The 144179-nt window shown below is 40.0% G+C and overlaps 1 protein-coding gene across 1 annotated transcript; it reads right to left on the reverse strand.

Annotated features, from left to right (window-relative positions):
* Positions 1–7216: 7216 nt before the first annotated feature.
* On the reverse strand, positions 7217–119021 carry suclg2 (succinate-CoA ligase GDP-forming subunit beta). The gene is made up of 11 exons (XM_042495608.1): positions 118915–119021; positions 94615–94756; positions 72878–72977; positions 71730–71820; positions 69906–70058; positions 68298–68387; positions 66743–66839; positions 59654–59815; positions 57644–57786; positions 16572–16692; positions 7217–7877 (listed from the first exon to the last, which is right to left on the reverse strand). Exons 1-11 carry the CDS (start codon positions 118996–118998, stop codon positions 7765–7767), a joined length of 1296 nt encoding a protein of 431 aa, XP_042351542.1. The 5' UTR covers positions 118999–119021; the 3' UTR covers positions 7217–7764.
* Positions 119022–144179: the final 25158 nt, after the last annotated feature.

Here is a 144179-nt window from a genome sequence, read left to right on the forward strand (position 1 = left end):
GGAATTTTACAAGGGGAAGTGTTTGAAATATCCTTTGGATGTCGGTAATGTGTTCATCTGTGAGAGTGTGCCCTGCTTTCTTCCTACTATCTGCCTCTCTCTTTCTCTCACACATAGACACACTGGTGTAGCCTGTGCATGTATAACATAATACTGCAATGTGTGATATGGTATATGGCTCTTTACAGTTTTATTTGAGATTTTGATCATACTGTATTCCAATAAATGTAGCGATACAAACATAAAAACACTGAACCCCTTTATTTAGCTCACTTATGGAGTCTAGAGCACACCATAGTTTTTTCAAGAAAAATGTGAACTTCACAGCCTCTGCATTATTCAACACAAAAGAAAGCTGTATCCCTGCAATAAATATTTACAAATTTCTGGCATTAGCATCTCAACACAGTTGCTAGGACACAGTCCCACACTGGCTTCCCACCAATGAACGCTAAGGTAGTGCAGTTTTTCTACTGAAGGTGAAGGATTTTCAGATCTGAAAGCCTGTTTGCCCGTGATGAGCCAAGTCTGTGCAATAATTCAAGCCAACCGACATTAACACTGCATTGACCAACTACCATCAAAATGTCCATAAATAAGGCATTTAATTCCCACCATAGCTTCTCAACAGCATAAAAAAGAAGAGGAAGGATGGGCTCGACAGTACGTGGAAGCACCCACCAATGAAGGTACTGTATGCTACAATGTAAACACACAGAGTTTTTGTGCTCAGCAAAACTACAGCAGGTAAATAAAGGTAAGACAAAGTTTACAATTAGCCGTCTTGCTGTTTAATGTATTCAGCTCATGCAAATCGCTGCCATACAATTTAAATATTCCAGGCCGAGATGCGTTAAGCTGCCATGAGTTTACCTTTTTGTAAAAAGCAATTCACTTGCAACCGTGAATACAAACAAACCTTCAAGCATATTTCACTACACAAACAGCTCATCTCATCTTCCCACAGAGAATAAACAGATGCACACACACACACACACACAGGCACAAATATGCACAGATTTGAGGTTCAGGTGGATTTTGACACACATCCACGGCACACAAGTAAAAATAAACACAAACACACCTACTCTGATTACCCACAGCTCCCGCATCAAAAAAGATCCTAAACAAGGCACATCTCAGCACACATGCTAAACTTCATCACCTTGTTTACAGTGTCTGTTTATAGCTGGATGTGTGAGGGTGCTTTAGTGCGGCAGCAGCCTTCATCTTGCCATTACCACTCCGCTTTATATTGTTGCCAAAATCACAGGTGACAGGCCACTTTTCCTGGGCGCTCTGCACAAACCCTCCTCCTTAGCACGCGCTGTGGGCAGAGGCACTTGACGGCGATAGCACCCGACACACACAGGTTTCATATATTCAGCCCGAGTATGAGACGGCAGAGGGAAAAAAGGAGGCAGTGAAAGGCTACCATTATCGCTATTAACTGTCAAAGTCACCTTCACCTCGAGCACGGCCCTTTCTAAACACAAAAAAACACACATACATACATATTCGCGTGCGGCAACTGGCATGATTCAGGATGTTGATGGATCAAGTCGTGAAGGAGTGAATGCATGTTATTTAAAGAAAAAAAAGACAGACATAACAGAAGCAAACAACTCGCAAACAACAAAAACGTCTCCCTGAATTTCTGTTGTCATCACCGTGCCATACCGGCAGCCCCTCAGGATTGCGTCTCACCTTTACTTTTACTCAGCAGACGGCATTAAAGCGTGGCACTGTGGTACAACGGAGTGTCTGAGCATGTCAGCTGAACACCTGCCGAGCGCCCCACCAGGATAACTCGGGAGCCTAATTATCAAGCAATTTGAAACAGCATTCTGTTGCCTCTGCCTCTGTTTTAATTAGGGGGCGTTGGCTTCCAGAGGTCACACCAAATGAGCTTTTAACTACTGTCATTCCAGGAGAGGATATCTTTCCATACTGAAGGCAGCTCTCCTGATGCTACTTTGTAGATGACAGGATTGCGGGCAACTCGCCAAAAACAACAACGCAGCATGGAGAGAGTTTACCTTGCAAATGGAAACTAAGGAATATTTAAAACATGTAGGACTTGCTTTTTTCTCTTTCTTTTCATCACCTATTGGCAACTTCAAAGGGTAATGGGCAGTTACTAATGAAGGAGGCAGGTAGGAGTATGTAAGGAATAAATCAAATGAGAAAAGAATATGGATAAATTAAAGGAAGTAGGTACAGAGGAAGGTGACCTGAAATTATGAAAGGAAGGGCATACAGAAGGATCCAAGTAAGCAAGGAAAGAAGGTCGCATGACAGCAAGAGAATAAAAACCACATGAAGGCAAGATAGAAATTAGAGGAAGGAAGAGAAAAAAAGGAAACATAATGGTGGGACGAGCTGAATGAAAAAAAGATAAACAAAAAAAGGGATGTCTGAATGACGGGCAGAGAGGGCAGAGGTATGGTGGGAAGGAAGAAGCAAAGTCTGGTGGAGGGATGAGATGGATAGGTGCAGGATGACAACTAAGACACTACATCCGACAAGACAAGTGTTGCATCCAGACTTGATTGGCTTATCCTTTTCTGTATTTCTGTTGCCTCTGCTAAAAAAAATTAAACCTGCTTATGCCAAGAAGTTAAAAAAAAGTACTAAAGTAACTGAATATGAGGCAACAAGCAGGAGGGAAGGCAGTTAGAGGTGAGAAAATATGCAGAAAAGTAATAGCTGTCAAAACATTCAAAAAGTAGCACTCCAGGAAACCAAAGTCATGAGGACGCATCATCTGGGGACCATGAATGTCTCCATCCAATATCCTGGCAATTCATCCTGTAGTTCTTAGGATTTATCAGTCGAGACCAAGGTGGTAAACCAACCAACCCTCTTACAAACATCGCCTTCCCTCTAGCCTTGACACTAGCATGGCTACAAAAGTTAAACGGACCAATAAACTGATGTTTGAATGATGAAAGAAGCCAAGGGTGGAAGATGAAAGATGGAAGAATTGAGGCAGTGTGAGGTTTCAAAGAAGAAACAGTGAGCAAAATCAGGAAATTAAGAAAGGATGGATGGATGAAAGTAAGGGACAAAGGAATGTAGAGAAAGGGTAGAATAGAGAAAAGAATTTAAAAAATGAAAGAGAAAGGAAGGAAAGAGAAGAGGGAAATGCAATATTAGGGTGATATGTGGATCGTGCTAGGACAAAAAAAAGAGGCTACATATTAAGGTTTGATTGATGGAAGGAAAGCAAAGCATGATGAGAATGCTGACAGCACAGCGAAATGGCTGTACTGAAAACGTCCCAAAAATTAATGTAGACCAAACTTCTGCGTCCAAACTTTGCACTTGAAACTAAAGGAGACCCTCAAATTTTATTGATTGTGAGAGACGCTCAGAGACAGTTCTGAAAACAAGACATTGTCATGGAAAAAGGAAGATTCAGGAGGTATGTTGCTTATTGCAACTTTTTAAATCTGCCTCCTCTTCGCTCAATTTCTCGAGACAGCCAAGGTAATTTAAATCGATTCCAAGTCCTTCAATTACAGACACACTGACAACAGTTTGGAGAGAGGGAAATGGATTTTTCTGCTCATCTGCGAGCCAAGGCCAAATCTGAGGACCTCAACGGCAGCACGCTGTCGACCGCCTCTACTCCTCCTTCACTCTTGACGTTTTTACTCTCTCCCACACTGTGTTGCTTTTCCCCCATAAAACCTGTCAGCAACTATTTTTTATGATTTCAGGCTGGTGGTAAGACAATAACGGCTGCAGAGAGGTGAGGCCGGACCTGCTCTCTCATTTTATATTTCTGTGAATAAGAAGAGAGAAACAAACAAAAAAGCAACGTTTCTGTGTTCGAATGATCCCATGGGGAAGAAAATGTTCTCCGTCTTTATACAAAGCTCTCAAGAACTTACACATAAACACGTTCACGCTGCACACAGGGGTGGAAACATCAATATGCTGACACACACAGAGGACAGAATCGACCACACACACACACACACACACACGGGCTCAGGCCCCTTATCTGTTCACTGCTTGGTCGACAGATGCGCAGGCAGAAAATTGTAAATATTGAGCAACCCCTTGTCCCTGAAAGATGAAATACAATAGCCGGAGGCAATTCATAGCGCTATTGCTTTATTATGAACTAATATGTTCATAGTTGTTGCTTCCAAATGACTCAATAAATATCCAATACTTCCTGAGAGACGGCCTTGACCCAGTTGTCTGAAAGAACGCTTTTCACGAGCACCAGCTCTCCCAACACGCTTAAACACTGAAGACAGCTTCATAAAGTGGCAATTACCGTTTTGACATCAATACAGAAACACATGAAAAAAAATGCTGGGTTTTGAGAAAGCAAAATGGACAATTACAGAAGACAAATAAAGTGAGCCACCAAGGGTGAAAAATAAAACTCCCCAGGCATAATAATTCAGCTTAATTAAAGGAGCAGCCCGCCCCAAAGGGTCGTTTAAAACAACACCCCCTTTCTCTCACCTCCAGAGGTATTAGCTGAGTTAAAAGCCGCCGGCTACATGATAGAAGTCTTCAGGCTGACCTCCAAAGCTTCTTTCCCCCCTCATCTATATTTATATGAAGGAGCGGCACTAATTTTGCCAAGTAAATCAGTGTGCAGATTTCGTCGTGACCTCCAGCTTGACACTGAATTAAACAATATCAGGGCCCGAGAAGCCAGCTTTAACAAGCCTTAAATTCCTCCGTCCAATCCATCAGCGGGGATATTTCTGACACACGGAGGGAAGAGCATGAAATAAGGCAATTATTGAACCCTTCAGCCCATTTCTACGGCTTGGCTGGCTGGCACGGTGCAGCTCAGAGCCACAGACTTCTGGATTTGTGTCTTGAGATGACTCTTGGTGATAGGGATGCTTAAAATTAAATAACAAATAAATTATAGTAGTTAGCCAACAATTTCTCATAACTCGCTGCACTTTGTGCTACGCCTGGCAGTTAATACACAGCAGCACGTCACTTATACCTATATGGAAAACAGAGATGTGTAGCAACTACTGCAATTACCAGAGGGCCCCCATCTGGAGTCCTCTTGACTTTGCCTGATAAAGAAAAAAAACGAGTTAGTGTTTAAGAGGCGAGCTGCAGTTTGAGACAGACACTCAGTTTTCTCTGAGTGTTCCTGTCAGAGAGACACTCAGAGAAAACCTCCTGATGCATACAGGAGGAGGGGAAAAAAAGTGCTTTGTGTGTGTGTCTTTCATGGAGGTGGCAGTCGATCCTGTGTGTCTGGGCGTCCTCTCAGATTGCCTGACAGATAATCCATCACACAGTCAGTGTGTCTGACAGGAATAGGTCTCAGTCAACTCTCTGTCTCTCTGTTGTGCTCACACAGGGCCTATGAAGGACAGTCGCTCCTCTCAAGTCTCTCTTGGGACGGCTTACACTTGAGTTTCATTAGAGGACTGAAGGTGTGTGATTCAAGGAGTTAAGGTGTGTGTGTGTATGTGTGTACAAATTCGCGGATGAAAAACCAGGTAAAACACACAATAGTGAAAAATATGTACACAGTTAATTGTTTCTAGGATTTCACAGGATGTAATGGTAATATTTCACAATAAATTGCATTATTAACACCTTTCGGGCTTTTACTGTGATATAATACCATATCTGAACATTACTGTGAGAGGTGAGGCCGTTACGAGGGAAACTACAGTAAATGCTAGTTTTCTTGTGCTGTTTAATTAAGAGCTCTCATACTGACTGACTCAGTCACAGTAAGTGAAAAAATCTTGAAATGTCAAATTTCATCAATTAAATGACTGTGTTTTTCATTGTAATAATGCATGTCAGTGCTCATTTAACCTAATAGCATTACCTCTTGGTCCTCTCATAATTTGCATGTTTTTGTAGCTAGAAAGAAGCGTACAGAGATACAGTAACTCACGAGTATGCTGTATGGCATATTTTTGCACAATTGTTCTCAACCAGGAGTCTGAATGCCCAGGAGCCCTTTTAGGAGTTTGTATAGGTCTGCAGAAAAATGGTGAATTGTTTGTTTTCACTGTTTAATGCACTATAGAAGTGAGTCTTATGTGATTAAGAGACATAATAGTGAGTTTTCTGATCATGGTTCCTCTGCTGTTGTCTTCTCAATTGTTGAGGATAGGGCTTCAAGTACAGATTGTTTGCATTATTTATCTGTACTTCACTCTCAGTAAGAGCACAAAGCACTCATATCACTCGAGAGGAGAGAGGAGAGTATATGTGTATATATATGTATATGTAGCAATTATAATTATAAATATAAAGATATAAATATAAATCATAATTCACTGCAGCCCTATGAACAAGCTCATCCACAAATGGCTGCATGCTGTATTTCTTACATTTTCTTTCTGGTTCTTAATATAAACTATCCTTTTTACGAACTAAATTGTGTTGCTGATCTGAATATTATCCGAGTTTGAAACTGAACATATTAGACTATGTGACACTCAGACTTAACATACAGTAAATTGATCTAAAGTGAAAACTTTTAATGCAGTAGCGATGTTGGCAAAGAGAACCTAAATAATTTGGAACAAGCACCTGATGTTTATTCAGAGGTTATCTCAAGGCTGGACTGTGTGTTTTGTTGCTCGGGTGAGTCAGGTTTGTGAGCTCCAAGGCATCGTAACTGCAGAAACTGCTGAGTTTCTGCTTTCCCCTTCTGACATTACATTTATTCTGCTAATTTGTTCTCTCCTGAAAAAGCTGGTAGAAGTATTAGAGTTTTCATTTTTCACTATCCATCTGTTTCCATTTTTCCCCTGTCAGGATACACTCATGTGAAGTGAACTAATAACCGCAACAGTAGTCTTGAAATATTTGTTTTTAATCTCTCAAATTATATACACAGTTTTGACACTGTATTTAAGATATCATGGTAATATACATTCATGATTATAAAAACATCTAAGTACAACTGTATTTTTGATTTTCTCATCACCTCAGTATGAAACTACTGGTACTGAAAGAGTCTGCAGGACAGTTTATAAAACCCTTCGGCCTTCATGTAAAGGCACAGATTAAAGCAGTTAACACACTGTTTGCCATAGAGCACTTAAAAATTAAGACATGATGTACAAAATTCACAGCGTGGGTACTTCTTTGTATGATATACAGAAAAGTCATTGGATGGATTAAGGATAAATAATCGACGATGAAGTCACCAAGAAAAGAGATTCATTAAAAGTTAACTGCGCTCTGTAATGCCACCTTTTATTTTAGCTAAGTTCCACTGAATAATTTTCTAAGAATGGGCTGTTCTTTTTAGTCATATTGTACCTTTAAAGATACCTCAAGCCAAAATTAGAAGTGAATATCTCTCTCACACAATGCCACAATATGCAGAGAGAAAGCCGCGTCTTTCACCTCAGAAACATGGAACGCACAAAATGTTGTCTCTCCATCAAATTTCTGACAATTCTGTTGACAATCCTGAGAGTGAAAGACTTATTCCAATTAAAAGACATTTTTTAAAGAGGGTAAAAGTTCCTAATTTACACAGCATAAGTAATGTGAGTGTAAAATTTAAATTCAGTATGGCGTTTCAATAATAACACACTTCGTAACCTGTGATATTGACACTGGAATGGCAAAGTATTATTGGGAAGCTAGTGTTGAAACAAAAAAAGGCCAATGGGTGCACAGGCTTAAAGTCCTGGAGGTCTGAATGTGTAAGAAAAGGCTGACTGTGATGATCTCTAACTGCATGAATGTTGGTGGACAGAGTGTGGTGAGGTTACTTCGAGTTTTCTATTTCTTGATGGCAGCCACTGCTTTCTTAGCAGCATCATCCAGGTTCTCTGCTGCTGTGATGGGCAGGCCGCTCTCAGTCAGAATCCTCTTGGCCTCATGGACGTTGGTGCCTGGAAAAAACACACGAAAACACTGTCACCACCATGCAACAACAAATATAACAAAAAATGGCTCAACAAGGTTGAACCTGATCTGCCATCTGCACTGATGTAAAAACCAAACTGTGTGAAAGACAAAGAGTTCCTTTGGAGAAATAAATCCACACGATGACAGATGGATGGAGTTATGGGTGAACGGTGGCAGCTTTGTCTGTGATCAATGTCAGTGATTCTTGTAATTTGTGCGTGTGTGTGCTCCCCCGGCTGCAGCGAGGTCAGGGGTAGCAGGTGCAGGATGATACAATGGCGTCTATGCCCCGGTGGACCCCCAACCAACCAGAGACAGAGGGAGAAAAATATATAGAAAGACACCCTGTGACGCTCTCCGAAGCCCAGAGGCTCTACACACTGAACTGGCTGCCTCCCAGCGATGCACACTGCGCTGCCAAACACAAGTCTGACAAGCCTGTCACAACACAGGGCAGGGGACACCGCAGTGGACGGAAGGACACAGAGGGAGAGGATGGATGGTGGAGAGAGGCAGTGAATTAGAGGGAGAGAAAGAGACAGAGCAAAAGGTCAAATGAAGCAGAATTGCCCACGCTGCTAAAACAACGAAAGCCAGCTGTTTATGTGGCATTTGCTGATTTCACACATGAAGACATGATGGCAAAGAAAAGGTCATTTACAGAATCTGTCTGATCTGGTATCATCACTTCTCTACTGTCTGGTCTTTTTTCAAAATTTGATTGTATTAATTTGATTTTATTTTATTCTATCTTATTTTCCTTTATTCATCTGTAGTTACTTGTGTCTTTTAAGTTGCAGCTTTTCACATGTTTACTTTAAGTGTGTATTATGAATGTGAACAATTACCACATGTGTGCAGTGCATCAGTGACTCTCTGCTCTCACTCAGGCCAAATATGTGATGTGGGGCTCTGTGTGTGTATGTGTGTTTGTGTGTGTGCATGCTCAGATGCTCAGACACTTACAGGTTGACCTTAGCTCTCCTGGCTGGCGTGTAATTAAGACTGCATGATATGTGAATTCTCCGGAGGCCTGGACACCCTGATCAATAGAGCTTTCATGAGGAATTCTATTACCAGCTCCACTTAACGCCTAATATTTCATCTCTTTTGTCCAGCCAGATAATAAGTCATTCCAAACACATTTTTTTTGCAGGCTCACACTCCAAACAATCAATTCTGCAATGTAATTAATTAGAATAAGAGCAGGAAGAGACCTTACTCTGGCACATAAACAGGGGATCGGGTGTCCCAAGTCATTTTCTCATCAAATACTGGTGCATGGAATATTCTCTCGCTCTCTCTCGTGTGCGTCCACAGACAAATCTATAGTCTCAGTGCTGTCGCTCATAATGAGGGACTGGCAGTACTGTACGCTTAAACCTGTGAACTCTATTGGAATTGACGGATCCATATTATCATACTGGTGGGCTTATCTGTCAGATGATTAAAACAAAGTTGCAGCACAACAAAAATTGAAGAAAAAAAATACCAGGAGATAAAACTGAAGAGATAGCAGCCATATGTGCCCACGGCAAATACATAATGCAAGAGATATTGTGAAAAGAGAAATCTGCCTATGGAAAGTGTATATAGCACTGAAAGAAAGTAAACACCACATGCATTCTGCTATATTTTCACCCCATAAATATTCATGAGAAGCTATAGTGTGCTGCATCGTTAAAACACTGAATCTGTGCTATCTGTTTTATCCACATAAGGTGTGAGAGGGAATCACATATTTGTGGGAGTGAGAAAGAAGAGACATGTATTTACGCAGGTCTTTTTCTGCATGCGTGTGTTTGTGTGTGTGAGAGAGAGAGTGACTGCAGTTCCACTGTGAGCAGTAGGGAGCACTGATAGCTCACAGCAGCAAAGGCAAGGACAGAGCCTAGCTGGATACAGCACCGCTAGGTGTGTGTGAAAGTGTGGATGTGTGTGTGTGTGTAGAGTATGCTTAATATATAAATGTGTGTGTTCACCTGCAGCCACTAGGTGCTGCCAGAGACCTACTCACAGCCTGGATCCAGACACATATGGTATAATGCATTCACATCACAAGACTTTCATATTAAAGTGACACTCCATGAGATTAACTGTAAAAAATGACCTTAAAAGGGGGCAAAAAAAGATTTTTACTGTCCCAGAGCAGAACATGATCACAATATACACTATCTCCCGGGTTTTTGAGGTCATTCATCTCTACCAATGACTGTTAATTACAAGAGATTTCTGGCTTTAACGTCACGTACCGGTCTAAACTTTCAAACAAGCATCTACTAGAAAACGAATTCAATCCAAACCTACACCACCACCACTTCCTACAACTGTTAGTTCAACATCCCAAACTATGAGATGATGAATCAGCTGAGGAGCCTTACAATACAGCTCAGCTATGATTCCTTAAACACACTGTTCAACACAGAGCAGCGCTACATATTTCGCTATGTGATATACTGCCACTTCACAACACATTTCTGTTGCATCTTGGCACTAATGAGCAAGCTTACTTGTGACTATTGTGAAAGTGTCACGTTAATGTGCGAGTCAATTACAGGCCACTGTATTTCAACAAGATAATAGGGCTTCAGGCTGTGCCAAAGGCTCTCGCCACAGAAGTTCTGTCGATGCTGCAGTTCCTTAAATTTATGACTAATTCTGTCTTAACAAGCTGAGTTTAGTGACGCCACGATCTGATGAGAGGAGATGACTCTGCCACAGTCTCTGACCTACAGAGTAGCTGTGTACTTCTCATGGTTCATTACGTACCATCGGGAGGACAGCTTGTTCTTGTGTAAGGTGAAGATAAAAGAAATAATATAAAGCTTGATAATAACTGATCCTAATCTGTTTTTGTGACTGTAAAGTTAGCTCAACACATTTGCTCTTTCAATAAAGTGAGACTGTAAGTTTTTGTAGAAGAGATAACAGCATCTTTTACAAATGAGTAGAGGATTTTATGAGTAATAAAACACACCCCTCGATTCGGTACACTGAGTGGATTTGTTGCCACAGCCCTAGGGCCTGTCTACATTTTTACAGATATTTTTGAGAAATTATATTTTCCTCTATGTTTTGGCCTCTTGTTCACACACAAGTTTGGAGTTTCAGGTAACTAAAACAGATTTTTCTTTTAAAAATGCCTTCTAAGGGGCACATTTTTACAACTCATTTAAATACATGTGGAGGTGTAAAATGAAGCATTTGGTAACCAGTGACATCATCTCCTCAATTTGTGCTTGCCCACTGCTTGAACTAATGACTGTCTCATACTTAAACTTAGTATTGCTGCAGCACTTCATGGACAAATTCATGACTCGTAGATTTAGTAGATGGTGGGACAATTTTAGAGATGGTTTGCTGGCAATGAGGAGTGGAAACAAATCTTCACCTATATCTTTAAGTGAGCTCCTTTATCCTTATATCAAAGGGGAGTCAACAGTGTGTCAAAATATCTGTATATGTGTCGAGAGGGCCTTGCTTGGGCTCGTATGACTAGTAGTGGCTGATGTTACCAAACTGTAGCTACATATTGTAATATTAGGGAGTCAGTTTGCTGACTTTATGACTCGTCCTGCATTTACGACATTTTGACTTGTCAAACCAGGAAAAGCACAGGTGCAACCTATAACATTAGCACAAAGACATATGTAACAAAGTTTTGGGTTTTTTTTTTGCTTTAGGTTTATGACCACACAAACAGTAGCAATGTTTCTTGCACCTAATTTCCCTGATGTTTAAACAGAAATTTAAACTTAGACTAGCACAATTTAATGTGTGAGGTTTAACACTGTCTGAAAAAACACATTGAGCTTATTACTGCAAGACATTTGAAATCATTAAATACATTTTTAATAGTAAAATTTTGCACCGTGCAATGTGAACATTGCACTTTATCCTAAAAAACATCACAACTATATGAAAAAAAAAATAGGAAATGTGCCTGATTTTTACAATGCAATTTTCATTGGGTGAACACAATCACATATGATTGTACTTTTTATGAGTTTGATCGACTAGTCTTTTCTGGTTCCAACAAGCGAGGGTAGCAACATTTAACCGACTACTACTGCAGATCCCTACCAGAGAGGTAAGCACTTTTCAAAAAAATTCAGTATTGTCAAATTTTTGATTGCTTTAATATTTGGATGGATGTCATCCAAATATTTTTTGGAAAATTTAAATTAGCGTATTTTAAATTGTGTTTTTGGATGTGATCAAACAGTTGGTGAAGCTAGTTTGAAACAGATAAAGGAGAATCCACGTGTCTGATCTTGGCAGGACCACTGTATCCGGTCTTACACCATACAGAGCTGTTGATGCAACTGGATCAAAGGGCACCTGATAACGTTTCAAAAATATTGGACTATTAGTTATGAAGAGATGGGCAAGACCAAAACTTTTGAATCAATGAGGCAGGAGCAGGATTAATATGAGGATAAATTTGAGGAAGTCTGAGTTAATATTATAAACATTTAACTTTTTTTACATAACTTAAATCACAGCAAGCATGACAGAAAATACCAGTGGCTTGGCGTCCTGCCCCAGTTACCTTGAATACCTGGCATAAAAAATGTTTCTTTCATCACTGAATGTCATCACACTTGTTCTGACTTTGATTGTTAATCCTCATAATAATCAGTACCGAACAGTGAGAGTTTTCCTCTTCACAGCTAAAAATGGATGAGGCCTGCTCCTCCTTCCTTCGTCCTGTGTGTCAAACATCAAATGCTTCTCATTTGAACGCAGAGCGAGATACTCCTGAACGGTGCAGACGCTTTTCCTTTGATGTGCTGGCCAGCCATTGATTAAAGTTTCCATGTTTCTAATGTTGTCTAGACAGCTGTTTCAGAGATGCTCACATTAAACCAAAGTATATAAGATTTAAAGAGCACCTATGACATTGACAGATTACAAAATCCATCAAGTCATTCAGGTTTTCGTTCATGTTGACTGATAGAGAGCTTCATTGTATTAATAAATAACATCATTGTGTTAAGTTTTTTGTGTAAAGCACTTACTCTGAGGACCTTTTAATATTGTGTCAGGTGCCTTTTGGAAGCAGAGAAATAGAAAAAGATACGTGACGTACGAAAGTCAAGCAGTAAGGAATGCAAAATTGGATACACTTGCAACTAAACCATTAGCAAATGTATAGATTTAAAAGGCGAAAAAATGCCAGTGTGTGTGCATATTTTTATACATATGTCTTTGTGAGTATGTGCATGCATATCTGTTTATGTGTGTACGGCTGCAGCAGATGGCTATTTAAGCTATAATGACACTGTCGGGACTGAAAGGGCCATCTCAACCGTACTATTGGGCCTCGCGTCTCTTTTTAATTAAATGGGAGAAAAATGGCCAGATCTCCTTTTAGGGAGAAAACAGCCTCCACTGTTTGACAGACAGTTGGGGAACGGCTCGGTAAATCAATAGGCTGGGGAACAGAGTTAAGCGAATGCAGTCACCTTTTTTTTTCCCTGGACCCTGAGGGCTATTCAAGGGGATTTTTTTTCCATAGTGGCAGACAGCAACCACGCAGAGCAATATGTTCATGTTCACACTGTGGCCAAAGGGGGCAGTACAGTACTTCCTCATGTATCTCCTCCTATCAGTACCTTTAATATTTGTGTGTACAAGTGTGTCTGTATTCTGCTGAATCTGTTGCATAAATTTGCAATGCATGAATATAAGTGGTAATACTGTGGCCCACAGTTTAGTTGGACTCTCTATCAGCCCACACTTCAAGCAGCCCTATCAACTAATTCAACCCTATCAGCATCTAGACAACATGGCCCTTCTCCTCCACATATGGGAATACATAACTCTCCACCAATGTAATCAACTTAGGCCTTTTAAAAGAGCCTTCCCAATTAAAAGTGTGCCAGTTAATCCATTCTGATCCTGTTGAAGAGCGCTGGGCCGTTCTCACTGCCCTGCGGTCAGCCTTGCAAGCTGAGCTGATTGATTCTGAACCAATCTTCTCCACAAGACTGCGGCCCAGGATGTAATGACCCACAGCTAAAGCTTGGATTAGGCCTGGGCCAGGGAAAAACGTGGTTGGACCGTACGCCAGCAGTGACCTTCTGGACTCAGCCTGTTTCTGAGTCAGGTTGAATCGCATGGCCTGGTATGAGAAATGTGTTGTGACTAATTAAGGGTCTGACTTGATTGCCAATCCGGTCACTTCAGTGGCGACACGTCAGCGGTGTACTCACTCTTCAGCTGCGTGGTAAGTCAGTACATGAAGACAGACAGTGGGTATAAATAGCACATATACATGCTTGCACCTTGGGTATTTGAACTGGCAGTGTGTTGTTTCAGTATTATGTTTTGTGCAGTGGTAATTTGTGAGATTTGGGTTTATAGCTGAGGTAGGCAAAAGTCTGAAAAAGGGAAGGAAAAAAAAGGCAGAATTTGAAAATACACCTTTCTGCTGCCTAAGCCCCTTTCACCAGGCAAACAGGGGCATATGCATGCACTTCATAGAGTAACCCTGCATTTCCTATACATTTATTTATTTACTTCAGTTTTATTGTAGCGTTACTCTTAGCGAATTTGCCCAGTCCCCCTCATTTCCCTGCTCTCTTGGTCTCTGGTTACTGAGACCAGAGTTAGCTAGCCACCCCATGGGCACTCCCTCTTGCTCCCTGCCTCTTCCCCAGAAGGAGAGTGTGCAACAACTTGGGAGACGGACTTTTGATCAGTGACTAGTTGCTCGATTTTGGCCAGTGCCAGGTGTCACAGCAGGTTGGTGACCAGCAGCAGAGCCAGGTCTAACCTGTGTAACGGCAGCCATCAAAGGTTTGTGGATCTGGCCAGAAGTTGGAACTGTCCACTTCCCAGGAGTTGGGGGTTAGTGCAGGCTGGATTCATGTTGCTGCGGCTGCTGTCTGCGGTCCATCTCTGAAGCTGCTGACCTCTCTCCTTGCAGTGAGGTGGTCTGTAGTGGCAGCCCAAGAGGCGCACGACACGATGTGATTCGAGGCTGTCGCGTGAACTTAAAGCTGCAACCATGAGCCTTTTGCTCTAGTTATCGAAAGGCTAAACTATTAGCATAATTTTCTCACCATCTCTGAAAGCCTTCACACATATTGACACATTTTATTGTGTGTTGTCAGACTCTCTTAAGACTATTTTTTAATAGGTCTGTCTTCCTTTTTTTGGCTTACTTTGCAGTGTAAACTGTTATGCCAATGCTAGCAGAGCATCTATCTGCAGGATTCTTCAATATTGAATCAGGCTTTTGCCATCTGGGATGTGCACGCGCATCTGCATTTGAAAAACTGCCAGTAAATACGCCTTATTTAAAAAGGCCTGTGATTGGCCAAAGTCTCCTGTCACGCCCTTGATTTTCAAAAGCCTGAAAATAGAGTCAAGAGGAACCTGTCCTTGTTAAAGCTCCAGTAATATAATAATATACAGCATATATAATACAACAGATAAACTTTCTGCAGTCTTTTGTGCTCTAAACAGCCACGCCTGTATTGCACTGTAGTGCCTCGGTGCACAGTGGGTTCTAGAAACAGCTTACGCACCCTGACCTACAAACCATATTAGCAGAGTGTGTGAGGACATACAGTATGATGTGCTGAAGGCTAACACACACACACACACACACACACACACACACACACACACACACACACACACACACACACACACACACACCCCTGCTCTCTGCTCTGGACACACCACTCAGCAGGATCTTGACAATTAAGCTAACCACCAACTGGCCCCACGCCCCCAGGAGTCACCACTGCCATGCCACCCACACACACACACAGACACACATACACACACACACACACAACTGCACAGGTTTCATTAGCATATACAGGTGAAAGGTGAGGCAATCAGTGCCATCTCTACTGTTATTCTGGTTGGCGCTAATGACGGGTGCAGCAAAATGTGACACGTGTGAGAAATGCACTGCTGTTCTTACAGGGACACAATGAAGATGGATAGGCCCCAGAGAGTACAGCAGCAATACTACAATGGCTCCACAGTTTACAACGAGGTAGGAAAAAGGTGATTAAAATCCTGCTGCACTTGTGCTCTTTACCAAGTATAGTAACATTATTATATATAGATTTGTCACTTTAAAAATGGTAAAGAGATATATTTAAAAATTAAATGTAACTGGCTACATTATCAGACATTAGTAGCTTGGGTTTGTCTGCTTTATTTCATGCAAGCTTCATAGTAGCCTTTTGGCTTTTGACTATAAGGAAAAGAAGGTCCCAGTGATAACAAAAGCTACAGCAAAAGACAAGTTTGAAGACATGATGAATAAAAGGACTGTTTTTTTTTTTTTTTTTTAATTCAATTAGAGATTGGCTGAGCCACAGTCTAAACCACAGTCTGTTTGAATTATGCCCATGTTGGTGTCAGAGATGCTGGTTACCTCTGCCTCAAGGTGTATGTCATGCAAACAGCTCATCAAGATGAGTGACAAGTGCTGGAAGTGTGAACTTGGTTTTAAATTGTAGCCTTGAGGCCAGCATCATTATCTAGCATCATCAGATCCTCATTAGGTCAAGCACTTTCAATCAGGCTACATGGAGATCAATGGTCTACACTTCTGAGTGGGGTGATGCACCACATTGTGTTTTGTGTGAGTGCAGTAGGGAGCTGGATATCTTTGTGTATTTGTGTGTGTGTGCGTGAATTCCAACCTTCAAGCCTAACCACCAGCGGCACTTTCAGCTCCAGCTCTCGACAGGCCTTGGTGATGCCGTTGGCGATGATGGCACAGTTGACAATCCCACCAAAAATGTTGACCAGGATGGCCTCAACCTGCGAAAGAAGAGAATGATTAAATCTAGAGGTGCAGACAAGGCCCCCAGAAACACAGCTCAGCCTTGTTTCCAATTTTTGGTGACCACTCACAGTACTGCATCAAAAAAATCCCCTGTTGGCCCACAAAGCATTTTCCCCATAGATCACCGTTACAACAGAGATATTTGTGAAACTGTTGACAGGACACCATGAACAAGATCAATTATGTCTCTTTATATTGAGACTTTTTGATTCACTGAAAAATCCCTGACATCATCATGATAAAGTAAAACCCCTACAGTACAGACAAAACTGTGAACAATGGGAAAGCGGTATCATGCAAAACATTTACATTTGCAGTGTTCAACATTCATTATTATGGGTGAACAGAGTTGGTGCAAAATTAAGCACAAAACCAACGAATAATCCTCTGCAATTTCTCATAGTGACACTCTTATATGTCCAGTACAGCTGGAAACACGCTTTTCCACATCAGTGCAAAACTAATTGTTTCAAAATCTCACCACAAAGGAAACATTTAGTAGAGAAGCCCCACCACCAACATTGTGTACAACAGGTCGTGCACCCAGAGGCTATGCACCCCGAGGCTATACAACACTGTCAAACCGAAGGCAGAATAAAGTAATGTATTGTTGAAGTTAAGAGGGCAGCAGCCAGTGAAAGAAGCAACACTGGAGCTGAACAATAAAGCAATATTTCAATGGGAAGTGGTGACCTGACAAACAAAAGAAGCCACACACCTGGCTGGTTTTTAAACCATCTAATGTGGCTGAGCCATGCATCATATTTAGCCTTTAAAACTGTGTGGTAAAAAAATCTGTCTGGATTGTAAAAGACGAGACCAGAATAAAGAACACACACAGTGGTCAGCAAATCAGTCAGTTCCCCGTCTGCTAATGACTACATTCATATTCAGTAGCTGTAGTTCGCATATGTTAAGATGTGTTTTGCTTTCATGGTTCTGCATTTTCCTAACAGCTATCAAGAACAAACCTTTGAGTTTTGAACACGCCAAGTTGTGCCAAACAATCTCACTGTCTGTACTATTTTCACTTCAGCTGTCTCAGTTACTTTGCAACTTTCTTACAAAAAAAGCATGAAACTGATATCACTAAGTAGCGATCCAAGGCGGCTAGTGTGTGTGCATGTTTGTGTGAGTGTGTGTGCGCGATTACACTAACAATCTAGCACTTGGTAATTACCCTGGCTAGCTCAGTGGAAAAGTAGACTGAGAGCACACAGGATTAATCCTCCATGTTTGTTTATAATCACTGCTAATCTGTTAGCGCCGATTTGGATGAGCAGCTTGTGTGTGTGTGTGTGCCTGTGTGTGTCTGTTGTGAATGTGTATGTTTTCAGTGTGGGGTAATGATGTTTATAGGGAGAGGAGATCAAGGACTTGGATAGCTATCAGAGCGACAGCCACGGTGTTGTCCTCTACGTGCTATCCAAATGAGCATCTCCTTATAAACAGCAAAGAATGACACAAGACCAGGAGAGAGCTCCAAAACAAACACAGATGTAGGCAGCAGTATAAAGACGAAGATGTCATGCAAAGAAACTGAGCAAGCTGAAACAGAGAGCTGTTTCATGCTGATGAAGTATATCGCAAAGGCAAAAAAGGAGAAAAGGCAGGAGAACATTAGCCCCAAACTGCAAATGAAAACGACTCAGATTTAAAGCATAATGAATCCTAACCTCCAAATTACTCATACAATAATACATGATGAGGTATAATAATATATTAAGGAAATGAATGAAGTGGATGAAAAGAATTACAGTCAATTTTTTTCTACAGAATGACGCATGAGATTGCATTTTTCCTCATATATGATGGTTAAATTATTAGTTGTCAAAAGAAGAAATTAAGTTATTATCCCTTTTTCTTTTCCTTTTTTTTTTTTTTTTTTTTAGCTTTAGTTGAAATCAATTTAAACTCAGCTAGGGTGATTTCATAAGGGAGATAGCATTGTCCCTATGGTTACTTGCACTTAGATATAAGTCCTGTGCCCATTTAGGCTAATAACTAAAACCCTTGAACACTGTGAGGTTTGAAGTGCACTATTATTGAGAGTCATTATTGAGAGTCAATATTGAGAGTCATTATTTAGAAAATGCATTCTATTTATAAAAACATTTTTCATTGGTGCATAGGTGTGTCTATTATATTTCAGCTCTGTTGAAGGACCCTTCTGGAGTTCTAAAGTTTTACTTTCATGAAGTTGTGGAAATAAAAAAAATAAATAAATAAAAGAATGGTCAAATTCAAAACAGCAGACCCCAAGATATCCTGGCTTTTACTAAAAACCACATAACTAATTTAAATATTCTTGAAGTTGCAACATGCTACATTATATGCAATATCCAAATGACAGGAGCAGCAAGTTTTTATAAAATGTGTCTCAACATATAATTTCATAAGAAGCATGTGGTGCTACAGAGATGCCCCAGCCTACAAAGAATGTTTCAACGGTACCTGCTTGTTTGGTGCAGACTACTGTTGTCATGATACTGGAATTTCTAACTTTAGTACAATACTTTGAAAAATATCAATATTCTATACTATTTTTTAAAACCACAGGGAAAAATAGATATTGACAGCATAAAATGTAAATCAAGGCTTTAGAATTACAATAACAACTTTTGTTTTCTTAGTAACAGGAAACAGCAGACTGAAAGAAACTTTAAAGTACATTTAAAAACAATTCTTCTTGCAACAGTGCACATGTTCAAAATAATCACACATTCAAAAGGCAACAAAGTGCAAGTAAAAATCAAAGCAAACCAGCATACAACCAAAGTGAATGAGACGACTGCTGAGAAAACAGCACTGTGAGTGAGTGACAGGAGGTGAGGCTATGCAGCGGTGTAGTTTTGATAGTATTAATACTGCGGAAAATGACTATTAAAACCATTTCAAATATTCAGAGTCAATATATATCAATCTAATTTTTTGACAACCCCAGTACAGACCCAGTTAAAAATCACATCAGCTTTTTATAACATTTTATGCAAATATTCCCCATTTCACTATAATTGCTACTTGTATCACAATTTTTGGGGTGTTTTTGCATCCCGTGCAGCCTTACTTAAATTCCCTTGTATTCGTCAAGCTATAAAAAACACTTGTTCATGCATTTTCCACAACTTAACAGTGGTCCCTGCCTGGTAAATGCTTATACCTTTCAAACTGAATGTCCTGGGTTTGTTACATGGGCTTTGTGTTAAATGTTTGAAGTCACGAACCCAATCTAAGATAACCATCGAGAGGGTTTTCTTAGCCTTTAGAAAGCTTTAGAGCAAGTCACTGATGACATTATACAACTGTTTCCTCAGGATGTGCAGCACTCCTCGTGACAAGTAAACTCATCTTCATGCGTAAAATTGGTCGAGTGCCCTTTTAATGTACAGTGGCTATCATCTATCATGTGTAAAGGACAAGTCAAGCCTCAAGGTATCCATATTGTTCATTTCTGTATCTGGGGCTGATACTGCTCCGATGATGAGGATCTGCTTCCGTGACACATTCACCATACCTTGCTTTGCACGAGTTGACTGGCAAACCCAACATGCATGAACGTGGGTGAGCATAGCTTTAGATGCATAGCCAGATGTACTTATACACGTTAAATTGTTCACTTCTACTGCAGAAGAATGTGTAGCCAAAGAAAGCCATATTAACTTTTAAAGTAAAACTACAATATTAGTGATAAAACCTGTCTAAATGGCTGGTGAGGACACGTGTGTGAAGAGGGGCAGACAGTGAGAGCTCAGCAGGGGGAAGAAAAGCAGACAGGAAGAAAAAGGTGTGAAATGATACTGGCTCGTTGGTTCTTGAACCTCAGCCCTGTATCAAACAATTCGTCTGACAGCCTGTTAGGTGAGTTCTGCAGTTCACAGAGTGTATGTCTATCTATATTCTCCGCTGCCTTAGGGCACATATGTAAGTGTGTGTGCTCCACTGCCCTGTGCAGGTGTGGCCCACAGCAGGGGCACAAGATCAACATTGCCACTGCCACAATGAATTTGTAAACAGCCAATTTAATTAGACATGAAAGAGAGATTAATATTATTGAAAAAATCTGTCGTCTTGGGTCTGTATGTTTATTTTACATCTTTCAGCCTGACCACCAGTGACCTGCAATAGATTTTAACTGTGGTACATACTGTATACGTTTTAAACAAAGATTCTGTTAAAAAATATACTGAAATCATTGCAGGTATAGGGAGATTTTCGTTCCGTTACTAGCACTATGTGCAATGCATTAACAATGGTATGCACTGTATCTAATATGACATGTCTCCTCATGTTATTCAGTAAACACTGAGCCACCATAAAATGGTAGTGACGATAAAATATAAGGTTTTAGGTGGATAAGACTTCACATACTGTATCGCAGGGCTTGATTCATGGTCTCACATACACACACACATTCACACACATACACACACACACCTTATCCGGTCCCCACTGGGGGGCAGCAGAGATTTAGATGCCTTTTTGCAGCCTCACTAGAGAAGACTCTATTGTTGCCCTATTTGCAGCCCATTTTTCAACTCTGTCTCTATTGGGAAGAACCATTTTTCTTCCATTCATGCGTCTCCTATTGACACCCATGTATATTAATGATACATAAGACATGATTTATGTCGCTTGGCAAAGAAGTAAATGCTGTTTATAGAAATATGGATGTGGTGAGGACTGAGTTGCACTTTGCTCAAAGTTTTTCGTTTTTTTTTTTTTTTCTTATATTTTCTCCAATTTAGGTTTAGAAGCAAATATACAGCCAAGGGAACATTATTTTCCCTGTACAATTCAACAACCAAAAATAAGTGGACATTTCATGTAAAGTTCTTCCGCATCTGCCTATTCCAAACAAGGATTGCAAATCCAGAGCTACCATCCCTGCGGTTTGAAGTGAGATAATGTGGTTAAATACTGCGTGCCTGGAGGGAACACAGCCTAAATTGAAAATATGCAGAGACACTGGAGATAAAAGAGCAGAAAAGGCAAAAGTGTGAGCTTCTTCGTCTCTAATCATGTTCTCTCCTAGAACAGCTCATTCTGTTCTTAAATGCAATATATACTTTGGTCAAGCACATTGGCCCTTTTGTGGTTGACTGCACAGCGCATATTAGTTATAAATATATTGCTTCTTCCTTGCAAGGTGCTGGTCTGTATGGTGTCAAAATGCTACAATGATGAGCTGGCCAGAAAGAATCAGAGAAAAATTTAGGGTCAATTTCTTTGGTGTGATGCCCTCTCCAATCACAAGTCTAACATTGCTCTGCTCCATTCAGCTCACAGTGGCTCAGAAATCTAGCCTTAAAGCTACAGTAAGTAACTTATTAAAAATAACTTTTTGTTATATTTTCTGAAAGTCTAACTAAAGCCTGGCGGTAGTATATGCAACAGATAATCTGAAAAAAAAAAAATCATATTCCTCTGAATCCTCTTGGTGTTCCTGTTGGCATTTACAAGAATGGAGTCTCTAACCGAGTGTCAGTTACTGCTCATGTACATGCTGCACAGCCCCCTCACATGCGCTCACTCAGTAGAGCTAAATATCTTAAGCATGCTGCATCAGGATGAGCTTTGCAAACACAGTGGCTGAGAAACAATCACCAGCAATGAAAGAAACGCCCATCCCTCGTTTGGAAACAACAGTGTACATGAAGAACAACAACAAAAGGAAGCTTAAAATAAAGTTAAACCAAGCCTGGGCCTGCATCAGTTTTGAATCCTTTCAGGTCATGTAGCTCTCTCCGCCTCAGAAAAGCTGCCCCGATATTTACTTTACTTCGGGCTTGGCTCAACTCTTTCTTTTTAGCTTGCTTTCCATTGTTGTTCTTCTTATGATTACTTGTCTCTGCTGTGTGCACTGGGTATGTAGTGCGTGCAACAACAGTGACTGACACTGCGTTAGAGACTCCACCCAGCTGATTGGTAGTTTTCATTGCACAATGGATTCTTGCTTATGAAGCACCAGCAGGAGCCATTTGGACGTGATTTTCTTAACAGATTATCTGCCTTGTGTACTACTGTCGGGATATAGTGACAGTTTCGGCAAATATGACAAAAACTTATTTTTTAAAAGTTACCTGCTGCAGCTTTAAGGTATGAAATAGCATTGCACACTTCACTCCATCTAAAATCTCCAACATCACAGTCGGTAGCATTTTATCTCCTGTCACAGAACTGAGTACTGCCTCTTTCCTTAAAGGCATTCATTTCAGGTGAGCTAACTTGGCAGCAGGGCGGATTTCTTTCATCACAGCTCAGCATAAGGCATTGGGTATAATGCGCCAACTCGCTCTTTTTAGAGGATCTTTGTATGTTCTTTCAGGCAGTGTTACGGCGTGAGCTGGTGCCTTCTACCTGGGTGCTGGTGAAATGATTCAAATTTTACAAAATAGGATCATTGCTGCCGGCATTCCGATACCCTGCCAAGGCTTTTTTGCGTCAAAGTCAAAAAAGGGCCTTCACAGGAGAAACAGGCTTTTCTGCCTGCTATTATACGCCCCACTAAGTGCGTTCAGGACAAGTAAGAAATGTAACCCAGACAATTTGACATGCTCACGTGGTACTGTATTGTACTCCCTCTGTGTGTGTTTTCATGAAATGTGTCTTGGATGCTTGTTTGACAAAATGTGCATCCTTATTGTGAACACAGCCACATCTAATTATAAAATGATCAAATTATACATCAGTGGTCATCTGTATGGACTGAGGTGTGACGACAATACTGGAAAACAACAACACATGTTCAGAAAGTCTTCATATTCCTTTCGTAGACCGATAAATAGCAAACAAACATGATGTACTCCTCTCCTCCAAGTTTCAACCCAGGGGGGAATAAAAGCATTGTGTTGCCTCTCATTCTGCACGGCTCCTTGTCACGAGTTGCGCGTGCTCTGCTGAATTATCACTCAAATACACATTTTCATGCCCATACCCCTGTTAAGCACTGCTAATCTCTCTGCAGGAAAGAAAGAAAAGGGAAAGCATCTTGTTTCCTTTGTTACCAGCAAGCAGATAGGAGTGGAAAGAGGCAGGGCTGGAGATGGGTGTGTGTCTCTCTGTGGCCTATTAAGGACAATTGTTCTGTCTTATCTACTGGAGACAGCCTGTACTGTCGCCGCCTCCTTTGGCAGGCCTTGTTTATTTGTTTTCGATCTGCTGGGAGCCCGGCGCTCGGCCCTGGGGCCACAGGTTAACATGCACAGCCTCCAAATCAAGGCATGGCCTGCTGGCTCCAATCACACATCTTGGAGAGACAGGATGGCTGTTGGTGAGAAACGATTATTCTGTTTCTGTCCTAGTTTGAAGTAAGATAGGGGTAAATTGCCTTACAATGTGTTGTTGAGGATATCTTAGCATATATTTTGTTATGACTTGATGTCACAGCGTCTATCTGTCATACTGTATTTGAGCCACAAAGTACTGCCCACCATTTACTTTAAATGATGGTACAGCCAAAAGGGACATGAGAACTAGATACATCTGTACCTATGACATGATGTACTGAATACACAACATTTTCCTCCACACAAAGAAAAAACTGTGGTGGTATCGAATTATCACTGCAGAGCATTGTTGATACATGTTTGAATATAGATGACAAAAATGAAAAAAATAAACCCTTGTCTACACAAATAAGCAATACCCCGCCTTGTTACAAGAGATAAAGGGAAGCACTGTCACAACACAGCATTCATATTTCACACAGCCAACAGTTTCCTCGAATCCTCTAATTCCTTGAAATTACTCACTGTGTAATTGCGCTTCATGTCACAACAGAAAGATAAGGGCTGCATGGATGAAAGTAAGAGCAAGATTTTATATGTTCTTTGTCATATGGGTAGGGAGCATCAAATGATTAAAACAACCCATGTCAAGAAAAGATGTTCATATAGCAATCTTTTATGCTACGTTTACTACTTTGAGCATCAATTCTGTCAAACTGGGGAGGTATTTCGCTTGTGCATATCTATTCTTAGAGAGGATACGGAACAAGAAAGGGAGAATGACAAAGACAGACTGAGGGAAAAGAGGGTCTTGAAGTCGGAGAGTGAGGTGAAGTGAAACAGATGGAAGAAGAGAGATGGAGAAGAAAAGAGACGGAGAGAGGTGATGGGAAGTGGTGCGGTCCCTGGCTTCTATTGAAGGCTAGGATTGGCCCTGGCAAGGAAGGATAAGAGGGAAATAATTATCCGGCCTGCTGAAGCATGACAGCCCCTTCTTGGGACTGCGGAGAGACAGACTGAGCATTATGTCAAAGATTGGCCATGTCACCGGTAGAGACACCTCTTGACAGACAGCGGCATCTGAAGCTTCACTTGAAAGTAAAAAAACCCCATCGCAACAAGCAGCCAGATACCGGCCTGATCGATGCCAGGTGGAGACTAGGTTTCATCTGGGGGACGTAAAGGTGTAATCACTGAATTAGGCCTACCATTAACATTATCTTATGTTAGTTTCTGTTTATGTGTACGATTGACAGGCCAGGCCTTTGGCCTGATTTCATGTCATGAAAAGGACTGAAAAATTCATTCAAGCTTTAAGTGTACACACATCAGCTAAATCATGAAAACGACTGGCAGGTCAAGTGAATAAAATTGATCATCTTGTTGCAATGCAATGTTCTTCTGAGAAACATTTGGTTCTGGCATTCATGTGGATGCCACTTGATGTGCTCCACCCACCCAAAGAGACAGACTTTGCACTATGCCACACTGCAAAAACTGCCCAGGAATGTCCCTAGGAGCATGACAAAGAGCTCAAGGCGTTGACCCGACCTCCAAATTTCCCACATCCGAATGTGATTTAGCTTTCATGGGACATTCCAGTATCTCAGAGGGGCCCCTGAGGGCCTGCTTGGATTGGACTTGGGTCTGACCTATTGAGGCATGGACACAGGACTTCTGGGGGGTGTCCTGTGGTGTATTGCACCAGGGCATTGGTGGCAGACCCTTTGAGTGCTCTGGGTTTTGAGGTGGGGGACCAGCATGTCCCACAGATGCTTGATCAGTTTAGGATCTGGGGAATTTGGAGGTCAGGTCAACACCTTGAGCTCTCTGTCATGTTCTCAGAGCCATTCCTGAGCAGGTTTTGTAGTGTGGCTTGGTGCATTATCCTGCTGGGAGGGGATACCGCAATTAGGGAGTGCCATTGCCATAAGAGGGCATACTTGGTCTCCAAAGTAGTTTAATGGGGTGAGTGGTGTCACATGACTTCCACATGAATGCCAAGACCAAAGGTTTTCCAGCAGAACAATGCATTTTGACAAAAATATTTATGTTATTCACTTCACCCAACAGTTGTTTTAATGATTGGCTTATTGGTGTATATCCACAGAATACTGGATTTGCTGTGGGCCAGTTAAGCTATTGCCTTTTTTAGAAAACAAATAATCATCTAAGTGATTATCTTTTAAACCATGACTAAAATTAAACTACATTTGAGTCCTTATGTCCTGAAAGAAGAATAGTTCCATTTTACTGCCTGCATCCTACTCTAGCCCTGGCCAAAAGTATGGCTGGGGGATAGAAATAAGAAAAGGTGAGATCTGACAGAACCCATGTGACCAAAGAATGGATCCTGAAGTTGGCCCTAACATCCTTTGTGAGTGAGCAGGGGGTCATGGGCCATGACAGCAGCCTTGCGACTGTGTGTAATCAACCATTCTGCTCCTATCTTCTGACATTGATATACGGCACGGTATTTTTTGCTGTGCTTTTCAATCAATCAATCAGTAATTGCACTGTTGGATTTTGTGCAAGTAAGATCAAGTGTAATTGTATAGCCCAAGATCATATGCAATGACTTGTAGGGCTTTATAGGTTCACAAAAGCTATGGTTCTTCACATTTACAGACAAGGCCAAGATGTCAGGTAGCTTGGGAGGAAGTGCTATGGTGCTATAGATGAGGTCAGAATGGGCAGCTTGATGAAGTGGGCTCCGGGTGTCTTATTGCCCCCCAGTGAGAAGATGCTTCTGTTTGCAGCCAGAGATTTAATTACTTCCAAACTAGATCTCTGGCAGCAAATTAAAAAACAAAACAAAAACTTTATGGGGCAAACACACCATTGCAATTTTTAGACTACTAATATTTATGATTTGGGTATAATGACTGATCAAATGGGATCAGCTCCATTCCAGTCTGGGCCAGTTGGTGTTGACAGTCGGGAGATAAAATAATACAGCATGTGGTGTTTAATGATTGTAATCGTTTGCCTTCTGATCAAATCACTGCCAGACATTCCCATTAAGATTATCTAAAACATGTTTGACAGGTGTGAGCCGCACAAATAATACTAATTAAACAAAAAACTGTCTAAAACGCGGAGCGAATATGAAAAAAGTGCAGTATGTCATGACTGAGAGTATTACTATATAATTCCCCTTCATTTCACCCAAACAAGCATTTTCTCTCCTTTGAAATCTTTTTTTTTTTTTTTTTAAATGCAGCATAACAAGGGAAGCTGTGTATGATGGATCGCCATGTTTGCTGCAGTCATGCAATGATTTTTCTTCCCATGGGATTTAGAGGTTGCTTAGTGACTCATATTGATCATTGTCTACTTGCAGTTAAAGTGTGTTGACATATTTATTTTGTTGTTCAATATGTACTTCTCTCTGACTGTTGAGACAAAAAAAAATCTGTGATTGTTGGTGGAAATAAGTTATGTGTGAGGTAACTTGTATTCATAGGACTCAAAAAGGACTGCTCCTAGTTTTATGTGTGAAATGCATACAATACTATGAGTGATAACAGATGACTGCAGATATCTTTCTAAATTGTGACAGGCAGCCCGTTATTTTAGCTATTCTACACCAGTGGTCGGCAACATCCGCCTCACAGGCCAACATTATACTTTTATCCATGTTGAGAGTGAATGACAGAGACAGACACAACAGGCTGTACTGTAGCGGACAGCACCTGGAGCTAAAATAGCAACATGCGATGTGTGGTATGAAAAAAATAGCACCAGTTCAGTAAATCATTCGTTATTATACTTATGTGACTGTGGGCCACGGTGCCACATGTGTGAACAGGAACAAAGGTAATTAATTTTAATTTTATGAAAAACACTGACACCGAAATCCGTGCAAAAAAAGCAGAATCTGACGTAAATGACACAGTGATGTAACTATCTGACGAATAGCCCATTACTGTTAAAATACACACCACATAGATTACCCTGAGTTATGCTCTAGCTAGGGAAAAGTAATTGGCCTGACTGAGACCACTGATAACAACTCCATGCACAGCATTCAACAGCGCTTCTATGCAGGGAGTAGCAGACCTCGCAGAAAGGGGCACCTGTTTCATGGAGGCAATGATACTATCCATTGACTTGTCGTCTAATATTATATTTTTTGCAAGTAGCAACACCTGCACTGCAGATAAGACACACTGGCTTAGCATTCACGAGACCAGGTAGGATGAAGGCATACTGGTCTTTCCATTCTTCAATGAAGAGCTAACTTTACTCTGCACACAACATTATATCGTACCTCCACCACGCAAACAATTTTAAAAAATGCTACGTTGTACGTGAGGAGCGGGGTCAGCGATACCAAGGAATAAAGCGCATAAAGAGTATTTCATGACTCAATTCTGTATATGATATTCATAATTTAATTTCCTAATGATCCTTTCCATGTCCTCTGTTATTTCTTGAGTTATTTTTATCCATTTTCTGCATATCCCACACATGCGTGTCCTATAATGTGGCCTATTGCAAATTTCAGGTTGTTTTTTGTTATCAATCAGTTTCCTAAATTAGCCTTTGATTATGTTCTGGCCCACCATCTAATTGCTTAGACCCCTGTTCTACATGATTCCAGGGAATTATTTTGGCAGAAAGCTGTTGTGGTAAACATACTTTTCTGTCTAATTCCAAAAGTGCTCTCGTAGATTGATATTTGGAGAATGGAAAAACACCAAATGTGACCTTTTTACACAGGCCCAGCATAACATTTACTCAGAAACCATGGCTTGCCAATCCATGTGACAGTCCCCTCTTGTAACCTTGCTGTCTTGTGGTAACTTAATGGGTCACTGTGTAAAGGAGGCTGAAAAGAAAGCACCATCCCTATGTTTGAAATTGCTGCACTTTCTAGGTCCCGCATGAACTAATGCCAGCTTTTAGCCAAATGGCTTTTCGTGCAATTTCACTGTTGCAGACAAATTTCAGAATAATTTTATAGATAGGTGATCACGACACACAAAGCAGTGTCTCTTAAGTTGATCTTTTGCTAGTCTTGATGTCCTGACAAAACCAAATATGTTTAATATTATTGTATGTTTTTAGTCTTAGCCCAAACATGGAGGGGACTTCATGAAGGGTGCCAGAACAGGAATAAGTCTCTGTTCTCTTGGATGGAGGAAAAAGAGGAGAAACTGTTGGAGTTGTGGAGTGAAAAAGAGTCAGTGTTTAACTCAGCACATATCTGATCCACCAACCAGCACTTTTTTTAGTAAGAAATCTTAATTTTTGAAATTGTTCACCTCCCATTTCCACAGTATCTAACAGCGCAGAAACACAACAGAGGCTGGTTTCAAGTCAAGGTGAGAGTATCCAAAATATTACATTTGTACTGAAATACAGTTTTTCTTAAGGGATTGTATTGATGCCGAATTGACAGTAATACTGTTGACAGATGATGCCTTTTTTATTTTAGGTTTCTAGAATTATGTGTATTTGCAGGCACATAAGGAATTGTATATGTGTCATATTTCTTAAAGGGAGTTTGGTATTATATTTTGTGACAGAAGAAGTATGGGAAAAAGTCTCAAAAGAAATCTAGTTGTAGTTTTGCAGATAGTGAACCTGCAAAAACTCCAGTCTGTTGAAAATCTTGTAGTGTGTGACTAAAAACTCACATTGTTTTTGGATGTGAGATGATGACAGTGTTTGGCCTTTAAAACATTTTCAAAATCCTCTAGTATATGGTAGGCATATTAACCTCTGTGTTTAAAGATTTGTTCCACTTCAACTTTCCTGTACTTATTTTCATCTAATAGGCAGCACCCTAACTGTTAGGTGGAAGGAAGGCTTTCATTGCAGAGCAGTTACAGGAAATTCATTGGCATTTACCACTTTGGTAAAAACAACCAAAATAAATAAATATAAGAACTACGAGCTGTAGGCACTTTGCAGTTAGTGTGACAAGTCATAGATAACACCTTTCACTGTCGCATCCTGCCATGTGTAAAAATCATGCTGTGAGCACATCACAAGCTCTGATTGCAGTTGCTCACTGCATGCATAGCTTGGCATGGGTATTGCTAACTGGAGAAATGCCAATAGTTAACAGAAATCAAGGAAGTTTGACTTTGAGTGTTGAAGCAATCTGTGCTTTATAAAATTGATAATTTGACCAAAAAGTGACCATGGAACGATGCACCAAGTCAGTGTTTGCTGTTGTCTTAAAATATGCACCGCTGACACCAAGCACAATTTTTTCATTGAATTCATTATAATATACCTGATATCAACATGTCAACGAACCAGGACTTATTCAAGTGGCATTTCCACTCTCATGTGCCCATGAGAGAATATTAATAAAAACTGTCATGGTGTTCGCGTTCTATATTCTCAACCCTTTCCTTCACCAAGTTCACACATTGCTTGCGGCAGCCCTTAAATTTGTGATGTACAATTCATTTTAGTGCCGTTTTGGGCATCTATCGCATAGCGTAAAATGCCACATTCAAGTCGGAGTCAAGCAACTAATCAGACATGACATGACAAGGGGTTCAAAAACAGCGCAATCTTCATGAACAGATTTCCAAAAACATACTGTGCAGACATCCAGTCATCATTGACATTATCATGATTCACATATAAAAACAAGCTTTCATCTTGACACAGTTTGAATTTGATACCAACTGTTTGTTGCCTCAGGGCAAAATGAATATGTCTGTGAATATGCGTTTGGTAATGTAGTTCATCTTGCCTCTGCTGCTGCCTTACAATTTCAGTTCTAGCATTTTATCATAATACTTTGGTCAAATAGAGCGGTGAAAGTTATGAAAAACTTAATAGCCATTACTTTAATATTGCCATTCCGCTAATATACATATTTCACCAATATGCAACTTCACATTTTTCTTAGCACCATTGACAGTATGTACGTATACAGTATGTCACTTTTACCTCTAAAAATATATGTAATGTTACACCTTAAGTCTCCCTGTGTCATGGGCTTGGATGTACAATAGTGGATCAACTTGTTGTTGTAGGGTTTGGAGGACTTGTTTAAACACTGGGTCAGCAGTGGATAGTGCAAATCCAGTAGGTGTTAAGCATCCCATATATCAAATACAATAAACATCAATAACAAAGATGAAAATTAGGGAGGGTCCCTGCCTCTTGCTCAGAACTTGACCACTGCCTTATAAAGGTAACAACCTTAAAAGGTAGAGTTGCCAAAAACGTATAGATCATCATCCTATGAAGCACCTGATACCAGTAAAAATGGAAAGCATGACAGCTCTCCAAAAGCGATGCCTTGTGGTGGAGAACAGGACATTACATTAGCTGATAGGACAAACTAAAATCTTAAAGTACATTCCAAACTTTTTTTCATTACCAAATATGGTTTCTGTCTTTTCACATAGTTCTTAACACACTAATGAATGTTCAGGTGTTATTTTTTGGATACATTTTGTTATATTTAGCTTTTTGGTGCTATGACAGGGGTGTGACCTTGTGATTGACAGCTGTGTGTGTCAAACTGTGTGCTCGTGATTAATGGGGCTGCTAGTGGTTGGGCCAGGTGGGTGTACGGCCAGGAACTTGATATCGTGGCTCCACTCTTTACAGCTCAGATTCTGGCTCCAAATGACATCACCAGGGCATGATGCCAATGCTCATATCTGGTATATTTCGGCTTCATTTTTGTATGGGACATATTGTCCGGCCTTACATACATTCTGCCTAATACTTAATGCGCCGTCCAGCTTGCATGGGAAAAGGATTTGCACACCTCCTTAAAGAGTACAGACAGGGAAACAATTTGAAAATAGAAGATGAAGTCCTCTAAATGTGTACGATATAAGGTAATTCGGTATAAAATGTTGTGCAGCGCTTGTGTTACTCCCATCAGACTTAGCAAAACTGAGGACAATTATCCTGACCAATGTTGGCATGCTTGTGGGAGCAGGGGTTCTTTGTTTCATTACTGTGGGAGGGGAGTGCCCAGAAGAGCAAATTTTCTTGTTCAAGTTAGTTTCCTTTTGTTCTGTATTTAACTCAACTCCCCCCGTCTTTAGTATGTCCTTGCATTGCTGTCTGTAATATTTTGTCTTGCATGTAAATGAATAAAATCTCAATAGTGATACTTTGAAAGTGCTACTTGCTGCTCTGGTACACATACTTTTCTGTCACCAACTAATAGCTTTAACCAACTGGGAGAGCTGGGAGTGGCGCTGCCTGAATTCCCACAGCACCTTAGGGGTAGTTCTGAAGAAATAAACACAGCTATACATAACACACAAACACTGTTTACTGTGTAACTGGCCCATTTAAAGTAGGCAGTAAAACGGTAAAGCAGTGAAATTTGCCATCAAATGAAATCTTAATATCAAGGAAAGCCTAGTTTATTGTCATACAACATGAAAAGTATAAATATTTGAATGTGATGAAATGCATTTACGATGGCTCTCTTAGCCTGTAAAACTTTTAATGAATAAGAGTAAATTAAAGACAATAATAATAAGAAATCCTACAGAAATTTAAAAAAATTTTAAATGCTTGCAGTATGTCATATTTATTTCATTTAAGTGCTGGCTGGTCATAGATTGATTGTAGATGTAATATGTACAAGAAATCTGACAATTAATGCCAAAAGTAACACAAGGGAGACGAATGTCATAGCATGATGCCATCAGTCGGTGCTGTCTTGTACTGTCCATATCGCATCTTATAATATCATAACAACTCAAAGGTGTAGGCTTGGTTTTAGAAGTCTGAGGTCTGAGACCTTTAAATATACATTAGTATGAAACCGATTTTTGATTGATGTTGTGCTTTCCATAATAATAATAATGATAATAATAATAATAATAATAATGGTTGTCGAAAAAATTCAGAATTAATTTTTTAAGTTTTATTGGTAGATGATATTGTATTTTCATCTGTGTTGAAACAAAACTGTCCTTTATTGACTTATCACTGAATAAAGGTCCAGTGTGTAGGATTATGGGGATATATTGTTAGAAATGGAATACAATATCCATAACTATCTTTTACTTCAGTGTATAATCACCTGAAACCAATAACTGTTGTGATTTTGTTACCCTTGAAGGAGCTGTTTATATCGACATACAGAGTGGGTTCTTATCTAAAGAGTCTGCCATTTTGTTTCTACAGTAGCCAAGAAAGGACATACCAAACACTGGCACTAGATAGAGCCATTTGTGGTTTTGCATCAGCGACTGTAGTAGTATACTCCTACACGGCTAACACACAGGAGAAGTTTCAGTTGGTTGCAATGTGGAAGCTCACCACTAGATGCCAATAAATCTTTCTCACTGGAACTTTAATGATCAGTTCTAGAAAGTTTAAGTCAACTGTAGATCGAAATATAAATTACATTATTTAAAACATTCAACTTAAATTAGTACTTTTTTCAGTCCTTGGTGGCATCTACAGCTCTTCCTTCCATGGCCCCATAATTTCTACCTATCAGAAGTTAGGGCTGCCTGCATGTAGCCAGAGAGATTGAAAAAGAAAGTCTACAGTGCTCCTAAATCTTATTGCTTACTGTGAGCACATGGTTATAAGTAATGGCGACCCAGACTAAAATATGAGTTCCCAGAGGATGCCACTTGATAAAAGTGATAAAACTCAGCAATTAACAAGGCTCAGATACCCATGTAGGCTAAGTACACAACAACCGCAATGCCTGATGAATTCAGAAACCAGCCCACAACAATTACACTGTACTCGGATCTCATGTATGACGCAGAGTGAGGTGGAAAGACACCGACCACTGCGGTGAGCGGGAGGTTTGTCAGATGTCAGTGAAGGATGTAGAACTCGTCTCCTGCTGCTCACCTCAGGGTATCAGGATGCCCCTGAACCCACACACAGCTTACTGTACACACACACTGCCTATCAGTGAGCACACACATGCCAACCACTTTGCTGTGAATTGGACTCAACAATTGAAGCCAGTGTAGGGCAGGCATATTATTCATCCCCAGAGGGTGTCGTGTCACTGCTGACAGGCAGACATAAATATTCCTCAACCTCTTCACCAAGGGTTAATGGCTGTCCATCAGGCAGCAATGAGACACACAGGGCCTGGTGTAGACACACACAGTACGGGCACTTTCACTGGAATAGCAAGGTCACTTAAGGAGATGGGGGAAAAACCAGGGAGGACAAGACGCAACATGAGACAGGGACAGGGAATATTCTCCTTCAGCACATTTATATGAGACAGATACACAGATTTATGTACAAATTCTCACCCACCCACCTGAAATGTGCATACAAATTTACAACCGAGTCCACCCACGCAAATTTGTGTGGATAGTTTTTTTGCTAAGTCAGACTGAGGCTTTACCTAAAAAGTTGGTTCTGTGTCTTGCTGTGTTTTGCTCTACTCTGCTCAAAGGAAGGATTATTTTATTTAACTGAGGAAATGCATAATAGTTGGGGAATGGCATACATAATCACCTCGGAGACTGGCTACAACAAACCAGCAGCTGAATATAAAAGAGCCAACATTTCCCGCTTTGTTCCTAATGCTGCACGGCCAATCAAAATTAATTTATTCTAATGTATGCACACAGAAGGTCAATTATCCAAATGATTCCAGTTCAGATTGCACCTGATCTTGGGAGCCAATGAGCCGTCGAAAGGGCAGATGGGTGTGCTTTGCAAGGCAAATCGTCGCCCCGGCCCTCTTTTTTTTTTGTCACCTCCTCACCATTTGCATGTCTAAATGTGCAGGCCATCCGTTTACCTTTAGTGAAGTGCATTCCACTAATGGATAAACAACTTAGCATTTAACTTGTATAGGAGAAGGCCGGCCAAAAAACAAGATTCTGTACACAGTAGGTGTAGTCATGATAAACTGCTATAAACACAGCCAGCTAAAGCTAGTTTGACCAGAAGTATTCAAAACATAATAAAGGTTTATCTGTGAGCCTTTTAAAGGAAGCACAAAGTCATCTCATTGTTTGAAAGTTCGAATAAACAAGTCAACTAGAGAGAATTTATAATGATTACTTAATTTTTGCTTCAGGTTAAATCTGGTCCAAAGCAATAACAGTATCCATATAAGACTAAGCTCTATTCACAGTGCAGGCATGAGAATACCATTTAGTTATCTTTGTGAAGGCACACTAATTGCACTTTGACAAGTTGATATGGAATAAAATGTGTGTTTTTGACTTCACTCCCCTCCTCTCAAAATAGGTAGCTGCTATTTTCACAATTAACACCTTTTTCAATCATATGGAATCTAGGCTCTGTTCCTCATATTCCCTCTGTCCCTGCAGAAACCCCTATGGTTATGTGGCGGTGTTAGTGCCTCCTCTGTTCTTATTTATTTATTTTATTCCCTTTACAACATTCACACACCATTCTCACCACCGATACACAACCTACACTACTGATACCACAGATGAACAAACCCCATGCCCCTTTCATGTTCTGCTATATGCATAATTAAGTTACTTTTGTTAAATAAATTATAATCTTTGAAAGGATGTCTTTCACTTTGGTGTGGCCTTAAGAGCCAGGTTGAGACAACAATGCAACAGTTTGCTAAGAATACATGTGAACATATAGCACCAGAGGGTCTCTTCCAAGCTTCCAATTAAGTAAAAACAAGCAGATGATAATTATCTAGTGTGAGATTTCACCACATGAAATCAGCCACACATACATAAAGCAGCAATGACAGTCATTACATATTTTATGGCCAACAAAAAAGAAAAGAAAACAAACACAGTAGGGTGGAATTTGAAGACACATCGAAGAACTTTGCCAACGGCACTTTTATAAAGGAGGTAGAAAGCTAGGGTTGAGTCAGTCACATTAGCAGATATGGACTGGGAAACAACGGTACGTTTTTTTGGAGTACTGTACCATTCTGTTGTGTTGTTGTTTTTGTTTGTGTTTTTTCAATTTCTTTTCAACATGTTTTTTTTGTAAATTGAATGACTGAAAGATGGTTGTTAAAAGAGATGGTGTCTTAAAATCCCATTTAGGATGGGCCAAAGAAATGACACAAATAAATAAAAATAAATAACAGAGCTAAGTCTTTGTCTGTCTATCTGCTTATGTTTATATTGGATCGGCTCTTTCACTCACTGTTTAAACACTGCCATAGACTGTGTCAATCATTGCTGTTGCTACCATGATGTCACCAATTGGTTTGTGAACGCCTCACAGAAAGTTTGTCTCTCAAGTGGCTCTGCCTTTGAATATGTAGAACTTTGGGCCTCAAGGTTGTTTATTTCTGCTGTAAAGTTTCTTTAAACATGGGGGTCTACAGGGTTTTACTCTGTTCTGAAGACAGCCTCAAGTGGCCGTTTGATGAAATGCAGGTTTTGGCATTTAGACTTTGGCTTCAGCGTCAGAGGTTGCCACTTGGACACCACTGACAAACATGTGGAATAAGTATAATTTAAAGAACACAATCACAAACAGCCTTCATATAAGGATATTTCTACAACAAAATAAAAAAGAAAATAGACCAGATGCTGCAACTATAGCTGATACCACGATAGCGTTTGAAAGCCCTAAAAGCCCTGTTGCAAACTCCATTGTTGGCCCTGGAGATCCGTGGCTGGCTCCCCTGGCTTCGGGCACTTCGCGGTGGGTCCTCTACCGATTTTGTGGAGCTCAGCTATCGTCCACAAAACCTTTGGCTAGGCAATTTTCTGATGCAAGCGTTCTCACACTTATGTGCTCTTAGGCACGAAAATGTTTTAGAAATACAGTTAGAGTAAACTGGTACTTTGTTGTACAGACATGATTCAATTTGTGCCTTCTAAGTACAGAGTCTGGTACCCAACCCTAGAAACAGAGTAATGAAACAAAAAGAATGGATAAAGGGAGGAGAAGAGGACATACTATTTTGTTAAGCAATGAATGTTTAGCTTGAGAGACAAGTAAGGAAGGCTGGAATAACCTCAAAGAGCTGTAACGCTGAATGGGAGGTTATCCTCATATGGCATTCTCAATCTTTGCTGCCCCCTCCAAGCTTCTACACAGATTAGCCCTGATTTGTTTTTCATCTTTTTAATAAACAAATCAAGACAGTTTTTGAAAGGAAATTACTTGTTTGTTGACGCCACCCTAATAAAAATAAAATAGAAGTAATTTAAAATGGTATGAAATAGAGATATTTGCTCTCCACTCTAAGCCTCTCTCCTGCCCCTTGATCACCACCTGTGGGTTCTCTGAGGTCAGGGTAAGTGGGTGCTAAATTGCCAGAAACATGCAAACCATGTCGAAACAGATGGGCACAATTAGGGTTTGATTCTCAAAAAGCCAGACATGGGTACATACACTGATTGGGCATGTTAGCACCATACGTTCTTGAAGCGGAAGCTGTTTCATGAAATTTTCTCATGTCCTCACGTCTCATCAAATGGAGAGGTGGTCTGCTCTAAAATGCAAATGTGAAGGATTTTTAGCTGTCTTCCAAGGGGGGGGGGGGGGGGCAATGGCTCCAAGGCTGACATTTGGCCCTGCAGACTTTTGATGGAGCTCTGGAGAACAGAGCAGCATATCAATTAGCCATTAAGGGTTTGCTCAGGTATTAGAGGGATCAGAGAAACCAATAAAAGCCTCTAGAGGAAAAGGAAGAGGCTGAGTACATTCCCAATCGATGGAAGTTTCATCTAGGGGCTTGCTTCATGTCAGGAAGGGCATATAAGGTGGACAAATAATGAGACCCTTGAACTGCAGGTACAGGTTTAGGCTATTATCCTAATGAAAACCTCAGACTTTCAGTGATTTAGTTCCTCCTGATTTCTTGTGGATGTTCAAGAGCTATACACTCCACCTCCTAACAATGGACCTAACATAACCCAATCTGCACCAGGTTAAATTCAAGTCAGAAAAATAATCCATCCTTTCAATAGAAGCTTAAATCCTCAAAAAAACAAAGCAAAGAAACACATCCCAACACAGCATGTCTCACTATAACTTCAAAACTCAGGAGACACAAGGTTTTTCAGCACAGAACGACTAAAAAAGGAAATGTAGCATTTGTTTGCACAAGAAGTGCTCCATTAGGTCTTCTTACTTCTTATGACAATGATAGTTTAAACATGTTTTGTCAAATATGTTTAAAGCAGATCCTATATACAGGTTTTTAACTGTTTCATTGTCATCGGGTTCAGTTATATCTTTTTCTCCAAACATCCTTCGACATCTAAATGTCTGTAGTCTATTTGTACACATCACTGCGGCATGGAACAATACTTTTTTGATTTGTTTTATCATGTAACAGTTCCATTTTACAATGCTGTGTGTATATATATACATTAGGGGTGTAAATCACTGGTTTCATCACGATACAATATTATATTGATACTTTGGACAGCGATACGATATATGCGGATATTACAAAGTCTAACAGGATAAGATTTCGATTCGATTTAGGGGCCTGGGATCAATATCAGCCAATATTATATGCTCATTTAACACAGTCAGTTACAGGAGAACCTGCCCCCCCTTCTTTGCTTTTGGCCAAAAAAGATTTAAAAAAAAAACATGTATGAAATTGGAAATAATTACAACTTGTTCATTCGATTTGAAAACATTTTCTGGAAAAAAACGTTTTCATTTGAGGTCAAACAATGATCTTTTTCCTTTCACTTCACAGCTGTCTGACTTGAAGATTAACTTCTCCCAACATCCTAAAAACGTGGATTAACAACAAGGTCTTGGAATCAACTTGCCAAAAAGTGACTGCAGCTGTTATCTTGTTACTGAAGGTTGTTTCTGAATGGAAATCAATTGAATTCATTTATAGAGATTATATTTGACAGACTGTAGTTCACCGGTCCTTTTTACCTGTGTAAATACCTTTAAAAGACCACAAAACAAATAAAATGGAAGTTTCAACTAGCCAAAAAGTGATTGCAGCTGCTATCTTGTCAATGAAAGGTTGTTTCTACCTGAAAATCACTTGATTTAATTCTTGGGGGTTGTATTTGACTAACTGTAATAAGTCAGTCCTCCGGTTATTTTTACCTGTGTAAATACTTTTAAAAGACAAACGCAATGTGTAAAATGTAATTTCTTACTTCCCAAAAACTGACTGCACTCATATTGTACAGTATTTTACAATCATTTACAAGACCTTATAATTGATAAATGATCACAACAAATTTGACATATTGAAGTGCATTTGGATTTTATATATATTACAATATATTTGAGTATAACTGTTCAAAACTTATGAACTTTATCACTTTTTTTATAGATTCATAAACCTAGAACTTGCAGTAAAAACAGGTTTGTCAACTACTGCTTCAAAGGTCAAGTATTAACATTTTTTAAGCCAACTTGGACAACAAACAATTTAGAAATTTTAACAGCTTTACTTCCACGGCAGCTGAGCAACCATATTTGCTTAGGAATTTTTTTTTTGATATGACTGAAAACTCCAGAGGTCCACAGCTATGACATGAACTGTGTGTTGTCAACTACTATTTCCACAAGGTCAAGAATGAACTTTCAATCTCAATGCTCAAAACTTATTTCCCATGCCTCCTAAGAAAATCTGCCAAAATAGCAGTAAATACTGTAAGTTTCAGTGGATATACCCGTGCCGCAACTGTGTCAAAACTGAATTGTGAAATGTGTGTGATGGACAATAGGGGTTATTCACTGCTGCAGGGGAGCGTTCACTGTTCAGAATATTGGCTGCATGGATCCTATGTGGTTTAACATTTTCACTATGACTTTGACTTGCATTCCAAGCAAGTACATCTATACAAGCCTCTCACTCCTCCAGCACACACCGAATGAGTCAACTTAGGGTCAGTAGGGGTCTTCAGTCCCACATCTCATTCGTTCTGCCACCTGCTGTAGTAAAACTCCACTTAATTCATTTTTTTCCAGTCCATAAACCCTACCTCCAGCACCTTTAAAATCACCAGCGTGTTCTCCACTCCTGCCTTCAGTGATCCAGTGAGTGAGGTGCCACACTCGCCTCCAATCCCCACCTCTGCAGATAAACTCTTTCAGTTCCTTAAGAATAAACAGGAACACCCCCATCTTACCACTCTATCAACCCACTGTCCCATATACCAGTCAACCACGAATGGCTCCGACTAGCCTGTTCGTGTGTGTGTGTGTGTGTGTGTGTGGATGTATGTGTGGCAGAAAGCGAATGGAAGTCTTCTCCGGCAAGATGAGCTCCAGTGATTACAGGCTGAGACAGTTTTCTAATTATTCTGTCAAACATCAATCCTGTGGGCTGATGCAGGCCATCCTGTGGCCTGATGGACAATGTAATCACCGCTAGAACCTCCTCCCACTCCCCACTCCTCCACCCATTTTACCACTCTCTACACCCGTTTCCCCCTTCTCTCCTCACCCTCTGCACTCTCTCATTTTCCTTTCTTTATCGCTCTTTTCAACACTACTCTCTCACTCACTCCCTCCCTGTCAGCACCCTTCTACTCATCTCTTTTCTCAACAAACTATTTCAGCCATCCCCACACTTGCTACAAGTAAGAAAAAAACACTGGATCTGAAAGAAAAAACAAACAAACAATGAATGTCATAGTGCAGTTAAAAATGATACAGCTGGCTGCAGGAATGAGGAAACACTCAAACACAGTACAAAAGGTAAGCTGCTGCAGTCTACAGACGGATTTTTACAACTATTTGGATAACATTTATGGCAACTAAATAAAAAACAAGATCACTTAGAAAACACTGACTTGACTTCTTAGCTAATTTTTAAGCACTGGTTGCAACTATCAAACAGTGCTAACAATGGCACTCGAGTGCTGACAGAGCTGACAGTGTTAACTGTCACTTCACTTTCACAATTCATGATATGATGACTGTATCAGCGATCTGAGTGTAGTGAATAGCAGTAATGATTAACTCGCAAGTGGAATACACACACGACCCTAAAATGCACTAATGTACATGCTCAGCCGAACCATCTATCAAACTAGTTCTTAAACTTTGGTACATGTACCACTGGTGGTGCGCTAGCTCCCTCTACTGGTAAACGGAGGAATCTCTGAAGTATTTTTAAGAAATTAAATACATTTATTTAATATATATCAGTGCTGTACATCATTTTGAAAATATTTAAACTATGAGATCCCTAAAACATTACTTTAAATAGGTGTTGCCTTTCCTGTGACATTTTGGCTAAGCACTTGTGTTCATGAATGTAGCGCGCATATGTCCCTAACTGTTTATGAGCTAAACTGTGATGGCAAGATAGTAAGCAAAGGTAAAATGAGTGGCTTTAAAATTCTGCAACCATGGCTTTAAACTGGTACTTGAGAAGTGTGGATCAGTGGGTAAATATTGCAAGCAGGGCTGCTGAAAATGAGGATGATGACACTCAACAGAGTGTGAGTGCTAGTGGCTATTTAAGCAGCGCCATTGTCTCCACAAAACCTGACGAGGGACTGGACTTCCTGGTGTATGAGAGTTGTGTGCCACAGTTTAAGTCCTGGATCTATTTCTACAATTTTGTGCCGTGTGCCTGTGGCTGAGAACAGTCAATAATAAATAATCTTCTGATTAGGAATAAACCTGCCTCCTGAATGCACAAGTTGAGAAGGGTAGGCCTACGCTATTTATACGTATTTTAACATTGGCCATCATGGTGGTACTTCAAGAGCTTAATATTTTCTGAGGCGGTACGTGCTGTAAAACGTTTTGAGCATAACTATTCCACCAGAACAACCAACAGAGAAGCTCATATTATAACACACAGAGGAACTGTGACTTAATTCTCTGTTCAAGACATCATTACTCCACTATATGTTTACATAACAAATAGTGATTTGTCCCACATCTTGCAGACTAATTAAATTTTCAAATGAGGGACATTACCGTTCTCTTTAGTCTCAGCAAAATGTCAAGGACTCAATTTGTACAAGAACGCCTCACTTTGTTTCACTCCATTTGCAGACATATCCCATCCTGTTGTCCCACTTCTTTGCATAAAATACTTACATATCGAAGCACTGCCGTTTATCAGTTACTTGCCTCTCTCCATCAAATCTGATATTTCTCCAATCCATTATATATTCCATAAGCATGGGGAATGATTCCCCTGCGGCAGCTCTTTTAAACACACAGACTCACCTGGTGACATATTAAAGTTTAGCAAAAAAAAAACTTTGCTAGTGTGGCATTATAAGGTTACAATGAAGTCTACCGTTTTCATACTGAAGCTACCCTGCTCTCGGGTGAAAGTTTACTGTTCCCTCTGACTTAAATCAAACTGTTTCAAAAGGGACAGCAAGCGGTAAACCAAAAAATAAGTCTGAAGTGGCAAATCAAAGCTAATACTTGAACTTATTTAACAAAAGTATCAACCAGAATCAATTAAGAATCCATTCAGTTTGCAGGACTTTTCTAGTGTGTGTACAGTTTGATCTGACGAGTCTCCGGAAGCTTTTTACCTTTATAAAGAATTTACGGATGATTCAGAGAACTGATATTGTGTTATAGTGCTTAAATAAATCTGAGAGTAAAAGGACTCAGAGGTTGTTGTCTTGGCAACCAAACCTCGACAAGTCTAATGACTTATCACCCATAACCACATAAATGGCAATGAATAAGATAACCAAGATGAAAATAATAGGGACATTCTGGGGGAAAAAATGTAAGGCAAGCATTAGGGAGGTGTGACTTCAAAACCTGGGCCAAAAAAGAAATGAAATGAAAGAAAGATCAAGCTTTATCTGTAACCTCAAGCGGATGGCATCATTTTTTATCTGCAAATTTCTAGCACTAAATAAAACCTGTAAGTTTTTATGTTGACAAATTTTGTAAATATGCAACATGTCTCTAAAAAAGACTAACTCTACAAAGCACTGCTGCTGCATATCAATCTTCTCTTTTTACAGTACTTCTCCATTTTCCCACTGCAAATCTCTTCTCCATCTGTATCCTCTGCTGGCAGTAGCTGATATTGACTGAGATAACAGTGCAGGAGAGCTGTGTTCTACATTGCCTCAGCTGCTTGGTGAACAACACAGACTGCTGCGGCAGCAGACAGACATGTCAGCTTGGACAGCGTACGAGGGACTGAACTGGATCATACAATCTGATACCACTTCTTCCCATCGACTGTCAGTTATCAGGAACGCAGCAACAATAAGATCTGGATAAGGGAAATGTGAGGTGGTACATAATGCGAAAGTATTAACTCTTGCTAAATCCTTGCCTTGACTGTTAAAATGCATAGCCTGTTTACCTGTATACAAACAGGTAATATAACATATATTGTGTTTGTTTTAAAATTCAAGGCTATTCTCCTTCCTTTATCTGTCTTTATATGTGTAATGCTAATATGTGCCTGTTTCTGCGTATGTGGGTATGCCGAGTTCCCACCCTGACCCTGAGCATAGAGACCAAATGAAAGAGACGATTTCTTTGGAGATGTGATGAGGTGAGCGTTTCATGTGAGCCTACGCGTCTTTCCATTACGCTCGATAATAAAGAAGTGTGTGGATCAGACAAGAGGATCGTATCAAATCAGGCCTGGAAAAGCCAATTACACTGACAATAATCTCTCGCTGTACTGCTGCCGGCATGTCTCGCCATACAAAGCAACAAATACCTGAAACACGGCGAGTGGAGAGGAGGGGCACTGAGGAGGGACAGGACTTTTAAACAGACAGATTATATTTGTGAACGCCTGCTGACTAGGCTACATGGTTCAAAGCCACATTTTAGGAACTAGAGTCTTTCGTATTTTTGTTGACTGTCTATAAAATATTTTGCAAAATTCTGCAAATTTAAGTGAGAAAATCTTAATCTCAGCATTTTTTAAGAGAGGATAAAACAAAATGTTAAAACACTGGATGAAGCCAAACACAACTACTGTCCTTGCAAGTGTCACGCTGAGGGTGTGATGGAGGTGGATAGCAAATAGGAGCTGGTGGAGAGAAGCCTGTGTCTCAACCCATGACCCTGCCCCAAAAACCCAGGGGGCTGCAAAAAGAGAGAGGGCAGCAGGGTGGTTGGATTTCAGAGGTCAGAAGGTTAATGTGAGTTGATGTCGCCCAAGGTCCCTGTTGGAACAAATGCAAGCTTCAGGAACGTGGGCACAAGCACATAATGTACACACAGGAATAATCAAACAACAGGATGCATGCACACAAATCCTATGTGGTACAGATTAAATATGTTTAAATAGCCCATTCAGATAAACACGTGCAACATAAAAAGGATAGAAACTAATCTTTAAATGACCAATCCATCTATGGCAGCATCAGTGCTCACTTTACACTCAAGTAATTGTGACATTATGTAATATTTGAATCAATTGGAGCTTTAGACTCCAATTTTTAGTAAAATAGCAGGGATATCTACAATCGTGTGATGAAAGAGGTCTTCCAACTGTCCTAACAATCTCATTTTTCATTAGGGCTGGGATGATATGCTTATCTCCTGATTCAGATCTATCACAGTTCTTGGGTGCCGATTCAATACGTTTTGTGATTTTTAACTATTGCAATTCTACAAGATTTTTGTGCTAACTCAAGACCATGGGGAAAAGTTAAACCATACACTTCCGTTAACTGTATATAATGAGGCATATCTTTCTGACATTAATTTAAACATCATCATTTACTCCATAGAAATGTGGTCAACTAATAACTGTTTCTATAGTCTAATTCTCAAGTTTATTCCTGTAAAGCACTTTGTGACTTTGCTCTCTGAATTGTGCTTACAACTTAAATGCACATACATACTCAACAGAATGACTTAAAGATATATACTTTTTGAAGTAAATTTAAACTGCTACATTTAGTTCTCACTGCTGATCAAGCTAGTTCAGTGTTTCCCATACACTGATTTTTATGTGGAGTCTGCCAGAATGCCAATACCACAATTGAGTGCTACATATTGACTTTCAATAAAAAAAAAGTTAAAAATTAAAATCGAGCTATGTCAAACCAGCGTAACAACAGCGACTGAAGGTCAGCCGATCCAGTGGGTAGTGTGCTGGCTAAAACTGAGTTGCTACAGCTGCTGAAGGTCCGTGCCAAGGACTGTCTGTCTTTCACATCAGCTTAGTTTTTCTTGAAATGGATTTTACGTCACATTACTTATACAATACCACAATGTCAGCAGCATCCTTTTTGTCCCCTTGTATTTAAATTATATATTAATTTAATATTTTAAAAATCTATTTAACAACAGAAAATGTGCAGATTTACTTGGGGTCTGCCATTGTGAGACAATCAGCATGACAGCAGCACTTAGAACTGGTTTCACACATGAAGGTTAGTTAACTCGTCTATTCAGACTATGAAAACAATTGCACAATGTCTTCTGTGGTTCTGGGGAAGCTTTTGAAAACTTAAAAATTACCCTGTCCAGGGAAAGATGCCATTAAGTTACATTATCAAAATTGTATGAGCCAACTTTTTTGGAGTGCTACCCCATACTGGGGACCAAAATGCAGGAAATGTCAAACTGTGATGCTTTGTGAGTCACCAGAATTTATGGAAATACAATACTAAAACTGTCAGAGCAGCCCTTTACAAGGAAGTCAACACAGCAATCAGTTAATAATCAGCCTTTCAATTCTCAACAGCAGATTGATACAAGAGTACATCTGAGCTCTGGTTTAACATCATAATGCTCTGTTTTCCAAGCTTTCCTGTTGTGTAATGCAACAAATTCCCAGTCTTAACAGAAACTTATAACATGTGAGCCTCTTCAAGTGAAAACGTCGTAACGGGTTGTTAATTTCAGAGTGTATGCAACTCAGTATCTGCTAATATATGCTGATGTTGCTGCGCCATGTGTGCAGTGACTAATACTGCAGTCAATGATGTGAGGTGGACTTTGACCACCTCCAGTCAACGAGCGAAGGAAAAAAAAACACATTTTCAAGGCTCTGATGTGTTGTTAGATCATTGTTTTCATTTTGACACTGCTAATTGCTTTACAGCAACATTCAACAGCCATCACTGTAATTAACCCACGCTTCAATGACACATGCTTAACCTTGACAAGCAACTTTAAAACCATCACCCGCTTTGATAGCTAGCGAGGACAGGAAAAGGGCACAGTGTTTGTGGTGTCAGTACATGGCTCAGAGAGCACAAATGATCTCATCAACTGGGTGTTTGAGTGGCCTCACATAATCCCAGCATGTGCACACATAAGCACCGGGGGAGCATGAAATGAGGGAGGTCTAACAGTCACACTTCTGCTGCAGTATTTCTCAGCGCTGGACATGGCTGTCTGTGATGGTGATACTCCCTCAAGTCTTGGAACATGGACAGATGGAGGGATGGAGAACTGAAATGATGGCAAAAGGGTGGAGCAATGACAGCAGATGGTTCGGATGGAAGGAATCTCCATTTATAATACGGAGAAGAGTAGAAAAGCCGTTTGTAAGGATAACACTGGCTAGCAACAGCATGCCACATTTAGTATGAGGCATTACTGCAGGCTACTGATCCATGACTACGTTGAAACCATGTGTGAAGTGTAAACACGGCAGAACTGCCACTCTCATGGCATGATATTTATAGCTAGGGAGAATCGTGGGTTAGTGATACTGCCAAGAACAGTTGTGCAAGTTAATTTTAATTTATTCTCTGGTGTCTCTTGGTTAGCAGTGAGATGTGAAATACATGCAAATGGATGCAATGACTATTATGCAGTATTTTACCAAGGACCTGAGCTGCAGCTAGTGAAAAAGTTAAGGAGAGTTGCATGAAACCCAGGATGATAATCACTACTGTAATGACTGTCACTTTCAAAATGGTGCAACAGAAGCAACATTTCTATTTTCTCCACCATGAGGTGAAGAGCAAGAATCATCAGGCAGCTCTTATAGAGGCGCATGAGAATAAATGAAGCCCTTCTTTGCTATGCCCTTCCACTGAGTGCTCAACTTCACAAGGTCGCTCAATCACATGCAGCTCCCCTCCCTGTGGCATCCAAAGGCCCTATCTGATCGCTGGCTAGCTCCCCCTGGCCCCTTGGTGTGAACCAGGTGCTGCGATGACAAATCGCTCCTGGCAGCAATAAGAGAACAGAGAGAGCAGAGCTCAATTAGCTCGAGCTCCAATCCCAGATCCTCTATTGATTTCCCACGGATGAGGAATGGCAGACAGGAGAAAGCTCAATCAGACATGCCCATGGGACCTGTCTGTGTGTGCGTGTGCATGCATGTGTGCGTGGGAATCATCAGGGGACGAATTGGTGCCAAGACAAGGTGCTAGGAAGGGGTGAACACATTAGCGATCCATAGTCTTTATGCATACATGATGCTTAAGTAATAGCGTTGTCAACTGATCATGACATGAGTCTTTAAAAGCATGCTGTGCTGTCCTAGCCCAGATCAAATGGAGATGGAGACGGACAAGCCATCAGTTCCCCGAAGGGCAAATCAATCTGACAAGTCATCGGCCTCATGGTGCATCTCTGGACAATTCCTTCACTTCCTCAAATTAACCTTCACAAGAGGAATGAGGGGGGTTGGGAATGTATGGAGTCTGACAACCACATTTATTCTTTGCTTATTATGAGCTTGAACCTTCCTCCTTAGGTGCAACGTCTACATTTTTGCTCAAATTCATAACCTGTGCATAGATTTGTTATTTGGTCCATGACAGGGTGTGGATTTGTTAGGACGATGTATTGCAGGAGTTTGGGTTCAAGAGTTGAGGGAATAAGTGTATACATGTCAGCCGGTGCGGCTGTGGTGTATGTGTGAAAGATAGTGAGCGAGTGCCGTTGCCCCTTCAAGTGTAATTGCCCCATCTCACTAGACAACAATTCAAGTTAGATGTCTGCAACTCTGCCGAAGGGGCTGTGAAATTGAAAAAATAACTGGATTAAAATGCAAACCCCTAATTTTGCCTCAATTCATCTCATACACATGCACGACTCTGCAGCAGTTATTCTTGCTCGCCCACTTGTTCGCTCTGTGTATCTCTTGCATGCATCTCCCTATCTGAAACTTCTCTATTCCCTCCTCTATTCCTACTAGAGACACCTGTTCAACAAGCCAGCTGGAGTCCAGCCCACACTGAGCCCTGGTCAGGAGCAGCATCGGCCTGACCCATTTAAATCAGCTGAAGCATTTGCTTTTGAAGGGACAATTTATCTCCCAGAAGACAATGAACTTGTCTATGACAAATTATTATATTTATGTAATACAATATGTGTAGGGCTAAAATAAAAACTACTTGTCAATGTAATAATTGCTATACAGCAGTATAACTTTGCATGCTTATGTGTTACTGAAATACGTACAGTGCAGTCATATTTGGTAAAGCATAAATGAAACACTTTTTCTTTGAAAAATCAGTCAATATAGTGAAAACAAAAGCATATAACAATATACAAATCAAAAGAATCAAAGAACACTTACTATGATTGGCTGTGAGCAAAACCATACAAATACTAGCATTTTATCTGGATTGGTACAAAAAGGACTGAATGTACTGGTATGATTGACTGGAGAAGAGTTGATACTACCTGGTGCTGGGTTATTTCAGATGATACTTTGGAGGTGTCAACCGCCAATACCCAGCCTAAGTCGAGGAACTGAAATGCTCAGTTGGCAAAAATCATAGTGGCATAGCGTGCTAATGAGATATCCCTTCAAAGAACACTGAATAAAAGTTTTTTATTATTTAATGTTACATTTCTGACTGATCTTATTTCTTATTACATTTCTGACCTATCTTATTTGCATGGATACATGCATCTAGAATAGCGCAACAGTTGGTCAGAGTGCAGATATGTTCATGGATGTACCTTAATCGAGTTGTTTTGAGACTGCCATGACCCTGATTAAGATCATAAACTCTCTTACAGTAAATCTAACAAATTTTGATTAACATATAGCAGTAAGGAACACTGAAAGACAGCAAGTGTCCAAGAGTTCCAAGGAAAGAGTGGATGGTGTGATTACACAGAGAAAGTCAAGAGAAATCAATTAATTTTGCATTTGTATGCCATGCTGTATTAATTAAACCAAACTGAACTGCCAACTGATAATGTGGAAAGTTAAAAGACTAGAGTGCAAGGCAATTAAATTAAAGTGAGCTGCTAGGAAACGTCTATATATATACACTGTACATTGCATCTATTTTACACAGTAAGAACAAATATCAGATAACATCTACATTATGATTACCCCATATTGCAATTTCTAATTTCAGTAAAGAAACAAAACAGCTAGAGGACAGCAGCACTCACACTTGCTGTTACATGAAAAAGAAGTCTGTCAACTCCAATGTTACATTTGTACAATATTTTATCTTCTTTTATGCCATAAACACATGCTAGATATGCAACATGCTTCATGTAGCATTCACACTGTGGATATTTTTTATTGCCTGCTGTTATTTGTATACATATACAGCAGTTAAAAAAAAAAAAAAAAAATTAAATTTTCTTCAGGCACTATGCTCTAAGCCGCTCTGTGAATAAACACTTTAACACTACAGACACGCACCTGCTGTCACTTAAAGTGTAATCACTTAGCTCTGCAGCCCCTGTAGACTTGTTAACACAAATATATGGAAAATCAGAAGAAATGTGGTGAACAAAAACATCAAACACCTAAATCTAAAACTGTTGCTCCTTCAACAGACGTCACGTATGAAAAATACACAGCGACACAGGCAGAGCTGAAGTCAGATTTATCAAAGTTGTACCTTGCTAAGAAATAGTCCAGAGCTGTGTATCTGATATATCCATCTGATCTACGGGTTTCTGAGTTCACAGAGCAAAGCCCATCTCATTAAGCAAGTCCACCCACTCTGCACCGGCCTATAGATGTATGCCTCACTGAGGCTGCACGACAGAGTTTTGAACTTTTGCCCGATATCTTGGAGACTTTGAATGGACAGCCTTGAACACACACATGCATGTGCGCACACGCAAGTTATATGCTCAAACAGAAAATTGAATACATAAAAGCTGACTGTGTCCACACGTATGTCCACACAGACCAATTAGATTGCATCTGGCTCATGATGAATGCATTTCAAGGACTAACACAGGGTCAGTACATTCTGGGTTTAGACAACAGCTTCCCACATTGTTGCAGTGCTTTTAAATGTACTAGAGCAAAAACGGCCCCATGGTAGACCAAAACCCAACCCTATATCTGTCACTAACGCAGGCTTTTAATGCATTGTAAGCAAATCTACAGAGAAACCATTATATGAGGTAGTGCCTTTCTCGTATAATGGCAAACCAATATAATGACCTACACAGCATATAAGTGAAAAAAAAAAAAGAAATTCATCACCCACAGAGCCACTTTTCCCTTAAAGCACACAGACCCACTAACCCCCAACGCTATCTGCCAGTTACAAGCAATGTTCACTCTTTCTGTGGCCTGGCCTCAATATGGCAGCCCCAGTGTGTTGGCTGGACTAAGTACTCGTCCCTCCATGGCTGGCCCCCTATTTAGTACTTGTGTAATATTCTGCGCTCTGGGAATGAACTCCATTACCGCTGTAGCCTGTTTTTGCCTTTCCCTCCTTTTCTCAACGGCTTTGCATTGCTTGTGTTTATAACACAGGGACCCAGCATCTCCCACGGGCCCTCGGCTTCGCACAGAAAGGTGATTTCTTTCCCTCTAAAACAACACACCATGGAGGCTCTCGCATCACAGGTGACTCTTGTGATTAAAAGTTGTTGCCGTCCCCGGGGGGCTGTATGTGTGTGCAGATGTGTTTGTGATGGGTGCGACAATACAAGTATGTATTTAGACCTATTTGCTTTTCTGCACAATGACTGAATGAGCTGTTTTATTTCCATCACAGTCGTGTGCTGTAACACCCTTAGGACACAGCCCTGTAAAATAAAACTCCTTTCCTTCTTTTCCTTTGCAGTGTGAAGACTTAATGGTGCACTTTTCATAACACATTTTTGTGGCTCACCTGGCTTGGACCAAAGCAACTGCCTTTCTGTGACTCCATACATGTTGAGGCACATTAGACATGGACTCAGACGTCTCCATATGGGGATGAAAAAAGCAGTGGCTGGGCTCCTGTGGGATATAGCCAGCAGGCATGAAACTGAGGGGAGCTCCTCACATTGACTTTAACAGGATTTAGCAAGATGAAAGGCTACAGAGAGGAAAAGAGCGATACAGAGAAGCAAAGAGAGTGAGAGAAAGGACAAGAAGACATGGAAAGGAGAGGAAGGAACCAAGAAAGGAAATAGTGAGATAACAGACTGGCAGGAAGACACACTGGGGGCACTGCTATAAATGTGTAGGTGTGCATCACTACTAAAGTGAATAATACTGAATAATACTAATGAAGACATTTTCGTAGTTAACAGAAAACAGTGTTAGAAAGGTAGTAATAGTTGTGCGTCCCCTGTAGAGCGAGAGCTGGGACTCGGGGCTGGCTGGGCTCAAGAGTGTCACTGCCACAAGGAGGAAAAAGATAAAAGTGGGGCCAAAAGGTGAGTTAAAGCAGAGTCACTGAGCTGGAAAGAAAGAAAATAGCATGTAGTTTTGCTAGAGGGGCAAAGGGGGCTGAAGCACTAGGGGGCATACATAATAATTCCATAAACGGGATGTGAATATGCTGCAGTAATTCAGAAGGAAAAACTACACACACACACAGGTGAGCCTCAGCATCCAAATTGAGATCACACATGCCAGTTGGAGCTGAAAAGTTGTTTCATGATCAACAGCGTGATTATGCAACTAAATTAACACATGCACATGAACACACCTCCGTATCTGCCTGGGAGGTGGGTCACCCACCTGAACTAATGCTAATGTGTCAATCTGTGCCTCTTTCACCTCAGAGTGGAGCCTCCTCATTTTGCACGCCTGCTTTCGCGTTAAACAACGCAGCGGCACGGCAAACTACAGCAGCATGCAACAAGCCTGAAGGTAACAACCGAGAAAGCAGACGCACAGCCGTACATGGAAACTTTCTCACAGAATCACACCCTGTATTGTATGTGTGCTCACATTTTGTGATTATCTAACTGTGAAAATATCATCAGGAAATGGTAAACAGATTCCCAGGTGCCACATGAGCTTTAAAAACTCATCTATTTTTATTTTCCCTTTTTTTCTTCAAACATGTTATTCTTCTTCCTCCATCTGATTTTACCTTTTGCACTCAGACGCACAAAAGAACTGAGCGGAAGGCAGAACATTCACAACCCACAACGACGGATATGTGGGCTTGCTGCCAACAGCATCTGTAGAACAAAATGTTATTCTGAGAGGGGAAGACTTTATCTGCACTCAAAAATAGTTGACCCAGTGTAGTTAGAATACTGTGGAGTCTCTAAAAGATGGTGATTTTGTTGATTGTGGATAGAAACACAAATATGATAACCAGCACACACAACTGACCACACAAATGATCTCCATTGTCACCCACTCACTCTGCAATAAAGCAAAATTACATTGCAGCACTTTGACTTTAGTAGGCTTGGGTGATATCACTGAATTATGGTATACCCCGGTATTCAGAAATCCCAACTGCATGATTATTAATACCATCGAAAATGAAGATGCTCTTCTTTCTTTTGAACTCATACAGAGATGCTGTATTGAGGATGTGTTATATGTACTGCACATCCTGCACCACCAGAGGTCAGTCCACTGTTGGAACAGATAACTGAGCTCAGAAGCATTGTGACTCAGGGCGAGTGGTGGGAATAACAGACATGAGCGAATTATCCTTTGGGGACAAAATATACTCTTGACAAAGATTTTAAAAAATCGGAATGTATGTTGCAGAAAAGCAACCAAAAGAAGCAAAAGAAATCAAGAAAATGTGATCAGCTATCAAGAGGTTATAAATAAAGTAGTTGTGAAATTCTCAAAATGTGTTCTGCATTTCTATATGTTGTCACATGTTCACAAAACGTTTAAAATCGTGAAAATATATTGTATTGCGACTTAAGTATCGTGATATTATTGTATTGTGGAGCATCTGGTAATTCCCACCCCTACAGGAGTGTAAACAGCCACCCAGATATGGCAGAGAAAGAATGCCGGAAAACTGCACATTTTTATTTCTAACTAGGTTTATTAAGGATGGCGGGAGGAGAGGGGGCTTGCACAGCACACAAATATTGTCATCCACCAGATACTCTGGTGACATTTCAGTAAAGTATGGGGATATGAAAAAAACAGATACCACCAAAGCCTAGACTAGTTTATACTACATTCAGCTGATCAAAATCTAAGCCTGCAACACCAGCGATATAGTTGATGTGAAGTTAACCAGGCTGTAAACACACAGACATGCACACACGAGTCGGCGCAGGTGAAAGAATTCATACAGTAGACTGTCTAACCAGTCCCAATCTCCCATGTAAATTTACCCACAAACTGCTGTATGTGGTTAATAATTGCATGCATAGTTTAAAGATGTTATCTGCACAGGTTTGGACTGAAATATCTGTGTGATGATGGTGTATCACAAAGTGTGATAACCATTTTAAAAATACAGAACAGGTATGTCATTATTCATTTGCACCAAAGACAGGTGGTGCTTTTGAATAAAAAAAAAAGTTATTTAATAATATCCTTGCCATGATAACTGAATGTTTGATATAGTGGTGGCCCTAATACAGACACACCAATAACAAGAGTGTGTTTTAGAAAAAATGTCATCATTTACTCTGGCCCATAAAAATTACAGAAAACTGCCTTAAGCCCTGAGAACAAAATGGATGTTGAGTTGGACAAAACATCCATCTGCCACTTTCTTTATGGTACAGGCACAAGGCAATAACGAGGTTATTTGGCTGTTGGTATTTGCTGCCTGCTTCTGCTTCGTGCCTACAGGTGATGTGAGGGAAACCTCAATAAATTCAGCCATTCTGTCAACAGACTGTTCTATACGTGGATATGAAGAAAGTGGGGCTATTTATTTTAGCATGAAAAATAAATATGTCCTCGCTTAAAAAGCCGGGGGGCAAAATTCAAACAAAGCTGAATACTCTAGTACACCCAGCTGAGCTACATAACATCTCACATACAGTATTTAAAACACACACTGGGCTACCCACTGCTTCATGACCCCCCCTCCCCAATCATTTCATTTTGCCTTTTATTCCCCCCATGTTGTTTTCACTTCACATACAGTATCCTCATTTCATCTGTTTTCTCTTCCCTTTTCTTACAAAGAATAATAATGTTTAAGGTAATGAATGCTGTAAGGGTAGATACTGGAGAAGTGAGCAAACAAGAAAAAAGGAGGCTTTGTCATCTCAGACTCACGTCCCTGCTATTCAGCGCTGGCAGTACACTCGCATCACTTCTACTTCTCGCAGCACAATGAGCCTGAGACATCAAAGCGGAGACTGAGAGGGAGAGAGCGGGAAAGACGGAGGGAGGGAGACAAAAGCGTAAAAGAGACTGAGGGGAGAAAGAGTGAAAGGAAAGACAGACACCAAAATACCTGTTTTTGTGGAAATGTATGCCGTCATTACAGCGGGATATTTCCTTCTATACCTCCTGCCTGGCCGCTGAATGCACTTTCTTTTCCACAGAGTATAAACCATTCTAATCTCCCCGCTCAAAAGTCACAGACCACAACATATATTCATGTATGCAGCAGAACATTAATGGCCTTCCCTGCAGCCGTTATCAAACTCAATTTATGCAGTACCTGTGGAAATAAGAATCCCCATAACATATGCTGTCAAAACTGTAAGCTGAGAGAAGAAGAAATGTTTTTAAGGTAGAACAATAACACTGAAATACAAGTAAACCAGTGCATCGCAGACTTTAAATGGTGAACATATTGCCAACAAAGGGTTGCATAGTTGAAGGCCATAAGTGGCGATTGCCTTGATATTTAAGGCAAACAAGCAGAACAATGCTCTCTTCATAACTTATTGAGACACAGAATCAATACTTTTCCCTTGTCTTATTCACTTATCATAGGGCATGCTTTTTAATTTGAATTTCAGCTCATATTTTTGAGTTTGGGAATAGTAATTTGTGGAGAAAAAAAAGAAAAAAAAATGCAAATGAGCAGCTCTCTTGCACGCTCTTACTGTGAAATGATTAACATTCCCTCCACAGATCAGAGCAGGTTTCTCAGCTCCCCTGGTTGAAATGCTAATGGTGCTTCCAACCCAGTTTAATGTCAATCCTATTCTACTTTTTTCCCTGTTAGGGAGGAGCTCCCTGTCTCTATTTCCATACACAGCAGCAGGAGGGACAGACAGCAGGCTTACTCCCCCATCTGGATCTAGGGAACCAGCCCAAGACAGAAAGAGAAGGAGAAACAGGAGGAGGGTGGAGGAGGATCCTCTTGTCCATGCGGGTTTTTTGGGAGCACAATGAATGCAGACTTAAAAACCTGAATTTGCTTCTGCAGATTTCCAACTTTTAAAAGGCTTCAATAACAATAGATGATCCCATACTAGGAGAGAGTGACATGTCTTTGTAGTTTTCTCTCCCCAATTGAACACAGTTCTTTTTCATCCACCATATTCATTTTTTATTTTCCCCTACAGACCATTGGGTTGCATTCAGGTGAGAACAAACAGAATCAACACACAGAGGAAATCTGAGTGAGGAAATGTATCACCTGCTGGGTGTTAAGGTTGGTAGTTTTTTAACATTCATCTATAAAGGTGTGCAACACCGGTCCATGCACTGCTGTGCTGTAAATATGAGGCAGAATGCTTAAACAAACGCTACCATTTCTAGACCCACACCACTAACACTGAGTTGTATGAAAAATTCTAGAACTGAGCATTATGCTAGGGTGAAATTGAGTTTTCTGGTGGTGTAATATTGACACAATATCTATTTTTAGAGCCAACTGTATTACAGTCGATTTATCTATATTCCCAGCCTCTTCATGGTTTCTGGATGTTTAAATTAAGAAAGCCAGTGCTATTCTAGTGAGGTCAGAAAAGCAGACAGAGGTGTAAAATTAATTTGAAGAGTGAGACATAACTAGTCAACTACATGTGTAAACAGTCAAAAATATTCTCTCCAGTTACCGGGGACATGACCACTTGGTGTTCACAACTTGAGAGTTGACTGAGACTTGAGACTGATGACTCAAAAGGATTTGACTTTTTTATCAAATTTCTGCATTTTTTGTAATGGAGAAGTTGCGTTTTGTTTTTGAACACGTGATTTTGTGCAATGCACCCAACCTGTCAACCTACTGTACTACAACGCAACAGACCAGCAGAGGCCAACGCTCAAATCTATCATGAAAGGGAGCTAGTCCAAAAATAATACAACTTGGAATAAAGGATTATGGTGTCGATGTCAGCAGTAAAAAGAGAACAGTAGTATGTAAAGTCTGCTGCTGAAAAATCTGTGGCTTGGCCGACAACATCCATCTTCATCCCTCATTTAAAAAAAAAACAAAAAACATGAAGAAAAGTACTTTTATGTGTCGTTTTAGCTCACTTTTTAGTTTATTGGCTGGTCAAACAGTAACTAGGAAACTTTCAGATGTGTTAGACTTATCATCTTTTTTAATTATGATTTCAGAACCCCACTCACAATTGCTGTTCAATTAGGAGGCTTTTGTTAATTACCAAAATATGTTGAATATCAGTAAGATTTATAAAGTGAAAGCAGGCTGCAACAGTTTTCTTAACACTTTTTGTTTTTAAACTGATTTAAATTTGAAACCGCAAAACATCAGAATTTAGTATGACTTGACTTGTCTTGCTTGAATCATAGCCAGGCCTCGGCTTGACTTGTTTTGATCCTCACAGTAATTTGGGACTTGCTTGCAACTTGACAGTTAAGACTTTAGACTTGCTTGTGACTTGTTCGTGTGACTTACTCCCATGTATGGACTGGAAAGCTGTGGTTGAACAAGACAACTCCCAGGTGTACATATATATCTTTTAAATATAGTGTGAAACACATCTTCAGAAGAATTTTCCTGCCAAATCAAGTCAGCATGTGTAAACACAGGTATAAAAAAAGGGGGCAGAGGACTGAATAGGTAGCAAATCCTACTCTGCATGACAACCACACCTTGCCAGAGTTGCTAACACAGAGGCAACCGGAGATCAGTCCAGGGATGTGGGAGTGACAGCAGCGGGGGAATTAGCGGTGTGATGACTGTCAACACACAATCTGCACTGTGGTATCGTTACAGGGCTCATATTGTTTAGTTTGGAGTTATTAGCTTTCTGAACATAGAGCTGAATCACTTATAAAACACCCAAAGCTGCCACTCATCCTGAGCTGCGAGACTTTCAGAGACATGCTTTGAGTTGAATTTGCAGTATTTTTTTTTGAGGTGCATATGAGCCTGTGCTGTTTGTTAATTTGCATGTGTATATGTGCATGGATGCACATGTAATGACAAGTTCTTTAAAGCAGAGTTTTATTGTAGAATACGGAGCAGCGATTTATCATGACACTGCAACTGGAAATGATGGCATATAATCACACAGCCTCCCAGACTCTGGTTCCCTCAGTGAAACATGGACATATGCCAAGATCCCGAGTCTAATGAGCGCCGTTGTCTCAGTGACAAAGCGCTAACCAGACAGACAGGGCTGTATGAGCGTGCTATGACAAGATACATGACTGCAATATCAAAGGCAATTCAACAGGAGGTTTAAAAAACATTTTTTGATTCAGATTTTTTCTTTGAAGTTGTTCTATAAAATAAAGGACCAATTTGGATCATGTACTCAATTGTTAACAATCAAGCTACACAAGAAAAAAAAAAGCACATAAACCACTTGTTCAACACTTTGTTCCTACCTTAGGGTCAGCAGTCAGCAGCTTGAAGGCCTCGTAAACCTGCCTCTCTTTGACTCCTCCCCCCAGGTCCAGGAAGTTAGCTGGCTTTCCTCCATGCAGGTCGATGATGTCACATGTGGCCATGGCCAAACCAGCTCCATTCACTGTAAAATTATATTCAGGTCAGTGTTTCCCACAGAAGTAAAGAGTATGTGTGGCTGTAACTGACAAGGGAGGGAGGCAACTTTTTTTTCTTTTAAATGCACGTGTGTCCTTTTTTTTTTATTATTCTGTATTCTTTTGTGGATCTGTGAATGATGCAGCTCAGGCAGAACTCTTCGTGAGTTTTTTTTCCCTCAGCAGCAGTTGTGAATTGCAGGTGTATAATTGATCAGTTGATACATTTCATAGTTGATAAGTTCAACTAGATAAAGGGAAGCACCTGCTGCAGAGGTGAGTGAAAGCAAAGACCCGACACAACGGTTTAGTTTCACTTTCAAAGCACCTGATGTTCTGCTGCTCCGTATGTGCACAGAATACACTCTATGCTATGAGAGAGTGGTGCAATGAATAACTAAATGGTATACATATCTCAACCGCACTCCTAATGAATGATCCAGCTCCAAAAATAAAAATCTTTACGTGGCGGCAGATGTTTTAATCATAGTGGGCCGCCACAAATAAATGAAGGTGTCAGAAACCCTGCTGTGCAGTTAATATTTTAAATAGTGTACTATATACTTTAATGATTTATAGAGGCTTGATAAAAAGGTGCCTTTTCAGGAGTGGGACTTATGATGTAAGCTTGCATCCATTTTATACTGTAAGTAAGCATTGGTGGAACAATAACCTAATAATGACCCAATGTATTTATGTGTATTTAAGTTTAAGTGTAATGAAATTAAATCTGACCATTAAGTCTAGGCTGGAGTCCAGAAATTGAAACAAAAGTCCCTGCAAGGAAAGTGTGATGCCAGCGGCCATGAGTTAATTAAAATAACATTACCATCGCGGAAGGAAAGATGACATGTACTGTGCGAACACCCACAAAGGAATCCAGCAGTAAATTATCACCCAAAGAAGAGCAAACAGCTGAAAAAAATGTCACACTTAAAAAAGTGAATCGTTGGAAATCTTCTAATCAGGAATATTCAATGCTTCAAGTCGAGCAACACAGAGAAAATTTGATTAGGACCCGACTCCCAACTTCAGAAAAAGGAGCGTTGATTAAAAGAGGCTCTGCTGCGCTTTTTTGCGGCCTGTGTCATCATTTAGCCAACTGCCAGCGTCGCTACCCTGCTGGGTTGTGCGGGAGCCAAGTGCACAAAAAAACCCCGTCTTACTTCATTTGGTTTAGCAAAGCTGAACTTGTGTCCTGGCAAGCTCCCCGACCGAGGTCTCAATAAAAGGGAAATTCGCTTTAACAGCTGTCACTTTGGTGGCTTACAGAGCTCTCGAGGAAGCTGCAGGGCCTTAAAAGCTGTTGTTACTTTAAGAGAGACTGGGAGCTGGGGATGCAGAATGTGTGTGTGCATGGGGGGTAGGGGGGGATAGTGCTAACAGACATCTAATGTGTTTATGAGGCTACGGGGTAAGACGAGAGAGCACCTGTTAGTGCTGCTGTACACTGTAAAAGCTTTGATTTATGACAAGAGAGGGGGCCTTTAATGAGAGTGCTAACAATCTGGCTCACTGGAGACTTTCTGGGCGGATTATAGCTAATTAGAACGCATTGGTTACGGCAGCATTCCTTCTGGAGTCCTCAGAAAGCTGCTTGTAATGTGGACTGGTGGAGAGCCCAGGCTGCTTTTACTTTGACTAAGTTTTAACTGTGTCCGAGCTTTTCACTTATGTGACTTAAGAGACACATTAAAGCGTTATGCCAGGAGGGGCTCGCTTATGGGAGAAATCATTTAATGGTCTGCATGTGTGTATGTGTGTGTGTGTGCGTGCGTGCGTGCGTGTGTGTGTGTGTGTGTGTGTGCGCGCACGCGAAGGAATAAGCTCCATTACAGGGTTTTGTTTCCATACCAAAGCATGCAATATTTCCGTCCAGTCCAATATATTTGAGGTCCCACTTAGCTGCCTCTGTCTCTGTGGGGTCGCTTTCAGTCATGTCGTCCATGGCGAACACGGCTTTCTGACGGAACTCGGCGTTGTCGTCAAAGTTGATCTTAGCATCAAAGCAAACCACTGGAGGGATGAAGAGATGACAAAGACAGAGTTAGGAATAAAGACAGCAACAGAGGAAGCACAACAGTGAGAGAGAGGGAGATGGCAGGCAAGGGGGGAAGGGAAGAGAAGGAGGACTTCAGACATAAAAAGCCAGCTAATTATCATTTCTAAAACCTGAAATTAATGAACTGAGGGGTGTCCCCTCGGCCTACTGGTCTTAATTATTTCAAAGGTTGGCTCACTAAGGCTTGTTTCTCTGACACTGCCTCTGAGGGATAGACCGTTATAGTAAATGGACATTTCCTACACACTTCAAAGAGACTGCATTTCAAAGAGACTGCATTCACGAAGCTACCTGGAAAAATAGCAGGCAAGATATGTATTAAATTAGTCACAGGGCTTTTTGTATACACAGCAACACTTAAATAGTGACCGTAACTTAAAGGTCCAGTGTGTAGGATTTAGGGGTATCTACTGGCAGAAACTGAAAATAATATTTATAATTATGTTTTCATTAGTGTATAATCACCTGAAAACAGGAATCGTTTTCGCCATTTATATCGACATACAGAGTTGGTTCTCTTCCATGAAGTCCACCATGTTGTTTCTACAGTAGCTCAGAACCATCCAATAAAACACTGGTGTTAAAAGGGCCACTTGCGTTTACATGTTTTTGCATTTTCTCTCCTACACACATGGCACTCGTGCACATGGGGGAAATTTTCGGTGGTTACAATCAGCAATCCTTACCTAAATGCCACTCATTTTTACACACTAGACCTTTAAAGTAAAGGGTAAAGAATTTTATTATCCTTTTCTTTTGCTGCGACTATAAGTCTTCACACACAATAACGAATAAACAACAACAAAAATTACACTTGCCTGAGATTGTTTTGGATCAAATCTATTCATAGCCGGCAGCGATTTCATTTTCCAGCAGTCACAAGACTTGTTCAATAAAAAGTTTTGATACGAATAGATTTACTGGCGGCAATGCAAATTTGCAAAAACTAACGGGATTGAGGCAGAGCATCATCTGCCTAAGGTAAGTTGTTGTATAGTCTAAGCTACTGTAAGCAAGTTTAACTTGAGCTGAATGTTTTTATTGACTTACCTCTGGTACACAATTACATAGTGTATATGTTGGGGGCTTTTAATGTGAAAAGTAAAAACTAGACGAGTAGATTTTGTATGCGCTGTTATTGCCATATTTAAAATGGGTAATAAAGTTTTACTTCTTGGTTTAGACAAGTCTTAATGTTGGTGTTTTTAAGTATACTAAGTATGGTAAAGTATAAGCGCAAGGTGATTAGTTGATGCCTTTATTTGCTGTACAAAAGTTTAACAAAAAAAAAAAAATTGATCTTGTTACAAAAACAATCTTGCTTTTTCGCTGCGTAATATTCAAGTTCTGTATGGAAATAGTTCAAAAATATATTGACATGCAAATTAACTACACAGAGTGTATGCCCCTGATGTAGATGAGAAGACTGGTACCAATTTCATCAGTCAACGTTGTCTGTACATTAAATATGTAGAGGGAGCCAACAATCAATAAGCTTAACTTGCATAAAGATTGGAAATGGGTGAACACCTACATAAGCCCTGTCCAGAGGTAATAAAATCAGCCTACCAGCAAATCTAAAGCTCACAATTTAGCGTCATATCTCATTTTTTTACAAGTGAAACAGTCAAATTCCAGTTTTACGGGGCCTTGTCTTGCCGACTGGCCAGTAACTCCAAGACTTCAGGGAATCACTCTGCCCGGCCTTAAACAGAACGTTACACCCCGCAAAAATGCTACCGTTCCCGTCAATTTCTTTGTGCTGAGCTAAGCTAACCAGCAGCTGGTGCTTGTTTCCAAGTTACTATAGAGAAATGAGAGTGGTATCAATCTTTTCATCTAACTTAGAGCAGCTTTTCTGTGTTTTTCCCCAAGATGTCAAGCCATTAATTTAAAAAATGAAATTCCAGCTAGTATTTACTTAGCTGGGTATGGCATCATGTCTATTGCTATTTATGTCTATAAAACCTTCAACTTCCCTAATTAAAAGCACATTGCAGGTAAACAAACAGCCAGATTTGCAAGAGTGAGAAAAGGTAATAAAACATAGAAACATGGGAATTGGCTTTTGGAGTGTCAAACACGAAGAGAAACACAAACCAACAACGTAAAAAGATACAAGGAACATGCAGCCGCCACACTCTCCTGGGACTGGAGAGTCAACATGCTGTGTGCTCCAGGTAAAGTTGCACTCCCACTACACAAATCCTTATGTTTTTGTTTTGACACATCCATTATTGCAGTCCATCTACAAAATAAATTCAACTATTACCAAATGAGACAAAAAATACAAATTTTCTACCCTTGAGATATTTCCCTTTCCTATACACGTCTGTTGAATGCCTCCAAGAAAATAGCAGAGCTCCCTTGTGACATGTGAACAAATCGAACCAGAGAACGGGCTGATTTTAATGTGAAGCTTGTCTACAAAGCCTGCCTCAATCACAGCCATTGCTTCTTCCTGCTGGTAGAAAAGGAAACTCATACCTCTCTGTGAAAATCCACCGTTTGAAAGGAGTCATTTTATTCATTAATATTCATAAGAAATCATGAAACAACAAACTTCTCTTGTCAATCTTTGATAAAGCATACTTTGAACAAGAATCTGTTGTCGAGAAGACTAAATAACATCAAAGAAGTGATGCATCTTCAGCGTGTTGTAATATGTCTCGATAGGACACATCACAGTCAATCTGTGTTCGGTGCCACAGACAAGACAATCACTCTTATATCTTTGAGAGAAAAACAAAGTTCAGTACAAGTTCAACGAAAGCTGTATCACAACAGCTTGAATATGCTACGTGACTATGTATAATGTCTTTCTAATCTCAATGATGGGCACCTGAAATGTTTACCTGCTAACCTTCACTTGCGTCATGTTGTGCAATTTATTGTGTTAAGTGACACCGAGGGGCTGAAATGTATAAATTTCTGTTTTTCTTTGGAAATTCAAGTGTTTTCATTTACTGGGGACAACTCACAACAGGGAGAGAGAGAAACACATCCAAAGACTATAAAAAGTAGACTGAGGCAGGCTTTGAGCCCATGAATTAAAGCTGGACCCATAGCTATGGTAAATCATAATCCAAAGAGTGGTGCAGGAATGAGTCCTAAACCCAGGAACTTGCGTTAAATTTTTGCACCACCAGGTGCCTCGTCTTGAAGTCAACAGGTTTTTTGAATGGGTTTTACTTAGATGCGTGAAATAAGGTCTGTGGTTAACACTAGCTTAAAAGCCTTTTTTTCTTCTATGACATAAAATATATCAGTAAATACCCCACTTGTAAATTTTGAGTCATGCAATTGCACTCCAAAAATCATAAAAGTGGTGCTCATTTGTGTACCATTTATTCTCTTGATGAACACAATGTGTAAGTATCATAAATGTTTGTTTGCCACAGAACTTCTTTTCTGAAATAAACCAAAATCCCATTGGCTCTCTCAAGTGGGAGCCAGGGCAAAGCTAATTTCCACATCGGTCTACAAGACAACGTTGACCCTGCAGCACTCTATCTCTATGCAGACTATTAAGACTCAGCTCCAAAAAGCAGTGTGGTGTGGTGCCCGTTACTTTGTGTGGGCTGGTGGGCTGGTGTTTTTGTGTGCTGGGTGGTTTTGTCTGCGTCTCTCCCTGTGTTGCAGGGGCAGGCCGTGGCTTCCGGACGCTGGAGCTCTTGGCACACTTCCTCACCTGTGCCTCATCACCAATCATCTCTACCTGCAGTATGACGCCTGCTTCACTCCTCTCCAGCGCCAGATTGTTTTCAACCTTCCATGTGGTAGATCGGCCGTCTCTTTGAAAACGTTTTGCTCGCGTCTCATACCTCTTGTGCTTTTGGATTTTTTGCTCACTCGCTGTCTCTGTGCTTCCTCCAGAGCATCTCCTCTCCGAGCTCCATTGCCTCGCCGCCCAGCCCCTCCCCTTTGGACTCAGCCACCTTCAGCTCTGTTCCCCTCGGACAACTCTCGCTCCCTTGCAACCACCAGGCTCACGCTCTTCCTCGCCATGGACAATCCTCACTCCCAGCCACCACCAGCCTCACGTTCCCTCTCGCCACAGACAATCCTCGCACTCTGCCATCCTCAGCGATACGCTCTTTCCCGCCACCCAACAGCCACCATTCCCTCCAGCCTCACCTGTTTCTCCCCACCTTCACGCTCCCCTGCATCCTATTTCCCCTTACCCTCATTATTACTATTATAATTAAAAGATCTCTGTTAATTCTTTGCTCTACGTCTGTGTGTTTGCTCTTGGGTCCTCCACTCTCGCTCTGGTTGCACAGGGCGTCACATGTGGTTCAGCTTAGTTCAGTTTGTTACACATAACGGTTATTTTTGTGTTGCCATTGTCCAAAGTTGCAGATATTACATATAAATATATATACATATATATATTTTTTTATTTATTTATTTTTTGTCATTACCCCTCTGTTGGGGTACCACCTGTTGCAAACTAATCAGATACTAAAAGTTGAGCGAGAGACACTGATGGGTAAAGAGAGAAATTTGCTTGAGAGAATCTTGAACTCTTGCTCAACAGCCTCAATGCACAAACCTTCCACTTCTTAATATTCCATTGATTGCAAAAAAAAAAAACTCTAAACAATCAAGTCTGTTAATTTTTTTTTTCTGAATACGTCAGTGTGCAAACACAGTCTGGACGATCAGTGAGGTGCAGACTTCTCTGCAGCGTGAGTAAAGAGGAAATAAAGCAAGAGCTGGACAGAGCAGGGAATAACAACCCCACCTACATGTGAAAGAACTGTCAAAGGTGGAAATGCAAAATAGAGCTAGGGTTTAGGTAAGGTAGGGTTCTAAGGGTACAATAGCGACAGTGTTTGGTGGAAACATGGCTTTATTTGACACAAAAGGAGCCTGGCAACAGGTACAATTGCAGAATTGCCCCTAAAAAGAAAACTGTTTAGGATGGTCTCTTACAGCTGTTCTTGAAAAAGCCGTCCTTGAAACTTGCAAATAAATATCCATTGTATAGGATTTAAGGGGATATCATAATAACAAAATCTGCACTTCAGAAATTAGAATTGTGTGGTGGGTAAGGTGTCCATGATTGTATATAGCAGCATTAGCATCTCAAAGGTCCAGTGTGTAGGATTAAGAGGACATGTTGGCAGAAATTTAATTACCTGAAAATAAGAATAATAGTGTTTCATTACCTTAGAATGAGCCGTTATATCTACATAGTGAGCAAGCACTCGTCCACAGAGTACACCGTATTGCACTGCCATGTTTCTACAGTAGTCCAGAGTGGACAAAACAAGCACTGGTCTTAGAAAGGGCCAGAGTTTTGACGTTGACATCACAGTTAGCAGATCCTCCATGACGAGGCGATTAGCATTAGAAAAAGACTGATTTGTAACCTGATACTGCTTTATTCAGTGGTTTTACCAGTTTAATCATTTGATCCATTCAATTTGTAGAGGAAAAGACATAATTTGGCTTCAGGTAAAAAAAACTGCTCTTTTTAATACAAACAAGACCAAATACAATAAAAATCTAATAGCATGTTTATGACAAATCGTGTGGGACGGTTTAAAGTGACAATTGTGGAATTGTTTTTAAAGTGATACAACCGAGAGACTGTCACTTGTTAAGAAAGGCCAACAGCCAATTTAGACCTCGATTAATATTGCATTTACGACCACTGTTTAACACAGCCTTCACAGCATAATAATGATGAGCTGAAGGTCTGTATATAGACTTCAGTCTCATTCAGGCAATAACTATTTGTATAAACTACTGACAAACAAGACATACTGTCATCCTGACTGCAAAATAAATGTATCCTGAATCTAACTACTTGTTAATATCAATAGACTGAACAAGTACTAGGCTAGGCTGTGCTACTATAAGAAAATGAATTGAGGATGATGATTTCCTAACCTTTTAAATTATTTTCCACTTAAAGATAACGTCCTCTATCCTCACAGAAGAACTCCACATTAGTGTACCCAAGTATTTTTGGTTCAGCTCATTGTTAAATATCAGAATAAGGTGGATTTACAAGTGGAGGATTCAAGAGAAAACAGTTCCTTTAGGACAGATTACAACAATTATTGAATTTCTAATCGAGCGGTACTCAGATTTATAAGTTCTTTTTATTTTACGTTGCAAGGGCAGTTGAGTTTATCTGGATTGGCTCATTTTTACTACAGAGGTAAAGCAATAAAGCTTTTTTTTTTTAAAAAAAAATTCTGCTCAAGAGTTTGATTAATTCTAATAAAAAAACCAAACAAACAAATGAAGAGCATTTCAGATTTCAGGGCCTTATACAGATCATGCATACAGTATGTAAGCATTCAGAATAGCAGATTTCTTTAATTTTTTTTTTCAAGATATTCATAGACTATCCCTGAGTGGTTACTCTTTGACGGCCTCGGAGTAAATGAAGGATGTTGCTGCTGCTGTAATTGCTCATTGGAGTTCCTCATTACTAGTTGATGATAGACTGTACGCCTTTAGTTAATCATCAGCAACTAGGACTCATCAACAAACATCAACATGCTATGAATATGGAAATCTCTGCTCCCTGAAGCCATTTGGAATTTGATCCAAACAAAGTCATGCTGACAAGAAACTGACGACAATGTGTTGCAATTACCCTTCACATTCTAAAATGCATTCAGACCCGAGGATATAGTGTGCCACAGTCGGTGATTAATAGATGGCTGTATGCTCGTGCAAAAATGCTCTTTATGTTTAAGTGTTAAAATTATTCTTAACATAACTTGAGGACCCTTAATTACACACATGCAGAGACATGCACAGATAATGCACACATAAAGACAAAGGCCAAGTCCCCCCCCCCCCACACACACACATACATACACACAAAGACAGACATATTCCACGAAGCACCGTACCTTGTCCTTCGGGAGTCTCTCCGAGAGGATTGACTTCGACTTGAGTGGCGTCGACTTTCAGGAACAGATCATAGAGCCTCTTAATCTGATCTGCTGCCTGTGAAGTCCACATAGAACAGTAATTACCTCATGGTTCGTCTCTGAGCAGCCGGCCCCGCCAAGGCCACTCAGCCTCCCACACAGGCTACATAAAACACAGCAAATCACCTTCAACATCACGCTGTCTGAGTTTGTTTTGCATGAATGTGTGTGTCTCTGTGCTGAAAGGGAAAATGCATCTATTTTTTTCCCAAAAGATGACAACTGGCAAATAGGACATGGATGGCAGCACATACTAATGTGGTTGCATACGTACTGTATATATAATTCACTTTTCAGGAGACTCCCCCTGCTGCAGGTTTTTTTCATACAAGACTGATATTCAGAAACAGTCTATGGGCAACAGATAAATACAGCCAGTGAATATAGCAACAAAGAAATGCCACAACACTTATATCATCACTGTCAAAATCCCCATTTAAAAGCATTTCAATTGATCTCTGTATTGGCGCTGCTGTTCTTTAGTAATGAAGACAGCTTGACATAGCATTGAAAGACTTTTGAACACATAGTTGCAGACAGTCCACCAATCTCACTTTTTTCCCTGTCACACATAAACACACAGTCAGTATAGGCACAACACTTGCATCTACACAAAGATTCTGTCATCCCATAGCTCATTCACAGCGGTAAAGGTGATTTAGAAGAAGAGCTGTAATTATCTCTGAATTAAATAGTCTGGCAGCTGACTCGCAAAAGCTTACTGACAATGAAGATACTTCACCAGTCACTTTCCATTTCTCCCCTTGCCTGTTTTAAATCAATGCCCAATCAGTGTCCTACAAAAAAACAAACAGAATCGCATCCAATTCAATGCAACTAAAGCTTAAAACATCCTTGACTCTTCCGTTTGCTTCTCAGCAGATTCACTTGGCTGATTTATACGTATTCCATGTGCTAAGATTCTGAGCTAATCTGATTTCTCATGCCACGCTGCCTGTGGAAAAGAAACCAAATTAGTGATCTGATGCCAAGAGACAAATGGCGTTGAAATGAACTCTATATCAAAGCACACACACACACTTGGTTGTAACTTGAGGTGTTTCTGTATATCTTTGGCCTCATTTTACAAACTAACTGTGTTCACTGTCCTCAAAATTATGGACTGCCCACAAAATTATGGACTGCCCACTGTGATGAGTTTTGCATTTCACTGGATGATTCATTTACAAAATCAATAAGAGGCATGCTCTAAGAGATGATGGTAATATTTCTGGCCTGGCCAATGCTGTGCTCTGCTGTGCGTCACTGCCATACACATGACAATAGACCACCTGGCAAGGAAGTCTACTGTGATGACACTTCATAACTTGCCTCCGGAAAACTAATAATAGCCAAACTTTGGTCTGTTTGTCAATGAGAATACATCTGTTTGTGCATATGAGTGTGTGTGCACTGTAGATTTTTCTGCCTCTTCTTTGCATTGTTACTTTAAAGCCTTCAGTGTGCCTATTACCTGTCTCTGCAGAGGTCCTTTGAAACCCAAATTAGCTGCCATGCGAAGTGCCTGGTCGTCTCGCACGCCTTCAAATATATCTATGACTTCCTATAAGATTTTGCAGTGAAGGAGGAAGAAAGACAAAACATATGGAAAAAGTGAGTGAGAAAGAACAAGAGGCTCAAATGCTGGAATATAATTTGGCATAAAGCGGATGTTCATATTTAACTGCAGACATGATAATTAAGTAGTGGCGAGCTGCCAGACATGGAGAAAAGGAAGACTTGGGGCTGAGACATTGGGTTTGTAATCATCAGACCCTTGTATCTTTGACTTTCAGATAGAGAGAAACTTGTTTAGCTACTCTTTTTTCAGGATTTCAGGATGCACAGTGGTGAAAAAACTGTGGCTGTTGTTAGCCAGGATAAACAAATTCTGTATAAACAAGGTCTGGACCATATAGATTTTAATGAGATGTGTGAAGGGCCATCGTGTGTGTTAGATAAGCACCACCACAGCTGTGTATCGCACATAACAATCTGAAATCTTCGGTGGAAATAATGAATGACATAAATCTCAGCTGGATCTTGGCAATCTGCTCTAACATCTGTAGACAATAGCAAAAGGAAGATATACAACAACAGGAAATGGAGGCAAACTCCATCTGTAATGCGTAAATTGTACATCTGTTAACAATGACAAAGACCTGTTGCCAAGTAGCCAAGTGACTATGGTAGATTCAAGTTCTGTAAATGGAATCTAATTAACGGCAATATAAAACACAGAAGACTGTGTATTTGTCCATGTTAAGCATCATTGTATTGCTGTATGTGTGTGTCAAGTTCAGGCTGCTGCAGTGTGCATGCAGGCAGGACCATAATTTTAATTTAATTAGCAGAAAACACAAACAAATGAAGCACAGCCTCCATCTGTAAGGACCACTGAACAATCCAGCCCTGACTTGATTTCATATAAGACTTTTAAGCAACACCTGCAAGGGGCTTTATATTTTTTTTTAAGAATTTCAGTTAATATTGTCAGGACACTGGAAATTCAAACTGCAATACAATATCTTGACTTGAAAAATAGTGATGTCAACACCATTTTCGATGCCAAAACAAAAACTGACATTGGCCAACAAATTGACATTAGCTCAAGAGGGTAGCCAATGACTGGGTGGGCATTAAGAGGTTTTATACATCCAAAGAACCAGAAATAACAAGACTCGGTGTCTTATTGAGACGTGCATTTGTTTGTCAAAACGTGTAGCCACACCCGGCTGGTAAAAGAGACTTGGTGTTAAACAAAAGCTCTGCTTTTAATTTAAGTTTTAAAGTATAACAGGGCAATAGAATAACAATGAACAACTTTCTTTTCTTGGTTAGAAGCAGAGAAAAGCATAATGACTGCAATAAATATAAACAATAACAGATCAGGCCCTGGTACTGGTGTATAGATACTGTGGAAATGGTTTCAAATATTCAGAAACAATATTTTTGACATCACTAGTTCCAAAAGTCTCAGACGAGATCAATCAATTTCAACTTCTGCACAGTTTTAAGTCAGATCCATTTTATTTTCTTTTTCTTCTTATTTGGTATTGGGAATAAGCCACAAATCATTTACCTTAAAGATGAGTTCTGGGGAGTTGGCAGCAACCTCTTCAATATCCATACCTCCCTGGGGGCTTCCTACCATGACAGGACCATTACAAGCGCGGTCCATTAGAATGGCAAAGTAGGTCTCCCTGCTAATATCCAGGGCCTCAGCAACCATCACCTGGACATGGCACAGCAAAAGAAAGAGAGGCTGTTGGACGAATGCGGCCACCTTGAATTCATGGTCACATAGGGGTACCTACTGCAGCTCTAATATAAAAAAAAACCATTTGATTTTTCTTGACTTTCCCATTACAACATTACATTAATACATTACAATGCATCTTTAAACATTTCTAAAATATTCAACACTAGACTGAACCCAGTGACACACGCAAATAAGCGGGGTCGATTGATTGGCAGAATCTATGAAGCATAGCTCTGTGGAAATCTCTTGTGCTGTGAATGAGACAAGGATAACAGAGAGCAAGGAGAGTCCAGCAGATAAGCAGAAAAAGGGAAGCAAGCAAGAGGCTCATTTGGAAAAGAGAGAAAAAAATCCTGATAGGAAACTATCAGTTGCGTGGTGGTTAATGGGCTGCAGGTTTTTGGAGGAAGTGTTTGTTTGAACATGCACAGCCCTTATGTTCTGCTTCCACCCTGTCGCCCTGCAAATGAGGATGGATTGTCTTCTTTACCCTCCATGTTCACAGACAGCACCCCTATCTCCTTGTCCAAATGTTGTCTTGTCCAGTCGCTCAAACGTTGGGCTTGCGGCCTGCTTCTTCATTCAGACTAAGCATATTCTATTCCAACTGTCTCGTTCTTTCCTTTTCCCTTAAAATGCCTATTTTAGCCTCCTACGTTCTCCTTCCACAGCCATCTTTTACACCCCCTGTCTCATCTGCCCTTATCTTCTCCCTTCATCCTTCTATCAGTGCCATGACAGTAAATCCATGAAGATGCTGAAGTGCTGTCCCCTTTTCCTGTGGTGTGCTCTGCTCTGCAGTGCAGCATGGGTTTAGGGTTGACACAAGCTCCATTGGCTGGCTGACAGCTTAGCTCTGGCTGTCATCTGACAGACCAGGTTGTTACTACACCGTTACTGTATTTGAGTCTTCAGGTCAGTCAACACCTGCCCTTGCCTGGTCCGATTTCAGTGCCCAAGTCTGAATAAGATGTTTTTGATAAGACTTTTAGAGGTCACATCTCTTGCTCACATCTAATTCAACCTCGATTTATGTTTGTTTACCTTTTCGTCTGCCTCTGAGACATAGAGTTAATTCTGAGCTTGTGGACTTCCTGGTCCGCAGGTGCTTTCCATAAAAATGACAAGTGTGACACTCATTTGATTCCACCTAAACTCTGCAGCAGGAGTAGGAGCAAAAGTGAGGTGGAAAGGGGAGAGGTAGCAGGGGTAAACAGAGATGGGAAGAGATGAACAAGAGCGGGACCAACACACAAGCTGCAGACTGAGAAGTCTTCATCACCTGGCAATGACTGTTTTGAGAAAGTACCGCATGCAGCATGCAAGTAAAGAAAATGATATTCCTGCTTGTTAGTGGTACAGAGAAACAGTTGTTTATCAAACACTTTAAATTCACAGTGGGCCCGGTTCAATTTATGCAATGAGCCATAACACCAGCCAGCGCGAACCCACAGTAAACAACAGTGGACGGCTACTGTTTAAACTTAGTGGAGAAAAAAACAAAACATAGAGCCAGACTGCCTTCACAGTCATTAATTTTACAGAACTGCATTACTGGACTCAAAATGCCTTGAAATGAGGTCAGAAAAAAGAAAAAAAAAAAACAAGTATATCTTTTTCCTTTCAGTCTGCGCAGCAGCTCACCGTTTTCACTTTCACTCCATCTTTCGGTGTCTGTTTCGTAGTCAGGTTGAAACCCAGCATCTTATTGGCCAGTTCACCGACCACAGCAGGGCTGATGGAGAAAGATATAAGTCAAAAAGTGTTCTTTTTTTAAACAACAGTCTTAGTTTTTTTTTAAATCACTGAAAAAGCATACACTTAGAAGATGAAAGATGAGAGAAGCAGGTGAAGCTGACAGATGAATAACTATTTCTTTATCTCTCCAGAGTTTTGTTCAGCTGAAGAGAGATATGCCTCAGCACTTTCTGGGCATTAATGTAACACATTCTGACAAAAGCGCAGTTTTTGGATACACTTTGGTACATCTACACATCGCTGTGAATGAACTTCTTCTTGTACTGCATGCCAGGGCTGCTTCTGTAAGCATGCTTTGGTTTTGTTAGTGAATAAAAATGAAGCCGGGGTTGTACTCATCCTTTGATGGATGAGAGGAAGGTGAACTGTGCACTCATGTCACTGTCTGGGGACGCTGAACTTCAGCATATCTCACTCTGAAAAAGTTTCCGGCCATTCCGAACCCTGAAGTAGGGTGACGATGATACATATCTGGGACAATTGTCATAAATCACCTTTTTTGCCTTTCAGGCGGCAGGGAGTGGTGGGAACCTTCGCTAAAACGACAGCACTGTGTTTGTGCTAGAAACTTGGCAGAGGGAAATGCAGTGCCTGAGCAAAGAAAAATTCTTTCAAACTGCTGTTTAGCCTTTTGAAAAAATGCACACGGTTCTGGAGTGAGCCTTCATTGGAGGAATACACTCATCACGCTTTGTAACTCTAAGCTAGAACAAAATAAACCTTAGCAGCAGCACAGAACTCAATCAACACGAGAGAAGAAAACTCAGTATGGGGTGCAAAACGCTTCTGCCGACCTTAAAATCACTTTTTCAACATTTAATTGAGGGTAGTTGTTGGAAAACAAGACACTGGAAGAAAGAAAAACTGTTTATTTGCAGCTCAAGTAATCCTGACGGTGTCTTTGTGCCTAGGGAGGATCTTCAGAGAGCTCTTTGAGCCTCCTCACTCTCAAAGTCGCTGTCGCGGGAGAAATAATATGAATTTATCTCCTACAGTCACTCAGCGATGTGAAATGTAGATAGGGACATACTTACTCCTTAGTTAAGTGCACTCCACCTTTAAGGCCACTGTCAAACACACCCTTTCCTCTGCCACCGGCCAGAATCTGAGCTTTCAACACGATCTCCTTGGCATCTGAAAGATAGAGAGAGAGAAGGATAGAGAGAGTGACAAAAGGAAGAGAAAGAGAGACAGAGAGATATAGAGCACTTAAGATATAGTCTCAGCACCCTGAATGCCCCCTTGGGTCTGCCACTTATCTGTCCATCTGATTGAAGTAAGCAGGGAAGGAAGAATAGAGAGGGGTGAGTGTGCGGTATGTGAAAAGATCAGGGATTATGTCGGGAGGGAGAAAATCTTTACACTCTAGAATCAGCACCCATCCACATAGAAAATAGCGTGATTCACTACTAATTTCAATGTAGTGAAGGAATCAGTGTACCCATATTAAAATGGATATACAAGACCTTGTAAACAAGCGTTTATAAGAGAGCTAAGATGCTCCCCGTGACAATGATAAAATGCTGATGCTAAGCAGCCATAATTTCTTTAATGTCCACAATCTTAGTTTTGAGTGTAAGAACGTCAAACACAGAGACAGCGGGGCCATTGTTCCCATGACTCATAATTCCCAAGTCCCAACTGTCTGAAAAATGTCCTCTTGGATCAAAAGGCAAATGCCTGGTTGTTCAGCAACATGGTATTTTTAAAAAAAAACTCCTATTTAGCAGAGGGGCCATTTCTACTAAAATTCTACACACTCTCCCAAACAGAAGCACATGGCTAATTATTATGCAAAATGACGTCATCTGACCTTCTGACTAAAGCAAAGGCATGACCCGACGTACTCTGCATCTTACTGGCTTACACTGATATTTTGACCATTATTCACTCCTCATGCCTAAATCTAACCAACACAGCAAGCTGGATGAGTATGAGCCAGTCAGAGGCAGAGCAGGTTGGTCATGTCTTTGCTATAGTCATTTTGCATAATTACCCATGTGCTTCTCTTTGAGTGCTGTTGAGAAACAGCCCTTCTTTTTGTTTTCCAGATAATGGGCTTTCATACAAATGGGCTTTCAGTCATTTTTTTACAATTTGGTCTTTGGAAATATGGACCCTCAAAAGGATATTAAGTCCCCAACAAAAAGAACATCTCAGGCTGCCAGGAATGTCATTAGTTTTGCAGATATTTGGTCATAAACCAAAATATTGGACAAATTAAAATTTTGACCTGATGATGGTGCTAGAGGAAATGTAACTGAACCAACTTTAACGACAATCCGTCCAATAGTTGTTAAGGTATTTCACTTAAATCCAAAACTTACTTCTCACGGAGGAATTAGCTGAAAAGCTGAAGGGTCACCAAAGCCACTAGGCTACATCCTCTCTGGAGTACGAATGTTTTTACAAAATTTTACTGTAATTGTCTGAATAGTTGTAGAGATATTTCTGTCTGGACCATAGTGACGGACCTAACCACAGGCCAACATTGCAATCCCTGGAACCATGGCTAAGAATACCATCCACATAAAATACACATTTGAGCTGTTTCACCTGTGCACTTCCTTACAACTGTCATCTGGTTACAGTCTCAGTGCATGTAGGGAAATAAACAACTGGACAACTGTTGAAAACTTTCACATGACCTTGCTCTAATTATATAACCACGTGCATCTCCTTTGCTGTCACTGCCACCTTGCAAGTAGTCGCACATCAGAAGGAGGCTCCTCAGCTGTCTTTTCAGCATCCTACCCACAATCTCCCTCTATTCAAATGGAGCAAGGACACTTGATGAAAGATGCTCTCTGGCTAGGTTATTATTATCTAGGTGGGGGAGTTCAGCTATTGACAGGTGGCTGCCATCAGGGTGGGAAGTGGGTGTTAGGGAGAATGGAAGGGGATGATCTGCCATGCAATGGCGAGAAAGACACCTTGACCTTGAGGACTGGAGACAGGCTCCTCCCTTGACTGCTTAAAAAAAAAAAATATTTAGGCAGGGTGGAGAACATCTAGACAGGAGCCGGTGAGCAGAGCGAGCCTGAAAACTCTGGGCCGTGCTCACTGCTGCTGCAGTAAGAAAAGGACCCAGAGAAAATAGCCCCTGACACGATGGCAGGGATTAAACTAACACTGCATTAGTGAGGCCCGTTCTCTGTGGTGACTCCAGAGCTGAGGCGGGACAAAGAAAGAGGGGAAAATGAGAGAATAAAGGTGTGCTCATATGCAGAGGGATCTGAGAGGAGTCATAAATGAATAAATATGTTAATAAAAAACCGCTGCTGCGCAAAATTAAAAAGAGTTCAAAGCAAGATGAAATAGAGTGTCCTGTGGGCATGTGCAGTGGAGAGGGACGGCATAGAGGAAATGACTTTTGCTTTAAAAGAGAAAAAAAGAAACATGGGAAAGAACAAAGATGTAACCCAATAGGGAAATGGCATTCCCTATTGGAACAAAAGGTGTGGAGAAAGGTAAGAGTATTGACACATTGATTAGGACCTTCAAAAAAAAAAAAAAGGCAAGACATGGTTTTAAAGCAAATATATATTAAATATATTAAAAGGCATGTAATGTGCCAGCGAAGGTAATGGAGTGAGAACAAGGCAGGTGTTCGTTCCTGCTGCACTAGTAATTGATAGCAAATCTGCTTATTATGCGGCACACAACAAGATATTATAGCAATATCAGCAATTATGAATGAGCACTGATAAAGCAATGTGCTGATAATATGAGGAAAGTTTTTTTTTTATCAGAAGAGACAAACTGAGAAGAACATACTACATAATGTGATCAAATGAATTAACACTGCATATTAAAGACTGTATGATGAAAATGTATGCACCATTCTCACAGAAAAAACGAAAAAAAATCTGTAAGATCATACCAAATTCTATGGTTAAAGCTGAGACGCCACACTCTGTTGAAACACATGGAGAGGATAATGATGTCCTCAAAGATCACAGTGAACATGGTGCATGGTAAAGAGCAGGGCGGCCATTATCTGGTAGTTTGACAGACATGAGATGGCCTCTAACACTCAGACAAAGGTTGGTCCCTAATGAGGGCACAGTACAATGGGGAGTGGGTGGAAAAGAAGTAGTAGTATGTTAAATCAGAGACAAGCCATGCCTCTATGTTCAACCCAGACACTGTGATGAACAAGGGGAATGAAGGGCAGATGCCTGAAGTTAATAAGAAAAGACACCAGCAAGCACTGTACTGTGAGAGAGTCAGCGCTTTGGGTGTTAATACAGTGAAACAATTTCAAATTCATAAAAACTGCTGCTTGACCACTTACTGGTACCAGAAAAAGAGACAGCATCACACCTGTACTGGCATCCCTGCATTGGCTACAGGTCAAGTGTAGGACTAAGTTTAAGGTTCTATTAAAATCTTAAACCCCAATCTATACGATCAGCACAGTTTCAAGGTGGTCATCCAAGCTTAGTGTCACCAGTTCAGTATCTGACCAAATGTCATCCACTCTGTTCCTGAGATATGTCACTGAGTAATGGCCAGAAAAGTGTCTTTGCAGAACATTACAATGTCACATTGAAGTTGACCTTTGGCGTTTTGGATATAAAATGTCATCACTACATATACAAAAGTCATTTGTGTAAAATTTGATCATAGTAAGAAAAAATAGTGTTACGGCCAAAAACATGTTTTGTGAGATCACAGTGGCCTTTGACCACCAAAATCTAATCAGTTCATTGTTGTTGCCAAAGAAATTCCCTCACGGTGTTCATGAGATATTGCATTCACAAGAATGGGACAGACGAGATTTGAGTGACCTTGACCTTTAATCTATGACCACCTGAATGTAATCAGTTCATCGTTGAGTCCAAGTGGATATTTATGCCAAATTTCAAGAATTTCCCTCAAAGCATTCTTTATTTATTTTATTGTGTTCACATGAATGGAACGTATGGAAGGACAGATGGGAAACCCCAAAACCTAATAAAAAGAAAAAAAAGGATGACGGTGGACAAATTATGAACAAAACTCATGAAAACATTTGACACAGGACTAAGACTAAAAAGATAGCTAACAAAATGAAGATTACTTGTTGCAGCCACAGTAATAAGACATATCTTCTGCATAAAGTGGTTTGTTTATTACATCGTTGGGTGAATGAAAACTCTTTTCATGGGAGGAGGGGACCATGGTTGCATAATCAGCCTTATCATGCATGGCCCACTGCTGCGATGCGGAATTGAGAGTTAGATTTTCATCTCCATTTATTTTCCATATCTTGGGGACATGGGAGGAGATTAACATTGCACAACATCTCCAATCACATCACATGCAATCGGAGTAATGCGGTCATCATCTTCAGGCCTTACTCATTTCCCAGTAATGAGTGCAAATCAACTCCCAGTCCACTTGCCAGTGACAGCAGCTGGCAAAGAGGATGTTACTTCCACAATCACTGTCTTTTTCACCCTCTCTCTTGTGCACTTTTGAAAAGCCTATGCTCTGCCACCCCCTCCTCCCTTTCCGTGTAGCCCATGGGTGGCCAGCAGCATAGTTAGCTTTGGTCTGATATTTAATTAAGCCTTCGAGGGCTGTGCCATGAGGGGGATGTTGGCTGGTAAGGGACAGATGTAGGCTGTGCGCCAATCCAGAGAGAATAAGATGTGGCTACCATCTGCATGGAGAGAGAAAAAGATCAAGACGGCCCTCCCCAACGTGCAAGTGTGCTGTAATGAAAGTAATGTGGCGGCTAAATGGAGACGCCTAATCAAACTCTTGGGAGAGAGGAGAAAACAAACACAAGCAGCCACAATCAAACAACGCAGAGAGCCCGAACCTTCCTACGGATAGATGCCATGAACACCAGAGGGGAGAAATAAAAAACGAAAGACCTCTCAACCTTCAGCATCTGTGCTCATCATGACAGTGCACCTCCTAATGCTGGAGATTGTTGATTGCTGCAATACTGAGTCTTCAAAAAAAAAACCAAAGGTCTGAAATGTCAGTCTACAAGACATAATTATCCTTTTCCAGTATTTTTTTGGAACTACTTCTAAGCAGCTGAAATATAATTCACAATTCAGGGATATTCCAGCACTATAAGTAGAAAGAACAACAGTCTGTGCTTCCATTTGCTTCCATCTAGCGGCACATGGCGTGTCTTTAAATAACTTCAATTATGTTGTCAACTGCATATTGATAGCTACAGAAGGCTATTGGAGCCGCTCTGGCTTCTGAGTCACTTTGCCACAGGGCTTTTTGTTGTGTCATATCCATGGCTCACTGATATTGGAAACAATGAACTCACAACCTACTATAGCACTAAGTACCATAGGCAATGCAGGATATTAATGGCATAAAACAGGGCAACTATCTGATTAGCTTTATTAATTACACAAGCAGCAAACTGAATATTTGCATGCTGTTTTTTTTTCTTTCATGTGTATCAAACAAGTCAAGTTAGGCCAACACTCACTTTTGTATGATGTTCAATGTAATAGTCATACTGACAAATTATGTTTTAAAGGTCAAGTGCATAGGATTTGTTGACATGTATTATCGGAAATGGAACACAATATAATAAGCATATTTTCTTTAGTGTATAATCACCTGAAAATAAGAATTGTTTTCATTACTTTAGAATAAGCCCTTTATATCCAGATAGGGAGCTAGTCCATGTTTACGGAGATCGTCATTTTGCACTGCCATTATTCTTCAGTGTTTGGTCTAACGTGTTTGGTTTTTCCCAGAATGGAAAAACCAAACACGTTTTTGTGTCAATCACCGTAGTTAGCTGCCCATCGTTTTCACCAGTTTTATTCACGCTGAGAAAAAAAGAAAAAAGGGCACTTTTGCTCAAGACGTAGAAAACCTATAAGTACCAGAATGCACTGCACCACAATAATAATGTGAACTTCTTTGTGTAGAACAATGACGGCCGGCAAGAAATGATCTCATATTACAGTTAGTCCGTAAGCGAAAACATGTTTCTCAAAACATTTGAGGTGAGAAATAGGTAACGCAATAACAGCATCTTGATTCACATTTGATCAGCACTGCTTGGTTTTACGGTTTGATCTACTATTTTTTCAGCCTTTGTTTTCACTGTGCAGGAAGCAGTGTGGCACCCACTTCCTTTTCACAAACTCTAGCTATTGCAGCTGAACTCAGCACGAAAATGTGTTCAAAAAAGCATTTTAAGCAAATAAAAGGCAGTGCAGTAACAGCATTTTGATCTATATTTGATCAGTGCTGCTTGGTTTTACTGTTTGATTGCATTTTGGTCAAGTTTGCAAGGGGGGTGGGGATGTTAATGAAAGTTTACCATAATTGATTTCACATATACTACTTACATTGATTTGATACAAAGCTGGTTGAAAACTGGCAAAGTATCTCTTTAGTTACACTGTGGCACGTGTGGTTGATGGAATAGGTCATGTTTAACATTTAGACTCCTTGTGTGATGATTTCTTTTAACCACAAAGGTAATTCTGGTATCATCTTGGACTGACTCAGCTTTCAATAAACTTTTACCATTTCCAGTCCTGGAAATGTCATACACAGAATGGCTCTGTGTTCATGCAGTGATGGCAGGTGAACCAAAAAGAAAGATATATAAAAAAATAAAATAAAATAAAAAATGAAACCTTCAGTTTTTCATCTACTTTGACATAGAATGGCCTTGGAATTCTTCCACCTAAATATGTTTCCCTGTTCCGTTGAGGTTAAAAGTCAACGAACATTGATAAATCCTAAACATGCTCTACAAAGTCATCCTGCTACTGGCGCGTCTGTAAGACCAAATGTTGGGACTTGTATAACAAGGGGACAAACAAAGACTTTGGCAAAAAAAACGTCAAAGATAACAACAATTTGACTTCTTTGTTCACGACAACTAAATATATCATTACCATCTCTCTGTCTTGTCTGGTTAAGCCCACCGTCCCTGTGTCCGTCTCTGCCTCTAATGATGCCATTCTCAGCGCTGCTCAGTGGAGGAGAATATCAGCGTCCCGGACCGACAGTGGCACCTCTGTGTGACACCTCCTCCACTCACCGCTTGCATGACGGCCGAGTCCTCATTAGAGGACAAGTCCACCTGGCTTTCAGACACAGACAGCACTTCTAATGACATGCTGAGATGGCCCTGGTCTCCTCTCAGTGACAGAGAGGTGCAGTTCAAATCCCTGGCTGAGAGTTTTTCACTGCCATCCAACCAGAGGGGGTGACGGTAATGATAATGGTGTTGTGGAACGATGGGTGCTAAATGACCATGGGGGCTATCAGTAGGGAGAATCATTTGTTTGACAACGAAGCTTCTGCAAAGACATTTACTTGAATCAAGCCGCATCATGAGATAGTTAACTAAGAAAATACTAACTCCGGGGTTGCAGACAACAGCGTGTTCCAAAACATCTCCATAAAGATATTTTTTAAAAAAGTGACCAAGAGTCTGCACAAACATGAGCTGCTCACTTCTCATTATTGACTCAATATATTTCGTTAGTTCAGCATGAACAATAGCAGATAAAACCATTCTAAAAGCTACCAACATCTGCTGCTAATGCACTGGTGGGCAAGCACACCACTTGCAATGCCATTTCCACTGACAAGTAATGAAGCTTGCCTAATGATTGGAGGTCTCTACAACAAAGTACAATAATGTTTTGTACATTTCATCCCACTAGTACAATTTTTATTTCTGAACCTGCCTTAACTCTGAACTCCAATACCAACATGACTAGGTAGCTTGCATTTATGAAAAGTGCTCTGACAACAAATAACAGGCTACATGTTCACTTCGACTGGTACATTAGTATCATCCTAATACGATAGAGGGGATGTGTGAGAAATAATTCCACGTCTCACCCACAACATGAATAGGTTAGGGTGCGTAATGAGGAGGTGGAAACACTAAGCTGCTTACAGAAATCAGCTCTTTGAGAGACAGGCCGCTTTACCCTGCAAAGCCTATTTACAGCTGTTAAGACAATTTCAGATGCATGGCTTTTTCTTACCAAACAAGAGACCTAAGAGCCAGCTAATGTATGGGATGACAACAGGTCCTTGGAGAGGCCAGCATGATGTTTATCTCTGTTAGAGCTTGAGTGCAGAATCTCAAAATGTCATTGAATGCGACTGTTTGCAGTTATCGCACGACCTACAGTGTGTTTTGAATGAAGCTGGTCTGTCAGAAGGCCGCTGTGCCCGTGTTAATAACCTTATGTTTCAAACCAGCCCATCCCAGTCCTCTCTCCCCATCGGACGTGTGTTATCTTGGCAGGTACTGGAGACAGGAAAACTGCAGACTAACATCTGTCTTCCTGTGTGACAGGCCAGCCCTCTGAAGGGACGAGAGCTGTTCCGTCCATCAGCGGGAGCCCTGCAGGGAGAGGGGTGGTGAGGCACAGATACCTGCAGCTCACTCCAGCTAACTCCCTGCACTCATTTAGTTCCCCTACAATGTGATCAAAGTGGCAAACGAGGACACTGAGGTACTGCTATAGCAATACGTTTTTTACAGAAGGGTGGGGAATAAACTGAGGGGTGTTAGGCAGTTCAGACAGAGACAGAGCGACACAGCGGATAAGTACAAAAGAGCAACTACGAACTAAAGTAAAGTGAGAATGGAAGAGAAAAAGTGAGTGGACAAATAGGAGAGAGCAAAAAAAGATGAGAGACGAGATGGCTGAAAGGGAGGGACTAAAGCAAAGGAGAATATAAAGGTCAGACTGTGTGGGTAAAATGCAGAAGAAAGAGCAATGTTGTTTTGACTTGACATTACCAGTTAATAGCTATGTAAATGGACCACAACCCATTTACGTAGAAGTTATTAACATAATACTCGTTTCAAACTCTGGCCACGTAAACAGCAGCAGCATGGTTAATGGCTGCAAATTTGTGTTTGTGATTTTCTTTTATTAGTGTGCACAGACCAAATCAGTCTCATAAGTATATATAAGTAGTATAATTGACAAATATTCCACACAAATGAGCAAGGAACACCAATACAAATTTTAACAATCTATTATTCTATAATTATGTAACTCTGGTCTTTTGCAGACTGCACATTTACATGGTACAGTTGTACAAAAGGGCTGGACACAACATAACCAAATGTCAATAGTGTAAAAGTAGAAGTGAAAGGCTCCAGGCATGAACCAATCAAATCAAAACACGAGCCTCTTTCACATGACAGACGCAATGTTGTCACGTGTTGTTAAGAGATTTTAAGTTTTAAATTCACCAAAAACAACACCATTAGACCAGAGATAACATGTTGAATCTAATGACTCATTTTAAAATGCATTTTAATTTGCATTGTTGATATGTGTCTGTAAACACAGATGCAGCAATATAATGATATTATAGCGATATTGTGATATAAGTCTTCATATTGTCTTACATTTTGTATATTGTTATATACATTTACTTTCCTTTGTTTTCCTGATATTTAAATGCTGCATTACAGGAAGGTGATGAAATTTTCTGAACTTACAAGACTGTTCTAGCTGTTCTGTTATTCGTCTTCACCCACTAAGTCATTATATCCACATTACTCATGTTTATTTATCAAACATCTCCTTTTGTAAATATTTGGTGAAAAAAACAATAGTCACCCTCACAATACTGAAATTGAGATATTTGGTCAGAAATATTTTTATCTTTTCTCCATATCGCCCAGCTCCACTCATGAGTTCATCAATTTGAAACAGACATCAATAAACAGACCCTCTGTCTTTTTATCACTGCTGTGATTACAGGCGAGCTACCGCCATGTTTACACTGCAGGCAGCGGAGGCTGCAATGGTAACCGCTCACTGATGGACCTGATATGGCAAGTGACATGAAGATTGCAATATATTCAAGAGCAATATCCTATAAGACTGAGGCTGCATATTCTTTTGAAGTTCAAGAACCCAATGTAAGATCAATAGATGAGCAGCTGCCTCAGTGGCCTCTGTCCAGCAGACCAACGAGGAGAGGACACGACATGGGCTCCAGCTGGTGTACAGACGCACACAAACGCACAAAGCTCTAAGAGGATCTTCTTATCCCACACTACTTCAGACAAAGACAGAAGTGAAAGGGCCATGGTTGAGCCAACTCTACACAGCACTAACTGCTACTGTCAGCGCTTTTCACCAGAGACTCTGCCTCATTTTCTGAAGGGGGAAGATGAAAGTGGTCTTAAAAGGCGCTTGAAGTGTTGAAGTGCACGAGGCGGCTCTAGTGGGGACTGCGAATGAGAAGGGAGGGGATGTGCAGCGACAAGAGGTCTGACCATGTCCCATGTTTTTACCATGTTTGACAGTGAGATACACAGTATTTGTCTGTCCCCAGTTAAAATGGAAGCGGGTCCCATGTGTCCATAAGATAAATAGCACATCTGTGATTTTTTCTTTCAAAGCCATTATTACATAAAATGTTAGGTTTTTCCAAACATTTTCGTAGTCATTTGTGAGCTATGAATAGTATATCGCACACAGAGAGCTGAGTATAATAGAATTTGATGACGAAGGACCCCGGCCTTATACAACACTGTCATACAAATCCAGGTAGGCAAAAATTGGAAGGGGACTGGGGTGAATACAAAGAAAAGGCACACAGAGGGAAAGCAATAGGAGAAAAGAACATTACCGCATTGCTTCTCACGAATTCACTGCTCAATGAAGCATGGAATAGCCTTAATAAAACATGCAATTTCGAGCCAGTATTATCCAGATAATGGTTCTATCACTGAGCAAGTGTTGGGACAAAATGACATAAAAGTTGAACATGAGCATGAGTGATGCTAATGTGCCAAACTAACATATCACCCACAGCAGGGCTTCAAAATCTATGTTTGATTTGTGCAGTCCTTCTGCAATGCACAACTTAAACCAAAGATTACTTGTATAAAGGCATTTCACATCATTTTATCTTGGGCAAAATTCAATCAACTGTATAGCACTGAATACTTTTGGTCAAATAAAGTTGAAAATTTTGGGAACGGGGTTGTCACAGAATTCATCATTGAAATCTGTTACGTGCATTTTGTCATTGGGATGGTAGCTGTCTATATCTATGTGCTTTCAGGAATTCAATGAGTGAGACCTGCATTTTCAAGTGGTATTATTATTGATACCACTGTTGCAAAGACAACCTGATAGCTTTCCGTTTTCCTGTGAGCCAAGCAACTACCACAGTTTTCAGTTACATGGGTTGTTCCTCTGCCTGCTTTTTCTGCTAGTGATGGGCAAAAATGAAAAGACAAATATTTTTGAACAACTCTTTTTAGTGGCCCGTATGAACCTGGTCAGCCTGTCAAAAGTCTGAGTGCTAATGAATCGCAGACTCACTGTAGTGTACTGCTCACACTGCATGCTACAGCGAATGAACAAGCTAAGACTCACTGAATCGGACTCAAGTCCACACCTCTGCCAGCCAAGGCCAATGGCGGAATCATTTTATCCTTATCCCACAGTTGTTACATTATGCAATCAATGTTTACTCCATAATAATAACTTAAAGCAAAATACACAAGTTCAATGGGATCATAATCCTATAGCACATTAGAGCCAACAATTAAATCACATTTGAATGAATGAGAACACAATTTATTTTCAAATTAAACGCAGCCTGAGCAGGCTACTCCTACACTATGCGTTTTTTTTGTCATTTCCTTGGTGTTCAATACCTTCCCTAATTAACAAGCTAGCAGGTTAAATTTGTTCCCCATGTTTGAATGGAATTTACAGTTTCGAATGAAAAGCGATGGTTCATTAAAACAATATGTCTACCCTAGGGTCGTCAGGAATTTCTAACTTGATACTGATAGCCAAAAAAAATACTGGGTATTTGATAACATCTTTGATACCACGGGGGGAAATGTAAAAAAAAAAAAAAAAAAAAAAAAAAAAAAAAAGAAGACGCATAAGGAAAATCATAAAATATCAATAATGCATATAATAAGATTTATGAGCATCATGTCAAAAACTATTTTTTAGTATTAATTAGTAGTTTTTTGACAGTCCTGGTCTACCCTGAAATACTGGTACACATCAGGGTTTAAAAATGTCTGAACCCATTAATGGCCAAAGACCTTTTAACCCTCTTATATGAAAACAGCACATTAAAGAAAAGCACATCTGCCTAAATAAACTGAGAAAGCACAGCTCAGCATCTCCACTGACACAGACACCAGTCAGTTTGGGTATGAGGGAGGACTCGGGTGAGAGGCAAACGTCACGCATGAATAAGGAACCTCAGAGCGGCTTGTGGTGATGCCCATGTGGGGGAGGAGTGTTTCCATGACAGATGGTACAGGCTAGACAGTGTGTTGGGTTAGTGAAGAAGCATATGGTTCTCCCTAGATGATCTCATAAACCAGAGCCAGGCCCAGTCGGAGGTGTAAATGCTTCTCTGCACCCTGCCAGAGAAAGCAGAACCGTTGATATCACCAGCAAAACAAATGTGGAAGCAGACCAAGTGTGAGCATGCATGTTATGCAACATCTTATGAGACTTAGGCATTTTCATTTCACACCCTAACTAATAAACCAACGTATTACCACTACTGAGAACTAAAACGTATAGAATTTGGAGCAAATTCCAAATATAACAGTTATTCATCACATAGAGAACAAGAAGTCAAAAGTACGTTTTTTTTTAAAGTCACATTCACCATAATGTGTTATTCCATGCAAACAATTTGGTTATATCTACCTTCTTCTCCCTCATATTTTCACAACGGCAAAAGGCACTGATGTAATACATTGGCTTAATGTATTGCAATAAAACAGTTTGACCAGATATTTCTGGTCCGTGGAGTATATATATGTCTTGTTAAAAGAGAAATAAAACTGCAAGTGTGCATACATTACTAGCCATGAACATCATCTCTTTTCCTTTAGTAAGGAGAGTATTAGAAAAAGGTTCTAACTTTCCCCTACATACCATAGCACAAAGATGCAGGACTTCATGGCAGGGAACTTCCTGTCTGTCCTCCCTGTTGCTGTCACAGTTACAGCTGCTCTGGACCTCTACACCACTAAGTCCTTCCAACATGCCCTTGGCTTTGTGTCTGGTATATCCCATGTCTCTCCACACGGTTAGTGACAGGGAAACGCAGTGGATGTGTCTGGGAGTCCATCCCGCAGCCGTGCAGGGAGTCTTCTCTGCACCTCACTGCACAATGGGAAACCCATAACCACTGGATTTCATGAAGGGCGAGATCAAATTATCTCACCAAACCCTAGGTCTGCTGGTGCATGCCTCCATTCCTGTGCCATTTTGCTGCAGGTTGTTGCAATCTCCGTACCCTTTCACTTTCAGCAGATATGGTTTACCATGCAGCCTCTGACTCAAAGCTGGATGCTACAGCACATACTGATAATTTATTTATATGCAAAGATCCAATCTAAAATGTGTATTGATATCATTATTAGGGATGGGCATTTGAAGTTATTTTAATTTTCAAGTAATTCAAGTAATAAAGTTTGTTTTGTTTTTGTTTTTTTAAAGGAGCTTTTTGCACATTAAACCAGCTTAGACTGAGGAGTGTTGGAAAGTATAACTTAAGTACTGTGAAAAGAAGATCCTGTATACTGTGCTTGCTTACTCTCACAATTTATTGGTTATAGTAAAGTTTCAGTCGCTCTGGACTTCTGAAACTCTGGATTGTCATCAAGAGTAAAAATACTCTTGACCTAGAAATGTAAAATATTAGCATAACCAAAAAACCATGGTGCTGAGCATGAGCAGTGTGTGGAATCATCTTTTGTCAAGACTCATATTTGAGTACTTGCATGAAATTATAGAACTTAAGAACTTGCAAAAAAAGGAGGGGGGCCAAGGAGGCACCAAGCAAAACAATACATTTTTACCCATTTTAAATAGAAATGAAAAAAACAGAATAGTTATGCTCGCATGTGAGGTTAAGGCGATTGCTGCTTATACATTGAACAAATACTGACATGCATATTAAGTACTTGAGTAATAATGCCCATTCCTAATTACCATACACATGTGACTTGAAATGTATCATTAGCAAACGCTGAAACCTGACACACACGAGGATGGTTGCAATGAGGCTGGTGATGATGTCTTGCAAGCTATTTTTGAATGTTAAATAATCTAAATTGGCATTTACTCTACATTTGATTTGTGCATGGCATCTGGCATGTACCCAACATGCTCAGGTCACCCTGAGAAGAGTGGCACTAACACTATCAGTAGTCATGGCAAAATACAATTTAAGCCTGTATTTTGTGGAAAAGATACAATAAGATTTGTCTCACTTTGCAGATCACAGGCCGGAGGCATAGAGGGGGTCTGAGCTGCCACAGAGAGCAGAAGACTAAATGAGCAGACTGAAAACAATCACTTTCAGAAACACACAACAACAGTGTCCTTGGCTTTGAGCTACTTTTATTTACACATCATCTGAAGCACAGTGTAAGCCTCATTGACTTGATTTTAAGGGCTCCTGAAAATCATCAGTAACCAAAAACAGAGCCTCTCACCTTTCTAAACTGTTATATATATATATATATATATATATATAAAACGTAACAGCATGGCCAACTAAATGGTGTATGTTTCCAAAGCTGGTTCTAATGTTTACCTCAGCCAGTAACATTTTGAGAGCTTTCAAGCATGTCAACTTAAAATAGCAAAGCATGGCAGATTGAAACTGATGGAGACGCATTTGTCAGATGAGTAGGTCTCTTTCTCTCATACACCATCACAAAAAGCACAAGCAAAACCAAATCCGCATGCCTGCACGAACAAACACACACATCTACCTCATCAATGAGTTGGCTTATGTCAAGGTAGCTCGCTATTATTCAGTGACCCAACATATCAAGTTAACTACCCCTCTAATAAGCACACATGAGATTTGACAGCCATGCATAAAAACTGCACTGTTTACACTGAATATTCATAGCAAAGGGAAATAAATTAAAATGCTTCCCACCTCTGTTAATCGTCATTCTGGCAGTGAGGCTGTGCTTAGCACAAAGTGGGAAGAGAAGCAGAGGTAGAATGAGGTGAATGAGGAATGAGAGAAACTGAGGTAACTTTAAAAACTGAACACAAGACAGTGTGAGAAGAGAAACAGAAAGATACAGCGAATGTAATCGCAACACAATCTATCAAAGCCAAGTCAGGAGGATGACAACGCTTAAGAAAGACAACATATTCCAAACTCATCCCATATGAGGTGTACACATAAGCAAGTATATGTTGCTCCCATTCATCACACAGACTCAACATGCGGCACAGATAAGAATCCAAAGCAATGTTTTCTTCCATTGCTGCTTTGTCAATGAATGATTGCTGGAGGAGGCAGGAGGCATGACAGACATGAAGGGCTTTCACAGCAAGGAAGGGGAGGGAAAATGTGGTTTTGATTTAAAATTCAGACTGAAAATCCATCAAGATTTGCTCAACAGATGCATCTGTCAAGCGGGTGGCGCCACACAAAGTGGACTGCATAATCACATTCTCTTTGGCTGTAGCAGGGCACAGGTATGTGTATGTTTGTGTGCATGTGCATGGCCGTGCATATGTGCTTCAGAAGAAAAGACAGAATCTATATTCATTACTGGACTTGCTTTGATATCTCAAACCAGTAGATAGCAACCAGGTCTGTGTAAAAAAAAAACCTGCATGTATATTGATATATATATATAGTGTATATCTGTGTATATGAGTGTGTTCACATCACTGCAAAGAAAGGGAATTCAGTCTTGCATTGACTGAAGCCATGTGCTGTTTTAGATAACATATTAAGGCACTTCTGCCAGAGAAAAAAAATGTACAAATACCCATACCCACAAGTTTTCAAAGATGGGGTTATTTGAATATTGTCACCAATTACTCATGATGCCTGAGGTGTCACAAAGCTCTATTAGCTGATTTACTAGAAGACGTTCTTACTCCATTTCCCAACTAGTATTATCCTCATGCACAACTCAAGGTAGGTATGCATCATGGGATGTGTAGGTATTGCTCGCCAAAGGGCTTAACATCTGTTTTCTCATTGGCATTGATTCCTTATGTGCCTTTGATCAAACTGTCACTGTTTTTCACTTGTCCATATGATCACATTATGCCTTTTTTTTAACTAATGGGTACTATTTATAAAAAAGCATTGAGAACTGAGGTATTTTTTTTAATTAAAAGAGCAGTGACTAAAATTTAATCGCATCAAGCAGCGAGGATTGCAGATTGCAACTAGCTGAAACTATCAAGCCTGAATTCCTGGTTAGAATTCCCAAAGTGTTCATGGTTCAGGTGTTTTTCACCAGGAGCTGAATTATCTCCAGAGGTCTCCTCCTCTCCAAGACAAACAGATCTGTTGATCTTAAGTGGTAAAAACAATGAATAAAGCAGTTTCACTTTAAATTTCGGTGTTTTTCTGGTGGGTGATGTGAAAACACACATGGCCCTATCTAGAGTAAGTGTTTGGTTTGTCCTTTAAGGGCTCCTGTAGAAACATGGGGGTGAAACATGGTGGACTCTGTGGATGAGGTCTTGCTCACTATGTAGATATAAACGGCTCATTCAACGGCAACAAAAATACGACTATTATCATTTAGATGATTATACATGAAAGAAAAAAAAAAATTATATTATTAAATTATTATATTATATTCAATTTCTGCCAATAGGCTATATCCCACTAAATTCTATACATTGGACCTTTAACTGTTCTTTGGTTGTTTCATGAGCCTAATGAAGCACTGAGCAAAACCTGTTCATAAAAGATTCTTGATCATACACTATATATTTTTAATAGGCTGAGTGTTGGGTTGCCACAAACATTTGTAGCTTCCCTTTTCTGAATTCTTTAAGGTCACATTTTAGGAAGCATGGAAATAGAAAGTGCTTCTGAAAGTTCACTGCAGCATGCCAGAGTAGTATCACATTACAAACATCAATTATTGATTCTGCAAGGGAGTCATGTACTTTTACTTTCCCCTATTTACTGCGGAAGAGCAGATCACATTTTTGGAAGCACAAATGACTATTATCTTAGCTCTATAAACAGAAAAAAGACCAGATATCTGAATGCCTAAAAATCTGTGGGGAGATAGTAAATATCCAAAAGTGTGATAAATTAAGATATTAAGTATGTAAAACACTTTTAAATCAAAGCATTTCGATATTAAAGTAATGATGTCACTTCAAGGTCCAAAAGTTTACTTGTCAAAAGTACAGCTAGGTCCTTGGACTTGGACACACACGCACACACACACACACAAAACACAAAAATTAAAAACTTGGGTATGAGACCAGTGGATGTGGGTCATTGGTTTTAGAAAGACAACAGTGCCATTCTCTCCCAGTGGAGCACGTATTACAAAAACTTTGGACTTTCTGATAACTCCCCGCACAGCTCACCCAGTATGGGGCCCTACTTTCCATGAGCCATTAGCTGGTTGTGAGTTACCCATCTGCCACAATGTAAACTCTCCCCTGAGTTGTCATTCAAGTGAAAGGGAATCAATGGTCCATGTCGGATTTTTTTTTTTTTTTTCATGTTTTGATAGAGAGGGAGAAGGATTTTAAGCTATTTGTCCTCAGCGATAATAGAACAAATCAATCTGTGGCCACTTTGGGAGAGTTGGACCACTCTACAGTACACCAGAGGAGTGAGAAGAGTTTCTATATAGCATAGCCGCAATTGAACTGTCAACTTAACCACTTCATGGTTAAGTGAGTGTAGCCGAGAGGAGAACACTGGTCTGTGTGCATGTGTGTGTGTGTGCGTGTGCGTGTGCGTGTGCGTGTGCGTGCGTGTGTGTGTGTGTGTGCTCTGCGTGTTTCATATGGGCTAGCTTAACCTACGCATGTCATTCATCTGTGTCTCTGCTTCTATGCTTGACTGGTTCACTCTATTACGTATGCAGGGAACCAGGGGCTCACAGCAGGATATCAGCACCACACAGAAATCCATTTCAGTCGCTCCTGGTCAGCTAAGATACACCATCCATATCCCCTGTAGAGAGCCATATTCTGTGTAGGGAATGGATTTGAGAACCGGTTCCAGTTGAGAACCGGTTCCAAATTGTCCAAATCATCTGAATTAAATGCCTTCAAGCTGAGGCTGCTTAATCAATTGAAATGTTATCGAAATTGCAATATGGCCAAGCGCAATAACAAATTCCAAGAGCTGCAGTTTAATGATGTATGTAAAATGTGTCCCGACATGCCATTATAAGTGAGGCATTGTGGTGCTACATAGATGCCCTGACCTAAAAATCCTATTCCAGACGTAAGGGAACATGCTTCTTTTGTACAGGCCCCAGTAAAATCAAATCATCATTTTTCTATATGCATTTTTTTTAAGTGACAATAAAATGCAAAAACAATATCATTCCAAAACCATCAATTACTTTTATAGATGCCAACAAGAAGGAATCTTGGTGGAGAGGAAGAAATGTTCCAAAGTGTAGCTTTAGTTTACAAAGAAAGATGACAGTGATGCTCGTCTGTAAAATGAAAATGTCAAAAAGGGTGAAAATACCAACAATGTGCTGCAACATCTTTTGACACGAATGAAATTCCAGTAACGCTTTGACAGTCTAGACAGGAATACCACTGATTCCAAACCGAGCAGCATGTCTGCAACCAAGGTTAAATATTATGTTATAAGGACATTAGTGCCATGTAGGCTCAGCACATTTTTCTCTGACTAAAAAACCTTCAATGAAAACAAATGCTGTACAAATATTCTCTAATTTCATCTTCACTGTGACTCAGAGATCATAAAACAGTTGATGCTGATGTTTTTTTTTTCCACAGAGAAGGTATCAGTATCAGGTATCAGTAAGGCAATTGATAAAGAATTGGACCACAAGCAGAATTGATAACAGCATTGTGAACAATAAAATGTTATCAATTCCCATCCCTAACGCTGTGTCCTCTTGAGCCATAAAACTGCGCTCCATCCAGGGCTGGATTCACCCACAGCCCCTCTCTCGCCCCCTTGTTATCAGGGCTTAACAGTCTCAGTTTGCATTTCAGCCCAACAGATCACAACTACAGAGGTTACTGATCTCCCACATTCTCTCATTCTCTGTTACATTCATGTATGACCTAACGTGGCCCAAGAGTGAGCCGTACACATTCACGTCAGAGACGCTTTGTGTATCTGAAGAAATGAAGCATCAGTAGATGCTCACATGCGTGCTTTAATAGTGAGCCAGCAATAGTCACAGGAAACAAAAAGTGTGAGGAATACACACACATGTACTCGGACACTGACCAAAGCTGTGTGCATAAATGGAGTTCAGAAGCAGCTTGGAAGCACTGTGGGAATAGAGGAGTTGATTTACCAAGCCAACTGCAAATTACTGCCAGAGCTGCAAAAATTTGCGTTGGCACATGTTTTCAATTTAGCTGGGAATTTACTTACACTCAGTCAAGTTCATTTCAATGCACTACTGCTAATTAAGACCTGATGCTGGGCTATTTAACACGTGTCTTGTCCATTTCAGGAAAGCAATGGAGCGCGAAAGAAAGTGTAACTTCTCTGCTACTGAGCTTGAAATATTGGTTGAAAAAGCCAATGAATACATTTCTGCACTGCAGTCATGCAATTACCTCTATTACAGTGAACAATCCACAATGATAAATCACTTCCAGCCAACATTTGTATGAAGTTCCTTTCCTTCTGTTCACATAATATTTTGCAGTTCAACATAGAAATGTCCCAAGATATTCTTTAACAATAACCCCAGCATGCTTCTTTTTTTTAACTGAAACAGCCCAAATGACTATACCATAACTATAGACAAATGTAATCTGACTTTGTTAGCATCTAATAAAGCACCATAAATCCTGAGTGATAAGTAAATCAATCCTTGACACTGGCCCGGGTTTTATTAAGCTGTCCGTTCCATTGTAACTCCTTTGTCCCAGGTTTTCTTTCTCTCCTTTTACGTCCCAAGCAATATAGGTACTGCCATTAAAATACATGTCCTCTTCCTCCTATTCAGTTTATCTTTGTCTGCATCGTAACCAGGGCCCCTGAAAGCAGCGCCCCAGGCGCTGGAGCCCAAAGGCAGCGAGAGTGGCACCTCTCTGGCTGACAACCAACCTGGCTGCACTATCAGAAAGCCACCGCTGTAGTTGGAGAGGACACTGAATAAAATATAAAGCTGAGGGTGGAAATTATACACGCTATGTGTTGCAAGTTGGGCAATTTAGTGTGGGAAGAAAGTGGAGCAGGGAAGGTAGGGGATTGGAGAGAAAGCCATGTGTGGGTGCATACAAATGTGTGTTAAACACATGCTGTTTCACTGTTCATGCGAGTATGAGGTATTTGTTAAGATTTGTTTAAGAGAATAAATTTAGAGTTTCAGTCACTTCCTTGCATGGCTTTGTGTGAGTGTGTGGAGGCAATAATCCAAATTGTAACCAAGGATTAAAAATAAATACATTCAAATAATAAAAAAAAGGAAAAACAAAACAAAAGAGCATGCAAAACGTGAGATACTGAACACGAGAGGTTGTGAAACAAATTAGTGCGGATGAGTGTGTGATGAAAAACCAAGCAGGCACAACCACTAAGCTCAAAAAAAGCAGGCTTCCGCACATAAGCAAACAGCATAAAGACGAGATTAAACATGATAAAACTTCAACCCTGATTAACCACAGCCATTTGCACGTCCTGTACCAGGTCTGCAGAGCCATGCAGCACAAATCGGACTGTTAAGGTTTCACAGTGTACAGCAGTAAAATGACAAAGTCATTAAAAGCCAAAAACAAACTTATTATCACCACTAAATAAAGAATGATCTTATCTTCTTCTGCTGTGAAGCAATGCTGTGGCCACGTGCTTCAGGGGTGAACCATTTCATGAATATTTCAACAGGCTTCATGTGTTGCTGGAGCAAGGTGCATTTTTCTTTTCTGTACTTTGTCAGATCTCATTACCATATCATCAAGAGACTGAGATCAAAGACATGACAATTCAAAATTATTTGAAATTAAAGTCATGCCAATGTTCAAGAAACAAAAACAATCAGAAGCACGCAGACTTTTCAGTTTATTTATCACATAGCAAATGTCAAATAAGCCCAGATGAAATATGGCTGAAAAATGAACCTCAATATCAACCTGTCCACAGAGTTGAATGTTGAAAACTGTGAAGTACTCAAAATTAGCACTGAATGCTTTCCCAGATCTTTTTTGTTTAGTTATCTAATCAAATATTTCTCTTGATTTGAAACACAACTTTGCCAATTCTACAATATTTTGGTCCTTATTGGGCATGACTGCCTGTGTTCATACAGCATTTAACAGTGCTGTTGAAAATTAGGCTTGTTAAATAAACATAAAGGATTCAAATAAAAGGTGTTTTTTGAAGCTGCAGTGTAGAAGATTGTGATGTTTATTACAGCCTCAGTAATATTTACTGCCTTCATTTGACTCACCACTCTGCTCACCCGTCAGAGCAGGTCTAGTCTGTGTCTGTCTTTGCCCATAAGAGACACACAATCCCTCAGTGTTGCTTTTTATTATTCATGATGTGTAACCAATCAGATAGTGCTGTGGGCGGGACACTGAGTGTGGCTGCGTAAGGTTGATTGCAAACAGAGACAGGCGGTGGTATCAGAGCCAAAGTAGCACATTTTTTAAAATTAACCTATTCAGAGGCTATTAGATAAAACAAATAACAATTTAAATAATAATATTAACAAAAAAGAGGTCGCGACCGAATCGTGTGCTGGTGTGACAAAATGAGAAAGTTGATAGCACAAGTGCTACCTGTGGAAAAGTTATTCTGCTCTACTCACTGAGTCTCTTCGCAGCCTCCAGGGCCTCAGAAGCTGTGTCGGCCACATAGAAGCGCTGGACGGCCACGCCACTCTCTTGCATCAGCTTCTTGCTCTGGTACTCTTGCAGATTCAGCCATCTCCTGGGACTCAACCAGGTGCACTGGAGGGGAAAAAGGAAAGCAGGGAGGCAGAATGAGCAAGTGTGACTTGTAAGTGAAAGATAGTTAAAACAGGGCTGTAAAAGCTACTGATCCCGAGCATGCCTGATATTAACAATATTTCCCCTTCAGGAAATATCTCTCCAACAACACAAAAACATGTGTAACACCTGCCTCTGAGTATACAGGCTACATCCTTTCTTCTCTTCTCTCCTCCCTCCTACAGTCTCACTCTCTATTTTTCTGTAATGAGGCAGGCACCCGGGCCTAAGCTGTAGGACAGCTCCGAAGCTGTTTGCCCCATCAGCAGACACAGGCCGTGTCAGCTCCAGCTGTTGTTGCTATTAAAAGGAAATTGGCTTTTTAATGTGACAGAGACACAGGCTGTATTAGAGTTAGAATCCCTCCACAACAGCACACACTACAATGTGCATGTGTGTGTGTATGAGTGCAACGTGTGGGCATATGTGTGTGTGTGTGTGTGTGTGTGTGTGCATGTAAATGTTTTTACAGGTGAATCTTCAGGGAGTCGTTAAGGAGAGAAAGGCCATTAAAGCAAAGGGAAAACAAGGATTGCAAGGTAAATTATGGTTCAGCGTGTTTATTTCCTCACCCAGTGAAGATCAAACTAACATGATAATAACATTGCACTACATTATGTTGCTGACTGCATCAAGTTAAACTGACCTTACCTGTTCTCTGCTGTAACTCTGTTTGAGCTAAAGTAGTTATTTGAGGACACCTGCATGAATATACGAGGCATGTGGACAAATTATTATGTGCAACACAACGACATCCTGTGATGCTGGTAAAATGTTATTGTACTGTATGTTGTTCTACTACCAGAGTACTGTTTGTAAGACATTGTCAATACTACATCAATACAGCAAAATCAAAAGCTTCATTACACCAACTGTGCTTCAGTCTGCATGGTCGATATTCTGCTTTTAACCACAATCATTAGTTTTTATAAAAAAGTAGCCAACTGCCCCAGCTGGGTCTCGTGCTTAACAGTGGGAAAAATACATTTCTGTGGGGACAAAAACACAACCTTAAATATGGCGATAGCATCAAGCAGCGCACCACACCTTGAAATTGAATCTGTGTGCTTCGAAACTGACTTGAGAAAATTATGGCAGTAGGGTGAAATTATTCTGAAAATGTCGACAGAGATGCAAACCGACCAACAAGACCAATGTGAAAATAGTGATACGGTTGAATTTAAATAACCATGGCTTTACAATCTAAGAATATGGCATTGTGAAATAAAATCAATTAATAGCAGATTGAAAAAGTAATCAAGAACTTAAACACTCAAGCAAACACAGTGTCTGAAGTGGGACAGTTGGAGAACATCATGTGTTTTTTGACACAAAGCTGAAAGCAACGCTCATTTTTGCTATTAGCAAATTAATAATATGAAAGAGTGAAAGATATCAGGTGTGGCTAAATAAATACTCTTCATTATGTTAACTCATAGCAGTGAATTTTACACTTGCATTAAGTTGCACATATACCAGCACTTATCAAACAACTTTGTGAAGTTTAGTTGAAAACGACAACCATAAACCTGCAGCATTCAGTGTCGGGCTTACCATTTATATTATGTTTTTCAAGGTCTCAGGATAGATTATGTTTCATGAATGTTCAAAAGCCAACAGGTTTTATGCAAAGCAATTTGCCTGCTATCAGCTTCATTTATACGGGAGAAAAAATTAAATCTTCTGGACGCTTGGTTAACTATGCCTGATGATTTTTTCAGTGTCAGTTTTGGTGGTCTATAATATTTGTAAGGGCTGTCAGTGACAGCAACTGCAAGGTTTAAGACCAGAGAGGATGGAGGGCATTTGCCGATGTCCTATGTTCCTTGGGGAATGTAAAACCTAAGTGAATAAGAATTTTTCTTTTTGTTTTTTTTCTTACAAAGTCAAAAGAAAATGACAAAATTGCATTGTCAGGCACAGTAATTCATTCAATACTTAGATAACCCCAATTACCTTGAAAATGTCTGCATGTGTGCATAAAAACACAATGTATACATGCCTGCAAAAAAGCATGCATCCCTTAAAACCACTGCATATTAAATAAAAAAAATCCAGAAGGATGGGTTCAAGAGCAACAAAGATACAGGAGCTCATCAAGCAAATCATATATCATACAACAGGAAGTGTGACAACCACTGTGTGTTTGTGGATGTGTGTGTGCATATACATGCAATGCATGTGCATTTTGAGGCTGATTTGATTCACTTAAGCATGAGGCATGACTGGCTAACTCTGTGCCTTTTAAAGTCATGTGTCACTCCATCACCCATGAGGGAGAAATAACAGGATCACAGGATAGGGGGAATTGGGTGTATTTGTTCAGCATCTCTCAACCGTTAAATGATGGAGGAAGTGAAATGTAACCCAGAATAACATTTATTAGTGATTAAAGGCTAATGAGCTTGACATGGTCACTCTGATAGGGCATAGCTAAATCAAACCATTTTTCAATCTAGACCTGAGCCAAATGATCAATTGGCCTCGACTGAACACAAAACTGCATGACTGGTAATCCACAATTCATGCCAAACCAATGCTCTCTGTGCTACAGCACACTGTATTAGCATGCTTTCTCCATTTCGAGTCTCGGGAGAGCCTAACAGGAGACTTCATTAGAGCCAAAATGGGTTGTTTTTTAGAAGAACAGTACATGCTGATCCATACTGGCTTCTTCTCTTGCATAACTGAACACAGTAAAGAGGGGCATCTGCGGGTCACCTCTGCAGTCTCGTCTGCAATTCCATACTATTCCTACATTTCAGTTATTGCAAATTGTATGTGTGCATGAGGGGCCATGCTTTAAAGTCTATTACCCATAGCTCTCCACAGCAGCCAGTAGTGATCATGTGACTCTCTCGCATAATTCTACAGAGGTTCAAAGGCAGGCAAGAAATAAACTGCAGGAGTGCAATAAGATCTGCAACACAATATAAATAAAAAAAATACATTAGAGGAAAAAAAGTAAAATAATTAGATAATTTAGAAAAACTTAAATAGATGTGGACAAAATGGGTTTGTCTGTTGTCAAGCAAAACCCTGAGTGTGTTTGACTTTAAGAGTTCACTATTTTTCTGCCTGTCGTTCATTCCTGCAGGTCCAGTTTAGCGGAACATATCCCACAGCCTTAACAAGCCAAGCCACAGAGCAAGTTTTCTCTGTTTTATGGACTCATTTGACTGCTGTCAGGTACCTGCAGGGCCTCCTCTCTTAAAACACCCACTTCCCTTACCATTCAAACTGTTCGCCTTGGGAGGATCCATTTGGCTGCCTGGGTGCATGTCAAAATCTGTCAGTCTATCTTTTGGTCTACATTTCTGACGAAAGAAAATGGCTGATGAGAGCTTGTCATAGGACCAGGTTACACCTATATTCAAAAGAAAGCAATGTTGGATCACACAGAGGCATATTAACTGACAGGTATAACTATCAGGATTACATTTTTGTACTTAGTGACATCAAATAAATTAAAATGTGTTCATATTGCATTGGGATCAGATGCAAGATGTGGACAACACGCTAGGCTCGATGCAGACAGACTGGTGATTACATAAGCAATGCTGGTCCAACCTACTGCATGTGAAACTCAAACCAAAGTAGTGCTGGAGACAACAATCCATTAGTGACGACACATTTCCATCACTTTTGGCTTCTCTCTGTGAGAGACAGAGCGGTTCAAGATAACATTAGCAGCATAAATTCCCCTGTCGGCTCCAGGCTCCAGCACCACCAGATCATGCATTCCTAATTTTATCAAAGACTTATTTAAAACGTCTCTTGGAAATATTATTGCAATCTAAACACAGAGTTAAAATTAAATAAGTACGACAGTTTGGTAATTTTGGCACATTTGTTCACCCTCCATTGCAAACAGAAGTGAAACCATCTCAGTTAATACAGAAAACTCCAAGATTCAGAAAACAGAAAACATTCACTGCTTCTTAAATAGAGGAACAACTTTGGAGTACACATACTCAAAAACATGGGAGAATTTCCTAAAACCACCAGTGAATGACAATAATGTGACCCGAAAGCCACTGCCAAAGACTAAAAGGACAAGAAAAGGCTTAAGTCCTAATTCCTGCTAAAATTAGGGCACATTTAGAAAAAGATACATCAATCATGTAATCTGCTATTAGCATTCCCAAACCAGCCAACTAGGACAAACCAATGCATATCAATTAAAATGGTTTTCTGTCACCCAGAAAAGGGAGGAGTGAGAAGAATAGAGAGGAAAAAGCGCAGCGCACATTTCCTAAAATAACAGCTGCTGCTTACTGGAGAAGTCAAGTGGGGCCGGAGGTGTCCCTGCAGGCACTGACAGTTACCGTGGGCAAATCACCAGAGAATGGAAAGGAACCTAAGGCACTTTTTAGCATGTACCAGACCTGCAGACAATTTGTATCAAAGATGGCGCTCTAACAACATATACCTTCATGCAGCCTTGTGGCATAATGCTGAAATGATGATGCTGTATCATAATCAGCACGGTCCACCAGGAAAGGCGCTACCAAAACTGCCAAAGAGGAGGAAATGAGCTGTCTTGTTTTGGCCAGACCGCAGCAAAGGGGTGCAACAGTGTTTTTTATGCTGGTAATGTCTTTGCCACCAAAGCAGAAATATCATAGCAAAATATCCCGTAAAAATATCACACAAAAAAACCCAACAACAATAAATCTGAGAAGATACTAATACTAATAAAAGCAAATAGTTTAAATTAGAAAGAAACAAATCATAGAAAAAAAGGGCAGACTGTCCTTTAAAAGTGTATTGGTAAATTGTGTGACAGGTGATAACATAAACGTCGTTTTGATTTTCAAATTTTTTTTCAATGCTACAAACATAGGAGAAAATTTACACTTGTGCTATTTTTTTTTGCCAAAAATCAAATTGTTTTACAAGATATTCAGTGCATCAGTATTTGTGGTCATGTCCTCCGGCTTAATCATAGCTTAACCATGTTGACTGAGACTTTTACACAGAAAATTGCAGAAGAACATTTAATATCTAGGGATTCACTTTATAGACACCAATAGCTATGCATGTAATTAAGACACAATTTATATATTGTTTTTTTTTTTTTAAATCATAAAGTCTAATTGTGGGAAATTCTAAAATACTTTTCGGCTGCATGTTTGCTTGGCACTGAACAAATGCACATGTGTGCACATAATATCTCCACCTCACTTGAGAAAGAAAGAACTGTGGTGATTAATCATTTTGATCCTCATTTAAATCACACTGCTCTAAACACAGCTGTAGTCAAGTTTGAGTTATTTACTTGATATAGACACACCACTTTTGTTTGTTGCCTTCATCAATACTCTGTCACTTTAAGTTTAACATTAGAGCATAATCACATAAATATAGAGAAGCCATTAGCAGCTAAGCAAGTTAGACCTATTACATACAATATTGTTGAAATGAGAATTTACATTCAGATACGCAGCTAAAAGCATGCATGAGACTCTGTGCCAAATTCAATTAGTAAAAGCAATGGCATAGAAATAAACTATTTCTTATCCCCTATGTATTACAGTTATTTAATGCTGTATCATTTACAATATTTCAAAAGGTTCTTGGCTGAAGACAATTTTCCACGTTATGGACAACTGACAAACTAAAGCAAACCATATTGCCACACTAGGCTAGCAGCTGCAATATGAATGCATTGAGAGATTTAGGAAACAATCTATTGAGTAACAAACTGCAATCTTGCTGCAACTGCAAATTTACTTGAAGATTTTAATATGCAATAATAATATCTAAGGCACATATTTGTTGTTTTTTTTAGTATGTTCAAACTACATAAAATAGCACTTGGCTGACACATTGACACATTTACTTCCTTTGTTTATGAGACTGTAGGTTATATTTATTTTATTTATTCAACCTTCATTCAAACAGGTGGTCTCATTTTCAAAATAGAGTTGGTCAAGTCAGAACAACATATTTTTGACTTACTTGTCTTAAATGTGTTCTTATTGAGACTATTTTGGTGTTTCATAAAAGTGCCACTTTTTATATGTGAATTTTTTATGTGTTATATATCTAATGGATTTTGATGTGTTGTGATGTTTAGTTTTTCAGTGACTTTCACTTGTCTTGAATGCATTCTTATTAAGAGTTTTGATACGTATAATGTGTCTTGCTTTGTTTTTTTTTTCTGTGTGTGGACCCCAGGAAGAGTGGGTACTACTTCGGTGGCAGCTAATGGGGAACCAAATAAAGATTAGAGATCATACGACACAAAGTTACAGGCAACAGGAAATTCATACAAAGAATAAACGGATACCTTAAAGTGCCAAACTGGTAATTTTAAACTGTACACAAGAACAACCACTCAAGATGCTTTTTCAAAGTTTCTTTAAAAAGCTTTGAAATCCCCTGAGAGAATTGTGCTGAACACAGTTCGTGCTGTAGCGTGATCCAGGGTGAGGGGGCAGCGTAGGAGAAGGCCTTCTTACCAAACTCTGTATGGACTGATAAATAAGTGGGCAGCAGTCCAATGATATCACTGGATGGAAAGCAAAAACAAATATGTTAGATGATAATACACAAGTGATAGAGTGATATTCATAAATGATGAAATATCAGATGATTCTATTTAATTATAATATGTAATTCTGTGGACTTAATTGTAAGTACTGACTGTTTTAACCGGCTGCTACTATTGATGAGCAGACAGATGACACATGACTGGTGACTAGTCGTGCTAATTAACTTTTTAACCTCACATGCGTGGGAATCACTGAGTGAATGTTTCATTCTTCACCATGCTCTGACAATGGCCTGAAGCCAAAATCGCAGTCATTAACGAGCAGTGAATTGCAACAGCAAGTCTGTCTTTTTATTGTTTACTACTTTCCTGTTATACTTTGACTTTTTGACATGTGCAGCTATTCTTGATTGCTTGAATTTATAATTAAAAAGATGAAGTGAGGCTTGGTATTACTACTACATCTGTTTGTGAAATCTGTCATGGCAAAGTTGAGCAAGGCTCTAATATAACCTGCATGCAGGCACATCTGGCTCAACACCATCCAGAGGTAAACACCGAGCAAGAAAACAGGAGGCAACAGTTGCTTACCTGCCAACACATTCTGTAAGAGATGTTCTCATTATTTATAAAAATAGATCTTAGTCGGCAGAATAACAACACATGCAACTTCTCTAATTAAAAGGAATCTTCCTTAAAATATAATTGAAAGTACAGAAATGTTATAGATTTACTAAGAACTTGCAAGGAACGAGGAAGTATTTCAGGCTTCCGGGGTGTCGGAGGGAGAAGTCCCTTTCATGCAGCTGAAGTGAATTCATCAGTAAAAAGATGCACAACTGTGTTTGAAAAACTCTTTTTCTCAGGTGTAGTTAAAGGTAAGTCTTTCCTAGTTTTGCAAAGGGTTGAAAAATCTTGGGTCAATTTACAAGGCAAGTTGAGTTCAGGAATTTGGGAAATTTTGTGCAGTTTCATTTGTAAAATTATACATTTTATAGATGTGAACCAGTAGTAGCGAATGGTGAACTTATATGGAAGAGGGGGTATACAGTTTATAACTTATTAACATCTTTTGCATTGCTAGCTAGTTGTTACCATGCGGGGTGTAGCTTGATGAAGCATGCTAATCGAGGAGTTTTAAATAATGTATTTATATTACTTCTTGGAAGTAAAATATTTCTTTTATAAATCAAATTTTCATTTTCAACTCTACATAGCCCACATCGTCAGCTCAAATTTTCAGTGTACTGTTTCCAATTAGTTAACTTGTTGGTAGATTTCATATTGAATGTTTTGACAAATTCAAAGATTTGTTTGGAAAATGAATAGATTATGTCTGCTTATGATATAGTAGACAGGTTTCACAGCCAGAGTCAATAATGTCTATATTTCCATTTTACTCCACTTTTCTCCTGTTTATCCAATAATTTACCATAAATTTCTGTTCATTTGAAATGAGAAGTTCCCACTCTGGAATATTCCCAGAATTTGTTTTCAACCTTAACCTTGCTTCATACTCAGCCACCCCTTGACTTTTTACTTTCAAATGAAGGCATTAAATGCCCCAAAACTTCTTTAAAAATTGTGTGGTTCTGTGATTAAAAGTCAACACTAAGTTTATGAACATATGTAAGGACAGAATCATAATAGGGACCATTTTTTCTCCTTGGTATTCGATATATCATATAAACAGATCCAGCCTAAGTCTCTATTGTAGAATACACTATTCCAAAATTGCATTCAAGGTAATCAAGACCACATTCACAGTTTTATTCACTTCCAGTCAAGCTTAATGCTGTTAGATAGGCAGGTTGTGATACTGCTGAGGTCTTGACAAGAAAGGAATAATCAGAGTGTTTCATGTCTGCCCTAAAAGAAAACAGTACAGTAAGAAGTGAATGGCAGTATGGCAGCAAGGCAGGCAGACAAGCAAGCAGCTGGTCTGCAGTCCCCTGAGATACTCTCTCTACAGTAATTATCATCAGCAGCACTCTAGAGACAACCCTACCCAGTCCTTCTACCTAACTACTGTTCTACTTATTCTTAAAACACACAAAAATGCAACAATAGACACACATGGGATGTGCTGTACACAATGATGAAGACACTCTATGGCACAAACAAAGCTGTATGCTCTGACATGGGCCCTAGATGGCATAAATATTCACAGCAAATTCCTCTACACACAAAAGCACTCAAGATCTTTCTCAAGAGTGCATCCAATTGATGTGACGTGGCAAGAGTGAGTCGGAGTCGTGACAAAGATAAACAGCTATATTCTCTTTTAATATAAGAAAGAAACAGTGCAAAAATGCCACTGAAGGAACGGGTCTCATTCACTCTGCAAATCCAAATAGGCAGCATTTCTTTAGAAGCACTAATGCCACAGACTGCCTCCCAAATTACCCTAGAGATTAAAAAATGTATTTACCAGTTTAGGGGCTATGTCTATTTCTCACATTAAGCCATCATTTTATTTTCATTCAGTTGATTTAACTTTGTTTAAAGCTGTTAAAATTTGTTAAAAAACTTCCTTTTCCGTCTAATACACACTCAAGTAAACAGGGCTGTTGCTCAGACTCACACAGACACCTGGCAGAGGCCACGTAATCCTGTACCTGCCAACCCAAATCCTGGGCCGTCACTAATTCCACCCTCAGTAAATAAGACAGAAAAGAAAGTTGACACTTCCGCCGCTGAAAAATGGAAAATAGACTGGCTTGGTGTTGAAGTGGTGAATAAGACGAATCTGCTCTTCCATAAGGCATGCTGGCCTTACCCGCCCAAACAGCCTGGGACAGCTAGAAGCTAATCATGACTGTCAAATGAAGAAAACAAGTGAAAAAGTATCGAGCTTACCATCATCAAACAAGCAAGCATCACCGATTTGGGCATGATAAGTTACGTTAGCGCTTATGCTAGAGTGTTATGTCACAGCATGTGTGTCCACTGGTGGCTGGATGGGTGATCAGTGTCACTGAATGATGTTACTGAGCTCAATGCATCAAATAAAGTAGTCCCAAACCTATAATACAGAATATTTGTTTCAGTCTACTAATCAATGATTGAGTGCTTGAAAGCTGAGTTTATGATTCCATTTCACCAGTGCTTAAAATGTGGGGATGAAATCAAGCATGCTAAAATTTCCAACTGAAGTTTTTTTCCAGAATTGCATCAATAAAGAGCGAATATTACACTCATTTTGGCTTTTTTTTTGATGGTGCCTGTAACTAGTCTCAACACTTAAGACCCTTGCAATGCACTGCCTTTTATTTTCTAAAATATTTTCAGTTGACCTTCAACAGTTTCTAAGGCGGATGTTTAAAAAAAAAAAAAAAAAATATTAGAAAGACTGAAATTAAGTCTTCAGTTTATCTAAAAACTAACACATTATAGATTTATTAAGGCTATTCAGAGTTAGATAAAAGCCTATACAGTTACTGGAACTGTCGCCTGCTTTAATTCATACAGAGATGGTATTCTATACACACAAGAGTGCTGATGTATACATTTTAACCTGTCTTCATTTCACAAACCCAGCAAATTAATGTACTGATTATTATTTTTAAAAATGCACCCTGAATTTTTGAAAAATGACATTTTTTTTAAAAAAAATGCAGGCAACAATTGACCAGCAAATGTTCTTTTAAAATTTCCTAGGCCATACAACATACATAAAAAACACTGCAAGACAGAATGTGGAAATGAAAGCATTCACACTGGTAATAAAAATTAGCAATACTCTCAGTTTTGTTAAAATGCGTCATTTTGACAAAGGAGGTTCCAACTAAAAGAGTTCCTGGCTTTCTATCTAGAGCAGGGAGACATACATTTCTAAGTGGTAAAAACATGCCATCACTAAACCTATAAAGACATAAGTGTTAATGTGACATCACTCCAATAATAGCCGTTATTGTCTCCATTACACCCTTGCAGCTGCATTGTGCTTTGCTTTTGATGCAAGAGCACAGTAAAAAGCTTTACTGCTAAATTCAAATTAGGCAGAGGAGAAAGAAGCTGGAGTCATATTGAGGAAAAGCACTTATTCCCTGAAAGAATTTTGCTTTCAGCAGGCTTGCAGCAAAAGTCTTGACATTCAGCGAGTGATCACAATATGTCACGGAAATAAACTGCTGAGGTGGATACAAACTTTATTTTTCTTTCTTAGAAAATGACTGTTAGTTAAAAGCCCAAAACAAATGTCCTACTTTCTGTCAGATCTTAACAGTGACCGGTTATGATTCATGTTTTGATCAAAGTGTCTAATTCTGAGTCCACTCACACAGTGAGGTGCAGCCCAGTGAAAACATAAACATAAAAATCCTAAAAATATTACATTTACTTATAAATCTTATACTATAGTTTTTTAGTCAATTATAATCCATGCAACCTTTGAATTTAAAATTCTGATCCACACTAAGAAAAGCCGTGCTCATGTTGTCTCTGTAAATTTAGAACTATGCTGAGGTGATCTTGACCTTGACCTTTGACCTTCAACCACCAGATTCTAATCAGTTCATTCTTGAGCATAAGTGGTGATTTATGCCATATTTGAGAAAAAATCTCTCAAGGCATTCTTGAGATATCATGTTTATGCAAACGAGATGGATGAAAGGTCACAGTGACCTTGAACCTTCAACCACCAAATTCTCATCACTTATTAAGAACAAGTGGACTTTGGTGCCAAATTTGAACATAAAAATCCCTCACGGCATTCTTGAGATATCGTTTTCACAAGAATGGGACAGACGGCAAACCGAAAATATAATGCCGCCAGCCACGGCTTTTGCCGGTGCGGATGCATATAAAGGAAAAAACTGAGTCCCTTCTGCAGTATTCTTCTGTAGAAATGTTACACACAAAACAGCATTAAAAAATAATGCAGCACATTAACAAAATTTGACCACAAAGTATGTGATGGAAAAAAAAATTGAGAGAAAAGTATCAAAACAAACTTAAAGACAACAACTCACAAAGGCAATTCTTAAATCTAAATTGTGTTGACACGAGTTAAAATAAAAGAACAAATGGAATCTTTGGAACACTGAAAAGTGCTGAATAAACTATGCCACCATACGGCCGCTCTCTTCACAGAGCGACTGTGCCCTCACGCAAAGACACAGAGAGGACAGACATTGCTATGGCAGCAGCTGCATCACATTACAAAGTCCTTGTCGCAGCTGTACTGATCCACCATTGGCATTGAAGGACAAACTCCTGGTATAGTCAAAGCTATTCCCAAAACACTTCTTTGGCTAGTCCATACGGTATTCAGCACAGCATCATGCAACATCAGGACTTCTCCTAAGAGGCACAAAATTGTGCAGTCTCATGTTTGGTTGAGAGCAGCATGAACAATGTCAAACCGCACTTGTTGTGAGAAGTGTCATCACAGTGAGGGGATGTCTGATCTTGGCACTTTCCAAAGTCATTTCAAGACATGCCACTACTTTGTCATTTGCCCTTCTGTTAGACTTAAGGAGTCAATATCCTAGGGCTAATTTAAAGCAGTTGTCTTTATCACTATGAGAGAGTGGAACAATGTCAAAAAGTCACCATCTGACAGACTAGTTCTGGCTCCCTTGGAAATTTATTAGAGCCATAAGCCTTAATTTACAGGGGAAGGTTACAAAGCAGGCAATCACCTTTGATCAGGCCCATAAACAGCAGCCAGTCAATGCTGCACTGCTCGTTAATCTGTCACTCAAAAATTCAAAGGGTTGACATCGCAGGTCAAAAAACGCATTTGTTTCTTGAATGGAAGTGAAGCCAGACAGGATCCAGCCAATAGTGAGTGAAGATGTGATTCTGCCCTGGCAGTTGGTAACACTAAGGGAACATTATCTCTGAACACAGGTTATTTATCTATCTGAGGACTTTAGCACTGTGTTCAACAATCCAGACCACACAATTAGCATATTAAGGTTCAGGAAATCTAAATGAGTAGTAGAATAATCAATTGACTAAATATTAATTAGCAATTTTTTTTTTTCTTCTTTAAAAGTAAAGTCAATATTTTGAGGGGGTTTGAACTGTTAGTTTGACAACACAAGACATCTAAATAAGTCACCATAGGCTCAGAGTCAACAGAAATCATTTGATTGGCAAAAAATAATCACATTTATCTATGATGAACATAATCATTTGGCGCAGCCCTACTGACATGTATGCAAACAAATACAAAAGCCATGTAAAAACTACAAAAGATTACCTATGTGACCCTTACTGTTTGTTTTTATACGCAGACAAGTACTGAATTAACTCTGTGTTAGTATGTGGTATACCATTGTAATGTAGAGTGTACTAGATACTTTGAACTCTCAAATTACTGCATTAAAGCATTTTCTTTTCTTCTTAACTGACATTAGTATGGGTACCTGCGGTATTCTGTACTTTGCTGGTTGAAGTACAGCAGTGGACGAACATGTTGGAGAGACTGCTCTGATTGATGATGTGGAGGACACATGCAAAAGTGGTTGCTGCTGCATGAGCTAATCAATACCTTATTGGACACCTGAACAACAGCCGTCATCACTCACTACCCTTCAGAAGTCAATAAAAAAAAGTTACAAATTACTTTATGGAGTTTTTTTTCCAACTGTTTATAAATTATAAATATAGATAAAGCATCCATTTATGAAGAGCTGCATTAAGGCAGTATAGCACCGTTGGGATTCAAAATATACCTTGAGCATAAGACACACATTCCACTATCCTCATCTTAATGGCTGGACGAAGTGCAGATCCATTAGGGGAACATCTCAATACATCAAACCAGGATCTATTCTTCAGAGAGCCCATACAAAAATAAAAAAAAGGCTGATGCTTTCATAGGTACTGAGGCTAAGGCACACTTTCAGGCAGGCATATTATGGAGAAATTGCAAACCTGTATTCATGTGGCTCACATGAAACTCCTTTAAGAACAGGAATGGAACCTTACAGGACTCCAATCATGGAGGGGTTAAAAGAGACCTTTGAGATCATTTTATGACTCTGAATGTCCTCCTAGTAACTGTCCTTTAACGACCACAGGGTTTTCCTCTCCAATCAACATCTGAGATGGCCTGCGTTGGTGGATTTTTTTTTTTTTTAATTGCCGGGAAAAGAAAACTGAGAAAAAAAGCCTAAGCACCACAGAAAAATTGTGAAGCAGAAAAATGAGAGTGAGAGCAAGACACAGTAGACCTTTCAGCAAGCTTAAAACCAATGTGAGTCCTTTTCATTATAAAAGTCAATCAGTGAAGACATTTAAGTCTATTCTTGGTCAAACTACTGCCTTGGCTCTGAGGATAGCAATTTTGATCTGTAAGTGCGTCTGCAAGTGCACTACTTTGTTCCAAACTGAAATATCTCATTGGATAGATTGTCATTAAGCTTTTATTTTTTAATTTTGAACAGACTAAGACAATAAATCCTAATGAAATTGGAGATCCCCTGACTTCTATCTAGCGCCACCATGAGGTTGAAATGGGGGGCTTTAAGTGGACTATACCAACAACTTTTGGATGAATTGCTATGACATTTGGTACACACTAGGGGTAACAATAATGGATTAATTGCCAATATCAGATATGCCAGCATATAACAACTCTTTTTGCCAATAACCAATACCCATTTTGATGTATCCACTTTTTCCCCCACCTTATTTTAGTGATCATCAAGTCTCCTCTGTAGTGGAATTAACAACATGTATACTCTCACTGTGATGGCCCACCAGCAGATGGAGATATGAAATACAATGCTTTTCAGTGTATGTAATATTGATTTATTTAGGGATTGACGCTTTGTACATGTTCACTTTGTTAAAAAAAAAAAGAAATATATAGGTTTGTGATATCCTTCTAAAATCAGCATGTTGGCTGATTCCGATATTTCATTGTAAAGCCAATACCTGCTGATACGGATGACGTGCCGATATTATCGTGCACCTCAAGTACACAATTTTATGTTCCCCTCAGGATAAATGGTAATACATTTAGTGATTTCTTGACTTTTCATCTTTGCTATCACCAGGTCAAATGTTTTATCTGTCCAATACTTTCTGACCAAATACCTTTAAAAACTACAAAACTATTTACCATCTGCCTCAGCTGTACTTTGTGTTTAGTGATTACCAAATATTAGCATAATAACAGGTAAGGGTGAGGGAAAATATCAATACACCATAGTATCACAATATTGTTTTGTGACAACATAGTATTGTTACACGGATACCACGTATCTACGTTTTGTTATATAGACCATTAATATTACAAATACGAATGAAACTTGTGGTGGCCTAATCGAATAATATAATCAACTGCCTCTCCACTCCGCTAGATACATTTTGATGAACAAGTTAGACGAACAGACTATAAAACTTCATCTTATTAGATAAAACAAATGTTAAAGTTTTCCTTTGTGGACATAATTTGCAGCTTTAAAAAGGTAAGAAATTGTAATATATTGCAATATCACGATACATACTGCAACACATTTGAAATCACAGTAATATCGTATTGTGACTTAAGTGCTGTGATAATGTATCATGGGGTCTCCTCTCTGCAGATTCATACCCCAACAAGCTCAATTAGGACAGTGAACACATACCTGCTTCCATTAACAACTGCATGTTAGCATCGTCACTGTGAGCATGTTTGCATGTATTTGTTAGCATCTAACTCAAAGCACTGGTGTGCACAGGTGCAGTCTCACAGAATTGTTAGCATGGCTGAGGACTGAAGTGTAAAACTACATTTGGGCATTTTATCTGGTGCTCACTGTTGTGTTGCAGTAACTTCTTTTTAGCAAACATTAAACCATGAAAACTACACTATAACTGGGTTTTTTTGTGTTTGTGTATACAAATGGATGTACTTGTTTTGTTAATGGAGTTGACACACAACAGTGCATTTCATTCTAAACTGCTAAACCACAGCAAGTGGACCACTGGAGCTTTCAGAGGCACTGGGTAACTTGTATAATACAGTGGTATCCCCAGATGTCTGCTGAGTTAAAATCCTCATTACTTGTCATGGCCAGAACCTAAGCCCTTTGAAATGACATTGCCTTATTAGTGACGACAAATGACTGCAGAGTTAATTAAGCAGAATGCTCCTTAAGGGGCATTATCAAATGTTTAAGAAATTAACAGATTGCCAGTTCACCAATTCTATGTAATTGATTTGTTCCCATTCAGGTTATGAACTCATCTCTTTTCCCAATCCATTTAGCTAACCATCCGGGAAGAATTTAAAGGGGGAACTTTATAGTGTCCACTTCCATGAGCACAGGCTGAATCAGAAAGCGCAGTACTCAGAGCGACTATCAAAATCATTGCCATGCAGTAGAATGTTTTTCTGCTAATGAGGTGGCAGTTTGCGACTTAGCTGCAACTCATAAATACGAGCTGTCTTGCAATTAGACAAGCACTATGTAGTAAGTCGTGAGAGAGGTGACACACAGTAAAGGAAATGGAGAAGGCAAAGAAGCAGAGTTGATGTGGATTTTCTGCATAAACTGGCCAGAGTAAATTACAGGCACATTTCCACTTAAAGCCAGCCATGTAACAAGAGCATGCCTCATGAAGCATTAGCGGGCTAATTCAGAAAGCCATCTAGCCTGGTCTCCTTCAATTACCAAAGTACTTGAGTAGTGATGGCAGAAGTTTTCTCTGTGCTCAGCTTTGTTACGGCCTACGAAGGTTTGGATGGCAAAGACAGTGGGGATGGAATACTGATAAAACCTAAGGCCACTTTGCCATTTAGTTTAACAAAAGCATAATGACTCATTCCTCAAACGTTACACTGCTTGCATTTACACGGTACATCTAAGCATTAACAATCATTAGACTTTGCCTTCCCTTTAAAGGAATACTTCACCAACAAATCGATCACTTGTATATCAATTACTCACCCCGTCTTACCTTGAACTTGTGAAGATAACTTTGTTTTTCTCACATGCCACCACGGTGAATAAAAAAACAAAAACTGGAGAAAATTCTTGATGAATTTAAGAAAATGGGGGCCACATTAAAGAACAGCAAAACTATCTCAAAACGTACATTTACAAACTCTCACACAACTCATGTTGTATTCATTCATATGCTCAGCACTTCCTGAACACATGTATTTTCACTAGAACCTTGCTTGCAAGTAGTGCACCTGGGCAATCACATATGTTTGAACTCTATTCAATGAAATATACGAGCAGTCTTGGGATACATGCACTTACCCAGATGGGCTGCTTGTATGTAGATGTGTTTAATACAGTTTTAGCAACAATCGATGTGTTTGGGAAGTACTGAGTATACAACTGGATAAAGAGGAGTTGGATTATACCGCATGAGTTCACTGAGAAAAACAGATGGTTTCATATAGTTCTCCTGTTGTTAACTGCCACCCGCATATACATCAGTTGACAATGTTTGCCATTTTTGGATTCTGCTTTCACCGTAGAGGCATACAAGAAAACAAAGCTTTCTTTGCCTTTTTGTAAACCTTATAATGTCAATATGTTGGCTTTTCAGGAAGAGAAAAGGTAAATTATTTAAGGTTGTGTGTATGGCACAAAAGATGAACTTTTTGCTCTCATTAATGCTACCACCCACTTTTAGCTTTCAGTGTCCTTGCATCTTGAAAGCTAAGGTCGTGCCCGGGCCCAAGACAATTAGAGTATGGAGAGAAAAATGACATCTGTCTGTTACAGAGCCGGGAATAGAACAGTAGAGTGCAGACAGAGGCGGGAGCAGTAGAGCATGGCTCCAGGATTTAGATCAGTGAGATTTGCATCATTGGCAGGTCTTTAGGCAGGGCAGGTCTAATCTCCGGCAGACAGGCTTAAGAAAGGAAAACCTGACTGTTGTGTCTCCACAGATAGGGATTTCAGTAATTAGCATAGTTAATAGGAGAGCGAGTAAGGAGTCATATTCAAAGGTGTCGAGTCAAAAGGGGAAGATAAGGCAGTTATGAGGAGAAGGCAATGCAAGGATGTGCACCTATGCCAAAGTTCACCAGCAGGTACATCTTAGTCCACATGTGCGAACTTGGTTGCAGGAATAAACCCGAGACCCATATTTATGAATTGGAACACTAATGGCAATTGATGGCATTACAAGAGAGACTTTCTGATGTTGTCATGTGTCTTTACTGGTTCATGTTAGATGAACCAAGATAGCATATTAAGTCCAACGCAATATGGTTGCACCGCTTTGATGATTATCATGGCAACCATGTCTAGGACAAACATCTGGTGCAGGGTTTTTCATCCTGCCTACAGCTGTCAAAAAACTCTGTCTCTTTCATTCGTAACTGCAATTATGGTAATACACAACTGTGTTCGCACTATATTTTAAATCACCACAGTGCACCGGTAAAGGTGCTGCCAAAACGGCAAAGAGGAAGCAAAGTGGGTATCAGCCCTATAAATGCAAAAGAAAACCAATGAGGCCACTATTAGTCTTCTTTTCCCTGCCATTTGATGCTTTATAGTAGTTTATATCGCCTATATCGACAGCTGGCATTTACAAACACAGCTGCAAATAGCATTCAGTATTGTGAACGCAGATCCATTTGACTCAGTAAAGTTGGAAAGATTCACAAATTTGAACTTCCTGGATCGATAAGGCAAAACATTGCTTAAACACAAACCATGTCTAATTTTAACCATGGTTTGTGAAGGGAGGGCACACACACCATCTACAAAGTGCCGCACCGAAAAGAGATGGCCTACTACAAAAATATTCAATAACTTCATTCTTATACATAGCGTAAAAAACTTCATGCATCACTGGTCTCCTTTTGGTTATACTAAAACACCTAATAGGGAAAAATGCACCATATATAGAATTTTTAGGGGAAAAAAGATTCAACAACTTCACCCAAACAAATTTTTTTTTTAAAAAAATGTGATTATCAGAACTACTAAGTAAGTTGCTTTTAAAGTGGCCATTGAGCCAGTTGCAGCTACAGTACACATGCATGTGTGTGCACATGATCAGGATGGCACCACCTCTGCCTCTTTTCCAGCCAGGAAAAAACCTTTAGGTCAAATTTTGACATCTGGCCAAAGCGTCTGGGGCTGTATCAGTAGAGTACAACTGCCAGCTGTGTGGAGACAATTTACTACTTTAGGGTAGCTTCTTTATTGTTGTCTTTATTGCCACTGGCAGCAGCAACGTTGCTCTGTAACACAGTGTGTTCACTTAAACCTGCACACTGCCATCACTGCTTTTACAACACAAAAACCATTCAATCATGCTACACCGATGAGGGCAACTCAGGTCTTCGTGTTTATATATATAAAAAAAAAAAAAAAAACTTCATAGGGAGTGGCCCCAGGCAAACTCAATTATGAAGCCCAAATCACACTTATGATATGTTTGAAGGTCTCATTTCAAAGATGATGGATAAGCTAGTATGGCAGCTGAACATAATCTTCAACATACTGCACTTTTAATGAATTACAGCTGTCAGCAATCACTGACATTGTTTTCTCAACTAATTTTCAGCATCACTCCCACTTCTCCCTCATTATCTACACTGGAACAACAGCAGAAGTTAAGCTAATAGGAGTGCATTCAGTCATTGCATTCCCCATTTCAGAGGCTGCCAACATTTCCTAATGACTGCCGCCCTTCTAAATTATTGAAAAAGCCTAAGCACCTCACCAGCTACAGAAATGGCTATTAACCTTGGTGAAGCGATATTCAAATCCAGTTAGAGCTAACTTCGTCCTCCAGTATTCCTTGCGGGGAGGAAATGTAAATGTGTTCTTGCTGAGACAGATGGGGAAGCCGCCCGTCGTTTGAAGTTCCAGCAAAAGAAGTCGTTGCAAGCAGAGGGCTCTCCACCCCCCTCCGTAAAATATTCAGGACCAAGTCTCATTGAGCCACCTCTCTTCCCAGTGTTCCCTTCAAACCATGCTGGGCTTCGACACTGTTGGGTTATTGCTAAGCAGGAACACCTTACAAAAAATAAAAACTTAGCAAACGTTTACAAATTCACCACTGTGCAGCGACAGTGAAAAACAGCCTGAGGATTATCTCGCTGTGCAGACAAGAATTCAGGAGATTTGATTTATGGGAGAGGGAGAGTGAAAGAGAGAGCAAGAGAAAAAAAAAACCTACAACATCCCACTCCCCCTTTAAGAGCACCCTGGAGCCAAACCAGCTGAATATTGTAATGTCCTTTGCATTGTTGTCAACAAATCATCGCAAATTGAATTCCTCAGCTTAGCTGACATACTGTCAAAGCTGATTCTATTGTAGAGATACCTGGCTGTCAATCAGTTCAGGCTCTGATACTGTGCTGCAGACCAGAGAGAATCCCCGATCATTACTCTTATCACCTGACCAAAGAGACGACGAGAGAAAAAGAGAGAGAGACAGAGAGAGTGAGAGGAAGGAGAGAGAGAAAGAGAGAAACATAATAGAGAGAGAGAGGAACAAGTCATGGAGTAGAAGCAGGTACGACAGTCAGTAAATGTAAGATTAGAAGTTATGCAAGGGTTTCCCTTTTAAGGCCATTGCCAATACATACACCACTCATTAAAACAATACATTTTGGTAACACCACACTCCCAGATTGTTGCATATTTCATGCAGTAGCTAATAAACACAGTACAGAGTAGCCTAGGTAGGGAAAGCAATGATGGGAAATACATCTTAGACACCCAAGAGGCGAATTAAACAAAAATAGCCAATACAAAAACTGTGCTGTATAATCACATAACTTTGATATATGTATGTGTATAAGTATTTGTTATTGTTTACTTTTGCTAAATACATGATTTCTGTTTCAATTAAGCTATATATATATATATATATATAAGCACTATCATAAAGTGGGAATACCTAAAAAGTGGAGAGTCATTGGTACCCATACAACCCATTTCCATTAAGATATCTTGGGGTCAGAGGTCAGGGGCCCCTGTGAAATGACCATTATTTTTTTCAATGGCCAAAATTTAGCCCAAACTTCAGAGCACTATTTATCTCCTTTCCTAGTATATATAACTAGTATGGCATTATTGGCACCACTGGATTTCTTAGGTCCTCTACTTCCGTAGTAATTTACAGGTAATCAATAACATTTAATAAGTAACATTATTTTGATAACTATTTATCTTATTTGTACTATAACTATTTAAAACAGTTATATTACTTACTACATTTTTTACAGGGTAACAAGTAATATGTAACCTACCATATTTCAAAAGTTACCTTGCCATCTCTGGACAATCTTATATAAAGGCCTATAATGTCATTATATTAATCACATCCCTAATTAATCACTGTCAGAGCAGCTTTCACTGTCATACATATTCTGAACAGTACTTTAGAGGATTCAGTATCGGGTCATTCTTCAGGAGGATATCTGCTCAGCTGTTTGAAGAGTGACCTAGAGAAAAATTTGCTACGCACTCTGTTAGGGTTGTACATTTTTATGAAATGCAAAGTGCCAAAACCGAGGTAAAATATGTCCTTGGTGATCAAATCAGTACAAATTCAATACTAGTCTGGCCAGTACCTTTTGGAAACATTTGGACAGCCTTAAGCCCTGTTCTTTTATGAAATCTTGGAGTAAGGATCTCAACTCTAAAATCTCAAATCTCTCATAATAAACCAACTGTATCTGAACCATGTGTTTTGCCATTAAAATAAATAGTGCAATGTGTCTATTAATGATTTAAAAAAGAAGAGAGTGTGTTATTGCTGGAGTGTTTCTCTGATTATCTCATTACTTGTTCCATAACATGTGTCTCTAATCCCTGGAGATGCCGAATGTTAATGTCGTCATGCACTGCGCTTTATTGTCTGATGTTGGCTCAGGTGATTAAATTAGTTTGTGATGTGTCCTCTACTACTGAAGAAATCATCAATCTGTTTTATTTTGGACTTTGAGGAGCCTGTCTCTGTTAGAGACTGCCTCAACCACTTTAGGTAAGCTTAGTTAAGTTTCATTATATCTTTGCCATCATGTCTGTGAATCTCTTTAGGTACTTGTAACTGTTGTTCTGTCGAAAACATAAGTGACTGGAATTTGACAACTGGGGTTCTGGGACGCTTCTATAAGCATTTGTCTTTTTTTTTAAATTTGATAAATTAATGGGCAGAATCACTGATAAATTAATAACTAATAATAAAAATAATCAGGAGCTCTAGACTGCATCCTGATGACCCTGTTTTGTCTCATTGCTTCGGGATATTCCCTCCGGATCTGTAGAATCAGGATGAAGAAATGTTATTAGTATTCTTTATCTGAAATTCTTGGTGTAAAAATGGATTGCTCTCCAGCATGTATGCTGCTTCATGATGATTCAAAGCAGAGCTTTAACCGTACTCAAAGACTGCTATGGCTATCAGCATGCACTGTTGCTAAAAAAGATGTTTGCGGTCAGGCGGCAACCACCACTCACTGTTCCTATTCAACAGTGGATTTTTCCTTTAATTGAGATTTTATCTACGGAGCTCTCTTGCTAGGATGAATGGTGCGGGGCATGTTATGCTTGAGGCAAGGGACTAGCACTCAGCTAGAAATATAATATAAAAAATGTATTCTTATTTTTTTATTAATAAATGTATTCATTTATTTTATAATCCACATGTAAGAAACTTTATATATGAGTAATAGAAGTTGGAGAAAGACCCATGGGGAAGGGTCAGGTTACAGTAAAGGAACACTGAAAAGATGCAGTTGGATTTTCTTTTTTTGTTACTTCACTGTATCTGTTACTGTAGGGCTATGTCATATAATGCATGAATGTATTATTTTTTTTTGTTAAGGGAATCTCAAATATGTATTTCATTTGTTATTACTCACATTGATGTCTTTGTCACATTGACTGCAGTTATTGGTTGATTTATATCTGTAAGTTGTGTCGAAAATAAATAAAAAGAATTGGTCACAAAAAAAGTATTCTCAATATTTCTCAATATACAATAATAGCACAATACATTTTAAATCCTGGCCTCAGTGTAAACCATGTGTGTTTAAAAAAACACCCCATTTCAAACAATTCAAAACTTGTTCAAGACTCTTTCAGAGACTAACAAAATCTATCAAAGCAAGACAGCAAAACCAGACATGGAAAAATAAATATGACATAAGATTGAACTCTGCAGCTTACAATGTGCCAAACACAATGTGCCGACTTGACTGGACAAATGTTTACTGTATCAACAGGTTTCTGCTTTGACTTTCAGTAAGGACATCTGCACGAGTGTTACAAAGGTTTATACAGACACACTTCCAATAACACCAGCTTTCTGATGCAGACTGAGAGGAAAAATATAAAACTGAGGCACTGCTTGTGGCAGAACATGCTGATATATTTATTTGCTTCTCCTGAAGTTATGAAATGTTTTTTCAAAAAAACAAGTCTGCCTTCTTCTTTGTCAGAGTGCAGTTTTTTTTGTCAGTCAATACTTGACAGGGGCAGCATTTTGCTTCGCTTTGTTTTTAATCATGAGACTTAACGCTTTGTTTGGGAAACAGATGACGATAACTGTAATCATTTACCATGATGTACATAAATGAATCTAATCAAATAAACTCTGCAAGTTGTTGTTCACAGCTTGCAAACAGACACAAGAGGATCAAAGTGCAAAGGTTAACCTTTTTACTGCAGTCTTATCTGAAATGTGGCTGCAGCCAGAAACTTTGAGCCATGTCATTTATAAGTAAGCTGTGAGCATATATGTGCTGTTAGTATTTAACACCTATGAAAGCATTATTATAGCAATGACAGAGTCCTCGTTATTCTTGCACTGTTTCTATATTTAAAGTTTATCACCTTTACTACCATGTATTCTAGCAACAGACCTCTGTCACTATTAACCTGGTGGCTAACAGGGGTGGGAATCACCACAGGCTTTACAGTACAATATCATCATGTTTGTTAAGTCATGACATAATATCATTATGGCTAAACTATCATTTCACTGCTGTGTGTGTTTTGATTTTTGTATGTTTGTTTGTTTTTATATTTTATTCTTTAATCCTGTCTGTATCAGCGTTTTTGTCTTGATTTTGTTTTGTATGTGTTGTATAAGCTAATGAATGCCAAAATTCCCTTTGTGATTATTAAGGCAGCCATCTATCTATCTATCATTTATACTGTATAAGTCACAAAACTTGACTAAGACTGAAAGGAGGAAAAAATGCCTTACAAAAAAAATGCCTTACAAGTACCAAAATCTAAAAATGCGACCATTGGTATATATGTATATATAAAAGCTTTTTTTTCCCTTTTTTAAGTTACATATCAGCTACACACACAGAGACACACACGCACAAAAACACCTGCTGTAACTATCTTCTTAACATCTTGTAGCAGTTATTTGTGAGGAGTTTACTACAGTTTTCTCAGAAAACCTGTTGAATAACTGTGATTTTGAAGACGTGCGTGAATACAGTCGCCACGACGCTGTGGGTCGCAGTAAAGGCAGTGTCCTCACAGCAGCCGAGGACTGTCTCACTGTCCAACTTTGATGTCAAATCTCTGCTCAGACATGCTAACATGTTAGCCACGTAGCTCCACAAACAGCTCCCTGAGACGATGACAACGACCCCGCAGCAGCACAACAAACCCGCGCGACGAGGAAACCGCGCCCTGGGTAATGCGAGCTGTAATAGTACCTTGAGTTTGTCCAGAAGTATGTGCTTTGAGGTTGCTGTCCTCAGTCCTCTTGCTGCAGCCTGGGATGCCATGGATGCCGCCATGTTGACACGGAAGACCACAGAGAGACGACGTCGGGAGCATGTGCGAGTTATCACAGAGCCGTTCATAGGTCGACCGGCTGACGTGGGCGGGGCTTGTAGAGGAGGCACACGCATGCTCCAAAGTTCAATGTGCAACATCAGGTTGTGCATGTGCATTCATGATTAACTTTGCACAGCACGGTGATAGTGTGCAGTTGTTCATATGTTTAAAATCCAGGCTGCAATACAGTGATGAAGAACCCTACAAATGTCTCTCAGATTTGAAAATGTTTACACAATATGGGAAACGTGTTTTTATTTGCTACAACAAAATGTCTATTTGAATGCAAAATTTTCTATTTGTTTACTTTATCAGAATGTCCAAATTTTTAAATTGGTCTGTTTTAGAAAAAATGCACAAATTCATACCAAGGCATTTTTTTTATTCCACCAGTAATATATTCCTGGCATTGTGGAGAAGGCTTTGAAACAGGCTGATAGAATTAGCTGAAAGTGTAGTTTATTTTAGTAGTTAAATTAATGAAGAAAATGTGTGTGAAGACATTTTGTAGCTTAAAAAAAGAATTTGAAAACCTGACAGCATTGTCTTCTTATCAATAGAGATAATGGTTACAATGAGCCTAGATATTTTTATTTTCATCTGAAGGTCAAAAAATAAAATACAGAAAAAGATGAAAATTGCTCTGAAGTTTAAAACCGGATGATTAACTAAATTGCAGCTAATAAGAGAGTTATGATTAAAGTGGATTAGAAAATTACCTGTGAATGACAAAAATATGCTTAAAATGTGCCAACTGAGATTAATAGGTGAAAAAAGGCTTTGCTTTTTGTATGCTTTGGTTAGGTTTGTTTGCATTCATGTCAGGATGTGTGTATTTGTGAAAACCAAAATTGGAGATCTTTTGGCATTTTATATAAATAGGTTTTCTGCATGTGTTAAAACATTTATGAGACCAATATGTTTTTTTTTTTTCTAAGTAGTGCTGCGAGATGTTGTGAATAAATATAATAACTTAATATAATTCCTTAACCAAATAATTCCATTAGGGATGTGTGTATTATGCAGACATTTATATTTATCTGTTCATATTTATGGCAGTATATTATACACTTAAATAAATAAAGTTCACTCTGTCCAATGAAAATTTCTAATTTTCTAAGCTAACTTCTAGCTGTTAGTAGTTAATGGAATTTCTGTGTTTTGCTGATAATATAATTTTGTCCTAATAACCCCACTTGTAAAAAAAATTGAGGCCTGCACAGGTTGGAAAAATATGTTTGCTTCTTATTTGAGGTATTTGTATGACTGCAAAATCAACGCTTTAATTTGTCTTTGTAGCCATTTAACTCTACAAAACACTCCCACTTAATCTTTATACATGTCAGGGGAATAGAGTTGAATAATCAAGTTGCTCATTTTGAGCATGTCCTAGACATGAACTATGCACACAATAAAAGGCCCATCATTGATTTTGGATGTCTGAGCCGCTCCAGCTCCATCCAGTGTGTGACCTTGTGAACAGGACAAACAATCACTGTGCTCAGCTGAGAGGTATTGGTAGGGAGTCGAGTTAGAGAGCGTGGGATGTGTGAGCTGATCTTGTCTGAATGGCTAAATAGCCCACTCACACAGCCCTCCAGAGCCCTCATTACATGCCGCATCTTGAAAGGGCAGAGAGGGCAAACCGATCATAAAGAGCAGTGATTATGACAGAGGGAGAGAGAGAGGGATGAGATACTCACTTAGAAACCATCAGTGTCAGCAGGCTACGGAGGACAAGACGGAGGGGAGGAGATGATGACGAACAGCTACAACTAACAGACATTTTTCTATGGTCAAAAAAAAAAAAAAAGAATCTACAATGTAAAACCTTAAAAAAAAATTTAAAAATGTGCAAATGTGAATCACTTGTCAGCTGGGAGGAGATTCCTCATGTTTATTTGATGTTTTGCTCTTAACCCCCTTCTTTTGGGTGAGAGCCTTCAATAGTCAGTGATCCATATTCCACACAGTGTGAGATATTCTTTGACGGTTAAGAGCACAAATGAAATGAAAAGTGCTGCACTGGCATGATATTTCAGTATGTCAACAAATCCTACCGAATGCATAAAACGCCCAGCCTGTCTCTTTGTGTCAGTGAAGAGTGGCGCTCAACTTAAGTCTAAAAATTCACTAAGAGCCAAAGACAAGCAGAATGACTAAAAGATGATTCACTTGAACATTTTCAGGCTTATGTTTCTTTTCTTTTTTTTCATCTTCTTTGTCTCACTAGAGACATTTTCTTGTATCAAGGGAACTGATATTCAGACAGGGCTGTCAGAATATCAATGGCCCTTACTAATGCAATTCAACTTTTCTCATTTGAGATGTTGTCCTGTCTCGCAGAACAAAAACTGTGTTTTTGTCTGCAGTGATAGCAATCATGTCATTATTCTCCTAGAATACAAAGCAACTGGTGCTGCTATTTCTTGTTTACAAACCATCTGAAATGTGTGACACGTTTTGGGATTTCAATGGGGACTTTACAAAGAAGCTAATATTTCCTATATCTTTATCTCATCCACAAAGTCATAATTACTGCTTCAGATTAAGTTAGAAAACAAAACACTACCAAGATCATATTACTTAGCAAAACACACCACTAGAAAAGCAGGGTGTTTGTACTCGCTTTAAGGGTTTAATTAAAACAGAAATCAAATTAAAGAATAAAAGCCAACACACTGAACAGCAGACTTCTATCTAAAAGATGTTGGCCAAGTAGGTATTACATCACTGCCATAAATCAGCTGTGATACAATTAAGTTTAAATTCAGATGATGGATTAGGGGTTTTAGTGTAAGCAACATTTTTATGACATTGAATAAGACTTAATTCATATAATGCCTAATATGTTCTAATTGCCATATCGTAGATAACTTGCTTCAGGACTGAACTGAAGAGGCCTCTCTTATACATAGCACCTGTAATTACGATGACCTTGATGACTGAGAATCTTCACCAACAAATCTTATCTTTTGCTCATATGCATTACATATGAGCAAAACATGAATATATGATTCAGTTGAGTGATTGAGTAATCAGTTGATATGGAGCAAAAAAACAAAAACTGTAGATTTATAACCAAGCGGGAAACTCTGAGGCTGAAAATGAAGCCAGCACAGGGGAGCCAAAAACACTTCACCATAGACACCCATGTAAAAATGCTACTTCATGACAACTGTAGAGTGAATTTTTAGAGAGAACTCCGTTTACATTTTTCAAGACCTAAAATTACGCATATCTAAGGGTGGGCTGCTTGAGTGACAGGCTGTCTGCCAACGGTGTCCTCGGCTTCTCAGACAGATCCACCCCTTTTCCACAGCTCCACATTTTTATCCAAATATGGTCACTTCTGGCTCCAAAAAACCAAGATAACGATGGCCATAATGCCAAACTTGAGGCTTCAAAACGGGAGCTGACAAACCAATGTTTGACTAATGAACTCCAGTCTGCTCCCAGCCCCCTCCGTCTATCCCACCTGAAATTAACCTCCACACCACCTGGTCTATCACCAGCCCCACACCCCTACACACTGCACCAGCACCACTCTCCCGCATTTAAAATGATTATTACTGACATCTGACCATCTGACTTTATCTTTGGTACATGGCCACAATGTAACACATGTATTGTCAGTGCTGTGGACTGTATTATCTAGTGTCACTTATGTTTTCTTCTCAAGCCCTGTTATATGTTTCTTTTACTTTTACTGATAGAAATTGCCCCTCTGGGATAAATAAAGTTTTTAAAAATTGAATTGAATTGAATTGAATTGGATTGAATTGAACTGAATTCAGCCACAGTAGCTACGTCCATTATTTATACGATTTATGATTAAAACCAATCATACAGAGAAACAAGCATTTGTGTCTAACTATCATGCAACACGGAATGTGAATAAGAAGGAAAAACTAAGGCATGCAATATAAATAATATATGCAGTAAACATTTAAGTTGTTAGTAATAATGCATAATACAAGAGGCTAAGACTGAAACCGGAAAGACAAACAGCATGTGTGGGTAGCTATTATGGCTTTAAAAGTGAAAATCAAGAGGTTTGATTTCATCCACCAAACACTTGATGAGTTAGAGTGTGTACATTTTCATCACACTCTCTGCTTATTTTCCCTGGTTGTACACTCTCGGTGGCCCTGTGGGTAATAATAATGTTGCCTGTCCCATCTTTTCTTTCCACCGCTCGCCTCCCCTGAGGAAAGTGAGCAAATGTGCAGGCAGAGCAACTAATTTGAGGTTTCCCTCAATAATCAGTTTCCACTCAGTGAGCTGCAAGCTGTCAGAATACCAGACATGGAGAGAGCCACAGCTCCCATCAGGCCGTGCGGTCAGCTCTGACCCCTCCCTATCACTTAAATACCAGCGGTGCTTGGCTAAGAACCCGCAGGGCCCACAGCGAGGAGCTGACACCCTAAGCCTGCCCAGAGTCTGGACCACACGTCTCTGTCAATCTCTGTTTATCTGCCACCTCCGTCTCTTTTTCATTTCTCTCTCGCACTTCCTCTGTTTCCACTCGCGGTGTTACTTTCACTCTTTGCTTGCCCTCTGTTGTTCTCCCCATGTCTCTTTGCTCCTGCTCTTCCTGCCTCTTCCTCTCCGCGCGTCTTCTTCTCTCTGACCTGCCTGTTAACCACAGTTCCCAGGTGAAGGTTCAAAAGCAAATTCAGCACAGTCCTCCTGACTGCAGGGCCCTCTTCAAAAAGTCAATGAGACAATGGCAGCAGGGCTCTGCCCATCTCATTAACGTGACTGGCTGGACAGCATAGCAGATCACCAGAGAGAGAAAGAATAATCCACAAGCATCCAAAAGGTTTTGCTTCTCCGTCTGTCTGTCTGTCTCACACTCTCTCTCACACACACACACAGAGTCTGGACACTTTAATAACCCTTTCTCCGACTGAATGCTGATAGATCCTTTTCATTTTATTCAACCGCTCAGACTCAGTCTCTCAGCCTTTAAAGAAAGCAGACATGGCAGAGCACCAACTTACTAGGTTTGACCTCTGTGAATATATGTATATGATGCACTGAGGCCAAAAGTACAGGCAGCGCATTCACGAATAAGGGCACATCAGTGCATACCAGTTCTGAGCTGTTCAGCTTTGTGACAGTGCTGCGATTCTTCTCAAAGCTTAAGTTTTAAACTCTGTTTTATGTTGTGTTTACATATAGATTTATGTGGCATTAGCTAGCCAGAGAACAGTTTTGTTTTCTATCCGACAGAATACAAAATGAGTGAGAGAGATGGGGAATTAATGCACTTAACTGCTGAGTCAACAAGCAAGGAATCTAGCGGCTTAGTCGCACAGACAGTGAGCAGACTGCCTGACAGGGAAATTAAAATAGGCAAGAAAGACGCTGCGAAGTCCTGAAGAGTGATGGAGATCGGACAAACAGAGAGAGTGAAGGAGATGGGCAAAGAGGGGACGGTCATTGCCACCCTGTGCTCAGCACATCTTTTGATATGACAGACGGCAAACATAATTAGTCATCATTTTCTGTGCTAACCCTTGGAGTTCACAATGTCACAGCTATGCATATGTATGAGCCTGAGCCCTTCCTTTCATCCCTCCATTTGCTTTCCAAAGAGTTTGGACAGATTATGACCCAGTAAACAGTTTTCACTCCAGAAGAAGAAGAGCAGGGAGGACTTTCTCCCAGAGCTGACTGCCATACCTCGGCATCACCCACAATAACTTTCACTTTTCTACCACAAAATCCATAACAGCCCAAGAACATAAGATTGCCGAAGCTTTGGCTTGTGTCTGCTCTGAATGTCAGTGCTGGAGAGTGAATCAATTCAGCGACAGGAGCTGCCACATCTTAGCTATCTCTCTCCCCCAGATGTCTGTCAGCCTCACTCAGCTGGAGGCCCTCCATTAATGTGCCGTGGAATAACATAGTCAGTGGGTCTCCATGCTAGGAGACAGATGCATCAAACAAGGCTTGTGAAGTGTTGGGTCTATGAGCGTGTGATGCTCCTGCAGGTTTTGCAGCAGATCCCTGGATGGAAATAACCAGCTTGGATCAAAGCAGGGGAGACGTAATATCATGATATTACATGAGAGGAGCACTCGTGGAGGTGACTGATCTGTTAATCATGTATGCATGTGAGTGGCAGCATCGGGGAACATTGGTGGGCTCCTCAGAGCATCTATACAGAGATACCATGCAGATAAGACTCACCGAAAGGTTTAGCCGCACTGCAGCAGGAAGGAGACATGGAGGCTTTCTTGAATTCACACAATGAAAAATACTAATGCTGACAAACTCTCAGCTTCACCAGCATGAAGAGGTGACATCTTAAATGCTGGCTTCAATAGATGGCTCTCTGTTATTCCAGGCTTCAGAATCACACGCAGCATGGCTCACTGCATTCGGGAGCATGGAATTCATACCCTGAACAAACCAAACCCTGCACCAGATAAACACACATGGACACCCCACGAACATGCGCATCCCCCCTGCACACTAACAGTCACCGTAGCAAGGCCAGCAGAGGCTGGGAACGCGCTTAGATGTGCATATGAGAGAGTAAGAGGAGCCAGATTCCTTCACAAGCCTCTCAGCACACACTGTGCTACCTTCGTCACCAAGGGGGACTGGGTCATGCTCTAAAACTTTTCACTGCTCCCCTCCTGCCTTTCATTCCCCTTACAAACCTCCAGCATATATCAGTGCCCACCTTGCCTGTGACCTCGGAGAAGCAGCAGGATGTCTCTCATCCCTCTCTCTCTGAAGGCGATACATCTTCACATGGACAAGAAGATGTGCAGAGACAGACTGAGCTGTATTGGCCAACCTCTGAACTCTTACAACATAAAGTAAACACGATTGTTGTACATAAATCTCCAGGCAGGCTTTGAGAGATAAGGTGTCTTTTTTTGACTGTTTTCGTGACTATCATTTGTGGATGCATGCTCACCATCCCGGGTCAAGCATGAAAAATGCATGCAGGTGGGATGGTCGGAAATGTCAATAGAGAAATCAAAGCAATCAGGGTGTTGCTGAAGGGGATGTTCGTGTGATAAATCATCTTGTTCCTGACGGAGGTCACAGAGGTGGGAGGAGGAGGAGGGTGGGGCAGGCGAGGGGCGCGCATGGGAAAGTGGAGTGTGCTCAACCATATGCCTCAGGGAATGGCTCGGAGATACACTTTATTCAAAGGTACGATTCGGAGTGTGACTCTTGATGCAAAGTCATTTGTGACACAGTGACCTTTGCAGGGCCCAAGCTCTTGCTGTGAGTTATTTCTCTGATTTAAGCCTTGTGTTGCCGCCTCTCTCTCTTGGGAAATGATGACAGATACACCCATGGGCTCGAGATTAGCTCAATAGGACATTATTGCCTACATCAGAAAAGCTGCTGCACAGCAAGATCATTGATGGATGATAGCTCCTAAAATGGTTTTCCGGGCGAAATGATATCCAAATGCATTTTTTAGTAGTGAAAATGTTTTCTGTTGTTGCTGTTTCTGCACACTGACACATGATGATTAAACTTCTTGGTTTTCATCACATAATATAGCTGGAAATAGCAGTAGGTTGTTTACCATACTGCCATTTCCCATTGCTTGCTGAAGTATTACTTAAATAATGCAATGACCGCAAGCAGATGTGAATGTCATCTCAATGGCTAATACCTACAGTTCTAACTCCCAAAGCAGCCAGCCCCTCCACATTAAAGGCTGATGAATAACTAAGGCACAGTAACACTCTCCATGTGGATGCATGTGGATGAGGGAAAAAGAAGGAGGGAGTTATCTGAGGCTCCATTAACCTTGTTTGTGTAGAGGCACCTCCACTATGCTAAGCCCACATCGCGTGGGGAACCTCAGGGGACCCTCCACTAATTAACCTTGTGGAGACACCTCAGTAGAGGGAGGCTGGGGCCAGAATAATAAGGAGGCCTTTGCCAGGCCATTAGCAGGAAGATTAACACATCCAACTTTCAAGTAGCTTTTTGACACAAAACCAATATTTGTCTGCACTGGCTTGGTCCGGGGTGTGACACAGCTGAATTCTAAGTGACACGTGTGTTTCACCCTCTAACATGGCTCAGCCATCACACAGCCTTTTTTCTTGGCAGCTCTGTTATGAGAAAGTGAAATATGTATGCTTATGGTATATTCTTGAACAGATCGATCTGTTGATTCATTGAATCTCCTGCTCTGCATGTCTGCACTGTGGGAGGAAACCAGTGTGAACACAGGCAGAATGTGTAATTGCAAACTGGTAATCACACCGAGGGATATTTTGCAATGAGACGACAAGGCTAACTGCTAAGCCCTATATGGCAAAGGGGTTTTTATTAAATAAATAGCATTTCTCTAGTGGGATCTACTGGGAACAGTTCGTCAGTTTGATTTAAAGCTTCCTTTAGTGATTGGTGAACAGTGTCCTCTTAAACCTTGAGTCACAGTCCACATTCCAAATGAGACCCACTCTACTCTTTATTTCCTGTGTGGATTTTAGCTTCGCATGGACCATGTAGAGATGTTTCAGGTGGAAAGGATTCTAGAAGTCAATCTCAAGAAAAATTTCATGTCTTTCAGAGCAAATACATATCTTTAAAAATTACGGACCTCCCGATCAGATTGGAAGGATTGGTATAGGGCCAGATAAATGCATTTTTTTAATGAACTGGGATGTGTTACTTTGAGCACACAGCTTGTCAGATCCTTTGTTGCATCCGCTGTCACACAGGTCATTAATGGAGAGCATGATTTGCAGCAGCTATTCAGTTTTTATTGTAATGCTGCTAATCCAAAAAGTAGAAACTGTTTTTTTTCATGTTCAACTTTAGCTGCTACAACATTTTTTGGGGAATTCAGTTTTTTGTTGTTATTGTTATTTTAGTAGATTTGTTTTACTATAATGCTGTAATAGGTGGAATTGTGACCAATTTGTATTTGTTGTGACTGGGAATACTAAATTCAACTGTAACACTACTTTGAAGTGGAAATGTCATTACATTATTCATCAAGTGTTCTGTACTTTTATTACAATGATACACTAAGTGGATTTGAGAGACATTTCTGAAGACATATTTTATTGTGTTTACTTTGCTATTTTTGTAAAAATAAAACAAAAATCCCTTAGGAACTGTCTGGATGCCTACATTTTTCTTGCAGTGCATTGCAGAGCTATTAAACTGTCAAGCACGTACACAAGGTTGATTTTAATAACTTTAAAGTACTTGAAGTGTGCATTATGCTGCTGTACTATTCAGCCAAATACAAGTATCACACTGTGACTTGGTATCGGCAGATACTCAATATCAAACGACGTGGATCGAGATCGGGGGCAAAAAAACTTGATCGGGACATCCCTCGTATAAGAAAAAGGCAACACTGTGTTGCTGAAAATGGAATAAAATTGGAAGAACCTAAGTCATTTTCCCCACAAATCCAGATGTGATTAAAGCAATACTTCACCCTCCGAATGATAATTTCTATATCACTCACTTACCCTGTGTTATGTTATGTGAACGAAGAACACAAAAATTGAGAAAGCTCTTAAACTCTTGACAGGAGCTGCTGGTCTACCACTTCCTTAGTCTTTGGCTTGTTCATTGTGTGACTTTAATAAATCTGAACTCACCCTTTAAAACATCAAAGCCACACAAACAACTAACCGATGAAGGCAGCAGCAGAACAGCAGCTCCTGTGTTTAGCAAGGTAAAATTACTGTTTTTGTTAATTGAGTCTGGCTTTGAAAAGAGCATAAATAATGGTGTATACCATTTTCAATGGAAAATATTTTTTTTTTTTAAATTTCAAGTTGAAAATTTTAACTGGCACACCCTAAAGTCAGATTTCTGACTTGGAAAGTTGGAGGAGCCTCACCATCCTCAACCTCAAAATCCAATAAAGTTGCTCCATGCATCAGCAGTAAAGCTGTAGTAATATACTGTTTATCGGCATTTCTGTTTATTTGTGTCTCATTAAAACAGTCGTACACACAGTACTTCTAGCTTCTATCTACGGACTTGTTTGCTGCTTGCTTGCTTGGCCGACATGGCTAGAAATGTTATTGGTAACTATATCTTGGTTTTGCAACTTGTCGTACTGGAACATGGTCAGCTTGGGTTAGACATTATTTCCTGCTTCAACCTCGAACTTCCTAATGGAGCACAGCCTGTTTCATTATCCGGTCAGTCCTTGGTTGAACAAGGCTGTCCATTTGGGAAGTACTGAGCATAAAACTGGATAAATGAGACTTGGATTACACTGCACGAGTTGTGTAAGAATCTGTGAGCGGATGTTTTGATATAGTTTTGATGTTATTAAATGTTGACTCCTCTGACTTTAGTTAACAAGAATTTTCTCAGTTTTTAGATTCTTCATTTACTATAGGCATGCAGGTAAAAGAACATTTTCTTCTTGAATTCAGTGTAACACAGGGTGAGCAATTTTAATACCAAGCATCATTTGGGAGGTGAAGTATTCTTTAAAGGTGTTCAGGAGTCGACTTTAGATTAGTCAGTCGCTCAGAAGTGGCTGTTTGACCTCACATTAAATAATGCTCTTTTACTCTATTTTAGTTGCAAAATTTAGCAATCAACAATGTAAAAACTACATCTAAATCAATCATCCTTTCCCTTATCATTACTGAGACCGTCTTTATAAAAGACAATCTTAAAAAGGTTTGGACATGAAAATGACTGAAAATGTAAACATGCTCTATTATGTGCAGTTGTGGGGATGAATACAGGAAAAGGAGATAGAATGTATCCCTCGAAGATTTGAAAACTGTCAGCATAAACACGCATGCCTGCCTGCAAGCAGGTGGAAGTTAAGATCTTTGACTGTTTTTTATCTCCGATTGCTTGACACGCTGGGATTTGTGCCAGCAGTGGTGTTATAAAAAATGCATACAGAGGTGAATGTGGTTCTCTCTCACCGGCTTTTTATCAGGACATGCCATCATATAGCTTGCTCTGTGCATGATCTGATTCAGCCTTTATCTTTTTCTTTATTTCCCCTCCCTAAAGTGTGTTTTACTCTAACTTTATCTGCAAAACACACCTGCACAATGTTTGGGCGGTTGCCACATCCCTAGCTTGCTTTCCTTTCACTAAACTTTACAGCAGAATAAGGAAGTTTTGCACTTCTACCCATGAGAGAAAATCCACAGAAATCTGAAAAATCCAAGACAGCACTTTGAGACTTCAAAAGAAAAAGGACACAATGCATTTGAATATCTTTTATAACTCTCCCTAGCCATATTTTATTCTCCCTCCGCCCACAAGGAAAGAGATGTCATATCTGAGAGGTGACTGGCTGTTAGTCATACTTCAATAGGAGAACAGAGGTGGTGGTCAGGGCTGAAAGTGTTAGAATTATCACCTCTTAACCCTTCATTGATTTGGACGTATTTCATTGTGTTATGCCGCATTGTGAATTCCTAGAGAAATGGTGTCGGAGTGACTTTGTACGGTGGAGCCGGGGCGACAGCATGGTGCGTGCTCAGAGACCTTCTGGGCTTCATGCATAATGCTCTTTGTGTTTCCTGGGAAGGATGGACGAGTGACAGGGAGGACTGAGTCCCTTCCAGAATCTCAAATGGATTACTTTCACTTTCTCTCTCTCCTCTCTGAGCTCTCTCCCTCCCTCTTTTATTTGCTGGAAACAGCCAACATCACTGATGTGGCCTTTTCCTGTGTGTGGCATGGGAACAAAGGAATTTTGCTTCCTTAGCATGCTGTTGCCATTTCTCTCTCTCTCTTTCTCTGTTTATCCTGCTCTCTCTCTCTCTCTCTCTCGAACAGCTTTTACTTCTGTTTTACGATTTATTTTGCAAGGCTGTCTGACCTTTGCTCTTACAGAGTCTTAAGTGTCACTTCAAAAGAGGGATTCATGTCGATTATTTCCATCTGACACAGTGACAGTGATCAGGCAAGATTGGATATGGACAATTAAGTGTGGGTTTTTGGTTTATAAAGCCGCTTATTTCGTTTCTTGCTGTCAGCCTGCTATACGTTCTTGATAAGCTGCTCACCTCGAACAGAAAAGGGGTCGTCTTGCATTGTAGTGAAATGAAATTAACTTGATACGTATAGCCAGAACTTCCAAATTCATTAGAATTAGAATAGGTTCCTTCCTATTACAGGGGGTCATACAGTATTCCCTAAATTTCATTACGCTGTGGTTCATTACATAACAGCGTATCGCCCATTAGCCCACTGCACCCACATTTACAACTCCATGAATTATGAATCAGTTTCCTTTCATCACAGCTGGAACGCTCTCCCTGATGTGCAAATTACACTCAGGAAAACAACCACTGCCCAAGCAGAGGTAGTCCACAGAATCCCAACCTTCAAACCTGTCTGCATGGACCCCAGGCGGACGATGGCAAATGTCAACAACATTTCACTGACTCTATGGTATAAAGTAGACAGACATTTGAAGATGACACAGTCTGGTTTAAACATTCTGTGCTTTGCTCTTTCACTGACAATAAGTTGGAGCTAATAGATAAATGCAGCCCCTGACTTGCCCCTGGAGGTGGCCCTCCAGGCAGACGACGTATTAACAATAGATGTATACTCACGGCACTGCCCTGTCCACACAATTTCTCAAAGCCTGAGACTCCCTGTAGTGCTTAGTAATGCTCTCAGATATCCAGGTCAGGCAACGAGCTACATTCACACTCCATACAAGCCCACGAGCAGAGATAAGTGAAACATAAATCAGGGAAGCGAGAGAGAAATGGGCCCCTGGCGTAATGCAGAGGTGATTATGAACTCAAATGTGCACTCTTTTCAATAAAAACATGAAATATGATCTGGCTTCAGGAGAGTTGAAAGACACTTACAAGAACATTAACAAGAGGTGTTCTCCGAGGTTAGGGCACAATTACAAAACCAGTTCAGATTCAGCCCAGTGCAGTGTCAAGTCTGAATTTATAAGAGGACCATGAAAGTGCCGTGACGAATCCAGCATCATTTTATTCCTATGACCCTGTGGCGGCGATAAAAATGAGGAGGAGGACTTCTTTTAAAAGGCACAATGAATTGCATTTAAACATAAAAAAAAACAAAAAAAACAATTGATTTCATGTATTACAGAAGCAGCATCTCTACTTTCCAACTAATGAACCTAAGATTAATTGCTCCTTATGTGTGAAGAGAATTGGCTATTTGATTGATGAACTCTGTGAACGAGCCTTTGAGAATATTAATGGGGCATCTGCAATGTAGATGTTCAATGTAGCCGCACAAACAAACAGCTCATGAGGTTAAAACAAGATGGTATACACAAGAACTTTGGAAGCAGGACAGTTTTTTTTTGTCCTGAAAAGTACATTTGTAAGAGGCACGTAAGGGGTCTTCTTCAGACCTAGATGCATAGCCTTTTATCTAATCTACAGGTACAAATACGCTTTCATAGTTTCATAGGTACACATTTTCTGAACACTTCAGAATGAACTAAGGCTACAGTAACAATAGACTGTACATTGATCATGGAGCCTGGATGGTCGAGGGGAGCAAAGCACTCATCCATCACCGCAAAGACGTGAGGGTCAACCCTAGGCAGCAGTGCTTATGGGATGGCCCCATCAAACACAATCAGTTGGTGGGAAGTCAGTGAGGGATCATGATCTATAGTCTCAGCAGGAGCAACACCTTCTGATTGCACTGAACACACAGCGTTCTTCAAACTAACCCTGTCCAGGCCAAGAAAAGGGCACTGAAACTGAATGAGGCAAAACACCAGTGGAAACAATTGGCTGAGTGGTGGAGGAAGAAAACACTGAGACCGCAGAAATGGACGTTGCATTTGTTATTTACATCATAAAAAAGCAGTCCAGGCTGATTTTGGTGAGGCTGAAAAATCTCTATATATTAAAAACAAACAAAACACTAGCAAGAAAATTTTCAAAATAACATCTATTAACAATGCACCAGTCATCTGGAAGGATACTTGGAAAAAGCAGACCTCTACCATGGCCAAAAGCCCTGCCTCGCAATTTTAAAGACTATGATTCTATGTATCTATCAATCTATAGACTCATAAAAAGAAATCCTTCTCAGTAATTTCGTATGACCCACTAGAAGTGTGTGGCAGTGTATTTTTCTACAGAGACTCTGCCCTGTGCCTGTGTTTTCTCATTTTCTTCTTATTGTCTATGTTCAGGATGTTTATGGACGTGTACCCCACCGCACCGCTGAAGTGCTGAGGCACTTTATATACCTGGGGCCAGACTGTAAGCAACAGGCATCGAAATGACACAGCACAGAAAAAAAGGCAAATATATCATGTCCATGGTCCATGTTTGAACATAACTGACTTCCAGCTTCAGCTAGGAGCTTCTAGAACAGGTAACCATGGTGATTCCTAAGTTACATTTAACTCTTTTTTTCCCCAATAAAATTTGGGTATGGCAACTATGGTATGGTTAAGGTAAGTAAAATATTATGGTGATGAAAATAAACTAAGGTTTATTGTTCGGTTTAGGCAACTAAAGCACCTGGACAAGATCTGGAAAAGTTTGTAGTTATGATTGATCAAACTGCGTTTAAGCAGGTTGGTAACAATATGGAAACTCAAGTATTATATATGAAACTCAAACAATAAGTGCATCATACTCAGTGGTGGACAAACACAACTTTTGGATATGTGATGAGTAACGAGTCTTCATAGGAATGTAGTGGAGTCAAAAGTACAATATTTTTCTTTCAAATGTAGTGAAGTCAAGTCATACGTTGAAAAAATAATAGTACTCAAGTAAAGTCAAAAACTGTACTCTTTTGTAACACTTATTTTGTTACTGTTTACCATTGACTGTACTTGTGAAAGTTGACATTAGATTTAAATTGCAATGTGCAGAATTGTTATCATAGTTCCCAAGGCTCAAGAACTCAAGAAAAACATGTTCTTTCAAATAAAGAAATAGGAATGAATGGGAAAATACATTTATTTTTTTCAGCATTGCCTAATGTAACACGTTCTGTTTAAAGGAACATTTTGGTCCCTTGAGATACACAATTGCACTTTTGCAGATACAAATAGAAGAGTTACAAAGCTGACTTGCATGAAAGGCTACCTTATGTGCAAGGTTGCTCCAGCAACCAGCTTTTGTACACTAAATGGGTAAAATCTTGCTTTACTTTTTCTCTGACAGTGCATAATCCAATCCCTGATTCATATCAATGGACCCTTTGTGTTAAATAACTATGTCAGATTTACCACCATTCAAAGATATTCACAGCTAAGCATACAATCTTATCCATGATGCAGGGTGAGATGGATCCTGACGTGTGCTCACAGAATCTCATCAGACACGCCGTTCCACCTCAGCTCCGCTCGTCTCTCTCCTTTTATTAGCATTGCTCTGATTAAGGCCTCTAAATTAGATTCCAGCACGCTTCTATCATTTTTGTGTTGTTTTTTTGTGTTTGTGCATCCTCCCCTACCCCTCAAACTCACGCTCCACCTCTCACTCTATCTGCCTCAATTTTTCAGCTTTCTCTGTTCGTGCAAACTCAGCTTTCGTTACACAGAAGGGCTGACATTTCAGTTGACTCTGCTATTGTAAGACTACACCATGCCGTTCAGAAGATGTGACAGCTGAACAAAATTTCTACCACTGTGTTATATGATGTAAAGAAAATGTTGTCTTTGTTAGGTTTGCAGTTTAGCAGTGAGGTCCTCTGTAGTCTTTAATCCTTACCCTACAATACATGGGAATATGTGACTCAGGTTACTTTATTATACAGTATCAAACAGTATGCCACTACTTAAGCTATATGAACCCTGCTGTAATTAATATACAAAATGCATCTGAGAGAGGAGAGCCAAAGAAAGAAGCTATAATAGTAAAAACCTTTTAGAGCCCATAGCAAGGCCTGTAGGGTAATATCAAATTAAAAGCAGCACATAAGTGGTAGCTCCCTGTTTTTATTTTTCACTGCTATAGGCCACTTGTCTCAAAGTGCGACTAATGTATTATCAAGGCATTCATAATTCATAACAGCGTAGTTGTTTTATGATTCTATCTCAGGCACGATATAAAAATATACCATACAACACCTGCCAACACCTAACTGCAAATGTTCACGTAAATACTGGCCGAAATATCAAATATTCACCTGCTCCTTTTACTGTACTTAGGAGTATTATCTCTCTATTGTCCTTTCAAAACAGAAATTAATTTAGGAGCAAAATGGCATAATCCTTATGTTAATATAATGCGAGTATGACTAAAATAATCCCTTGCCATACCCAAACCCCCTCTCCAACACAAAGCTTCCACAAATGGGAATGAATGCTAAATCGAGCCCTTAATGCTTTTAATTCGCCCATACGTGCCAGGTCTCCCACGTACAGATACTTTATTAAACTTGCATTTTTTTGGGCAGCTGCCAATCCACAGCCCACTGCTCAGAGAGGCAGAGTGAAAGATTCTATTGTTTTTTCGAGGAGGGAGAGCCTGGAGGTAGGTGATGAGTGGGGTCACCAGCTGAACAAGCCAAGCGTGCTGTCATGTTGCCCTCGCCTCCACCACTCTGCTTCCAATGCACGTTTCTCCTGCTTCCAGTACACAGCACACATACACAGGCACAGATTGTTGAATATATGAATCCACATGCAGCACGTAATGTGGGTATACACATGGCTCTATGAGCACACATGCAAGGCTTTGCACATGCATTCACCCACAACAAGCAAAGCAGCAGCCTAAATTAAACTATCTGAAGGGTTTAGTATCACACAGTATGTTTGGATGTGCATGAATTATGGATTATGTTTATGTGTGATATTGATGATGTGAAGTGTTTATTTTGCTGATTTACCAAGAAACTGCAAGATATCAATACACTTTCTTTGACTGTATACTTTAAGTTTAGTCTGAGTTTTTCTACCTCCCTCTATGTGAGGGCAAGATTGCATTGCTTGGAGATGTGGGTGAAACTATACAAGGCAAATGAAAAATTTTTGTGGCAGCACAAATGCATCAAAAGTGAATAGAAAGATTAAAATTTATGAGAAGAACACGGAGATTCACCCTGGCAGCAAAAGATGAGGGATAGACTTCAGACAGTCTGTTACATCTGCCTGGGGTTTTAAGATGCCGGCTCTAAGGACTACTTTGACTGTCTGGACTGCAAGGTGCTTCCATCTATTTGCTGATGGGGGAATGATCTTTAGTCTGAAGATTTTATGGATAATGACGTTGAACTTCCTGATTCAGACCAGCTTGCTCACAGATATCATCTGGCTCTATCTGCATCTTGTTTTCCAGCAGCAGTGTGATAAATAGAAAGTGAAATATGTGAATCTACATCCTCATGCAGCAATGTCAGTAGGCAGTAGACTGTAGGCCTACAGTATATTTCCCAAACCGGGGATTGTGTCTTGGCTTGGACCACTGCCTGTACACAGGGCCGGCTTTAGACTACTGGGGGCCCCATGCAGGACTTGGCTTGGGGCTCCCCTCTTTGTAACATGTTGCCACTTTACATGTCACTGAAAAATAGACTGTATAAATAATGGACTTAGCTGCCAGGACATCATCCATTGTTTTGTGGACTGCTGTTTTGAGTCCTTCAGTTCAGCATTTCAGCCCATGCCATCTTAGTTTTTTGGAGCAAGAAGTGTCCATATTTGGACAAGAGGCTGGCATTGTAAAGCAGGAGGTTGGATCTGACTTACAGATTGTAGCGAAGCCTCGTGGATAGCCTGTCACTCAAAGAGTCCATCCATTCAATATGAGCAAATTTGGACCATAAAAAAAATGTTAGTTTCTGCTGTAAATGTGGGCATTCAAACATGGGGGTCTGTGGGGATTTAGCCTGAAGTGGCCATTCAATGAACTGCAGTTTTTAGTACATCTGCTTTGGCTTCATTTCTCAGCTTCAGTAGTTGCCACTTGCACTGAAGCAATACGTGTCTTGTAATATTAGTAACACATGTAATGTGCAACAACCATGAAAGACTAAAGTGGGGACTATTAGCAGCAACACTGTAGCTGACTATTAGACAGTTAAAACAGCATTTGTCTGTTACCCCCTAACCCTATGGATGGTCCTCTCAAACCAACCTCGAAATGTAACTGGAATCATGAGCTGCAGTGCTAGCAAACTCTCAGAAAATATTAATATAGATATTTATCCCAGTTTGTGTTGACTTTTTTGTTGTTCATTAATTTTGTGCAACTGCTTATAAAAAATGTTTTTTTTTACCTGCTTTTTTGTAGGAGATAATAAATTGCTTACTTAAATGAAAATGGCACAAAATATTCTTTTGTTGTTGTCTCTTATTTTGTGTAAAAACATATATAATTTTTCTCTGAGGCCCCCAGAGACCAAGGAGCCCAAAGCAGCTGCTTATCGCTTATTGGCTAGGACTTGCTCCTTCTGTACAAGAAAGTCATGGTTAAACGCAAGACCAAGAGGTCTTGTTCCCTCTGCACTATTGACCAAGTCTTAACAGAGTGGGGATTTCTGGCACAACGTCATCTACCTCCAAGGTGCACGGAGAAGAGAAAAAAGTCTGAAGAGGTCAAAACCAGCAAGTCTTAACAACCAGTGGCAGCGGGGTGGTGGTTCAATGATAGAACCTTCTAAGAGCACAAGAGGGATTTTATGACTCATCCTGCTACAGGTGACACCCCCCCTCCTCACAATGCCAAAGCCCACTGGCTGCCAGCAGGCTTTCTCTTGATCTCTACAGCCCTCTAACCAGAAGAAAGAGGGATGACCTGGAAAGCATGGCCTTAGCATGGCCTCATATTGTTCAAACACATTATTGAGTGTGAACTCTCTAAAAAGACTGGGAGCCATTACTTTGTCACAAGAAGAGCTGAAAAACCTCCTACCCTAACCCTATGGTTACAGAGCATGATGCTCAGTTCAGTTTTTTTTTTTCTGCGTACCACTCTAATAGGTATGTGTGACAGCAGATATCAGCTACATTTTTCCTGCTGTGATGTCACCAAGCAGCAGCATTGTTGGCCTTTGTTAATAATTTGTGCTTTTCCTCATCATCTGCGACAATTATTTATTCCTCTTCTACTGTACACATTTAATTGGTGGTTCTATGAACAGAGTTCAAGGGGCAGTCCACAAATTGCACACATGAGGACAGATTTATTCCAAATGAGAATTGCTATTTAGTCACTGAAAAAAGTCATATCATGTCCTTGTTCTGGAGGGACCTTTCAAAAATTTGGGAAAATCACCCTGGTGATGTCATTGGTAGTTATGCTACATGGGGCTTAAGACTTTTTCTTTTGCAGAAACCAAGCTCTATGATAGAGCAATAAGAAATGGCACGAACACACCTTTAAACAGCCCATAACACTGACATATTGTGACCCTCTTCCCAGTCAAGCCATTACAACACAGAATGAACCACTACCTGGTGCGTCTGCGGGCACGTGGGTGGGGAATACAGAGTGCAGGGCAAGCTGTGTGTCAGCCATGTATGCGTGACAATAGTAGAATAAATGGGGAAACAATATGAAGGTTTTATTTTCAAGGTGTAACTGAAGTAAACAGGCCATATGAAGACAATCCTCAGACACAATGTCCAATGAAACTCCTCCCTACCCCCTTACCCCTCTAAAACAAAGACTTGAATCTCACTCAATAGAAAACAAATAAACAAACAAAAAAGAGATTTATTCCTCTCATATTGTGCCTAAATTTAGTGGATCATAACATTCATCATCTGCAGATGCTCTGGTTAAAATTGGACAAAATTTTTCTATCAATGCCAGCTTAGACAACCAGAGAGGTCCTTCAACATACAGTTATAAATGTGCACAAACAATGTTAGGCTGATAGGTCTAATACTATGACTAGCTGACAGATGGATGGCCAAACCTATGATCTCCTCCAGGCTTATGCCTGGCCAAAATAACAAAAGGTTGTACTTCAAACATCTTCAGAACACAGCCTAAGATAAACTAATAAATAATGAGGCATCTCGCAGTAAAGATAGAATATAATCTTGATCGGAAGATGAAATGTGCAGCCCAATTAATATTAAACAGATAATGGTGATAATAATTTGAAAGCTCCTAGAGATCATAAAACATGAATCCCATTACATTGGTTCTTTCAAAATTAAGATTCATGGGAGACCACCTCATATTTAATGTTTTTTAATCATGTTTACTGATTGCCGGCGCAGAATTCTCCAGGTGTGTAATTGTAATTCTGTGGCTCTTCCAGGTCCTGAAGGAGGGAGTGTTCATCTCTGAACAGAATCTATTTCATGTCTAATAAACACCTGCTGCAAGATTTGATAAAAAGCCCCTCAGCTAAACCTTTCTAATTAAGAGGCCTTTTGCTGCTCTAATTCTGGCTCCCATTCATCTCTTCGCAGTTGTGTGTGTCAGCCGCTGGTCAGCAGCGGTTGTAGTAACTGTGCCTTCTTCCTCTCTGAGCACATTTCCTGCCTGTGACAGCCCCTCTCGGGGGAGTGACACTCATTCTAGTCCGGTGGAGTGAGAGCAGAGCCCAGAATATACTTCTTGCACAGTAGTAAAGTAGCACCAGGGCCAAAGAGACTAGTGCTTCACCTTTACTTGACCTTGTATGGACTAAGTTGCTCTCAGCAGGCAGCCGTCTGCCACCGTTGCTGCTCCCAGAAAGAAAAACTCAGTGAGAGCTAGAGCAGAGCCATGGCAGCCCCTCAGCAGCAGAGTCAATGCAGGACAACTCGACTACAGACAATGACACGCACATCCCCTCAGGGCAGCTGAATGATATTACATGTTGGGTTCAAATACAGGTGACGGTCTGTTATAAATAACTAAACGATTATGACACATTGGTTGTTTAAGCACTGAGCTGTGCAAAAATGTAACATCACAAAAGTACAGCAATTAAAGGAGTCATTAATCACCAGATACCAGATATATGAAACTGTAATCAGCAAAATAAATTAACCAGCGGCTCTAAAGCTTTTATGCTCAATTTTACAACAGAAATTCTGTTAGCATGCCACATGAATGCCCTTTTTGACTTTCAAAAGAGAGGGCTTTAGGCAAAGGTATTTCATCCTAGGGTCGAAAAGAAAGAAACCTTTGTGCAGGCAGTAGAAAATGACTGCTTTACCTCCTTGTCACACACACAAAACCTTTTTTTTTTTTTTGAACTGGGGCGCAAATCATGCACGAACAATTCTATATTCGGTAATTGCCTCATACCTGGTTCGTTGGTATGAGCTGCACATTATGACTGATTGTGTGAAATGATCAGCACTTGGGTTTCTCATTCATTCATACTCTGCTCATTCTCCTATTTAAGATCATCAGGGCTCTTCATCAGCATGCTTTGTGCTGAAAGGCAAACTGAATGGTTGACACTGCATCACATACTCATAGGAAATTTCTACCTGTTGATACATAAATGACATAAAAATATGCGACCTTCAAGTGCTGAGCATTCTTGTCGTGAGGTTGCACACTCAGCCTCTGCACAACTTTCTCTGCTTTTGAGATATCAGACACACACAATAATGTCGGCAGTTCACAGACATGCAGATTGTTCCTTGGTTACATGTTTAGGCTTTGGTGTAGCATTGTCACAAATAAGGCTCTTTATGGGGAATTAATGTGGAAAATTATATGACAACATTAGAGGCACTTTCACTGTGACAAAATGCAAAAAAGGCTGCTATGTATGGAAGTACTGCACATGGATTCCTTTTCTTTGCGCTGTGCTGTGAGCTTGTACGTTATACTTTGAATAGAGAAAGATTCTCTCTGGCTCGGCCTTTTCTCTCTTTTTTTAAGGTTTAAATCTCCTCTACTTGTGCCTGAGGTGTGGAACGGAGAATTTAAATGTTCAGCGAAAAAAGGATACAGAGGTGAAACATTGCACAAGGTTGTAGAAAAGAGTCGGGATCCTCCAGGCATTTGGTAATGTTCTGACCCCAATGTAAATCCATCAGTGCCATTTTGCTAATGAACTGATCTATGATTTACACTGTCAGTGGAGCTCATTTCCTGCCGCCACTTCTTGCAAAGTGCTGACAGCGCCTCTCTGTATTCGGCAGACCTTTTGTGTTATTGTGAGTAAGCTGATTTGTGTTATTCATCTTAAATCCCTGATCCAGTCTGGTTGTCAGTTGATAACTGTGGGTCACTGCATACACAAGGAGAAGAAATACTTTGGGGGGAAAAGTTTTATTACATAAAACCAATTATTGAGCTACTGTGGGTGCGTGGTGTTTGCATACAGATCTTGTGCTTCTGTAATTCACGATACATAATCGAGATGCCTTATACAGCACATTACAAAAATAACAAAACGTGTTTTATGCAGTTTTTTCTAACATTTACAATGGTATTATTACAGTTGATTGAGTGGCAATTAATGCCAAAAACAAAATAATGTATGGGTGCAAAAAAGATTTTTTCCACATCTTTAATTCTATAAGGAAAACAAACGCCTTGGTCTTTGTGCATGTGATCACAAGGTGTGATGGGAAAAGGTAGGAGCTGTGGGACATCTGTGGCACAAAGTGAACATCCTGAGGTTTAATGAGGCTTAATGTTGCAGATGCGTGTCTCCTGCTGAGTGAAGCCAACTTCACTCAACCTGGCACTTTTTCGTGAGATGGGATTAACCAGTGGGGGGAAGAGGAAAGCAGAAAACATTCACTGGGTTTTCTGTTTCTTTTTTTTTTTTTTTAACAAAACCCACAAGACTCTCACAATTCTCAGCAACATCAGTCATTAAATTAACTGAACGCAACTCCATGAGATGATACCAGGCTTATAGACGTAACTTAGGTATACAGATATTACAACATTAACACACTCTTATCCAACCTGATCTCACTCCCAGCTGATCAAATTCTGACCATCGGTCAGTTGCCAGTCAAGCATCAGAGGCCGACGCACAGAGGCCTCTTTAGCATCGGTATGGAACGCATTATGGGGCAGCATTGGTTAATGCTCCATGCAACTACTTCGGTATTAAAAAGTGAGAGTTTTTGCACAGTGCAGGTGGGAGGAGTGGTGGAAGGGTCGGACAAGTTTTGGACTTTCATCTGGGAGCCTGCTGTTTGTGTGAAACCAAAAATCTATGGAGTTATTTCAGTAATGACGTAGTGCTAACATGTGTAGCATACTATGCTAGTGCAGCCTGCTCTCATTCCAAACTCATACAATACCGTCACTTTTACAGTGCTGTTGGCGCAACATCTCGATGCCAAAAATTATTTTTCACGTCTGCATTAAATGCTGCTGGATGACGTCAGGTGAGGACACGCCCAGAAAGAACAGGCTGTGGTATTACTCTACGCCAGTGGACAGCTGGGCAGCACCTACCACGTCACTTGAGTTCGCAGCCTGACAGAACCAGTCACATCCGCATGATACATGGTAGGATGGCGCCCAGTTGAAAAACTACCTGAAACGACATAAATAGTGCGAGGGCAGGTGGAAGGGCCCAGCGGGTGTGTCCAACAAACCCCAAACTTTGATGAGGGAGTCAGGTGCTCTCTTCCCATCTAAATGTAATCCAAAGATGTTTTATTCAACACATAACCAAGTGCATTTGTTGCCTAAACCTAACCACATTCTTTTATTGCCTAAGCTTAAAATGTTCTAAAATGTTCTAAATCTATTCTGAAAAAGTCTATATGTTTCAAGGACCACAATCTGTACATTTCCTGTAAAGAAAGAGGAACATTTGGAAAGAAGCGATGGACGTAATAAGTGTAAATTGACTTGTAGTCCCTGAACATCCAAAACCGATACAGGAGGATACCTATCGCATCCTATTTTGATGTGACAGGCCACTAACCATGCATCAGTATGTGACAAGTTGGGAGGGAGAATGTGTTGCCTTATTACACACAACTCCAATCACAGTTTGGATGTCCCATTTTATCAAGTGTTTCTTAATGAAGAAAAAAGATATGTCCCTGGCTTCTCTCAACAATTCAGACAGAACACACAGCAAATTTTTCACCTCATATTATTCAAGAAAATTTGACCCAAGGACTGTTTTTCCAAACTCTTTCAAAATACCATTGACCTTTGAAACATTCATCACCAAAACTCTTGGTAGAGATCCTTTCTAAAATTATGATGTGTGTCTCACTTTGTATGAGATTGGTAGGTTTTTTTCTTTTGGAAGACCTAAACCCTTGCAGACTAAAAAAATGGCTTGACAAAATGGCCAGTCCATGGCTGCAGAGAACAGTCAATGCCCCGAGTCAGGTTTTGAGTCTGTCAGGTGTCAGTGTCACTTACACAGGTGTCACTTACGCAGAGGTACCAGAGCTTCATGACGATCAACAGAAGTCCAGTAACAGCTCTGACCAAATGCCAAGTACAAAACAAACACCTTAAAAGTTTGCAAAAATGTTATATGTAAATATTTAATCCTGTAGCCTTAATTATGGAAGTGGTAAAGAGTAAATGGACTGCACTTGTATAGCACTTTCATACTATTTGTCACATTTACACACACATTCATACACTACTGACTGAGGCAACCATACAAGTTGCCACCTGCTACTCAGTTTCTAAACAGTCACACACCGACAGCTATCAGGAGAAATTTGGGGATCAGTATCATGCTCAAGGACACTTTGACATGCAGACTCTAGGAGCTGGGGATTGAACCGCCAACATTTCAATTAGTTGACAAATGGCTCTTCCTCCAGAGCCACAGCTACCCAAGTGCAATGACTAACTCTTGAATTGGAGACAAGCTGTTTTTGTTTGTAGTAATAAAACTAATGACTACTATATAAATATAACTGCCATCAATGTTGAAAGGAAAACACATTTCAATAAAACGTCAGTCTACTGTGCATGATTGGCCTTGCTGACGTTAAATTCATGCCTCAAATTATTAACCCAGAGCGGCCCTGAAGACTGTTAAAACAGCTAAAAGATTTAAAGAATTACTCCAAAAACATTATAAGGTTTCAATTTCTAATAGCAAGAGTTGTAGCTGATGGCCATTTCTCTTAGAATATGAAAAGCAAACCCAGGAAAATGCATAATTTCTTTAGAAACTGATGAAAGAAATGCTGAGTTATAGAAACTAGTGGAATGTAGATTTGATGTTGTGACTTCGACTCTATTAGGAACAACTACATAAAATAATAAGACTTAGCTACCATGACATCACCCACTGGTTT

Source organism: Plectropomus leopardus, chromosome 2, assembly GCF_008729295.1.
Source record: "Plectropomus leopardus isolate mb chromosome 2, YSFRI_Pleo_2.0, whole genome shotgun sequence".
NCBI classification, from domain to species: domain Eukaryota; kingdom Metazoa; phylum Chordata; class Actinopteri; order Perciformes; family Serranidae; genus Plectropomus; species Plectropomus leopardus.

Excerpts from the sequence above, each read along its gene's own strand:
- suclg2 (XM_042495608.1), bottom strand. The coding sequence starts at position 118,998 with ATGGCGGCATCCATGGCATCCCAGGCTGCAGCAAGAGGACTGAGGACA. Across the intron at positions 66,840-68,297 it reads AAGGACCTCTGCAGAGACAG|GCAGCAGATCAGATTAAGAG; the intron begins GTAATAGGCACA and ends TGGACTTCACAG. Across the intron at positions 16,693-57,643 it reads TGCTGACTGCTGACCCTAAG|GTTGAGGCCATCCTGGTCAA; the intron begins GTAGGAACAAAG and ends CTTCTTTCGCAG.